The 144179-nt window shown below is 42.4% G+C and overlaps 2 protein-coding genes across 2 annotated transcripts; both read left to right on the forward strand.

Moving 5' to 3' along the window:
- The first annotated feature begins 3099 nt into the window (after positions 1–3099).
- Grxcr2 (glutaredoxin and cysteine rich domain containing 2) lies at positions 3100–15560 on the forward strand. Its single transcript, XM_057788234.1, has 3 exons — positions 3100–3444; positions 9294–9521; positions 15378–15560. Exons 1-3 carry the CDS (start codon positions 3100–3102, stop codon positions 15558–15560), a joined length of 756 nt encoding a protein of 251 aa, XP_057644217.1.
- Positions 15561–39731: 24171 nt separating this feature from the next.
- On the forward strand, positions 39732–111347 carry Prelid2 (PRELI domain containing 2). Its single transcript, XM_057789074.1, has 7 exons — positions 39732–39870; positions 53739–53796; positions 56409–56482; positions 58648–58808; positions 78222–78327; positions 103771–103839; positions 110341–111347. The coding sequence occupies exons 1-6, from the start codon at positions 39796–39798 to the stop codon at positions 103828–103830; spliced, it is 534 nt and encodes a 177-aa protein (XP_057645057.1). The 5' UTR covers positions 39732–39795; the 3' UTR covers positions 103831–103839; positions 110341–111347.
- The last annotated feature ends 32832 nt before the right edge of the window (positions 111348–144179 follow it).

Here is a 144179-nt window from a genome sequence, read left to right on the forward strand (position 1 = left end):
AAAATACATCAGGCTCCATTAAGAAAGTTTTCTTCCTTTGGCTTCTCTTATCAGAAGTCTTTCAACAATTCAACAATTATTAACCACATTCTAGCATGGACCAGGCCCTTTAGTAAACACTGGGATAGAAGGCTGGCGTAGAGAGCTTAGGACTCTCACATGTTCACAGCTGTGTGGAAAAAAACAGAAGAATGGCAAGGGAAGTGGGAAGAACTTCATCAGAGCTGGATGCACATTTCCTGGCCAGCTTCTCCAGGCAGTGGGGAGGCTTCCAAAAGCAGTATGTATCACGAAGGAGAACTAGAATTCATATCCACCAATTGAGAAACAGTACTGGATCTGAGACAAAAACTTTTCAGAAATGGATGAGATTTTGCGTGTGTGTGTGCCTTTAACACAAAGATCAGATAGTACCAGGAAGCACAACAGAGACTGAGGATGTGACGAAAAGAAGCCAAGGCAAGATTTTGAGTCATACACAGGCATTAGAACTTGTTTTGCAATGGATCTCTGGAATGATCTCTAGCCAGCAACTGGCATCTGCAGACCACTGTGGAGTGGGAGGGACACTACTTCCATATCAATGGTAGCAATGTAGGCAATGAGGGGACGCTGGGTGAAAAGTCGCTAGGAGGCAGCTGCAACTTTGAGACACCTGGGAAAGAACGGCAAGATGACCACCTCACAGAAACCCCAACACCAGACATGAGAAACACTCTTCTGAGTTGTTGGCAAGGACTACCCAAGAGACTCCCCAAATATACAACCAATTGCTGCTGTCCTTGGTTATCTACCCATAGAATTGGAAGGAAAATCACTATTGTGAAGACAGCATGCATTTCAGAAACAGGACTCAGGAACCCCTGAGCTGGAACTGACTTGAAAGCCTTTTCCCTGAGGATTAGCTTGCATAGTGCCAGAAGGTTCCATGCAAGCTTTGGAAGGAGGGAAACAACCAACCTATCCAGTCCTACCCAGCTATGGTGCCTATAAACCACATCAACAAACAACATGGCACAATAACTCTAAGGGTGCAGTAGTGGCATGCCTGCCTTGGAGGTAATCAACAGCTCTCTGATTGGACTCAACACCGACTTAACGAGAGGGAAACCATGCTCATACTAAGAACCTAGCTAACTATTTAGCTTGTGAAGTACTGGTTGTTGGAGGAGAATTTAAACCCACTAATTTCCTAACCAACATCATCCCCAACAACGATCTATAAACATTCGTTGTTAGACTCGCAGATAGAACAGTCTTCGACCCTTATCAAGATAACTTCTCTTTGCAGGACACAGAGACCACTACGGAAAGCCACAGCCAATTAGAATGCAGATTTGGAGCCCAATCCTAATGGATACATATACATAACACTCCTGCGCCTAAAGCTCAGAAAACATGGAAGAGGCGGTGAGAAAATTGTCAGAGCCGGAGGATCAGGGAGATTGCTGGGAGACTGTATCCCTTAGTAGCATCAGAAACTACACTTAGAGTCTCATCCCCAAGTGTGACCTGAGTGAGGATGACCCCAATGGACACACCAAACTGAATGAAGAAAAACCCATGAGGTTTTAATGCTACACAGAACTACAGGCAACTGAGAGAAAGCTGGGAACACGAGAGGTGATCTTTCTTCCCCAGGGAGGAGTGTACCAGCTGGTTGTCCAGTGCCAAATGGTCAGCCCTAAGAACATATATATGGGTAGCACATGGACTGAACAGGTTATATTTAGGAACTATATATATATATATATATATATATATATACACACACACACACACACACACACACACACACACATATATATACACACATATAAATAACTAGTAAAAAGAGAGAGATCATGAATTTGAAGGGGAGTGGGGAAGGGTATATAGGAGGGTTTGGAGGGAGGTAAGGGAATGGAGAATGTTGTAACTGAGTTGCATGAAAGGGGTTGTTATTAATGAAAGAATCCCTAGAAATGGCTGAGGAGTATGAGAACTCAGCTCGGGCAAGCAAATGCATCATTGTGTCCCTGGCAAAGACAGAAAGAATTTATCCCATCATTCCAGCTCCTCAGATCCAAACCAACCCCTTAGACTCAGCCCAGAAAGCCTTCTTGTTCAGCCCTTGTAGTCTCTTCTCTTTAAGAGTGACCCCTTTGTAGAATAGTCAATGATTCATTCATCAGGGGACACTTTACTCCCCAAGCACGAGGTTAGCCTTTCACATGGGTTAGGTCTGCTTTCTATGCAGGCCTGTAGGCTTCACAAGACTCACATCTCTGATACTCATCTCACTCACTATCTCAGAGATGGGAATTTGCTGAGTTCAAAAGGCTGTAGGGCTGGTGCAGTAGTTGCAAAGGAAGACTTTTATTTACTTATTTTTTTCTATGTTTGAGTGTTTTGCCTGCACGTATATCTATGTGGTACATGTGCCTGTGAAGCCCCCCATAAGAAAAAGGGTGTCAGAAGCCCTGGAAGAGGAGTTATGGATACGGATGGTTGTCAGTCTGTATGGGCGCTGAGAGGCAAACTCAGGTTTTCTGGAAGAGCTCTTTATTACTGAGTCAGTCACTTGGCTTCTGGACCCTCTGATACTTCCTAGTCTAAGAAGAAATCCCAAGAAATTCCTTTGTATCCCAAGCCTTATAAGACACTGTTTGAAAAACTTGGGGCCAGTAAAAGTGTTAGAATCCCATGGACACGTATGTGAACCTCCTCACTAGGCTATACCTGTTTTTGGTAACAATAACAAGGTACTTGCTAATTGACCAAGTGTTACAGGGTTGGTACTTTATCATGGTAATCAATGTATTCTCCCCCAGAGTAAGAAAAACCAGAGTTTGGGTAAAGTTAGGGGTACACTTGAGACCAGGAAGAGGACTCATTTTGTTCTCTGTTCCTTCTACTCCACGTAGCCATGATCACCTGCCTTTTCAGGAGATCTATCAATATTTAATGTGTGGGTGTCAGTTGCTGTAATTGAGCGTTCTTCAGAACCAACTTGAATTAATCATATGCAGAAGGAGAGAAAATAAAATGCCCTTTTCTCAGAGCCTGGTTCCACTGGCTGCTTGGAAGCCTAGAAACCGCAGTGAGAACTTCCTGCTGATGGAGGACCCGGAAAAGAAACTGAATCAGAAGAGCGACAAGAGCGACGACAAACCCAGAAAAGTACGATTTAAGATCTCCTCTTCCTACAGCGGCCGAGTGTTGAAGCAGGTTTTTGAGGATGGGCAGGAATTAGAGTCACCCAAAGAGGAATACCCTCACAGTTTTCTCCAGGAGGCCCTTGAACCAATGGATGGCGTCTATGGGTCAGGGGAAGCCCCCAAGCCTCAGCTGTATTCCCCTAAGCTGACTGCTCAAAGGATCAGCGTGTTTAGAGACGGCAGTGCCTACTCTCTGGCGGGCAGCCAGCCTCTGTTCAATGACTACAAGGCGAATGACCATAAGGTTGGTATTGTGTGAGGTTATGGGCTTTTAGGGTAGGCTCCTTGAAATATGTCTAGCAAAATACCAAGGTGCTTCAAGATAAGCATCTCTCTCAAGTTCAGCTACCGGCCAGAGCTGTAGGTGCATCAAATGGGGAGCATTATTAGAATAATATTTCTTGGACAAAAATAACATGTGGATTGACTACTCATTGGGAAGTGTGACGAGCATAGGCAGCGTTCAAATTCCACCCAGGGTAATACGCTGTAATTGGGTCTTTGGCTGAATTTCCTTCGTGGGTAAATTAAATAGAGGTGCAGCGGTTTTCGAGTTGCCAGCCTGTCGTTTTGGAGAATTATGCAGCAGTAGGTCATTCCGTTTCCTGAAAGAATTGAATATTTGAAGGTACCCATTTTGCTCCAGCCAATTACTCTGCTGTATTTTATCCATGTCTTGTTTTTTTCCCCCTCCTTATCACCTTCCTACTGCCTGCTTTTTAAAATTGTTGGTCTATTTATTTAGTTTTGCCTTTCCAGTGCTCATTAATACGAACACTAGGTAGCCGGAATCCTGGGAAGAAATGGTGAAAAGCAAATCAAACAGAGGAAATGTTTCTTGGGGAAGAAGTTTGAACTAATAGTTCAATGACGCAAACTCTTCCTGCAGGTTTCCTTAGCCTCTCTGGAACAAGGGATAATCAGAAGCCCCCGAGGGACTCTATTTTAAGCTAAGACAACATGGAAAATACTCAGTAATTTCCAGACTCTTAGGAGATGGGTTTGTGCTCACGGTAATGGAAGTATGAAAGCTGTTTCTCTTAAAGATCACCTATGTGTAATGTATCTAAGTTACTGATGATAACTATAACATGATTTGTCTTCATCTTGGGAGGTTTTTTTTCAGATAATTATTTTTAATCATTTTTATTGTTCATTTCCTAAGAAAATAGGTATTGCAGGCAAATGTTTTGGACTTGTTGATATTGGCAAAAAGATAATTGTAATATCCAGTTATCAAAACCAATAGCAGCTTTCATTTTTGTATGAAGGGATTGAGAATGAAAATCCCTCATGTTAGTAGAATGCTTTATGCATTATAAAGTGCTGTCGTGCATTGTCTTCTTCTATGTCCATCATAGTCTTATCTTATCTTTACCTCATTCTCAAGGAAAAAGGCAAGGTGTGGTCATTTCTATTTTGTGAAGGAGGAAAATTATGTGCCAAGTTGATTAAAGGCCACACATTACTGTAAGGACCTAAGGTGTTGCATCAGAATAGGGATCTTGATCCCCTGATTTTCCATACTTTAATCTCTATATCATGTTCCTTTTCAGCAAACAAGATCATTACATAATAATGATGGTGGTGATGATGTTTTTGATATTGCTATTTATTTGTGTCCTAGGCCCTTAGCTATGTTTTCTGCTTATAATAGTCCTTTGTAACTGTTTCTTATTTGGAAGCTGAGATTTAAAAAAGGCATAGTTCATAAAAGCCATGATAGATAATTTAAGCTACTTCATAACTCAGATGCCGACTTTGGCACATGTAAGAATGATTTGACATAGATTTACAAAACTAGATTAAAACATAAATATTCCAGAGGTCATGTTGAAAGTTGAATTTCTATTGGGGCTTGTTATTTCTTGCTTTCTCTGTGTTTCCACCAATGACCACATCCCCCTGTCATCAAGCTCTAAGTGTGGCAGTGTGGCAGGGACCAAGATGGATCTGCGCAGCCCACCTATTGAAACAGTTCAGGACGGTATTCATGAAAAGCAAGGAAACAAAATCTGGAGCTTCATGACTTCCCAACAGTGGATGGAGCTATAAATTGACCCCGCTTAAATGCTGCCTATGACAGTGTGACGGGTTGCAGTTAAGTGCAACGATTCACTTAAGCATTTGGAACCTAAACAGGTATTTGTACACCACTATTTGTGGAAATTCACCATCAATTAGAGGTGGAAACAACTTAAATATTCATCAGTTGATGGATGGCTACACAAGAAGTGGTATGTACACATAATGGAATATCACAACACCTTAGGAAATTTTGATATGCTTCAACATGGATGAAGCTTGAACACGTTAGGCTAAATGAAATAAGCCATGCACAACCAGGGAGACCTGTAGCATTGCAGCGACATGATGTACTGATGGTATAATCAATGGAGACAGAAAGTGGATGGTTGTTGTCAGGCTGGGGGCAGAGAAGAAGCTGTCACTCTTTATGGATTCAGCAGTTCAGTTTGGGAAGATACAGTTCTCAAGATAAATGTTGTACAACAATGTAAATTTCAGGGAACTCTAAGCCAATAAGAGGTTAGACGAGTAAGCTGTCTGTTATGTGTATCGTAATGATAAAAACAAAACATGGGCTCTGATGTCTGTGTGAATTTGCGCAAACTCACTTTATTGAGCCCCAACGACATCATCTTGGCCTGAGAATAACTAAAGTGCCTTCCTTAGGAGGGTCATTAAGATGATTAAAATAGATAATTCCTGCAAAGTGCCTGGCACCTGATATATGTTTAGCAAATGGTACCTATTATTGTAGTGATGAACAAATTCTTAAGGAAATGTTGAGTCCACCTTTTATTTTATGTCATGGGTAAAAAAATGTGGTGATAGGTAATAAAAACACGTTAAGAAATTAAAACTCACTGAAATGTGTAGGGTTCATGAAATTGTGGACAGGGGAAGGAAGGAGGTGACATTTACTGAACAGATTTATATGTATTAAATGGTCTCATAATATTTCAATGAAAGAAAATTTCAAATTGGGAAAACAGATGGTTACAGGATTTACAGAGTAAAATAACCTGTCCATCTAACATAGTTGTCAAGTAACATTTGAATAAAATTTGAATTGGGTTTCCCTGACTCCTAGGCCCATTAAATTTCTAGTATCTAACAACGCTTCCCTGTATTCATTAGTGTCTGGATAACTGTTTATAGGCATGTGGCTACAGAAACCGGAATGTGTCCAGATACTTTCCTGTGTACACTGCCATTCTAGACTGTGTGCAAAAGGCTAAAAGATTCTTGGCTCCAGCTGGCCCTCTATCCTACAAGAGTGGATCTTCCTCACAGGCAACTAGATGTAACCAGACCTTGTAAAATACACTTACACCCAGAGAGTTTTGCTCTGGCTAGCAAGAGGACTGAAATTAAACACACATTCAAAATGATTGTGGCCCTTCATCTTTGGAGTAAAAGTATTTGCTATCTTAGATGTTGACCGGTTTGGGGACAGGGGTTGAAGCAGATGGTCATCCATTCCTTGAGCACAGTGAGAGTTTAGTCTTCAAGAGAAGAAACTGAAAGAAAAAGAGTCCTGGGTATGAGGAAACTTCCTGGTAACTGAACCTTTTTGGCTATTACAGGAAGTAGAAACAGAACCTTCCAAAAGCACCATCACCCTTATCTCCCGATGTCAGAAACTGATAGTCCAGAGTGTGAAATGGGAATCCAGTGTGCATAAAACAAAAGGAAATGGAATCGGATCCCCTGAAGAAGGAGAAAAGAAGGCCAGACAGGAAGCCTGTGGCTTAAGTAATCATTGAAAAACCCCATGGCTGTTTACTGGAGTCTGAATGTTGACATCTTGTTCATGTTAGATTCCAACAGAATACCTAAATATGAGAGTGTTTAACTCTGGCAGGCTGGGTTTATACAATTCTAGAACCAGGAAAAATATTTCATGCTGGGGTGTTTGGCTGTACAGCGTGAGTGTGCATACACTATTGAAAAATAGTTTTTAATAACAGCAGCAATGATGCCCACACTTGCATATTATCAACAGCTTTTGCAAACCCCACTTTTCTGTATCTTTCCTATCATCTTCCATCCTCAGAAGATGATATCATCCTTAGTTACTAGAGTGAAAATATGTAACCAGTTGAAGAAGGGCCCTGGAGTTTGGCATCAACCCCCGTTTTTGAGGAGGAGTTGAAGACAGGGTCTCTCTGGGGAGCCTTGGCTGTCCTAGAACTTGCTCTGTAGACCGGCTATCTGGAACTCACGGAGATCAGCCTGCCTCTGCCTCCAGAGTGCTGGGATTAGAGGCGTGCACCACCATGCCCAGCTAGCATTAGTCCTTATATTGTTGAACTTGATGATGTTGGAAATTCCTAGCAGGGAGACTTTATAAGAGGTGGCAGAACTCAGGAGTTTCAGCACATGTGTGGAAGTACTCTTGTATTTAAATAACTAGCTACCAGCTGGATGTCAAGGCTCATGCAGATGGCTAAAATGGAGTGTATCAGAGTACACGACTGCACTGTGTCTTGTAACTAGTGGACACCAGAACTGGAATCCAAGGCTGTTTCCCTCCCAGCTATGCAACTGGGCAAAGCTTGTGTATTCCTGGTCAAGTGGTCCCTGAGTGGTTACTCTTCCTTTGTCTTTCCCTCTCTTGGTCCTTCTCCTCCTCCTCTTCCATTTTCTCCTTCTCCTATTCTTCCTCTCCCCTTTCTTCTCCTTCGTCTTCTGAGTCTTGGACATTCTGAGTCCTAGACCTCACATATGCTAGGCAAGCTCTCTGCCTTTGAACTACAGTTTTACAATCCTGTCTTCCATCTAGCTTCTTCAGTGCGCTATAGTAGTGTCTTTTTTTTTTTTAATGAGCAAAACGTTAGGTAACACATGGTAAACCCATAGAAAGAGACATTAACTATTAACAATGAATGTTTAGAAGTATATTCATACAAGTATTTCATATTATTTGAATAACAAAATGGATTATGACAGGCTATATTCACTGATGTATATTTTTGTAATTTGATGTATATATTTTGATATATATGATTATAGAGATATATTGGGGAGAAAAGAATGCTTGTGAATTGTGTATATAGGTATTAAGAATATGGGAGTCTGGAAAACAGGCATGGTGGTACATGCCTTTAATCTCAACATGTGTGATCAGATGCACATGGATCTCGATGAGTTTGAGGTTAGCCTGGTTTACATAGTGAGTTTCAGGCACCAAGGCTACACAGTGAGACCCTGAAAGATGGAAGGAAAGACAGAAAGGAAGAAAGGAAACAAAGAACGTGGGCTTTAGGGACTAGAGAGTTGTCTCAGTGTTTCAAAGCACTTGCTGCTCTTGCAGAGGCACCAAGTTCAGTTCCCAGCACCCACACGGAGCCCACAAGCATCCATAACTCCAGTTCTAGGATATCCAACATCCTCATCTGACCTCTGCATGTACCAAACATCTATGAGGTGCACATATATATGTAAGCAAAACACTCATACAGAGAAAGTAAAAAGAATGAATCTAAAACTTCCAAAAAGGTATTGGGTTTGAATCCCAGCCACAGTTTCCAAGTCACTCACTCTGTCACTTTAGTGAGGTACTTGACCCCATTGAGACTTAGTCTGCACCTGTAGAGAGTGGAAATCATGCCATACCCTCCACAGGATGGTTAGTAGGGAAGTATTGTCAGTAAAATGCTTAGCATGATGCCTGACACACAGTGTTCAGCAAGTGGTATGTGCTAAGATTATTTACACATAGACAAATAGAGAAATATTCGAATGAGACAAAAGAATCCCTTTGCATGTGCCCATCTCTGCACAGGCTCTCCTGGGAGACAGTGGGAACAGATACTCTGGACCCTGATCTCTACAGTCCTGCCCTCCGAGTGGTCCAGCCTTCCTTGGTACCCATCCTCAGCAAGAAGGAACGGGGACTCTTCTTACTTTTAGAAAGAATAAACAAACCTTGGAAAGAAGCCTTGGGGTGGGATGAGTCAGAGTTTGGGTGGGTGCAAAACCCTTCTCTCCTGTTGGGAAGGGCATTGGGCATCTTCTGCCACCCTGAGTTTGGTGACTGCTGACGCCCACTCTGTGTTTCTCTAGCCTCCACCGATTATAGATTTTGGGAAGATAATCATCTACACGAACAACCTGAAAATTATCCGGACCCCGATGGACAAAAGGGACTTCATGAGGAGAATCCTCCGGAAGGAAGCGGCTGCTGAGGAGGAGGCTCTGATGAGCACAGGAGAAAACGATGGCGACAGGGAGCAAAATGACAGTCCCCTGCCGGAGACAGAAGGCACATTTCTCCATAATCAGCACACACAGGTGTGTCAGCGCCACTCTTTCCCCCCAGGCTGGCCCTGCAGCAGTGGCCTGCCCATTGTTCTGCTTCTGCAATACCTCCTGAAACATTTTTGAATCACAACACTTACAATATTTGCTAAAGTGTGAGGGAATTTTAACACCTGTTGGCTTATAATGGCATATTGCTAATATAAAATCACACTTATTTTTTATATATAATATAGTATTTTATTAATGACTAGACATTCACATTTTAAATATTTATAATCTTTAATTTTTTGGATGACTTCTTTTCTCATCTGATTAAGAATCCATTGCTTTTCTTATGAGTTGTGGCTTATGAACCCTGGGTTTTAGAGTTGGGGACAAATCAGCTCTGTTCTATTTTATTTATTGATTTTTTTCTGAGACAGAGTCTATAGCTCAAGCTGTCCTCAAACTCTTAACATAGCTGAGGATGATTTTGAACTTCTGATCCTTCTGCCTCTACCTCTGGAGTGCTGATACCGTAGGTAGATGTGCTGCTACAGTAGACTCACATGGTGCTGGGCATTAAACCCAGGGCTTCCTGCATGTTAGGCAAGCACTCTACCAATCGACCTACATCCCCAGCCCCAGTTCTGCTCCCCCCTTTTTATGGGTTCACTTGTGCCTTTGTTATTGGCCCACAACTCAGTCCGCAATCAGTGAAGATACTGTAAAGTCTTGAGTCAGTTTGAAGGTTTGGGTGACTTGAAACGGATTCCATTTGTAAACCCACAAGTCCAGGCACCTGTGGACTGCAACACACTGAATTTTTGTAGTCCATTGAAAGTGAACAATTGAGCCGTATGTTGCTGACAGCACTGATCCCCACACTCCAGGGTCCCTTGTATGCAAGTTTGTTTCTGTGGAACTCACTCTAATATCCCATGAGGTGGCCTGGAAAATGAAAGAAGGGCTTTGGGAACCTGAATGATGTCTCTGCGCTGAGAGGACTGAGGTGAAGAGAATGAGGAAGTCATAGCCATCTCTTGAGTGATGACTTTAGGCCAAGGTACCAAGTGTTTCTACTCTCATTTCTCTATCTTACATGACGACCTAGTTCTCCACCTTCCGTCTTAAAAATCTCTCTTCTCTCTTTCTCTCCTGGCCCATCCACTCCACCAGAACATAAGCCTCTCTCTTGGACTTACAAAAAAGGCTCCCGAAATTTGGCTCACATCCACCCTTTGAACTGATTTCACACCCAATGTGGCACTTTTGAAATGAGAATCTTTGTTTCTGTTACTCCCTTCCTAGCTCTTCTACCCCTCGGAGCTTTCAATGATGCTCCATTGCTTGGAATAAGACCAAATCTCTTTATGTGTTTTAGAAAGCCCCGGGTTGCCTGGCTAGTGTTAGTGTCTCTGGTTTTATCTGATACACATCCCTTGTGCCCTTGCTCCCTTTCCTCCCTCCACTGCCCGTCTGTCCATCTGTCCATCTCTCATAGGTTCTTTCCACTCTCTTGCCAGAGACAGATCCCTTCCTCAAGCAGTGGTCCCCAGGTCTTCTGTTCTCTTGCCTTTAGCTCCCGATATCTCAGTGGAGGTTTCATCCCTCAGAGGGCTCTCGATGGCTCCTGTGAGGATGACACACCCAGAATCAACCCATCAGGACTTGGCACGCCTCTTCAACTTTACTTTCATGTTTGTGATTCTGTGGTTAAGATTTGCTCATACCTACCAAGATTGGTCTCCACAAAAGCAGAAGCTGTGTTCATGGTGGATGCAATATTGCAGTTCCCTGGTTCAAACAAACAAACAAACAAACAAACAACAAATAAACAAAGCCCGGCACATAACTGATGCTCAGTCAGTATTTTCTGTGATGGGAAAGATAATGGAATTTGGAACCAAGCATCAGCTGGTAAGAAACACGCCACTCTTGCTTCTCTTGTCTTCTACAAGAAGTCTGTAGAGCCCAGCACAGCGGCAGGTGACAGCCTGGACATTGTAAACATCACCTTTCTTCTATATAAATCTCTAGTTCCACTATTTCTCCTATTGGGTTGTAACTTGGGGGAACACTCCCCTCCTCTCCCTCCACACAGTAAGAAATAGGCAGGTGCAGGTCACTCCATAGCCCTGAAAGAAAAGGCAATGGCAGCAGGTTCCAGGTGACAATCACCGTTCAATTCAGTTTCAAGGAATCCCGATCTGTTTTCTTCTGTACTGCTGTAAACAGGGGCAGAGTTGTGTGGCAGAAGGTTGCTGGGAAAGGTTACACTTCCCTTGTCTGTTCTTTAAACTCTGGTTTAAATTACTATTTGTTTGTGCGATCCCTTGTGCAATGAATGCCCAGACAAGTTTTATTCTAAAAGGGTCAAAGAACATCAAGGAAACCCTTCTGGCTAAGGGGCACTTTGCTCTGCTGTTTGTAACTGGGAAGAGAGAGCCCGATGAAACAGTAGGGCAAGGCAGAAAGCCGGGCCACCTTGAACCTCTATCAGCTCTAAAGCAAAGGAGAAGAATAAAGGAATCGAGCACCAGAGACATTTGCAAGGGGAGGATTCTGGCTCCATGCTTGATGAGACTGTCCCTGTAAACCTCTGGGCACTTTAATGCTTCATGAGGCGATCTCATCTTTGAGGTAGAAAGATAAGATAATAACAACAGTAATAGCTACTGATTTCTGTAGGCCCACGAGAGACAGCTCCCATTCTCAGTATTTGTCTGTGCAATAGTTCATTTCCTTCTCGTGAAGACCCCTTGGAGCGTGTGTTACCAACAATCTTCTCTTCCACTAGGGAAGCTGAGACTCAGAGAGGTCAAGTAACTCACTAGAGGTCACTAGAGACAGCAGTCCAATTAGGTCCACACCAACGTTATGATCACAACCACTGCAGACTCTGGCTTTGTGCTGGTAGTTGTCTGCAGAACTGTGCAAGCTGGCATGTCTGAGGGAAGCAACTGAAGCACCCTTTTCCTGGTCAGAGAGTGACAAAGAGTGACCAGAGGAGGAAGTGCATTGAGAGGATCTGTTGGGGTTTTGATCCTCAACTATGCTGTGCAGCTATATTTTATCCCTGGTGCTAAATATTTTGAGAAGAAGTTTAAAGAGAGGGTTCCTCTGATTCTTGCTCTTAGGGCTCTTTCCTTTTTGTTCAGCCTTGTCCAGACTCCACACGATAGTTTTTGCTTTATCTTGTGTTTTATTTTGTCATGTTTGGTTGTGATCACCTAGAAGCCTGTTCTTTTCTAATGAGAGACAGAAAGGGAGTGGATCCAGAAGGGAGGGGGAGGAACTGGGAGGGGTAGAGAGAGAGAAAACTTTATCAGGATATATTGTAAGAGAAAAGAATCTATTTTCAATGAAAGGGGAAAAAAAAAAAAGAAAAAAAGAAGAGAGTTTCCCAGACATGCTTATTGTTGTATAGGGGTAGATCAGCATGTGAACAAATATTGTTCCAGGCACTACTTTAATAATAATAATCATAATAATAATATTATCTAAATGTGACTCTGGATGTCTGGGAAGTGCTGATGAAGCAATTGCAAGGTTCCTGACATTGATTCAGGAAGGGTCAGTGGAATGGGAGACTTCCTGGTTGGGGGTAGCCCTGCGTGGGGCTCCTGAAAAGGAAGAGTGGGTGGGTAAGTTTGTCTGTCTGGAAGGAACTGAGCAGCTGACATCTGGAAACAGGTGGGAGTGGGCAGGGCTGTGTAGACACGTCTTAGGACAAGAACCTGAGGCTCCCAGAAAGAGGAGAGGTGTAGATTAAAAAAAAAAAAAAGTAGATCATCTGAGGTCACTCTTCCTGAATTATGTGGTTTCAGAAGGAGGGCAATTATCTGTTGAAAGGGTTTTCCAAATTGTGTTCCCTGAGATGGCCAGGATGAGAGGTAACTCAACCCGATTGGCTTGAGCGGAGAAAGCTTCTCACGAGAATGGGTGTTGTACCAGAGTTGGTACAATTGGGCTCGGAACCTGGGCGTGGGAGAACCTGAGATGGGTGTGAAAGGCCATTCAGAAGCTGAACTGGACGGGGCTCCTTAGTAAATTCACGTGGCAGTGGTCTGGTATGCAGCCCGCTCCTGGGGAGATTCTGCTTATAAAGAGTGTGAAGTTGCTCATTTCTGTGAGATGTCTCAGATGTCTTGGCTCAAGACACAGCCAAGGGGCGTTTTCTGTTGACAGGAGACTGTGGGCTGAGAAGGAAACTGACTTTTACGGGGAGCTTGGGATATGGAAGAAGAGAGGAGCCTGTGATTGCACGTGCTGTCTCACTTAATATTCCAGGACTGGGGGCGGGGCATTTCCTGCATGTCCTGCCTGTTTTCTCAGTAGCGAGACAGAGTAGGAGAGGCTGAGCGAAGGTCCCGCTGTGCTGCCCTTATCAGACATCAGCTTCCGTTCTAGTCCATTGGCTCCACAGCTCCGAGCTTGTTTTTTATGGAGAATTTCATACACATATAATTTTTTTTCATTTGAGACAGGCTCTCACTATGTATCCAAACATAGTTTTGATCTAATCCACTTCCCATTCCCTTCCCTTCAACACACACCTTCCCTGCAACTTTCCCTCCCGACTTCATAATCTTTTTCTCTTAAAGCAAAAAACCCTGAGTCGACTTAGTGCTACCTATAAGTGCACAGGTGTAGGGCCGTCTACCAGAACACAGGTTGCCACTCCAGGGTCGAACCTCTGAAGAAAACGAAGTCTTCCTTGGCCAGCAGTCATCAGTTGCCAGTAACGTCTCCCATGGGAGTGGAACTTCGTGAGCCTTTGCCCTGTCCGTGAAGACTGGGGCTTTAATCACTAGGCCTTACCCAGTTCTCAAAGAGAATAAAATAGTAGAAGAGCTCAGATCTAATCCATTCACTTACCCAGCCCCCCAGTGAGAAAACATCCCTTCCTGAGCGCCTGGTATTGGAGGGCCACAATGAATGGTTGTATGAGCAATCAGAGGGCCATGGAGTCTGGTGCTCAGTCCCAAGGGGTCAAAATTTGCCTCCTCTTCTTCCAGGCTATGTGACTGACATTTCAGGTCTGCTCAGTATGGCATTTCCCTACCGCCCTGGGTGAAGGTATGCCCTGGGCTGTTGTGGGGGTGCCATGCAGGGGGCACAGGAAACTCTTAGGGAAGGAAGCTCCTGGTTTCTTTGAGCACCCACTAAGGTTTGTCACATGGGCTTGTTCCTCTGTCTGGCAGAGGGAAAAGTCACATCTGGACTTTACTGAGCTTCCATCAGACGGGAACAAGGGTGATCTGATGGAGGTGGGTCATCTTTCTATCTGTTGTTTCATTGGTTAAGTAATAAAGAAACTGCCTTGGCCCCTTTAATAGGACAGAAAATTAGGTAGGCGGAGTAGACAGAACAGAATGCTGGGAGAAAGAAGCTGAGTCAGGAGTCGCCATGATTCTCCCACTCCAGACAGACGCAGGTTAAGATCTTCCCTGGTAAGCCAGCTCGTTGTGCTACACAGAATATTAGAAATGGGTTAGATCAATATGTAAGAGCTAGCCAATAAGAGGCTGGAACTAATGGGCCAGGCAGTGATTAAAAGAATACAGTTTCCGTGTAATTATTTCGGGGCATAAGCTAGCCATGCGGGCGGCTGGGTGCCGGGGACGCAGCCCCGCCGCTCTTATTACAACAGAGATCAAGAGCAGAAAGTTGAAGAATGTCGGATGCGGCGGCAGAAGATATCGCGGTCCTGGTGTTCATCTGAGAAATCCTCTCTGATCCAATTGCTTTTCTGTGTCCTGGCTGTTTCCCCAGGAACGTTTATGAGAAACATTTTCTACAGTTCTGCTCCAGTCTTTGACAAGGCCTAGCACTGTTTTGATTTCTCTGAAAAGGGTGGGCTTGAATTGCTGATCTAACTGAAGCCTGACTTGTCCCTTGCAGGATGGGTTGGTCCCTGAGGACAACTGTCTCCACTGCCGGGGGTCCGGCATCGCCACCTGTTCTCTGTGCCATGGCAGCAAGTTCTCAATGCTGGCTAACAGATTCAAGGAGTCCTATCGAGCCCTCAGGTGCCCTGCCTGCAACGAGAATGGCCTGCAACCTTGCCGAATTTGCAGCCCGTAGTCGGTAGCCCTGGTTCTCATATCCCCTTTTATTACACCGTCACGTGTGCTCTCCTAATAAACCATCCCCCTTTCTCCTGCTTCTCTCAGAAAAGGAGCTACTGCAGCTGCGCTCGCTCCTAACACTAGCAAATCTCAAATTATTTGATGACATTTTATAAAGCGGGTAACATCTCTACATGGGTCTAAGTAACGGGGGCATTTTTGATTTAGAATCGGCTTTGAAACGGGTTCTAAAATTATCCTTTCAGGAACACGTGCACGCATCTCACTTGATTTAGCTCAGTCTTCCCCTCCCTCCCCCTGCATCAGTGAACAAATAAATAATTGTGCACTTCAGGCAGTAGGTTGAAGTCATTTTCCGGGCTGAGGGTTATTTTGCAAAATTATGTGGTGAGAAAGGAATAAAGAAGTGGATTTCCAACGAACCAAATTCCTGTTGCTTGTCATGCATCTGAAATTGTTATTGGTCAAATTGAATTCTAATGAAGCAGAAGGGGGAAGATACAGCCAACACCAGTGGTCCTGGCAGGCCTCTGCAAGCAAAACATTATGCTCATTCCAGAGACAGGTGAGATGAGGAGGCCCTCTTGCAGCTGCTCCTGCGCTAGCCAGGCAGGTAGAGAGCTTACTCCTGTTCAGGTGAGGATGGTCTATGATCTTTCTGTGGCCCTTTAACTGGTGAGGTTATAAAGCTACACCAAACCTATTTATGATAAATTTGGTGCTCAAGCACGTATTTGTGATAAGAATTCTGCCAGCTCCTCACTAAATTACCAAAAACACGGGTCTATTTTAGGACTCTGATCTAGCCAGCTTGTCTTTAGGAAGGACAGCAGGTGTTCTGCTCTGATCTAAGGAAACTCTAAGAGAAAAACTGAGAGGGCTGATAGACACTGTGTTTTACCGCCCACTAACATGCATGTGAAGGGCGACTCTTCCCTCTTAAAGACAGTTATTAAGTTTTAAAACCACGTTTGTTGATGAACTTTTGTAGCTTGAACACCCACTCTCCACACTCAGTGAGGATGCCGCAGAAATCCGTTCTCTAGTGCTGCTTGTCTCCCTTAATAGTTCTGACTTTATAGCTTAGTAATTCTTCAAGGTTTGCTATTCTCTTCAACGCTGTTAAATCGACAGTGGGTTGCGTGTGGGTAATATGGATACTTCTAATAAAAAGATGCAAACACACTCTTTGAAGCCACGGTGCTCTTGTCTGCTTTCTCATTGCTTACGTGACACCTTTGGAACTGTGTGTGACTGCTCCCTGCCTCTGTGTGTGCACCTTTCTCTGTCTTCTCAGCAGAGCAGAGCAGAAGGAGGGGCGATGTCAAGAGACCTTAAGTACTTAACTCTTTTATGGGAGCATTCTGGCACAGGCATGGTTTGAGTACCCTTCCCACCACACACACACACACACACACACACACACACGGGCTTGAGACCTCGTGTAACCCAAAGATGCCAGACCTTTGGTATCTTGTGGGTCTTACAGTTTAAGTGGAATCAGCATGCAACAGGTAGTTGAAGTGTAATGTGGCTTTACTAAGATGGGCTAATATAGGATGGGATTAATATATTTGGAGAAAAAGGATACATTGTTAGCTAGCCTTAGTCGGTTGTTCTTTCTGCTTGTGCTGGGATTGCATCCAATGTCTGATATATGCTAAGCATTTATTTTACCTCTGAATTATCTTCATCTATCCTTGGTAGGTTTAGAGAGGCTACTCAAAGGAGAAGGTGTGATAATGTTGGCTTGTCTTTCACACACACACACACATACACACACACACACATACACACACACACACAGAGTTGTCATTCCATCACCTGTCCTGAATGCTCTTAAGGGTGGCTAGCTTTTTAAATAATCACACAATAAATATGTCTATTAATGACTACACTAATTGTGTTAATTCAGTAGGTAGATATTTATTATTGTGATGGAAATAACATCTGACCTCTTAATAAGGTATTAAATACATAAAACCTTACTGCTGGTGATCACTATATACTTTTGGAACTATGACCCAAGAACAAATTTTCTTCTTTGAGAAGAAACCAAGCCAAACAAAACCAAATACCCACTGAGCAGCAAGGATTTAGAAGTAGGCAAAAGGACAAAATCCTGGTTCCTCTGGAGCTTATATTTTGGTAAAAGAGTATAGATGCCTATATATATATATATATATATATATATATATATATATGTAATACTCATATATGCGATAGCTATATAAAATATGCTACAGAGAAATATGCATTTATACAATACAACTATATGCATGTTAGAAGGGGATAAATTTACACTAAAATAAAGCACCACAAGGGACTGAGAGCTGGATGTGGTGTGGACGAGTGACATGGAAAAGTGGCTTCAGTAAAGGGCTAGTAGAACTGTAACTGTAGTGAGCCCCACAGATGCCTGGGGTAAGAGTAGAACTCACAGAGGAAACAACCACGCTAGACTTACAGGAAGGATAGGGGGCCTAGAAGACAGTGTGGTACAGATGGAGGTGGGCCAGAAGAGAAGGCGCGTGCATGTGTGGTGTGCGAATGTGCACTAGTGTGTGAGGTATGTGTGCTTGTATGTTGGGTGGCGAGAGCGTTTCTCAGAAGCTGTGGTAAGAGCTTGGATTACTGTGACATGCTGCTGAAGCTGGGGCTCTGTTCAGTCAATGTCACTTTCACAAGCTAGCGTCTATTCCGCCCCTTCACCCTCCCAGACGCTGGCGACAGGGGCCTGAAAACTACACTTCCCAGACTCCTTAGCCTGAAAGCAGACAATTTCTGCCAAGTACTGGCAGGAGGCTGCTCGCGGGAGAAAAAAAGACACCCCCCTCCCCCCCTTCTTCAAGCCAGGCTCCTGGCAGTTTTTGCCACACGGCTTTTGTTCTAGCAATCAGGAGTCTTTGTAACCAAATCCCATAATGCTTTCCCTGTTTGAAATGTCTAGAATGGGCATAAATGTTTGAGCCGAGGAGGATCATGACGCCGTGTTTTAGTAGCTTGGCTGCTGTGCTAGGAAGAGACGCAGCAGGGTAGGGGGAGAAGTAAGAGGCTGGCAGGGAATGGTTGCCAGGGTCCTGCTGGTGGCTCATGGTAGCTAGAGCGCGTGTGGTACCAAGTGGTCCCGCTATGGATGCGTCTGAATCATGGGGTATGTTTACTGCCCTTTGTATTTAGAAATCTCATTGTGGACTCTTTGTCTCCTTACACAGGTAAGGGCACCAGGATACCCACTTCCAGCTTTGTGAACAAGATAGACTAGTGCTATCAGGATTTGGAATTCCTGGAGTTGGAAACAAGTGTGAAGATTCCAAAACATCAGCTCGACAATGCTGTGATCAATAATGCCGTGTCCTCTGAAAGTGCAGGACTTTTTAAAAAATGAACAAGTGACTTTAAACATAAAATTTTACAGAGTTTGATGGATGGCCCATGCCTCTAAGTCCAGCGGTGGGGAGGCAGAGGCAAGAGAAGGGTGAGTTTGAGATCAGCCTGGGTTATACAGTGAGACCCTGTTTCAAACAAACAAACAATCAAAACAAAATAAAACAAACAGACAGACAAGTCAACCTAAAACAAACTAAAGTATCCAGAAGTAGCATTGAGCTGATTTTACATCGGGTTTCCATTGTGTTCCAGGCATATGCAATGCCCCTTAGGAAATAAATATGAAAAAAAGAATTAATGTTTATTACTAATAAAATTATAGCATTGGGCTCTCAGTCAAGGTAATATAAGTGGATTTAACCTTACAGTCTGGGGAGGGACAGCACCATTGCTATCTATTGCTATTCTCTCCAGTGCACTCCATCTTCTCTGCCTGGCTGGGTTAGCTGGGCTGTCTTGATGGGTGTTTACAGATGGATGTATTTCATTTAACAAAGGCTTATCAGCCTTAAGGACACAAGACCTTATTCCAAGTTCTTCTCTCTTTGCAGCTCCCTCAACCATCTTCATAACAAAGGGCATTTATTTCCCTCCTCAACCCCCACCCCTGTGGTGGTTGAGTGAAAAGGTTCCCTATAGGCTCTGGCATTTGAGTGCCTGATCCTCAGTTGGTAGCCCTGTGTGAGGAGTCTTAGAAGGTTTAACCTTACTGGAGGACGTAGGTCACTGGGGGTGGACTTTGAGGCTTCTCTGCCTTCCCACCTTAGTTCACCCCTATTCTCACGCTCATCCCTCTGGCCTGTTTATCACGCACATCCAGACTTCACACACAGGATCTTCAGTGTCCAGGGGCCTCCTTTCCCAGTTCTGCCCTGTTGGGAAGACACTGGTGGACTGGAATGGCAGGATATCCCCTCCTTGTCTCTCTAGCAAAGTCAAGGACAGTACCCACAGGTCTGAGTCTTAAACTTTTGTTTCTAGAGAAGCTTTCTTCCTTTCTTTCTTTCTTTCTTTCTTTCTTTCTTTCTTTCTTTCTTTCTTCCTTCCTTCCTTCCTTCCTTCCTCCCCCTCCCCCCTCTCTCTTTTCCCTCCCTCCCTTCCTTCCTTCTTTGTTTTCTTTTTTCAACAAGGCCTCATTACATCAGGTTGTCTTCCACCTCACTATGTAACCAAGGATGACCTTGAACTTTTGATCATCCTGTCTCTACCTGTGGATATAGGTGTGCCACCACATCCAATTTTATGCACTACTGGTACTCTATTTCAGGTCCTTGCACTCTCTGGGCAAGCACTCTATCGGATGAGCTACAAACCCAGACTCTGTACTTTAAGAAAAATATAATTCAATTTTGCTTCCAGAAAAGATCTCCATTGGATTATAAATTTAAAGAACTCTTTTTTGGAAACTCGATTCAGCATTAACTTTGTACACCCAAATTTACCTTCCTGACATAAACTGATTCCAAACATCAATTAAGTTTGAGTCCTACAGAAGATGATGTTTTCTCATCCTAAGTCTCCTGCAAATACGAATCATTTCAGCAATGTGTTTGTTCAGATGGGCACTGGCCACTGTTTTAAAAAAATTACTGTGGTTCACTGGAGCTTACTTGGAGTGAAGTTTATGCAAAAAGTAAATCTGAAAGAAATGTTCACAGTTGTTTGTATCACCTGTCCTCATTAGCTGAGTTTTCTCATGTTCTAATTAAACGTAGTAATTATTGAGAGTTCATAGTCATGCAACTATTTGAGAGAGAAATGGAGCTAAGTCAATGTCAAAATTGTGGTATCCAAGCCCTGCCTGTATCAGAGGACGTGCAAAGCCCTGAAGAAAGGTCTGGGGACAGGGCAGCAGAGGGTCCTCACTGAGCTGGGGAAGGGAAGGACAGAGGAGCAACTGGTCCTGATAACACTAGGTCAAAGTTCACCTGCTTCCCAGGGCTTCCTTTCTGCACAGTTAGCATCACTGTCAGTCAGCTCCCAAGCACTTCTCCCCACCAGTGGCTGTTTCTCAGGAAACTCGGACCATTTAATTTATACGAAAATATAGATGGCTGATAACCAACCACCGCTGTTTTTTATAAATTCAAAATGTGCTTTTTGAGGATGTCTATGTGTCAGGTAATGTGAAAGACGCGAGCATGCACAAGGAAGAAAGGGAAATGTTTTCCTCAAGGGGTAATTTTACTCCCACAGGAAACCAGAGGTTTAAATAGATATTCACAAAACGGAGTGGCAGGTGTCAGAAGAGGAAAAGAAGAAAGTAGTTAAGATGTTCAGCTAGAGTTCCTTTCTGGAAGGCACGGTGCCTCAGCCGCCACCGTCTCCTCTGTATCTCCCCATAGTGCCTCACACAGGCATTCAGTGAAGGGTTGGCCATTTGTTGTTTGGTGAGACACATCTGATTTCAATGCTTGGCATTTAGTGTGTTGTGTGTTATCTTATGTGCCAATACCTTATGAAGGCTTCACAGGGGAATAGCTTTGAAAGGGACTCTGAGACAGTCATGGTGGTACACGCCCTAATGTCTACATTCAAGTGGTTCTTCAGAGTCCAGCCTAGGGTTTGCGTAGCGAAACCACACAAAAACAAAACAAAACAAAAAACCCAATACACACACAGTGAGGCCCATTGCCTAGATTTGTGCCCTTCTCTAATCATCTCCCCTCAAGTGTTGGTGGCCCAGAAACTCTTCTTACAAGAGGAGCAGGGTCAAAATGTGACATCACCTCAGAGATTTGGTTACAGAGGACCGTAACTCTTTCCCTGGCTCACTCAGGCCATATGTGGCATTTTGATAGGTCCATGTAGCAAGGAGTGCTATGTGGCCTTTAGCCACTAAGGCCTCAGCAACCTACCAGTGAAGGCAAGGGGGAGCTTGAGAGGGTGAACTAACATGAGTGCAGCTCTGGAGCCAAGCTCACTCAGCTGATCCAGGTTCTTAGCTCTACCTGAAGGTAATACATGTTTCACGATGGCAGATAAAGGGCTGGGGCTTTATCCCAGTTACTAGAGTGCTTGCCTGGTGTGCATAAAGTCCTCGTGCTATCCTAAGCACTGCACCAGACAAATGGCTGTGACGGTGCACACCTCGAATCCCAGCACTAGTAAGGGCGGTGGAGGCAGGGGGGATCAGAAGTTAAATGCTATCCTTGGCTAGGGAGTAAATTAGAGTCCAGCCTGAGACACAGGAGCCTTATATAAACAAACAAACAAGCCAAAATAAACACACAAGCCTTGGTTGACTCGTTCTTAGGAATAGGTAACTAAGGCAGGATAAGACCACCTTCTATCCAGCTATCCAGCTCCTTGCTGTGGCCTTCTAGGTCCCCAGTTTTTCTTTCTTTCTTTTTTTTTGTTTTTTGTTTTGCAGGCTAAGGGGTACCCATGACCATTTCTGTGATTAATGCTCAATTTATTAAGCTCATGAACCTAAATCCTCATATCAAGTTTTTGTGGAGCATTTAAGAACTGATTAAAATTTTATAAGTAAACTTTAAAATTTTAAAGTAGCCACAATTGTCTATTTAGGATGGCTAATCCCTTTAAACACTCTAATAACCCAGTTCGTGAACACATAAGGATGGCTGGTGCTAAAGCTGGACCCTGCTACTGGGCAGCATCAACACATGGATGAGGTAGCTGTTTTTTTCTTTTTTTAATTTGTGTGCCTGCTTTTCTGTGCTCATTTGGACAATCTCTTGGGACGTCAGTCTAATTATTTCTCTTGCTTTCTGGGGTCACAACATTCTTAGCAGATTCATAGAAAAGATGATCTTATCAGGACCCTGAGACTGTGACGTGGCACATGAACGGATTAATCCTTGCACAGGCTTACTTGTTTCTCCTGAGGTGGTTTTAATCCAAATCACCTTTTCCATCATGGCTTTTCTATAGTTCATTGACATCTGTCGTGTCACGAGGACTGATTTAGCCCATATCTTGTGCCTAGGGCTTAATTTTGCAGCCTACTGTCTACTCTTGAATTTAAAAAATATTATCTCTTGACAGCTGTTATATAACTGATTGTGTTGTCAGAATCAAATATTGATTTGTTCTCTTAGCATTAGAGACTGGCGTATTTCTTATTATCACAGAGACTTAATCTCTTGAGTTGAGGGACCGAGTCTTCGGTTGTGAGCTTTGCAGCTGATAGTTTATTTGAGAAACCAAAATAACCAATCGTAGAGCATTTTCTTCTTTTGTTCATGTAAAGGTTCACTGAGACGGAATAACTCTGCCTGATTTTGGTTTATAGTTTCCGTATTCTTTCTCCTTAAGCAGTGAAACACAGATGACTATGTCTCATATACACAAAATTAGCAGAAGAAACACAAGCACCTTCTTAATATTAAAATTAGCAAGGACTCCATTCACCATTTTCTACTACAGTGACCTTCGGGGAAGACGTCTTTTTATGCTTTTTATGTTGAGATATTTTGAATCCCTATTGTTTTACAAGACTTACTTTGTTCCTGGAAGGTATGATGATGGCAATGATAGGGATTCTGATGCTCAAATTGTAACGTCACATTAAAAGCCTCTTCCTTCTCCTCTTCTCAAAATAAAAAACAAGTAGTAGACAAGTTTAGTAGACAAGACTAAACCGTAACGCCATAGCACAGTTGGGTGACAAAGGTTTACTAAAACAAAAGACTGTGACAGTGTGTCCTGCAGGAATGGAAGAGGTGTGACTGGAATCCAGCAAGGCTCCCAGGAAGGACTTAATAGGTTGGGTAGCACTGTTTGATTTTTGTTGACCTGAAAATAAGTTTAATTTTTATTATCTGTGCCTTATTTCTACAATACATTTTATTTTTTTATTAAACAGAGTTATATAAAGCCATTGCTTTTTTTCTCCACACCCTTCTCATCAGTCCCTTGGTTGCCTAGACAGCCCCCACTTCTACTTCCGTGTCATCAATACATAAGTCTACAATTTTTATTTCAAACAACGGTGCTGTACAGTCAGAGGAGGCCCCTTGCCCTTTACACACCGATGGTGACGTCCTTGGAAAAATTTTTAGCTTTTCATAACAAAACGTTGGTGGAAAGATGTGCTAAATTTTTCCCTCTGGTTCTGGGTCATGGACTTGGGTATCTTCTGAGGGACTGCGCCACTCTTCAGGAGAATACCGCATGAAAGGCCTTGTGCTAGACTCTGGCAATGTACTGCAATGCTGAAGTAGGTGCTATTGTTGCTGCCGCTCTTCTGGGTCATTCAAAGCTGAGAACTTTGAAGGTCTTGATTTCCCACTGATGTTTCCAATTTAATGGACAATGTTGCCATTCTTTACTTTGTGTTATGTAACATTCCATCAACTCCTAAACCTTTCTTCTAAACTGACAATCTTTAGTTTTCTTCTTCTTCTTTTTTTTTTTGTATAATGAAACAGCTCAATGGAGCCAAGGTATTTCTTCTACCACCACACTGTCCTCTTTGGTATAATGATCTTCAAACCTTTGTCACAAATAATTTATATTTTTGCCATTCTTTTTAAACTAAGAATTCTGTAGTACTTCTTTTATTGCTTTACTATTACTGATTTTATTACTATTACTATTTTATTTCATTAATCTTAGGTGTCCCAGGCTAGCTTGGAACTCTTGAGTGCTCTCCCTTAGTGAATGTTAAGAGAATGGGTACTGACTATCATATCTGGCTGAGATTTTATATGTATTAATCGTGAGTTATTTGGCTATTGAGAATTTCATTTTAAGTGGATTTTCTTAAATACATCTCTCTGAATAAGAGAATTTCTCCTTAGCTTTTCAAGTGTAAACGGGGTAACAACAGTGTCAGACTGTGGTGGCTAAAGAACTTAATATACACAAGGTACTCTAAGTAACTATACAAAGAGTGACCGGCACATGTATTCAGTACCTCATACATGTTAGCTATCATCGAGAAACAATTGTAGTATGTTTTGTTGAAGAGCGGCTCCATTGCCAGAGGACTTGTTTATAAGTTGTCTTATCTGCATTGCACGATGATTTAGCATTTGGTGTTCCTTTGATGTTCTCGATACGGCTACTGAAAATAGCTGCATCTTTGAGAAATTCAAAGAGGGTCAGGTGGTGGTGCACACCTTTGATCCCAGCCTTTGGGAGGCATATGCAGGCGAGTTAGAGGCTACAGAGAAACCCTGTCTTGAGAAACCAGAGAGAGCATGGGAGAAGGAGAGAGACAGAGACAGAGAAAGAGAGATCTAACTAGTTTCAATTATTTTATCCATAGTTTGAAGGTAAGAAAAACAATTTCCCCAGGAGAGCTAAGCCTAGACTGTAAGTCTTTTTCTAATTGGGACTAATTTTTAAAAATTTATTTTTGAGTGTACATGTGTGTCCGTGTACATAGGTGCATGTGTGCAGGTGTCGGTGAAGACAGGAAGATAGCATCCGATCACAATCACCTGGAGATGGAATTGCAGGCATATGGACCCTCTGACATGGATGCTGGAAACTGAATTTGGGTCTTCTGCAAGATCAATGCATGCACTCAACCACTGAGCCATCTCTCCAGCTCCAGGATTTATTTATTTTGTTTTAATCTACAGATCACAGTCTAAGGTACATAGTGGTTTAACTAAAAAGTGGCTTGTTAGCACATTGTTATGAAAATTGTTTCATGCTTCAGATAGTTGGTATAGGGTTTACTGAAACCCTAGGTTTCTCCAAATTGTTAACACTTCATCAAAGTGATGGTTTGGATCTTAAAAGTTTCCCAAAAGCCATGTGTTAAGGGCAGGTGTGACTGCCAGCCACAAGCACTACTGACAGACAGTGAGATTTTTAGGAGTTTATTAGAATAAAGTCAGAGCATGTGTGATTAATCTTTAAGGGGACATTAGGGTTCCACTCTTCTCTGTGTCCTGGACACCACGAGGCGGAACATCTTCTTCACCATGATGTACTGACTTGTCGTATGCCCAGAGGCTATGGAGACAATTGTCTGTGCACAGAAACCTCTGAAACTAAAGGCCCAAATAAAATTTCTCTCTTTTTGAGTTGCTGATGGTCTTGACAGTGTATTCAGCCCAGTGGTGTAAAGCAAACTCATAAGGGACCAAACCGAGACTGCCGGTCGGATGTTTGCTAGCCTTGGTTGGGATCACTTCCTTGTTTGTCTCCAGAGCAGGCAGAGCTAATGTCCAGAAGCCCTACAAGCCCTTCTTGATGCCTTACTGATCTGTACTGGGCCCTGTGCCCACTGTCTTTCTCTTCTGGTAGTGGAGGTGATCCTCAGATTCATCAGGACCAGTTCAAAGCTTTCTGTCTCAAAAAATGGTGCTTATTAGGGTTGAGACAAGAGTTTGCAGGAGAGCAGGATTCTATTTGAAGATGGAAAGGCGGAACAAATTCTGATAGACAACAGTTCAATCTACCCACTGAAGGAAAAACTACACTTGCCTTTCATTTACACTGCAATCTATTCTTTGTCTGGTGTGCAAACATTACTTAACAAAGAGGTGGAGAGAGCGTGCTGTCAGGGTGGACCAAGAGATATTCATTTGCTTACACCTGTCTCTGAGTTCAGTCTCTCAATCTCAGAAGCACTTGACCCGGGAACTAGCACCACTGCCTTTTTCTTTGTTTGGTTTCCACCTCTTGACAACTCCACCCACTTCCAGGACTTCTGGATGAGGTATAGACTGACCCTCTCCTCTGGAAACCCCTTGATGAATCGTCAGCCACCACATCTGTTACTCATTTCGAGATCATGGGGTATCTTTGACTGTATGGCATTATCTGTTACCTTAGATGCGCTACTCTTTTGAGATTTATGCCCACAAAAGTTGCCATTTAGTCATGTCCTTTATTATAGCTCTGAGATTAGGGAAGCACCTGCTGATGGGTTGATTGGTACCTTGAGGTGTGGGATGTGCTCCACATCCTATGACAGTTGCTTACTCCGTCTTTTGAAGAGATTCTGACATCATTGTTACTTCTCGTAGAAAATACAGGTTGACTTGACATCCTGGCTTCTGCAGGCAGCTCAGTCATAGCAAAAGACACAGAGAAGTCTATCACCTCTGGGCATATGGAAGAAAAACACTGGGGTGCATGTGACAGACAAGTCTGCTGCACCCCTGGAGCTCACCCTTTAACTCTCACAGTTTGCGTGTTTGGTGTTACCTGTGCCTAGGAAAGGGGTTATGACTTCTGACAGAATTAGGGTACCAAGGAATCATTTTAGTCTGCACGGGAATAACACCAGTCAGAAATGGTCTTTTGAGGACTAGGGATGTAACTCAGTGATAAAGGCCTGTAGGAGGTCCTGGGTTTGGTCCTCATTACATCTCTCCTGTTTCCTACAACAATCCCAAAGGAGAAAAAGTTAAAAAAAAAAGTTTCGTTTTACACATCTGTAATCTCAATATTTGAAAGGCTGAACAGGAAGATCTTGAGTATGCGGCCAGTCTAGGTTAAGACAGTGAGATGCTGCCTCAAAAACAAGCAAACAAGTATGCCCCTTTGATTTAAGTTACCTTGCTCCTTGAACTGACCCAGAAGCAGCATTTCTGTCCACTACCCCTTTTAGAAAGGATCTCTATATAGCCTGGGTTTGCCTAAAACTATGTATCCCATCAACTCAGCCTCCCAAGTGCTGGGCTTACAGGCATGTACCACATGCCCCTCTGGAGTAAGTAATTTTATTATCACCTTTTCTTTGCTTTTATAGTGGCGGGGCTTGGTTTCATAGTTTTAGCTGGCTTGGGATTTGCTATACAGCTGAGGCTGGCCTTGAACTTGAGATCTAGTCTCATCCTTCCAAATGATGGGATTATGGGTGTGTGTCATTACACCTGGTGAGAAGCACTTGCTTGAGATTAATCTTGAAGTGGCCATTTTAGGATAATAATAACAACAACAACAACAACAACAAAAACAATAATAATAACTTGCCAGTGGGAAGGTATATAGTCATGAGAATCTTTTGTTTGAAAGGAATCATATTTACCTCTTGAGTTCTATTTTCCCATGATTCCCTAACTCTTTTTTTTTTTTTTTTTTTTTTTTTTGCACAGCGTGTCCTTTCTTTGGAAACCATCAGTGTCTTTAATCTGGACCTTTGTGGTTTAGCCTTCAAAGCATCTCAGTTTTCTTCTGCCTCCAGTTCTCTGTACATGTAAGATTCCATATTGCCTTTGCAGACCAGAATTTGGGGTAGTTAATTCGATCCTGATTGCTCCGGAAGCGTGACTCTCTTCACACACGTGAGTCTTTTCATCCTAGTCCATGAATGATCACACTAGTGACAAGACGCCGTTCTGCCTTCACCTGCCATGGCCCGCACCTCACCTCCTCAGGGCCTCACTAGACTTGTCTTCTGCTGCAGGAGACTCGTTTATCTAGTTGTCCTGTCAATAGAGCTTCCTGAAGAAACGGCCTCAACTCTGGGACCACACTGACCCTCTGACTCATCCTGTATTCTTTGCTTTCTCAAGGTGTCGCTTCCAAAGCACCTCATCCAGAAATCTGTTGCCAGGGAAACCAATCTAAAGATAAACACATATCTCCTCCTGTGGCAGATGAACTGTACATGTAAAAGCTTTGGGGCAGCACCAGGGCCTGGGAACAGACATCAGTGGCTAGCTGTCGTTATTCCCGGGTGGCAGGTACTTCATCAGCTGATAATGTTATCATTCCAATCAATCTCATCAAGCAGTCCTTTGAGAAAAAAAAAGCGATTAGCTAAAGCTACTGTTTTAAAATCGCTCAATTTACTCTTTCTTTGCGCTGGGGATCCTTGCGGTTGGTCACCGAGTCTCTTCTATCCTCTCCCTTCTTTTACCCATTCCACCCTTTAGGGCCTTTTCTGTGTGACGCATCCCACCTCCCTTAAAAAAATAACTTGGGACCTGGGATTACAGCTCAATGGTAGCATGCATGTTGTCTTAAGTTTTGATATCCAGCACTTTAAAAATATGTATGCACAGGAAGAGAAAGGACTTTTTAAAAAATATTTATTATTATTATTGCTATTATTATTGTGTGTATGCATGGTGTGTGTGTGCATGTCTTGTGTGTAAACATGAGGGTGCCATGTGTATATATGGAGGTCAGAGGACAGCTTTGTAGAGTCACTTGTCTCCTTCCACACTGAGGTGGGTTCTGGGGATGATCCTCATGTCACACGTTTATGAGGGCAAGTGCTTTTAATTGCCGAGTCATTTTGCCAGCCCTCACTCGCATTAAAGGGTTATGCTATGGGGTGACTCATGAGTAAGTCATGGGCTTAGCTCCTAGATCAATCCCCAGCAGAAAGAACAAAAATCATGTGAAACTTAGTATATTGTTTCTATGTCTCACTACATTTAGTTGGCTTTTTTCCCCCTTTTGTTTCTTTTGTTTTAAATTCATGACCCAATCCTGGGCCCCCTATAGGCTGGGCAAGCATCATTTCATTTGAAGTTTTCTCTCTCTCTCTCTCTCTCTCTCTCTCTCTCTCTCTCTCTCTCTCTCCCTCCCTCCCTCCCTCCCTCCCTCCCCCCTCCCTCCCTCCCTCCCTCCCTCCCTCCCTCCCTCCCTCCCTCCCTCTCTCTCTCTCTCTCTCTCTCTCTCTCTCTCTCTCTCTCTCTGTATGTGAGGTGTAAGTTCTCACCTTCCCCTTCCAGGGTCTCTCTGCTGTTTGTCACTGTGTTTTATACACTGGGATAGCTGGCCCTAAGTTTCCAGGGGCTCTCCTGTCTCTGCCTCCCATCTTGTCACAGGAATGCTGGGATTACGGAGGATTGATGCTGCACCTGGCTTTACATGTGTTCTGGGCAATCGAACTGAGGTCCGCAGGTTTGCACAGCTAGGACTTGACCCGCTGATTCATCTCCCTAGCTCCGCCTTTGGATTTTAGTCATTATTATTTTCTGTTGTATGACCACAGAGGTCCTTCAGTAATTTCTGACCTTCAGTCTGGTACGAGACCAGTCTTTTATAACCCATCTTCTCAGACAAGTTTCTTAAATAGAGGCTTTTAAAAATAGCACTCATGGTGTGAGATGGTTGGCCATTTAAGGACGCAATTTTACCAAACAAAATGAATAAATTTTTCAACAATCAAGGTGAAATCAAGGTAAGTATGAATGGCAGCTTGACTTTGCAAGGTCTCAGGAGTTGGGTTGATTTTGGGACAGAAAACAGACTGGACAACAACGTGTCTGTTTTCTTTCTTTTAACACATAAACTCATTAGTCTATCCTCCCACATCCTATTAGGAAGAAGTCTTAGTTCTTCAATTAAATTAAGTACTAAAAGAGAGAGGTTTTTTCGTTTGTTTGTTTTTGTTTTCAGAGACAGGGTTTCTCTGTGTAACAGCCTTAGCTGTCCTGGAACTAGTTCTTGTTCATTCACAGAGACCTGCCTGCCTCTGCTTCCCGAGTGCTGGGATTAAAGGTGTGCACCACCACTGCCTGGTTAAAGGAAAGGTTTAATGGAAGGGTCTTGCTGAAACTCATAGAATATAAGGAGAGACTACACAAAAGGATAAAGGGACCAGAGATGGAGTTCAGTACCACCACGAGCTCTTCTCTCTTCGTCTCTGCTAGTCCACACCTGGCATTATGGGTTAAAGTGTGTTCTCTAAAAAATGGGTTGACATTCCAACTTCAGGACATCTGAATTTGATCTCATCAGGAAGGAAGGTCTCAGCAGATGAGTTAGTCTACCAGAATTCACCACAGTGTATAGCGGGGGAGGATTAAACAACAGAAATGTGTTTCCATTGCTCTGGAGATGTGAGTCAGGAGATGAGTTAGTCTACCAGGATTCACCAGAGTGTATAGCGGGGGAGGATTAAACAACAGAAATGTGTTTCCATTGCTCTGGAGGCTGTGAGTCTGAGATGGAGCTGTCAGCAGATTGGCTTCTCGGTGTCTCGGAGATGACCCTTCTCCCTCTGTTCTCACCCATCTCTTCTTCTTCTAATGTCACAGTCATATTAGATTAGGACTCAATTTGAAAATTTGAAAACATCATTTTAATTTAAACATCTTTCCAAAATCCCTATCTCAAAGTATAGTTAAATCACTAGGATTATAACTCAGTGGTAGAGTACATACATAGTCTATTTGAGATCCTGGATTCCAGCCCTGGTACCCTAAATAAATGAACAGGTAGATAAATGCAGTTATAGGAGGACTTCAGTACAGGCATTTTGTGGCAATACAGTGCAGTCTGTAACAATTCACCAAGTCATTAGGGTAGCTCTCCTCCCCAAGAAGATTTTGTGGTCCTAAGGATTGAACCCAGAGCCTTCTGAATGCTGTATATCAAGACTTGGGTTAGTTTTAATTTAACCTAAGTGGCATCCTTATGAAAATGTAGACACAAAAGTTGGTGCATAGAGGGAAGACATGTGAAGCCATAAGGAGAATGCCATCTATTGGTAATGACTGTGTGACACTTTGGAGAGCTGGGGGAGGCATGAGGCAGTCCATTGTGTTGATGACACTTTTAATTCTAACTCCTGGATGCCTTAGGTACACGATAACACATAACACACTTCTGTTCAAGCCAGTCAGTGTATGGCACTTCCTTTTAGTATCCCCAGAACAGTGATACAGCTATTGGTTTCTACCATACACATGTGATCCTTTCCCAGGTGATGCCAGGATGACCTTGCCCTTCTCTTTCCTCTGACTTCTCACCCCTCATCCATCAGGCTATCTCTGCCTTCACAGTAGACCTAGAATACCAACACCGTGCATCTCTGTACTCTACCAAGTACCATTGTCTCTTTTCTGAGGTACGACAGTTACTCCCCCCCCCGCCCCCCCGCCCAGTGATCTCTCTTAACTCTCTACAATGAAAACAGAGTGTACACAGTTGAGGTTTAAAAACTATATTCCAAAATGAAGTGCTGAGTCATGCTGTGAATTTGTTTATTTATTATTTATTGAGACAAGTCTCATGGTGTAGCTCAAGTTAGCTTTGCCATATTCCCATCCCAACTTTCATAGGTGCTAAGGTTACAGGTGTGCACCACAGCACCCAACTTCTGAGTACTTTTGTATTAAAAGAAACGGGATGGGCAGAAGGTATATCTCAGAAATAGCTTTACACACTTAAGGCCCCGAGTTTCATCCCTAGCACCAGAAAAAAAGAAGTTAAAAGATCTTGGCAACTGTCTAAGACTAGGTACTCTAAACTTTTGAAGAGTCAGGAACTTCATAATTCTCTCCTGTTTTTCTCCCTTACGATAGACCCCCTAAAATGCACTTATATATCTGGGTCAAAACCAAATGTAATTGTTAAACCTTCTCCCTGGATATTTCAATTAAAAATTGAGAAAGATGAGCCATGGAGAAGAGAGAGAAAGTGAGTTTGGTATCTCACAAAAGCTCCTGAGTGAGCCATTTGGTGTCACAAAGACCACATAAGGCTGACCACCTGTGCTGATTTGGGTGAGAGTAGCCCCGTAGGAGAATATGTTTAACTGCTTGGTCCTCAGTTAGTGGAACTAATTAGGAAGGATTGGGAGGTATGACCTCATTGGAGGAGGTATTTCACCGAGGGTGGTCTTTGAAGTTTCAAACATCCATGGCATTCCCAGTTAGTTATCTCTCTGCACATACTTGGTGTTTATAGATCAGATATTAGTTCCATGGCTGCCTGCTACCATGTTCCCCACTGTGATGATCACAGACTCTAACCCTGTGGAACTATGGGTCTTCACATTAGATGTTTTTTTTTTTTTATAAGTTGCTTTGGTTGTAATGTTTTGTCATGGCAATATTAAGTAACTAAGATACCAAAAAGTTTTTAGATAAGAAATAAATCAGTTTTGTAGTCTTTTATTCTTCCTTGGGAGACATGCTCTGCAATGAAGATTTCTATTGTACAGACTGGCAGCAAATCTAAGTCACATGGTCACAGGTCTTATGCTGTTTAGCTTGGCATGCATTTTTACCTTTGGACTGTTTTGATGTCCTTGAAATGGGCAGGTGGCATTTGTTTTTAGACCAGTCATGTGGCCAATTTATCTTACATAGTGCCAACAAGCGCTGGGTCCTCTAACCTTTCAGAACATGATTTTAGGCTTTAGTGGCCACTTAGAGGTTAGTGAGCAGATGCCTAAGGACACATTTGTGGGAGAAAGTGGTGATCAGAAGAGAGTTGAGACCCAGAGCCCCCATTTTGTGGTAACAGAAGCAGGCATGAGTATTGCAGGGCTAAGGGAACTTTCCCTCTCTATCCTTTGAAGGTTTCTCAAAATGCACTCACACCAGAAAGATAAAAAAGAAGAAAAGGCACACAAACATGCTAGCATGAAAAAGGAGAAAAATCACAGGAGTGGAAATAACCCCATCTCAGCATGATCCAGATGCTTACACACTCCTGTTCCATGGGTTGAGGAGGGAAGCAATGGATAAGGCAGATAGGGATTTTAGGTTCAGTAATGGTGGATAAAGAGAACTGAATGAGCCTAGGTCAAAGGCCACTGTGCCTACATTAAAGACAGCACATTAAAAAGGATTCTTTTTAGGATACTGGGTGAGACTGAAATAGAAGATAATGATGTGTGAGAAAAATGTCTGTCTGACTATGTTGCTAGATCAGTATTCTTTACTGCTTTATGAGTCCAGTTAATGCAAGTTCAGGGTAGAGACCAGAGGTAACCATTTCATCTTTTGTGGCTCCAAACTTTTGCTGATAAGGGAACTAACTAGAAAGCCTTTCCCTGTCCAGCTGGGAAGAGGCAAGATGAGGTTCTGAGCCTACTGGTAAGATTTTTTTTTCCTTTCCTTCGGTTAAAGTGCTAATCACGCCCTAACCTATCTTATTCTGGGGATATCATTCTTAACAATACAACAGTACAGCACACTCCTTCAAGCACATTATTTATGCTTTGTGTATCTGTACAGGTTCCCAGGAGACACATTTTATTTGTTTGGGTTTGTGTTTTTCTTTCTTTCTTTCTTTCTTTCTTTCTTTCTTTCTTTCTTTCTTTCTTTCTTTCTTTCTTTCTTTCTTTCTTTCTTTTTTTGACAGAGTAGTCCAGGCTGGTCTTGAACACTTTATCTTCCTGCTTCTCCTTTTCAAGTTCTGGGATTATAGGCCTACCAGGAGATGTTTCTCTGTAAGGAAGGGTTGGTGATATCATGGAAAACTCCCATCATGACATTCATCTCAAGTAGTAGCTATGGCAACAGGCCCACTTATTACTTAGCAGATCAAAGAAATGCTGCTTATAGGTTTAGCAAAGTGAGACTTCTGTAGCTTTTTCCTCTGAAATGAAGCACCCCGCATTAGAGGGAAAGTCCTAAGACTCAGGAAGCAATGAAACTTATAAGAGTCAAGAATCTCAGAAAGCTACAGGACACACAGAATCTGTCTCCAGGTCACATGGCCAGCAAACAATTGTATAGGGGAAGAGGACTCTTAAGTGGAGCTGCCTGTGACCTGTGGAAAGAGGGCCAGGGATGGAGCATCTGCGAGTTGCTGCCAACCATGAGTGGGCTTTTTAGTGATGCTGATACCTTGGAGCCAAAATTCATGCTGCAATAAACCAATTCGCTTGCCAGGCTTGTTTTGGTGGAACTGTTTATTTACTCTGGCATCTGGTCTTTTGTTGGTGCCCCACGTGAAGTGAACAGATGTTTGTTCATGTGTCTCCAGGAAAAATTATGTAACACAGGGATTAAAAATTAACCACTGTTGCTGTGTGTGTGTGCGCGCGCGCGCGTGTGTGTGTAAACTAAAAATAGACTTACTGGGAATCCACCCTAAGACTTCATGTTAAAATACCACAAAGATATTTACACATCAATGTCTATTGAAACAGTTTACACAATAGCCAAGTAATGGAAGTGATTTAGGTGTCCATCAACAGAGGAATGGATAAGGACAATATGGTGTATATAGACGAAGAAAGTTTTTTCAGCCATAATGAAGAATGCAGTTATGTGGTTTGTGGGATAATGGGCGCCCTAGGAGATAACTGTGAGAAGTGAACTGAGCCAGTCTTAGAAAGATACATGTTTTCTCTCATGTGGTTCCTAGACTTCATATAGATATACAAAATAGCATATGTACACACTACATGAAAGCATAACGATTGTAGGATATAGAGAAAACAAGATTGACTTAAGTTGCAAGCCCCTCTGCTGGCTAGCTTTTGTAGTGTGGTAGGATATTCTGGAGCCTGATGGTGGTGAAAAGTCATCAAATGGTTTTACCCAGCTGTGTACTCCATACAGTACAATACACACCTGATATGCCCTCTGGTGCAATAATGGCATGACTATTACAGGAGTAACCAACTGCTTTCCGCTTATAATGGAGGGAATTCATTCCTGGCACTGCAAGCCTGGCCAAAACTTTTGACTGTGGAAGTGAGGATGTTGCTGTTATTGTTTTGCTAAATGAACCTAGTGTTAAACTGTCTCCTAAGTGTTTGTTTATAACCATAGATCAATGCTGCTTTCAGCTTTAGTCAGAAAAGCACTTTTTTTTTTTTTTTTTTTTTTTTTTTGGCAGTGGGAGACAGTTAATGTAGAGATTCATAGCTGGTCAATATATTGAGAATAAGTGAATCTTAAGTGCTCAGACTTAACCTAAACATTTATATATGTATGTCTAGATTATCACCGCTTCCAAAGTTCAGGAAGAGATTGAAAAAGGAATCTAAGAACCAGAGATTAATGAAGAATCAGCTTTTTTTGACACAGCATGGTGATACAGCTTTTTGGACACAGCATGGTGATTGCACTCACAAACTAAAATAAGCTTTAGCTTTGCACAAGATCTAGTCTAGACTGGGCCTGTTGACATTTCATCATGAATAGAGGAAGGATAGAAATGAGACCCTCCTTCTCCATGAGGAAATACTGGCAATTAATGGTTTCTGGGGGTGGGGTAATCATTTTCTTCAATGTTGTGGCTGCTGGTGGTGTCCATGCTCCATTTAATAACTACCTACCCAAGGCCATGCCAGTAACCCTAATTAGATTCAGACACACATACACATAAACACTCACTCATACACACACACACACTCACACACCTACAAAACAGAATCATAGAAAGTGAGAAGAAGGAATTCTGTGGGGATGGGAGGGAGAAGACAGAGAATCAGAGTCATGGGTGGTGAAATGAGTAAAATATAGACATGAAACTGTCAAATAAAGAAAGGTCATCAGCAACAAAGAAGGTAGAAATCGCTGGGCATTGGTGCCATACGCCTTTAATCCTAGCATTCAGGAGGCAGAAGCAGGCAAATCTCTGAGTCTGAGTTTAGCCTGGTCTATAGAGCTAGTTCCAGGACAGTCAAGGTTACAGAGAAACCTTTTGTCTTGAAGACAAGCAAGCAAGCAAGCAAGCAAGCAAGCAAGCAAGCAAGCAAGCAAAGGAGCAAACAAATGAAAAAGAAAGTAGAAATGAAACAGGCTATGAGGATAAACGGGGGAGGGGGGAAGAGGAGAGCAGGTGTCGGAGACCAGCTTTGACAAAAATACCACTTACTAGGGTAGGGGTCATGGAGATTAGAAAAATAGTAAAGAGAATGAAGACACGAGTGAAAATAATAAAACAGAAAACATAGGATAGTACCAGGAGGAAGTTCCAGTGAATACTGAAATCATCTGCGTTTAATTTTCATTTGCTTAAAATATCCCAACCCCAAAAGGTAAGAGTAAGATAAAAACTGGATTAACATGATACAAGGAAATAAATAGACCAGTTGAAGGACTGCAAGTTAAACATTCGGTTGTGATGAATCTAAAATGACTGAAAGACACTGAAGAAAATGCTCAACATTCTTAGTCATAAGAGAAATGCAAATCAAAACAACTCTGAGATTCCATCCTACACCTGTAAGAATGGCTAAGATCAAAGACACTGATGACAACTTATGCTGGAGAGGTTGTGGGGTAAATAGAACAGTCAGTCCCCCATTGCTGGTGGGAGTGCAAGCTGGTACAGACAGCTGCTTTGGATATCAGCATGGTGATTTCTCAGAAAATTGGGAAACAACCTACCTCAAGACCCAGCAATACCAATTTTGGGTATATGCCCAAAGGATGCTCAATCATACCACAAGAACATGTGCTCAACTATGTTCATAGCTGCATTGTTTGTCATAGCCGGAACCTGGGAACAATCTAAATGCTCCTTGACTGAAGAATGCATAAGGAAAATGTGGTTACACAATGGAGTACTACACAGTGAAAAAAAAATAACATTTTGAAATTTGCAGGCAAATGGATGGATCTAGAAAACATCATATTGTGTGAGGTAACCCAGACTCAGAAAGACAAATATAATATTACTCACTTTGTGGCTTTTGGACACAAAGCAAAGAAAAACCAGCCTACAATTCACAATCCCAGAGAACCTAGACAACAAAGAGGACCCTAAGAGAGACATACATGGATCTAATCTATATGGGAAGTAGAAAAAGACAAGATCTCCTGAGAAAATTGGGAGCGTGGGGATCATTAGAGAGAGTAGAAGGGGAGGGGGAAGGAGGGAGCTGAGAGGAGAAATATATATAGCTCAATAAAAACATTTAAAAAAATTCTGTTGCCAGAATGAGACAAGTAATGCTTACATCCTAGACCAAAACATTCTGTAGGCAAACCACTCCCTGAGTGGAATCCATAGTTATCTCCCTAAGGGAGTAGGAACCTAGTTGGATTCTTAGACTTTTGTTTGAGGTAGAAACAGATCTACTTCTTAACACCGGAAACACAAGGTCTGGATATTAGCCACACCTGTTGACAATAACTTCGAGAGAGAAGAACTCTGTGAGCTCAATCTAGGTGGGTCTTTTGTTTGAGGTAGAAACAGACAATAACCTTGAAGGAAAAGAAGTAAGTTCCAATTCTCTGACCTTTGGTCACGGTGGAATGGCAACAACTTTGAGCAAGCTGAAACTCTCTGACCTTCAGATTAAGTGGAAATAGACTCACATTTGGGGCCTCCACAGGCAGGGGATATGGAAGGTCTGCTCAATGTATGAAAATGACCTTCTGCAATACAATACTATGCATAATGAACATATACACCGAAAAACTAAAAGAAGACAAATAATTATCATATTCTTGTTGCACAAGATATTCAACTGGAATACAAAGGAATTGTTTTGAATTAAAACATAGACCACAAGGAATTAACTATGGAACCTAGCAATTTTGTCACTGGGAACTTTACAAGTGTAGTTTGACTGGGATGGTGGAGGACAAAGCTATGAGAATGGCTCAGGACATTGAGGCCTCTCTCTTGAGGAATACAGTTGAAGGGGAGCTGTCTGGAGGGATACAGGGAGTTGGCGGTGCTTTTTTGTTTTGTTTTAGGGTGGAAGACATCACAGTGTTCTTGTGTGCTGCCTGTAATGATCTCGTAGGTGTGATGCTGATGATACAGGAAAGAGGAGGACCATTGCTAGGAGGATGCCCTCAAGTAGGCAAGAAGGTAGGAGCTTTCAGTGATGTGCTGGGGCTGATTGCAAATATAGTTATCATACAGTTATAATTAAAGTATTACGTATATTTATATATGTTTTTTGAGGCAGTAAATATTCAAGATGCATCACTTGTTAATGGTGCTACTTTGCTCATTATCTATATTGAGGTTATCTTTTGCCACCCCGATGTGGATGATGGAGATACTTGCTGGTCCTGTACTCTATTCCCAATTCCATAGTGAGGTTAGCTTAAGCATAGTAGCATCATCATCACAACAACTGGCAACTTAGAGAAGAAAGGGCGCTGTTCAGTTTGCCTTATAAGGGAGGGTGATTTGTTAAGTATTTGTCTGTCCAGCGTGGATTTGTAAGACAGGTAGACAGACTGTCCCTTAACTAAGTGCAGAAAATTCACCCACAAGGAAGAGGTAAAAAGCTTCCTATTACTGAGTGAGGGGGACATCAGGTTATGGCCTGGGAACCAGGCAGGGAAAGGAGGCAGCGGCAGCTTGCCATGAGGGGAGGGTTTGTCTCCCAGCGTGACCCCGAATAGCACCGGCAAATATGGACGTCAAAACCTCAGGGAACGTTCCTGTTCAACCTAGCACCATGTCGTAGGCCCTGTGACTTTACTTACCTACATTATTGAGTGGGTGTCAAATCCCAGGCCGCATTCATTTTACCCAACAGCAGGACAGGTCAGATTCTCTGCTGAGTCTGCAGTGTCTGGCACACAGCACGTGTGCAGAAACAGGTGAATAATTTAGTGAATAAGTGTTAACATTTGCTTCCTCTAGTAACAACTGCTCTATGAAGGAAAGGACACATTTCTTTTGTATCCCTTTTCTTGCTGGCTGGTGCTTAACCTTAGTCAAGGAATTTCCTCGAGTTGCACACAAAGGTGGACTCTCTTTCCTAGATTGTTTTGGGAGAAGAGCAGCTTCCTCCTCGCCAGAGGCCCAGCCCCACTCCTCAGGCAGATTAGTGACGCGTGCAGCCGCTGGCCTTTGTCTGGCCGGATTTAGCTGAGCCAGGTTGTAACACCACACACCCCCACACACCCACAGTTTCAAGGCGGAGACTTAATGTATTTATTACATCTTTTTCCTATTTGGTTCTGTCAACAGAGGATATATTCTGTGACCTCCGGCAGTGACGGCTTAAAAATCTGGCTGCAAAGCGCAGGGTGGCAGGGTGTAACCGGGTGGCTCAGAGGCAGGGCACTATCTGCAGGCGTGGCCAGGGAGGGCACGTGGTTGAGACCGGCTTCCCCGTCGCTGGGGTCTGGGCGTCTCCGGTGCTATCTTTAAAGAACACAAGTGAAAGGGGACGTGGGTGTGACCTATAGCCTTGTCTCCGAGGGGTACAATAAAGTTTAATAAGTTTGAAAAGGGGTGTGGCCGGAGTCCGGCGAGGCGCCTGGAGAAGGGTGCGCGACATGGGGGTCACCGTGGACGTTCACCAGGTGTTCCAGTACCCCTTCGAGCAGGTGGTCGCTTGCTTCCTCCGAAAGGTATCAGTCCTTCCGACCTGGGCGGTGCGTCTGCTGCCGAGAGCCTAACTGTCCCCCCCGCCCCCTCCCCCTGTCGCACAGTGACAGGATCCAAAAAAGCTCAGGGGTCCTAATCCATTCTCCGGGTCCCCCTCCAGCGCGCATGCTGCTTTCGGGATGCACCGGGGAGGGTGGAGGCGGAATTCCTCGAAGGTTGCTCTCAGGGAGGAGCGGAGGCTGCCATGCAGGGCCTCACGTCCGCATCCTGCTTCCTTCAAGCAGAGGGTGTTGGCTCTGGGTGGCTTCCCTGGGTGGTCCAGCCTTCCAGTTCAGCACCCCGTCCTTCAACACTAAAACAGGGCCCTGAAGCTGTGATCTTGGTAGACTCAGCGTTGCTACACTGTTTCAAGACTTTCTCTTTTCCGAAATAGCTGTGGGGCGCCCTGCAGAGCTCACTCTGGACTTTAGTTTGCTAATCTGTGGTGTGAGAATAACAGCGCACACTCCTAGTGCTGTTGCGAGGATTTGAGTGAGATAATTAATTATTAAAGAGTGTTTTATCAGAGGATTGATGGTGATAAGGTCTTTGAAATACTGCTGTTTATAATATTGCAGTTTTGGGTTCAATGGCCCTCCTGAGGGCTCCTCCTCAGATGCTTCTTCAGGCTAACAGTAAAGTGGAAAACATTCTTGAAAACTGGTTGTCACCCAGACCTGTGGGGTGGGATCCTGGACTAATCTGTTCCAGTTCACTTAAGTCTCTGGGTGGCCCTGGTCGGAGGTCTTCTCGCCAAGATTTCGTGTTTGTAAGATGAGGAGTTGTACCTATAAGTCTTCTAAGTCCCTGTAGCTGCCTGTGAATTGTAGCATGGGATCTGGCTAGCCTGGAAGATAGCCACGGGGTGCTGGGAGGGTGGTTAGAACCTCCATTACAGGAGGGGCCTCCATTGCTGAGAGAGACACAGCTCGGGACCCAAGGTAGGGTATTCAGTACAGTGTTGCTGTGGAGACTGTTCTTTCTTTTTCCTTTCATTTTCTTTTTTTCTTTCTTTCTGTTTGGCTGAAGGCTTCACCTCCAGCCCCCTGACTGAGGCAACTCCCAGGGGAGGGAGCTTATATGGGGTGAAGTTCCCAGTCAAATATTTTCCTTTTTTTGGGGGGGGATAGCTCATTGAACTTTGGGAGCTAGAAACATTAGAAAGTGCTTTGCACCTGCCAGGTCCTCAGCAACAGCTGATGAAATGAATGAACGAAGGAAGGAAGGAAGGAAGGAAGGAAGGAAGGAATGAGTGAGTGAATCTGGTGTAGACTTTGTCTTGGGCCAGGCTTCTAGGCACATGTTTTGTTCAGACTGGCAGTTTTTTTTTTTTAATATTTATTTATTTATTATTATACAATATTCTGTCTGTGTGTATGCCTGCAGGCCAGAAGAGGGCACCAGACCCCATTACAGATGGTTGTGAGCCACCATGTGGTTACTGGGAATTGAACACAGGACCTTTGGAAGAACAGGCAATGCTCTTATCCTCTGAACCATCTCTCCAGCCCCCGAGACTGGCAGTTTGGAGTGGGTCCCCAGTGCATTTTGAGTTGGCCCCTTTTCTGCTGTGATGATGTAATGAGCTTGCGAGGAGGAAATGGCTATCTTTGGTTCACAGTTAGGAAGGCTCCGGTCCATAATTACCTGATCTAGCTTGATTTCTGTTGTAATAAAACATTGACTAAAGGCAGCTTGGGGAGGAAAGGGTTTATTTCAACTTACAGGCTGTATTTCATTATTGCATGAAGTTCAGGCAGGAGCATAAGGCAGAAACTGAAGCAGAGACCATGGAGGAATGCTGTTTACTGGCTCACTTTCCCTGGCTCGCGCAGCTAACTTCCTTCCAGTCTCTTGTAACAGCTCATGAAACTCCTTCCACAATTCTTCTCCCCAGAACGCCACGGTCAGGTCCATCACAGCAATATCCCACTCTCTGTACCAATTTCTGTCCTCGTTTGCTCCTCTGATGCACTGAGAAAACACTGGCCAAAAAACAACTTGGGGACACAAGGATTTATTTCATCTCGCAGCTCCCAGGCCACAGTCCATCACTGAGGGAAGACAGCATAATCTCAGGGCAGGGACCCAGAGGCAGTAACTGAAGCATGGGGAATGGAGGGACATCACTGGCTTATTTGCTTTGCCTTGCTCAGCCTGTCCAGTTATGGCACCACTCACAGTGGAATGGACCCTCCCACATCAATCATTCATCAAGAAATTTTCCCTCAGATATGCCCACAGGCCACTCTGAAAGATGAAGTTCCTCAATTGAAGCTCCATCCTTCCAGGTTATGCTACTTGATGATAAGTTGACAAAAAAATAACCAGCCCAGTTGCCCTGCCACTCTGGGCCTGTGGAGGTTCAGATCTCAAGGCAGGGCCTAGGGTGGAGCAAACCTTGTGTCTGAGCCAGGCAGCAAAGTAGAAAAAGGTGGACGGACTGCGGTCCCATAGTTCAACTCAAGGGACCCAATTTCTTTCTGCCATTCTCCACCTCTTCCAGAATCCACACCGGGCTGCCCTGAGACCTAACCATTAACATACACTCTTTGGGGAGCAGTCAAGAAACAAACTGTAACTGTCCTTTGGGGAAGGGTTGTCATCATGAAAGGAGATCCCTGCCTTCTCAAAATGGGAGGGACACTTTGTCTAGGCTTCACCGATGTCTGGAAGGTCAGAGGTTACTTTTGGGTGTGTTCTCCTCCCCTTTCAACTCCTGGAGCAGATCTCCGTCCACCAAACCATGCACACCACACCATGAACACCACACCATACACACCACACCATACACATGCTCCTTTGCAGTGTACTCCCACACAACGGTTTCAGGTACAGGCGATGGGTTTTAAAGCTTGAGCCCAACATTAATAAATGATGGCAGGTCGGCATAATTTCAATGGGTGATGCATACCTCACACAGGGAGCCTGCAGTGTGGTGGGGAGGCCTGCAGCAGTCCTAGGTGGAGGCCTTCAGGTAGGCTTTCTCAGAAAAGTCACATTTATAAAAGGTTTGCTGAAACATGGATAGGTGTTTTCTAGGCAACCCATCCCTCCCTCCCTCCCTCCCTCCCTCCCTCCCTCCCTCCCTCCCTCCCGCTTTTTCTCCATCCCTCTGTCTCTTCCTCTATCTCTCTTGCTCTGTGTGTATGTGTGTGTGCACACGTATGTGTATGTATGTATGTATTATGTGTGTATGTATGTATGTGTGCATACATGTGGACATTTGCTCTGAATAATACAATATCGTCTCTACTTCTCCAAGCAGCCCAAGAAGTCATCATGACTGACTTATTCACATCATGGGGGAAACTGAGGCTCAGAGAAGTCTCAGTAACTCTTTAAACACCCCCACCTAGCAGGAAGGAGAGCTGGGATCTCAGCCCATCTAATCCGAAGCCTGTGTCTTACCAGCAGTCTGTGTTTCCAGCCCTGATACAGTGGCCACCCAGGAGATGAAGCGGGAAGGACAGTGGCTCAAGGTTCTGTATTGCTGGGTCCAGTGTTCCTTGATTCATTTGCTTCTTGGGGTCTCCTCTTCTGGGTGGACCACTGTACCTAATATGAAGCTTAGCTTAGCTGTGCAATGGTGGGACACAGCAGTTGTTGATCGTTTTTGTGCAACAAATCACTCCAGAACTTAGAGACCTTGCCTAGTGACAGGCTTTTAAGGCTGGCGATTCTGTGGGTTGACTGAGCTCAGGTGGTTGGATTTAGTGTGTCATGTGGTATAGCTGAGGTCACATATGTAAGTACATTCAGTCAACATGTGATGTAATCCTTATAAGATAGTTTGCTGAGGGTTTGGCACATTTAATAACTATGGAGGGACCCAAGTGTGGTGACACATGCCTGTAATCCAAGCAATGGTGAGTCTGAGACAGGATGCTCATCACATGTTTGTGTTCACTGGGCTAACTAGCTGGATCCTGTCCTAGAAAACCCCAAACCAAACAAATGAAACCAACATATCAACAAAAAGGAATTCCTGTAGGCAGCCATTGCTGCTGTGGCTTATGAGAATAACTTCCTGTCATGTCCAGAAGGCATTGTTTTCTTCTGGTCCTCCTGATCTCTTACAGACTTTTCATCTCCTCTTTGAATGGTCTGTCTGAGCTTTGGTGTATGTGCATGTGTGTGTTGGTATGTATGTGTGTGTGTTGGTGTGCACTCCATGGTCCTTTATGCTCTACCATTTGACTAGTTGTGAGTTTCTGTGTTAGCCACCATCTACTTCAGAAAAACACTTCCTTGATGAGGTCGAGAGCTGTTAGACACTGAGTATTCTAGCATAGAGTGGAAAGGGGTTCCTGACCCTCCCTATGGGCAGTTCATGGCTTCTTAGGGAGGGAGAGTTATTTTCCTCAAGGATGTAGCTCCTGGAAGTCTACAATACTCCAGTAGATGGCCCCACACCTAGAACTATATGGACAGCATAACTTAGAGTTGATGGGATATAATAATAATAATAATAATAATAATAATAATAATAATAATATAATGAGAGGATATGAAGTTGGGGTGGGTAGAAGATGTGAGTAGGTCTGGGAGGAGTTAAGGGAAGGAGCTGGGGATGAATATGATCAAAGTGCATTGTGTGAAGATCTCAAAGAATTATAAAAATATTGATTTTCTAAAAAAGGAGTTGCTTCCTCAGGGTGGAGATGGTCCACTGACTCCCTGATTAGGAGTCCCCGTGCAATGAGTGGCTTAGCTGTACACATGGCCTCCTTTTCTCACCCTCTTGGCTGGTTCTGAGGATCAAAAGTGTAACAGTTTGGCAGGCATGTGCTTTTTTTTTATAAAGCTTTGGATAGAAAGAGTTATATTTCGGGCAAAATATGCTTTTATTTTTCTTTTGATCTTTATGATGATGATTTTTTAAAAAAAATAATAATGGAATTTTTAAAAACAAAGTAGTACACAGGAGGGACAGCCATGTGAGAAGCTCTGGGACATTTAATCTGATTTTGTACAATGTTGGGCAAAGCTGCTTTAGAACTGAGGACATCGTGTCTTAAATAGAATCCACTGATCTGTGGCTTTCGGTATGTTCAGACTCGCTTTCCAAGTTCTAATTCACGACTATTTTTAAAACCTGAAGATTATTTGATCTCCTTCCACCTGTCTGTTGGCGGCTGTGGGCAAAACATTAGCCGCATGCTTTCAAAGATGAGTGGTACCTAGAAAACAAAGGATCCAATGTTCTGTTTGTAGAGTACAGTGTTCTCCAGCCTCCTCATGGGGGAGGGCTATGCCACCCAGCACAGAAACTGTGGTTTCTGAGTACTGCAGCATCTGTGGCTTCACTATGCCATTGGATTCCTTGGTCCCCTCCTCCTTCTGCTCCTCCGCCTTCCTCTTTTCTTCTTCCTCCTCCTCCCCCTCCTCCTCCTCCTTCTTCTCCTCCTCCTTCCTTTCTTTTTCCTTCTCCTTCTTTTCCTTTTTCTTCTTCTTCTCCTCTTTCTCCTCCTCCTCCTCTTTTTCCTTCTTCTTTTTCTGAGACAGGGTTTCTCTGTGTAGCCTGGCTGTCCTGGAATTTGCTCTGTAGACCAGGTTGGCCTTGAACTCAGAGATTTGCCTTAAAGGTGTGCACCGCCAACTGCCCAGCTGTACAATTCTTACCTTCGCAGTACTCATCTCCAGAGTGTTTTCCTTCTGTTTGACTAGGAAGTTGTGTAAACAGGTGTGGTGGTATAGCAGTTCTTTGTGGAGGCTTCTGGAGTCCTTTTGGTGTGTGTGTGTGTGTCTCATGTGCTGGGTGCTTAAAAGAATTCCTTACATGTCATCTGCCTGGAACGTAAAGCCATTACTAAAGATGCAAATGAGCTATGGTGATGAGTGGATTTTCAGGTCTGTCCAAACCAGTCCAGAGAGCTTGTGGTTTTTCACTGTAGACTTGTTCAAGTTGGACTTTGCTCCTTGCAAATGTGGGTGAACTCCATGGAGATTTGTGTCAACTGTTTCCGTTGTATTCCAAGCACCCAGAGAAGCCCTAGAACACAGGAAACATTCAACAAACTCTGTTCTATGAAGAAAGCTCACCCTCTTGTGGTTCACAGTATACAATTTTACACAAAAGTCAGTAACTGGGAAGCTGAGGCAGGAGGATTGTTTGAGCTCATTAGGTTGAGGTCAACCTGGGCAACACAGTGAAACACCTTCTGTCCATTTCACAAAATGAAACAAACCAAAGCCCCAACAGATGAAAGTCAACACAGGGTCCAGAAACATTCCTAGAATACTATAAGAAAATGTTAAAATGAATTTTTACTTCCATCCGTGACCTGAGGTTTTGTTTATTTCAGTGGCATGCTACATGGAATGGATCAGTGTTTACCCATAAGCTCATAAAGGCGATTTAAGAAGGGCTGTTTCCATTTAGAGTGGGAAGCAGATTGGGTAATTAATAATGTTTCCTTCTGATCCTGTCTTCAGCCCCTTGCAGATCTGACACTTACATGTATGGAACATCTTTCCCCATGGAGTGCCAGAAGTATTTGAGAGGATCTACATGCCCCAAATCAGTGGTTTGGTTAGATGTTAAGTCTCAGAGTCAAGCAGTGTCTCTAGATGATCTTTATACCCTGTGCTGGGTGACACTTTTCGTCTTCCATTCTTAGGCTCTCCTGTAAACTGAGGTGCGACATGAAGGAGAAATTGGGGTGAGGAGCATGGCTCTCATGTCAGGCTGTAGTGCCGACAGTTGAAGGGGTGTGACCAGCTCAATTTATGTTTTTGTGCCCCAGTTTCCTCGTCTATAGAATGAGGATAATGCCATCTTCTAAGGTTGCTGGGGGATATTAGCTAATGTGTGCACTTCCATGTAAGCGCCTAGCTTAAGGCTGGGGCTTGGCAAGTGCTTTCAAAGCCCTTGCTAACTTCCGCTAACTTCCGCGTATCTTTACGTTTGCTAGGGAGTGTGAAACAGAAAAGCTGGGGGGGGGGGGTAAGCAGCCTGCAGAAATCTTTACCAACTTAGAACAATAAGGGAGAAGGTGAGCATGAATAATGGTGCACATCTGCATGATAAATTATTTTTTAAGTGCAATTTAAATTTTAAAGTGTGCTTAGTAACTCATCTAGTGGAGGCTGTGGCTTAGTACGGGAAAGAAGATTTTTTATCTATCCAAATGTTAATAGTTACATATTCATTATATGCCTATTAATTGTTATTCATGGTAAACCTGTGCACCCTTTGACAATAAATAAAACATGACCTTGTCCTGAAGGTGCTTCCTGTCAGGGAGAGCAGAGAGGAACATATTGATTATTGTGCCAAGCTGTCTCAGGGGCATAGACAGACATATAACATGGGGCAAAGTGCATTTGTTAAAATTGCATTTTCCTCTGTAGCTCAGGCTGGCCTTGGGCACTTGGTACTCCTCCCCAGCCTCCCCAGCCTCCCCAGTGCTACAATTCACAGGCATGAGTTACCACACCAGGCAGATCAATGAAGTCTTGATTAACTGGTGACTCATTTGATCTTGCAATAAGTCAACTTTGCCTTTCTTCTGGAGTGAGCTACTTTATGGAGACCATGAAAAGGATGGGCAGTATACGGTGATGTCTCTGTGTAGCTGAACACGCAGCAAGGCCCTTTGTACATGTTTGGAAGCAGCTGGGTAGCAGATCCCCTTATAGTGGATGGAGCAGATACATGTTTGCTAATGGTCTGGCCAGGCTTACTGCAGGTCCTCATTCTTTGTGCTTTCTCAGATAACCTTATTCAAAAGCAGATTCCTATGAAGACATTGACTATGAGGCGGAGGACCCTGTTTCAAAAGGCAGGTATTGACTTCTGGAACTTTTCAGATAGCTGCTATTTTAATAACTTCCTGCTCTTAAGAGACTACTTCCTGAATGATGATCTTTCCCTTAGCAAACAAAAGTAGAGGCTATACCTTCATAAGGCTCCACCCATAAGCGCACTAAATATCCTATAATAGATGGACTCAATTTCTTGGTCTCTTACTTTAATAATTATGTATTTGCTTTAATGTACGATCTTCAAACTTGGCATCACGTGACTTTTGGGCCTCTCTTTTAAACAACTTTTTATTAATGTATATGAGTTATAGGTAATGGGTTGCATTATGATGTTTTGTATATATATAAAATGTATTTTTATCATATTTAAACTCATTACCCTCTATTGTTTCCCACACCAGCTGATACCCTTCCTCTTCCCAACTGCTTCCCCCACTTCATGGCGTGTGTGTGTGTGTGTGTGTGTGTGTGTGTATTTGAGAGAAACACAGAGAGACAGAGAGACGGGGGCAAATGAATTTCATTTGGGTGCTTACAGGAGAATGGATAGGGCCTATCTACAGGAGTGTGGATACCTCACCAGTAACTACACCACTGAAGAAAATGTCTCCCCCTGACTCCCCAACCATTAACTGTCTATAGATCTTCAGAGAGGAAAGGGTGAGCTTTACCCCACCAGCAGCAGTTAACTGCCTAGAAATCCCCAGGGAAGGGTGAGCCATGATAAGTGCCCCCCCCATCATGGAATAATGTTGATAAAGCCCAATCTTGTCAGCTCTGTGAGTTTACGAATGCAACAGCACAATCCCAGAGAAACTAGACAACAAAGAGGACCCTAAGGGAGACATACATGGGTCTACATAGGAATGAAAAAAAGACAGGCTCTCCTGAGTAAATTGGGAGTGTGAGGGTCATGGGAGAAGGTAGAAGGGGAGAGGGGAGGAAGGGAGGGGAGAGGAGAAAAATGCATAACACAACAAAACAATAAAAAATACAATAAATAAAAAAAGTACAAAAGCTGTGCTATGCTTTGGAGACTTTGTTCTACAACACTCTATCCCTTTCTCCTGCTCCTACTTTTTAAAAATCTCTCCTCTTTCACCATGTTCTTTGAGCCTTGAAGGAGGTGATATAGATGTTCTATTCAGGGCTGAATGTTCAATAGTCACTTACTCTCAGAATTTTGACCAGCAGTTCTGTCTTCTTAGAAACCACCACTTACTGCAGAAAGAAGGGTCTCTGCCCAGAGGTGGCAGCAGCATTCATCTATGGGAATAAACATAATTACTTAGAAGCCAGTTTGATGGACAGAGCAAATCCATTTAGCAGAACAACAGCAGCAGCCTTCCCAGTAGACCCATGACCTCTCCAGCCACACGGCTTTGACCAGGCTTCCTGTACTGAGCACTGGTTCTGCCCTGTGACGCATGGTTGGTTACCCCACAATGGACTCGCTGCTGTGGCACTAGTGGGCACATCTTGCCTGGAGATTCAACAAAATCATTTGCAGGGTCCAATGCAGAGCAAGACAGCTGAGGACAGTTTCCCTATAGCTGTCTGCATAGCACTGCTGACCCAGTAAGGGTCAGCTGTCATGGAGAGAGCATCCAGCTCACTTCTAGCTGAATTTCTCCATATCCTTAGACCAGAGCATGTGCTGTCTTCATCAAGAGGGTCTTACCATCTAGTTCCAGTGGGCAGCCAACAGCGGTGTCAATCACCTGTATTATTTTGGAGGCTGTAGAGGGATTTGTAGGGAGGTAGCCCATCCCTGGAAAAGGGATTTTCATTTAATAACCTATGGATTCTAGGAGTAGCTTTATTTCCCCATTCAAGATGCCTCTATTCAGATGGTTTCTGGCCTCTTTTAATATGTGAAAAGGAAAATGAAAAGGGGTGGGTGATAAGTATGCATTTTACCTTTTTTAGCGCTGCAGTAGACTTACATCATGGGAAAGGAAGGGGGTGAGCCTGCTTATTCTATGAAGAAAGTAAAATCATAAATTAGATAAAAAATGAAGCCAAATGCACCTTGGAAACTCTCCAGACTCACTGATAAAATACAGCACACCTGGTGTGTGTACCCAGCTGCTGAACCAGGCTTGAGAAAGACAAGGGTATTTTGGCAGGAACTGGGTCAACAGACCACATTGCTTTCAGGAGTATCTGGAATATGGAGTGGGGTTGGGCAGGCCAATCTCTGTTAACGCGCAGGATTTACACAGGAGACTTTTAGCAAGCAGGGTTCATATCATACTTACTAGTGTGTTTCCTTGTTTGAAAGGGAACTAAATGAGATCGTGAGAGCAGCCACTGTGTTGCCCACACAGGGTGGGCACAGTACAGCCATGCAGGGTGGGCACAGTACAGCCATGCAGGGTGGGCACAGTACAGCCATGCAGGGTGGGCACAGTACAGCCATGCAGGGTGAGTACAGTACAGCCATGCAGGGTGAGTACAGTACAGCCATGCAGGGTGGGCACAGTACAGCCATGCAGGGTGGGTATAGTACAGCCATGCAGGGTGGGCACAGTACAGCCATGAAGGGTGAGTACAGTACAGCCATGCAGGGTGAGTACAGTACAGCCATGCAGGGTGAGTACAGTACAGCCATGCAGGGTGGGCACAGTACAGCCATGCAGGGTGGGTATAGTACAGCCATGCAGGGTGGGCACAGTACAGCCATGAAGGGTGGGTACAGTACAGCCATGCAGGGTGAGTACAGTACAGTCATGCAGGGTGTACACAGTACATCCATGCAGGGTGGGCACAGTACAGTCATGCAGGGTGGGTACAGTACAGCCATGCAGGGTGAGTACAGTACAGCCATGCAGGGTGGGTACAGTACAGCCATGCAGGGTGTACACAGTACATCTATGCAGGGTGGGTACAGTACAGCCATGCAGGGTGGGTACAGTACAGCCATGCAGGGTGGGCACGGTACAGCTATGCAGGGTGGGTACAGTACAGCCATGCAGGGTGGGTACAGTACAGCCATCCAGGATGGGCACAATACGGATCTGGATCTGATTGCATCAAGTTCTATAGTCATATGGTGTTCGAATAGATGTCCAGAAATCATGAGTAGCACTTGAGGTCATCCCAGGCTGGTGGGAAGGGCTCCTAGTATGAGCTCGGAGCAACCTCTCCTCCCTTACTCCCTGAGTATCAGGCTTTCCATGTGTTTTGTGTGTTAAGAATTAAAACAGGACTATGTAGGTTACCACAAGATGGCATTCTATTATTTCAAGTAATGCCAGGTAGAGAGAGTCTTGGTTCAATACATTTTTAATTTCTGAAATGCATTAAAATATGTGCCATCCGTGTCACAGTATTTAGCAGTTTCACACAAACCTCTAATTTCCTTCCCCATTCTTTATGGAAACTTGAGGTCTATGTCTGTTAACTCATGGAGGAAAACAACTTAGATTTTGCAAATGATTTTTACTACAGTGAATAGTTCATGGTCTTATGTTTAGCTATTAAAAGTTCCATTTTCTTATAGCTGTTTGCAAAGACTGTAAAATGAGTGACCTTTAAGTGTTTTCTACTGTATTTTCCACGCTTTTCCATCTATGACCATGTCTTATTTTCTCTTAAGCAGATCTGACATATTTATTTACTGCTTTTGTTTGTTTCTTCAAGTAATGTATGAATTTTTTAAGAGGCTATGTGGTGTTCATTTCCTGACCACATCCTCAGTGTCTGGAACAGTATTTTCTCTCTCTCTCTCTCTCTCTCTCTCTCTCTCTCTCTCTCTCTCTCTCTCTCGTAGTTTGAAAGAAAATGGCCCCCTTAGGCTCACAGGGAGTAGTGCTATTAGGAGGTGTGGCTTTGTTGGAGTAGGTGTGGCTTTGTTGGAGGAAGTGTGTTACTGGTGGACAGGCTTTGAGGTCTCAGAAGCTCAAGCCAGGCACTGTCTTTCCCTGCTGCCTGTGGATCAAGTTGTAGATCTCTCAGCACAGTTTCTGTCTGAATGCCATCATGCTTCCTACCATAAGGATAATGGACTAACCCTCTGAACTGTAAGCCAGCTACAATTAAATGAATTCCTTTATAAGAGTTGCCATGATTATGGTGTCTCTTCATGGCAATAAAACCCAAACTAAGACACTGTCTATCTGTCTGTCTATCTATCCATTCATTTTTATCTTCCTGCCTGTTTAATCTTAAAATGATGAAAAGGATCCTTATTGAAATGAATATCTTTTTTCTTAGTAAGTAAATATTAAAATGAAATGGAAGTGTGAAATTGCACGGTTTAACCTGTAAGAATTTCACTGACAGTTTAGTGATGTAATCTGTGCCTTCCTGGCGAGGCATTGTGTTTTCCTTCATAATTTAGTTTAGTTATCTTTCTACAACTTACAGCGTGACTGTAACATTTACTAGGAATGCATTTATGGGTATGTAATGGACAAGCTGGAATGCAGTAAAGGAAACAATTTCATTTCATGTGTAACAGGACTAATTCACTCCCTGTCTTCATGGTTTAGGGAGTTGCGTGCATCTTGGATGTCTCTGTGCAGGAAGTCTCCTTTGTAGAGGGACAGACTCCGAGATCCACCCTTCTCTTACCAGTGTGGATCTCTGGAGGGCTAAGCTTCATGGAGGTAGTCATTGTAATTTTGAGTCTTTCCATTTAGGGCTGAACTGAGTGAATCCATGCACAAATGCATCTTTATTCTTATTCTTGGTTCTTTGGAACCCATACTGATAGAGTTTTATATTTCATTTCTAAGGATTCAGGAGTCCTGAAGCTCAAGTTCTCCAGGCAAAGGACCCCTTCCCCCACCTCAGCCTGGGCAGTGCACTTGGCTTCTGCTCAGTGTGTTAAGATGCCATGAAGCTGGGGTCCTTGGGAGGGGGCAGGGGTAGCCCAAGAGCATCCGTCTCCAGTTAAAAGCCATTTATCATGTGGCTTTGAGAGATTCTCTCTCTCTCTCTCTCTCTCTCTCTTTATATCTGAGTAATGGTAATGGAAAGATTGAGTTAGAGTAACTCAGAGGTGACTTCACAATGGATGTGGAGGCAGTCGGACAGTATCTGGAGTAAGTTACATTATCCCAGGTGCAGTAATTTTTAACTATTTTAGTAGGGTATTTAGTTTTTCCAAGACTGACCTCCCAGATAGGAAATAGAAAAAAAAAACCCCATATAACCTCATGGTATGCTTTAGAGATTTAACAGACCATGTATGTAAATCGAGTAGGTTAAAAATGGTAGTTATTATAAACGTCGATGCATCTAAACTGTGTTCTAGGACAATTTAATAAAAGAAATTAATTATTTATCAAATAGCTCCTGTGTGCCCAACACCCTATCCTTTTATGGTTATTTGCCTGAGGTGCTAACACACTCACCAGGCCATGGTCCAGGGCAGTAGTTAAAGGAATTCTTTCTGTTTTGGACTGGCTTGTTTAATTCCTGAAACAACCCGATCTTCATCCAGTTTCTGCTTTTAAAAATTAGGGATAATAATATTATGTAACTCCTTCACAATGGAATAGTTGTTAGATAGGGTGGTATAATGAAGGCATTTAGCACAGGTCGGGCACTGAGAATACTCTTAGTTTATGTTAGTCTGGTTCATTATTATTATTATTGTTATTATTCTTTTATTTATTCTCACCTCATTCTCTTCTCTCCTCAGGGCTTAGATAGGATCTAAAGGTTTTCCTGGAGACAGAGGGATGACTCATTGGCTAAGAGCCTTTTTTGGACATGGGCTCAGTTCTCAGTACAGATGTGGTGGCTCACAGTCATTTGTAACTCCAGTTCTGGGGGACCTGTCATCCTCTGATCTTCTCTTTGGCACCAAGCACTCACCTGGCGCATATACATATGCAGGCAAGACCACAACCCCCCTCAGTTAAATAAATTGCCTCTGGATTTTATGAAAGCCCTCCTCACTTGTTTGAACAAGTGGTAAAACCAAGATTCTTGATTTAAAACTGGGTTTTACTTAGAGGTTTCTTGGAAGATACTTTCTAGTCCTGCAGGTACCTGTCATTTCTACTAGCTAATTCATCTTTAAAGAGAACTTTAAAAGACTAACTTTTCATTATGTGTTTTCATTTAGTACCCCAACCCCATGGATAATAATGTCATCGCTGTAAAAACTGTGGAAGAAAAGAAAGGTAAGTTCTTTGAATATGGCCTACTTTAGTTATACTCACTAAGGATTTTCACTTTGTAAGGGATGCATGTGTGTGTGTGTGTGCATGTGTGTACGTGTGTGCATGTGTGAACATGTGTGCATGTGTGTGTGCATGCATGTGTGAGTATGTGCACGTGCGTGTGCATGCCTTGTATGTGTGTGTCTATTGCATCTCAGGCAGGACCCCCGTTACTTTTTGAATTATATGTGATGGTAGGACTGAGGCCAGGCATAATCGTGCAGGTAGCATGTTGAAGTACTTAATGTGTGCCAACATTTTTCATTAGCTTATTCAACATTTAGAATAATGTTTCAGGTAGGATTATGGTTTTTCCTATTTAATGCCGGAAGAAACTAAAGCACAGAGAGGCTAACCTACCTAAGCTCATTTGGCTGTATCTCTATCACATGTCAGTTTGTAGATGGCAAAACAATCGTAGATAGCACGGATGAACCAGGCATGGTGTGGCTCATGTCTGCAACCCCAGCCATTGAATGGTGGATGTGGGAGAACTAGGAATTCAAGGTTAGCCTGGGCTATTAAAAAATAGCAGACAGAGCCGGGCGGTGGTGACGCACGCCTTTAATCCCAGCACTCGGGAGGCAGAGGCAGGCGGATCTCTGGGAATTCGAGGCCAGCCTGGTCTACAAGAGCTAGTTCCAGGACAGGCACCAAAGCTACAGAGAAACCCTGTCTCGAAAAACCAAAAAAAAAAAAAAAAAAAAAAAAAATAGCAGACAGATGTGATGTTGCCATAAATTGCTTAGATTATGGAACCATAACTGTAGTTTGACAAATTATGGCTCACGCTGTGTTGTTTTGGTAAGCAAGGATTTGCTGCACATTAGACACTCCCTCTGTATGCTATCAATGTAACTTCATCTGAGTTACAGTAAGAACTGAGTATTTGCGAAAGAGACCATGTGGCCCACAAATCTAAATTATATACCTCATGACCCCTTCAGAAAATGTCGACTGTGTTCCACCTAGGGGGTTGGGGTGGGGTGCGGGGGTCTCTGGTGCTCTTTGCTTCCCTCCTTCTGGGGAAACATTGTGACTGCTAGTGTTGGGACTTGAGGAGTGGGCAGTGCCAGGAGCTCTGAGGATGGGCACGCTTGATGCCCAAGCCTGTGGAGACAGCCAGAGCCTGGCCCAGCATGCTCAGAATTCAGCTTTCGAAACCACGGGTGCTGCTGCTGGGTGACGTGGCTGCAGCTTCCTCTGCTGCGTAAACATGAAACTGTCTTATGGGGCTGCTTTCTGCATATCTGTAGCTATAGAAATAGATTGCAAAAAGCATTTTCTCATGCACCTATGTGTGATGTGGGACAAACTTGCTTTCTGGTCTGAGACAAACCTGATTTCGAATCTTGATTCTGTTACTTCCCTCACGACCGAACTTTTCAAAGACTTAAGCTCTTTATCTGTCAAATGGTAAAATGATCTTGTTAATTTCAGGATGTCATCTCTGTCTCCATTTTATTTTTTACTATTTATTTAACCCTGGTTGACCTGAAACATCCTGCGCTCACCAGGCTGGCCTAGAACTCACAGAGCGCCACCTACCTCTGCCTTCCGGGGCCTGGCGTTAAAGGCCTGTGCCTCCATGCCCAGAAGCAACTCCATTTTTAATATATGTGCTATTCACATTGTCTGAGGTTGCCAAAGGACTGCTAGGGGTGGAGCATTTGTTTCCTGACTGCAGCTTCCTGGTGGTCATGGTGTTCGCAGCAGGGTTAGGGCACCTGTAGTTTGAACGCCGAGAAACCTCGCCTCGTGTCTGAGTCTCAGCAATTCACAGAGAAATGACAGCACTTCACAGTTTGCCCCCCCCCCACCCCCCGTTTCCTCTCATCTTAACTTGCACTTACTTTTATTCTCACTGGTTTTAACTTTCCCTCCAGGAATGCTCTAGTCTCAAGGGTTTCATTCCTCAATGAGTGTGACTCGTGTAGTTAATTAGTTACTGGTTTAAGTGAAGCAGTCAGAAATCTGGGCGTGACAGTGTGGTCCAGGAGCTGGCAGAGTCTGTTACTGACCTCCTTGTTGTTGAGCTGGTGGCCATTGGCCACTGCCACTGGATGCTCGGCACCGATGGCCGCGGGTGGTAGTCCGTTTGTGGTTCGCTGTCTCGACTTTAGTCCGTGTGTTCGGACTTGTTGTTTTACATATATCCCTCGAGCATTTGTGATCTGACTTAGAAAACTGGTCTGAAAAACAGAATGTTTAAAAAAAAAAGATTTATTTTATTTTTACGTGGTGTTTATGTGTATGCCTGTGGCCTGTGTGTGCCCGGGTGTAGGTGTCTCAGGAACCCAGCTGGATCCCTTGGAAGTGGAGTTAGAGGCAGTTGTGAGCTGCTTGAGGTCGGTGCTGGGAACCAAGCTTGTTTACTCTTTACAAGATCAGTGAGTACTCTCAGCCACCGAGTCATCTCTCCAGGCCCTGGAAAACTTCATTTCATGTCAAGCCTTATCTATGAGAATTCTATATGTTGAAAATTGAAGTTGAGCTAAAAAACTCTATGGACTCTTAGATAAGAATGCGTCTCTCCCTAATTATGTTTTGGCTATGAAATTTTCTTCTTCCAGATGAATCAACAGGACTCATCTATAGAAAGAGGATTGCTATCTGCCAGAATGTGGTGCCAGAAATTTTAAGAAAGGTAAATTCATTTCCGAGTTTAATCACCGTGGGTATAAAAACTGAGGAATTTTCATAGTCATAGAAAAAGACAGCATTTTCTGATCGAAGGGAGTGTCAGAATGTCCAGCCTCATAGTTTCGTAGGGGAAATATTTCTTTCATCTATCCCAGTTCTGGCAGATGCCTCTCGAGTGCCTCATCTCTCTCCATTCTGTGAAAGGCCCTTTGTGGATATGGGGTGATTTGATGATTACTTTGTGGGTACTTTTGGCATTTTGAATGAAGCATTGTCTTTTCTAGTCTGTCCACAAATAGCAACAGGTAAGAACAATCAAAAGTGAGAAGATTGTAAGTATTAGTCCCAAGTTCAGTGAGGGAGTCCGCACTTCTGCTTGTAATGCACTGAAAGCATCATATTCTTAGTGCCCCATGCAAGCCTTTCCATGTGCAGTTCTGTAAACTAACGGCACTGATGCCGGAATGTTCATGACGGAAAATTGTTCTCTCTCTTTGAAACCCTTAAGCTCTCTGATGATTCTGTGTTGGACGGAGGTGAGTTGAAAACGTCATTTGCATGGCTTGAACCATACATGGATTTTTCTTCTTGAGAGAGGGCCTTACTCCATAGCCTAGGAGGGCCTGGAACTTAGACTGTAGCCCAGGATGGTGTCAATCTGAAGATAATCCTCCTGCCTCAACCATCTAAGTACTGAGGTAACAGGTGTGTACCACCATGCCTAGCTGTAGAAGTATAAAAAAAAGTTTTTATTTATTCTGAAAATTTTGCATGTAGATGAGTGAGTATATGTGTGTTTATATATGTACATATATATGTATATATGTCTTGATCTTATCTACTCTCTTCCCCCTCCAATTTCCTTCAGAATTTCCCTCCCAGCTTCATGTTCCCCTATTTTTATTCTAATATTACTATTTTTTAAATCGTTGAGTCCAGTTAGTGTTGCCCATATCTGCTTGGGTTTGTAGTTATCTACTGGGCATGGGTACCCCGCCAAAGAAAGTGGCTCTCCCTCCTTTAGCAACCATCAACTGCAGTACTCCACAGCTAAGTCCTCCCCTGTCCGTGCTATCTATGCTGGAATTTTTAACTTGCTTGATCCCATGCAGGTCTTATGTAGGTAAGCAGAGCTGGTGCGAGTTCATATGCACAATGGCCATGGTGTGTCCATCAGATGCCTTTCTACAGCGCTTCTCCCCTATGTTCTTTCTCTCCTCTCTTCCACCGTGTTCCCTGAATCGTGAGGTGTTTGGTATAGATGGCCCATCTGTGGCTGAGCGCCCACTCTCTTTTATTCTCAGTACTTTAAACAGCTAGGAAGCTCTTCGTTCACAATGTAGGATTTTTGATGGTGGTCTTTTAGTACATAAAATGAGAGCATCTTGACAGGCACTTAAAAAATGCCTCAGAAGAGGTTCCCTGTGTGATCCAGAATGAATCTGGGCACCCGTGGATGAGCGTGCAAATTAAATTGCTGTGCTTATCCTAGGAAAAATGGCAGCTTCCATTCATTCCTCATGTGGGTTAAATCACTGTTATTTTCTTAGTGGAAAGAGGCTAGAACCACAAAGAAAATGAACTCCTTTTGACTTGCAGATGGGAAGCTGTGTTACACTTCAGCAGCAAATTATCACTGGCTTTTCCAGAGTTCAGAGCTGCCTTTGCCCTATATACGCACTTTGAATCTATTATTTAAAAAGGCATTCAAGTTCGTCTTGTATCTCAATTCTTAAATAATTTAAGGCTCTAAGTTGTACAGTTCTGCCTTTGTAGCTTTCGTTGTCTTCTCCACCTGGGAAAGCATCCATTTCTAGGGACTGATCAGAGTACAATGAGGAAAACATTTCTCTTGAGATGGCCCTACATGGGCGCATGTAGGTGGGGCCTGATGAGAACCCATCACCGCAAGAAGGCCTGCCCCAAAGAAGACAAGAAGCAGCTGATAATTTGTTTGGGGCCTACATCAGTCCTGGGCCATTTGCAAGTCCTGGGAAACACGTAGTGAGGCCACAGTGTGCTTGATTATCAGAGACTGAGGGGTGTGGATGAATCGCCACCCAACTGCTTGTTCTGTTTGTTAGCCATGGCAGAGATCAGCTCCAGGCTGAGTCTTCATGTAGCTTGCTCTTCCAAAACTGAGAATGCTGTCCTCTCTCTGTTGGGCAGGTGAGTATTTTAAAGGTACCTGATATCCGACTAGAAGAGGAATCGTGGCTCAGTCTTCAGAAGAGGAACATGGCTATCAAGAGTCACTGCCTCACGTGGACACAGTATGCATCCATGAGGGAAGAGTCTGTCTTCCGGGAAAGTGTAGAAAACCCAAATTGGTAAGATTACCTGTGATCAGTTGTGTGTGTGTTTGTGTGTGTATGTATGTGTGTGTGCTGAGTATGGAGATCCATACACAGCACATGATTTCGTACTTACAGTTTCTGTCTGTTACACATGTATTTCATTTTATTTTTAGTCATGTCAGTAATAGATGAATCTATTTTCTTTTGGGGGCAATATGACAGAACTCAACTCTTGTCCAAGTACCCCTCCAAATTCTGGTATTTTCTTACTCTCTCCAAAAGCAATGACTGTCACCCATTTGTTGAATGTTCCTTTGGACCTTTAAAGGCAATCTAGGTATTCAACAGTGTTTCAATAAAGAAAATACTTTGCTTGAAGTTATCATGCACTTGACCCGTCAGTGGGCCTGCCTACCACTGGTCAGCTCAAGCAGACATAAGGAGGCGTTTTGGCATAGACTTACCTAGCCTGCTTAGTTTGTATATCTTTTTTAACACACATGATTTTTATGTCATGTACGTTTTTGTACACTTATCTTTTATGTTTACTAGACTGCTTCTGAGCTTTACCTATCTGATACACGTACAGCTAGATTATCCCTCTGCAAGCCATTCAACTGTATTTTGTCGCTGCCACTATGGTAGACACTCTGATGGTATCGAGTTTCCCTTTGTCATAAAAGAGGATATCAAATTCAGGAGTTGTATGTCTTCTGAATATGACTCCTACAGGATATGTGAGTGTTTCTCTTAGTGAGAGTTTAAGTGTTGTATTTGTTGCAAGGTTATCTATAAACCATCAAATTTGCCTTCCCTAGCATCCAGTTCTCTGAGTAGTGACAGAACTGTACATAGCATAAATATGACAAATTATGACAAATATGCACAGTTAACCCTGCAGGTAGACTAAATCCGCCTGAAATAGTAGGTGAATTCTATGGTGTGTAGAGGGTCACAGATAAGCACTGGAGAAACCAGGAGCGTTAATCAGGCAGGGTTGTCTCCTCAACGAAGTAAATGAATATCTGTTGCCCATCTAGACTGGGAGTGGATCTTGTTAATAACCTGCTGACTTTTGGTAGCCTACCTGTAAGGTTAGACCTCACCCAAATCCCCCAGAATGTTTATCCCAGACTCTCCCTCCCTAGACCTTTATCTTTAGCTTTGCCTCTCAGTCAATAGAACTCATCCTTGGAGGAGCTGTCACATGTAGGGGAGCTGCTAACTCCCACGCTATCTTGATCAGAGACCATACCAGATCCTAGGCCCTTAGGCAATAGAATCCATCTTCATGATAGAGGTCACGCATATTTTACAGAAAAGTTTTTATGCTGTCACATCTTAAGATTTATTGTCCATGTGGAATTGGGATGATAGTTACCAGGAAACTTTTTGCCAAAACTGTACTAGACTTAAATTTGTCTAAAATAACCTGGCCTCGTGTCAGACTCCAGAAGTCTGAAACAGTGCTGGCTAACAAAGTTGAGCTGAACCAAGTTTCCTTCTTTACCTCACCCTGGTGGTTCCCTGTGTCCATGAGGTTTACAGGGATCCCCACAGGGTGCATGCCTTCTTGGCTGGTTTTAAGGCACTGTGGGTGGATTTTCAGGACATGTATATGGTGTAGGAGATTCTTCTGTCTATGTGTTGCTTTCATTGGATAAATAAAAAAAACTGCCTTGGACTTTTGTGAGGGCAGACTTAGGTAGGTGAGGTAGACAGAATGGAATGCTGGGAAGAAGGGCAAACAGAGAGCTACTGTGGAGAGGCCAGGTCAGACATGCTAAATATTTCCCTGTAAGCCACGACCTCGTGGTGACATACAGATTATTAGAAATGGGTTAAATCAAGATGTGAGAGTTAGCCAATAAGAGGCTAAAATTAATGGACCAGGCAGTGTTTAAATGAATACAGTTTCTGTGTGATTATTTCAGGTGTAAGCTAGTGGGGCAGCTGGGACCAAAAGCAGGCCCTCACTCATTACAACAGATTGGCACCCAACGTGGTCCACTAACTCCACATTCAAGCTGGAGGCATCTGGGTGTTACACAGCTTGTATCCCATACATGAGGCCTTCTATTCCTAGCACCAAAAATACAATGCAGTGCAATTCAGTAAAATAAAAATGTCAACATATAAATTCTGGGGTACATAGACCCATGGTCTATAACACAGATTCTGGCACCTTGTCTTCCAGCATGTCAACACACAAGTTTGTACTCCATAACAGCACTCAACAGAATTCATTTTCCTGTAACATGTAGTTAATTAACATACATTTTAATTTTTATAAGTATAATGGGAAGAGAAACAATCATTTCTTGAAGACAGATTTAAAAAATTCATATATCTTTATGCATATGGCATTTTTCCTACATGTATTAATATGTACCACATGTGGGTCTTGTGCCTGCAGAGGCCAGAAGAAGGTTATTGGATCCCCTGCAAGTGGAGATATAGATGTGTGTGAGCTGCTATGTAAGTGTTGGGAACCAAACCCAGTCCTCTGCAAGAGTGGCCAGTGCTTCTTAACTGCTGAACCCTCTTTCCAGTCTCCTTGTTTTGTTTTTGAGACAAGCGTCTCACTATACTCCTGCCCTCCAGCCATCCTCCTGCCTCAGCTTCTTTGGTGTCTGTCATCTTTTTTTTTGGCACCCAAAGATAGACTTTGGAACAAAAGGAAAACATCATAAGCACTAAATATTAATGCTAACCATTATGGTGAAAAATTTGATTTCAGAAGATAATTTACTGTGTTTTATTATTACTATTCTTAGTGGCTTGAAATTATTATTATTGTTATTGTTATTATTATTATTTTTGATTTTTTTGAGACAGGGTTTCTCTGTAGCTTTGGAGCCTGTCCTGGAACTAGCTCTGTAGACCAGGCTGGCCTCCAACTCATAGAGATCCACCTGCCTCTGCCTCCTGAATGCTGGGATTAAAGGTGTGTGCCACCACTGTCCTGCGGCTTGAAAATTTTTATTATATAGTTACAGTTTTAAAATGAAAGTAATAAAACCTTCAAATAACTAATTGTCCCAGTGTAAAAGCCATTCTTAGGGCCCAGGCTTTCTCCAGCTCATTCTTTCTCGCACAGCTCTGGTCACACATCAACGGCTTCCTGGATGAGTAAGGACGCGTGTCTCAGTGACATCAGAGAGAGATTGGTGGATCCATAGTTTTTTATTATGCTGATGCCCAGAGCTGACATAGGGTGTGGATGACTGGAATTAAAGCTGAGACCAGGGAACAGAGTTCTGTTGTTGGTATGTAGACATAGTAAAAGAATGGCATTGTCTGATTGCATGCAAAGTAAGTCTTTCATTCCATCCTCTATTTTAGCACTGTGTTTTGTTAATTTAGTATTATGTTTGGGCTATTGGATAGTCTTAGAAGCTGTCTCTATCAGTTAAATTATGATTTGCCAAGATAATCCACAACCCTTTTCACTTTGTGTTTTTTTTTAATTTATGTGAAAATAATAATTCTGATTATGAGGAAAAGGTACATCACTATCACTCTGGTAACTAACAATCAATTTATGCTTATTTATATACTTTTTACATATTATTTGCTTGCTACTATTCTTGGCCCATTCTTACTTGACTCTTAGGTTTCTGAACTTTTAGTTATTATGGTGCTGTGATGAAAATCCCTACGATTGCATATTTTATCACGTATTTAATTATTTTTTGAAGACAGGGTCTCATGTTACCAAGGCTGGTCTTGAGTTCATAATGTAGCGAAAGATGACCTTGAACTTCTATTCTGCCTCTAACTTCCAAGTACTGGGATTACAGGCCTATGCTACTACGCCTGGTGTATAGGGGGCTGGGGATGGAACCCAGGACTTGGTGTGTGTTAGGTCAATGCTCTACCAACTGAGTTAAGCCCCAACCTGTTATCTATGATGTAAGACATTTTTTATGACTCAATTCTAATTTATAGTATGGATATTTGTATATGTGGAAGGAGAGAAAATGAATAAGTATGAATGTGTCATTGAGGAGTTGTGTAAGCCAGGCAGATGCTCTACCACTGAGCTGTGGCCTCATTTTGCATAGTTCAAAATATAGAAACAGAAATTATGTTTAGAACTATTTACCATTATCCTGTAAGACTCTGCACCATGTTTATATTTTGTGTTATTTTTGTACACCTTCTGCAGAGGTACTTGCTTCCCCTTTAAGAGTGATGGGACTAGGAACTTGCTATTTTACTTCCAAAGCCAGATTTAAGTCCAGGAAAGCAGAGTATTCAGGGCTTTCTAGATTTGGCATGGACAATCCCCATATTGTCGTCTTCTTTGTTGTAGATATACTGGTGTTTGGAGGTCCGGGATGCCATGAGGAGTGTTTGGGTGAATGTCAGAGTCTCTGGGCTTGGACTCCAGGCTGATGTTCCTCTTGCCCTTAGGACCCCTCACAACAAGCCAGAAAAAAGGGAGGTGAATGAAATAACAGCAGGACAAAATTCAAGTCATCTCTCGTGGGAATGAGCATTGACCTGGAAAATGGACAGTGGTGGTGCCCTGTTTAAAATTTGTTAGAAGAAGAAAAAAATTGATGATTTCTGCCTTCTGAAAACCTCCATTCTGAGATAGGCTTATCAATTTCTTAGTATTTGTGTTTGAACTGATTCTTCTTTAAATTTGATTTGATTGGATATGTCCAAAATATTATATTTACATATAATTAGTATGAATAATTGTTAAGGAATATTTTGCAGAAATTTCTAATGAACCTCTAACATCTTTTATTCAAGTCTGCCATGACTGTTCTGAGGGGCCAGCCCCCATGTGTGGCTGGTGGCTGCCATTCGGACATTACAGTTTTGATGAAGAAGGTAGAGTAAACTTGCCATCTTTTGCCCTTCCCTTTGCGGCCTCAGAACTAGAGCAGCTTGACTGTGATGCTGAGGCGTTCTAACCATAAAAGCACCTGTCCTTTAAATATGTTTATTAGTTCTAGGCTCTTATTTGGTAATGAAAAATTTTTGATGTCTCTAATCTGTAGGCATATGTGCCTGAGCCACGGCGTGTACCTGGAGGTTAGAGGACAGCTGATAGGAACTGGCTCTCGCCTTCCACTATGTGGGTCTTGGGCATTGAACTTGGGCTGTCAGGCCTAGTGTAGTAATTTGACCTGCTGAGACATCTCTCTGGCCCTTTTAAAAATTCAATTTATTGACAATTTCATGCATGTATAATAACGAATTTTGGTCATGTTCATCCACTGTTGCCATCTCTCATTCTGCTTTCTTTCCTCCTGAAACCATTCGTCCCGATGAGTCCCCTTACACTTTCGTAGTGTGTATGTGTGCGTGCGTGTGCACGCCACCAAATTAAATTAGGATTGTTTGCATAGCATATGATGGGCAATCAGTGAGCGCACCGCTGAGGAATGTAGCCGCCTTGTCTGGTACCCATTTCCTGTCAGTGGATCCTCTGGGAGGAGTGGGTCCTCACGGGCCCCTCCCCTACCCGTGGTGGAATGTTCAGACCCACAGCTACTATGGGTCCTTGAGTGCACCCACTGATTTTTGAGTACTCTCATTTGTTCTTTTTTCTTTTATGAAGGGCTTTCATTATACTGTGTAGACCATGGTAGGTATAGAATAGCTTTGGTTTTGGTGATTGACACGTTCCTAAGTAATGCAGTTCTAGATGGAAACTGTCTTCCTGAGGAGTTTTGCCGTCTGCCGCTCTTCCCCACCACTGTGTGTATTTTGGTGGCAAGTTAAACTGCATCCTTAGGTTCTCCTTCGTGGAGTGATTGCTTCTGAGGGAGGCAATGATTCCTTTACCCTCAGTGTGGCACCTCAGGGGCTTATATGTGAACTTTTCTGTGTCTAACATGCCATCTTTGTGCTCTGATGGGATAAGACCTCACATTTGACTTTAAAATGCTCAGTTGAGTATATGCCAAGAACGTTGAAGGTTCATTTTTATAAGAATTTCAGCAAAACCGCTCCTAGAACAGAGTACAAAAGGTGTTGGACGTACAAATGAAATTTTACCAACAGACTAAATTAGTGGGGTGAGCAGCCTAGTTCCACAGTTTTATAGAGGCCCCCCAGGTGTCTATTACTCATTCTAGTAAATAGGTCTGTAACCTTTGAAGGTTTCAACTTTATATTTCTTGGCTAAAAGTGCCAAGTTTCAAGTAATTATCCAACAAATCACAAAGAGAGAGTATGATTAACATCTTTCGAGAGATGCTTGCTGGGCAGTTTGCGTATCTATCTCTTTCCTCCTCTGGAGTTTTTATGTTTGTTTCAGCAACAGATGTGGCAATTGTGTGACTTCCGTGAGATTTTTAAGGCCAGCACTGCCCTTTTTAATTGGTTTCCAGAGCCAAGGTTACCCACGAATTAACACCCTCAGGCTCTACTCGCTTACTTGGCAATTATTTCTAAGATTCGGTCCTAGTGCCGCAGGACTTGAGGGTGCTGTTACCTAGTAGCGTGAATGAGTACCCCTGTATGCAGCTTCAGACACAGCTCCCTCTACTCACATTGACCTTGATTTCTAAGACACTAGAGGGTCATCTAATGATTAGCAGGGTTGACCACCACTAACAGCAAGCTGAGCCACAAGGTCCCTTCTGCTCAAACTCAATTCTGGTTAGAGCCTCATTTGGGTTCATAATGACTGCCCTCGTAAAGGACCCCATTTGCCTTCTGATGCTTGTGTTCACGTTGTCGGGGTCTGTTCTAGTTTTCCTACCTGTACGGGTTTTGCACTGACGTCATGGTTTTCTGTGCCCTAGAGTCAAGCATAGAGTATGACAGACAGAAACAGGGCCCTTTGACAATGGCTGATTAATGTTCATGGAATTCAGGTGAAAACTAGGAGTGGCAGGAGGGAGGGAAAGAGATGAACTGGGCAGAGGGCAAGTAGAATTTGGGAAGCTCTGATGGGGTTGGTAGAAGGAGTCTTGTGCACTGATATGGGGAGCTCTCTTTGGTGCTCTTGGTCACCTGTGTGCTCTTTGCCCTGGGAAAAGTTGTCTTGAGCTCTCCCCTCCCACCCCGGCCAGTGATACCAAGATGTAGTAAGCTCCTGAGTGGGACTGCTCTGCACTTGCAGGGTATAAACATGGAGCAAGTATGAGTGATTGTCACTAATGGTGAGGAAAGGCTTCTGATGCTGGGTGACTCTTAAAAGGCGCTGGGTTTGAAAAGGGGAGTAAGCTGTTTTATTGAGAAAAGAGGGGATAACTGAGAGGAAAACAATGAGCTTTAGCCAAGAGAGCATTCTGTGGCACTCACAAGTGAAAGCTTTTGAAATATCTCAGTGGACATCATTGATTTTTCTTTAAAATCTTCCATTGGTTTGGAGTTGTGTCTTCCTCCAAGGTTCAGAGGGGAATTAAGAAGTACAGATGCGTTGCAGCGAGTTCTGTAGAGGCCCCAGGTGAGTCTGCACAGTAGCTTTAGGAACTTTGATAACCAGCCGGTGTTCTGTGGCACTACCGATAAGCAGATATAGAGCCGGCACCCCTTTGGAACTTCATCCCCACTTTGTAAAGTTCTCGTTAATCTTGTACAGCGTGACAAGTTGATAATCTTCTTCCCCAGCAAACAGCAAACATTTCCCAGTGGAAAAAAATCTCATGAAGGAGCACAGGAAACTCTCAGCAGCCCCTTGAACATATGGGAGAGGAATGATTGATGAAGGGCAGGGGTGAAGACGTGAGTGTCAGTGAGTCTGATGCATGAGAAAATGTACAGTCTTGTCTGCTCCTAGGGAGCACACCATGGGGACACTTCTTTTTTGTGTGGTAGTTATGTACCTACAATACATTAAACACTTATCGTATTGAAACGATAGTGTTTTGTCAGTTCGGCAGTGATGTAGTGCAGAACCCATAGGTCCCAAGACAATCAAGAGGAACGTGGTGACTCAGCTATGCCTCGGCTCTCAGGAGGCTCATCAACCTGGAAGCTTGATTATCATCAGAGCTGGGCTGTGTTTTGTCACTGTGACAACGTATCAGAGAAAACACCCAACTTCACGGAGGCCCCATTTCTTTTGTCTCACCATTTCAGAGATTCTGGGACATGCCTGTCTGGTTCTGTTACTTTCAGTCAGACTTGTGATAGGGTGTGGGCATCATGGAGGAAGGGCATGGCAGAGAAAAGCCTCTTGCTTCACATCAACCAGAAAGGAAAGAGAAAAGATAGGAGAGGGAAGGAGGAAGCAGAAAGGGAGAGAGAATGAACCTTAGCTATACTCTTCAGGGGCCCTGGATTTTTATTTCCCCAAATTTAGAAGAAAAAAGCTTAGTCAGAATAGGAGTCTTGGTTGTTTAAACTGCTGTTAATTTTTAGAGTGTCTAGATTTGGACTGTGTGTTCTTTTTTTGTGATTCTGGTATGCATTATGTTGAATGATGTCTGTATGAACAAAAACTAACGCAGATCCTGGGAACTGGCTAAGTGAGTCAGTCTCGATCACACATGTTGTGATGGTTTGTGCCTCAGCTGGTGAAGTCTGCCCTCTGCTGACTTTAGCAGACGGACAGTCTCCTCGACAAAATAGTCTACAAATACGTCTCCTTCCCCACCCTTCTTCCTCCCCTCTTCCCTTCCTAATGCATTTTAGTGATTTCTTCCTACATACTAGTTACTACAAATGAAATTGAGAATTGGAGAAAAAAAGAGATACTCCTACTTAGAAAATGTTTGGTGTTCTCAAGTCAGATGTGTGACTGCTAATGACATATAAGTCAGTATATGAACATCCTGACTTAATCTGCCCCACCTCAGTAGGTGGGCAGGGAAGTGAGCACTGATTTAGGGTAGGGTGGAGTACAGGATTTCCATTCTAGAGACAAGGACCTGAGGATTTCCATTCTAGAGACAAAGATCTAAGGATTTCCATACTAGAGACAAGGACCCGAGGATTTCCATTCTAGAGACAAGGACCCTTGGGGGCAGCGGTTGCCTTGGATGTAAGAGTAGAAAGGGATGTGAGAAAATCAGGCAGCAGTAATACAGGAGAGAAAGGCACGGCTGCCTGAGAGTCTGCTGACATAAACTGAGCATCAGCAGAGAATGACAAGCTAGCCGGAACTGTATCACTGGTTGATGGTCTCCTGGACGCATATCAGTAAGTGGGGGCAGAGAATGGGGAAGCTGGTGAGGTTGTGGGGGACAGGTCTGTGTGGGATCAGCCCTTCTGCCCTTTTGTAAGTCATTCAACATCTCTTCACTACAGCTTCTTCATATTTATGTAAAGAAACAAAATTTCAAAGTATACCAGCCTCCAAAGATGCTTTGTCTAGTGTGTGATGTCACCATATAGAGTTTTGAGTGTGACAGAGAGTGTGAAAATGTGTGTAAGATAAGTGTGATACAGTCATCTGTAGGTTTAACAGAGAGGAAGCAGGAGGAAGACCTGAATCTCCCTGCATGCTCACACTTCATCACCCTTTTACAGTGTAGAGCAAGGAGAGCCATGCATGAGGTGACTAAGCGAAGGGCTAGCCCATGCTAGCTGCACCTTTGCTGAAAATGGTTCTTGGTTGCACAGAACCTATTCAGAATGTCTTATTTCTATAGAAATGATAATCATGGCTTTACTGTTAATTTTATGTGATTGTCAAAGTAACACATCTAAGATTTGCTAAGCACAGGAAAGTATAACAAATGAGTAGCATCTCTAATTGAATGCTCCTAGATTCTGTTGGTTAGTGTTACAGCTCAGCCAATCTGCCCATCTTTTTATTTTTATTTCTTCTTTTACAATTTATTTATTGTGTATGGGCATTTTGCATGCATATATGTCTGTGCACCACATCCATGCAATGCTGGTAGAGGCCAGGAGAGAGCATTGCAACCTCTGGGACTGGAGTTACAGATGACTGTGTGCTGCCATGTAAGTGCTGGGAATTGAACCCAGGTTCTCTGGAAGACCAGACAGTGTTCTTAAGCACTGAGCCATCTCTCCATCACCCTTTTTTGTTTTCTTTAAAAGCTTGTGTGCTTGAGTGTGTTTGTGCATGTGTGCATTATGTGTGTGTGCATTCCTTTGTGTGTGTGTGTGTGTGTATGTGTACATGTGTATTTTGGGGGCTGACTCACCAATGTTAGAGGATGTCCTTGGTTGCTGGGCCTCCTCACTTTACATCTTGTTTGAGAAAGGATCTCTCATTTGCCACTTAATACACTGGGGTCGCTAGCTCATGTCCTGGATTCTCCTGTTTCCTCATCCCGTCTCACCATAGATGCATTGGGTTACAGATATGATCTAACACATCTGGTTTTACATTGGGGCTTGGGATCTGAACTCAGGACCTCACACTGGTCAGCAAGCAGTTTGTGTGTTGAACTCTCTGCTCAGGCCTGATTCTTTCCTTTTTTTAATTAATGCAAAACAGAAGAAAACAGCTGTTGTTAAACCATGCTGCATAACCAGCTATGCTTCTCAGAGGTGTTTAAACCGAAGCTTATCCTGACAAGAGACGTTTGGGGTGGTCTTGGGTCACAAGGAGAAAGTGCCGTGGTGCCCCGAGTTACCAAGTGGGTGCAGTGTTTTCTTCTCTGATGGTCTTAAAATATAGTAGGATGAACTCCCGTCTTGTGCTGGTGAGGATGTGACCCTCTTCACTGCACTGCTGGTCTCCAACATATGGACAGTCCATGAGCATGCTTTTCTGAGGCCTCACTGCTCAGATTGGCAGAAAGAGCTATTGCTTAGACTATGATATGAGACAGACTGGTTAATCCCTCACCTATCCTTGCTGGAGAACTGAAGCACTAATCCCTCCCAAAGAGTGGGAGACTCTTCAACTTCTCATCTTTAAATATTAAAGTCATTGTAAAAGTCAGCTCCGACTAATCCCGAATAAAGACAGGAGAGATTAGTGTCACTAGAACGTAGTTTTACACAAAGAAAGCATTTTAAATGAGCTTAAATCTAAGAAGCAGAGGTGTATGTGTCAGGTTGGTGGGGTGACTGTGTGTGTGTGTGTGTGTGCGTGTGCGTGCAGTGTGTAGGATCAGGATCAGGAAGAGGAAGGTGGGAGGTGGGAGGGAGGGAGAGAGGAGGCCTGAAGGTTTGGATTTTGCTGTGACTTGATCCAAATGTAGGTACTGCTGTTAGATCCAAGGGAGAGTGTGTGTACTTGAGATGATTCTAAGTGATGGAGAGTTTGCCTGCCTTGCATTAATATGCAGCACTGGGGGGGAAATACCAGAAAAGACAAAGCCATACTAGCTAGATTGACTAAAATCACATCTTGTTGACTTCAGCGTTTTTCTCAGAATATTGTGTGTGTGTGTGTGTGTGTGTGAGTGAGTGCATATATACATGCATCCGCATAGGTACACATATATATGTATATGTACGTGTGTGTGTGTGTATACACACGGGAACATATGCATAGTAGATTTGGGTGTTTCTCCTCTCCATAAGATGTAAGAAGGCAGGGAGAATGGAGAAAATATTTTCTGTGCTGAGTAGTGGGATGGCAAAGATAAGTAGTTCACCTAACAAGTGGGGTCGTGCTCATAAAGCGTAAGAACTGTGCTGCAAACGTAGTATAAGGGGTCGTTTGCAGGCGTCAGTGGTGGCAGCAAGGCTAGCAGTGGTGCACAAGCGGCTGTTAGTCTGTGTCAGTTACTCAGTGCTGGCCGAAGTCTCTCTCCTTCAGGATAAAATCTGACTTTAACACCCAAGACCCCTTTCAATCCGGGGTCCACATCCCTTGCCATTTCTATCTCTCACATCATGCCATTCCTGAGACTATTGTGAGATTGATGAATCTTGTGCCATGTCTGGGGATTTTAAGATAATGTGCCTATGTGTGCTGGTTACTTTTTTTCTCACCTCGATATAAGATAGAGTCACCTGAGAGGAAGGGACCACAATTGAGAAGATGCCTCCATCAGACTGGGATGTAAGCAAGTGTGTGAGACATCTACTTGATTAGGGATTGATCTAGAGGGCCCAGCCTACGGCAAGTGAGAGCATCCTTGGGCTGGCGGTCCTGGTTAGTATAGGAAAGGAAGGTGAAGAAGCCAGGGAGCAGCATTCCTTGGTGGTCTCTGCTTCAGTTGCTGACTCCAGATTCCTGCATTGAGTTCCTGCCCCGACTTTCCTCAGTGATGGACTGTGATGTGGAAGAATAAACCGAATAACCCTTTCCTTCACAATCTGCCTATGGTCATGGTGTTAGTCACAACAATAGAAAGCCAACTAGGACAGTGTGATTTCTCGAATATCATGGGTCACTTTGTGCCTGGGCCCCTGTGGGTTTTCTCTGTTAGAATCCTCCGTCGGCGGATGCTACCACTCACCTCCTTCCTTTGCTTTTCCTGTCAAACAGAGGTCCTGGAAGAGCTTCTCATTCTCAGTATGGTGTGGGGAAAGGAAAATTAAGTGTTGATTTAAGAGATTTGAAGCGAAGGCCGAGTCCAAAGTTAGCAAGGGCCTTAATTGGAAATGTTTCTTAGCACCGCTGACATTTTTCAAAGGAATGTTTTATTTTATAAAACCGAAATTCAAGGCTTCCATTTTTTTGTGTGTGTGTGTAGTATGCACATGTATGGTATATGTGTGTGATGTGTATGTATATCTCTGTGTGTAAGGATATGGGCATCTGTGTGTCTGCTCAATCTCTCTTTGCTCCATTTCCTTCAGACAGGACCTCTTACTGACCCAGGAGCTAGGCTAGCCACCATCAAGTCTTGATGATTTTCCTGTTTCCACCATAGCCTTGGTCACACCTAGGTTTTTTTTTTTTTTTCCAGGGATTTGAACTCTGGTCCTCATGCTTGCCAGGAAACACTCTTATCCACTGGGTCATTTTACTAGCTCTGCAATAGGTATATATCTATATATCTATGTATGAATATCTCATATGCTATATATTACATAGCATATACAATAACAAATGTATATAAGTATACTCATATATGTCATATATATTGTAATTATATAGGATATGTAATGTAGATATGTAATTATATATGATACATAATCTATAACATATATTACAAATATACATAAATATGTTGTATATATTCATGATTATATAGGATATCTAATACATAATATGTACTAACCATGCAGTCGGTGGTTTCAACAAATAAATTAGGCCAGGTTAACTGTAGCCCAAGTCTCTATTAGGGGTGCATGCATTCAGCTTCTGAAGAGCTAGACGTCTTAATTTCCTTTTTGTTTCTGAAATGTATTTTACTGAGTTCTTGTTTTAAATTTCTTCTTTTGGCATACTGAAAATGTTAACCCAATTCCCCTGGGCCTGCAAAGTTTCTGATTAAGAAAGAGAAAACCCACTGCAGACCTCCCAGAAGCTCTGTGTGTGTGACAGGCTACTTTTCTCTTGGTGCTTCAGCATTCTTGGGGTAATTTTTGATACTGTGTGATGTGTCTGGTGTAGATCTCTCTAGATGTCTCCTAGCTGGAGTTTGTTGAGATTTTGAATTTGTAGGCATATTTCCTTTCCTTTTAAATTTGAGAGGTTTGGCCCATTATTGCTTTATATACTCTCTCTTCTCTGTTCTTGTTGATTTCTTCTTTAAGACTCTATAGTATGTGAGTGGGTCCACCTGACAACATTCACAGGTCTCAAAAGTTCTCATCGTGTTTCCTCATTCATTTTCCTTTTTTGAACAGCCTGTCTCCAAGTTCCTTGCTACTGTTGCTTTATGCTTTTAAGTAGTTTGTCTTTGTTGATATTTTTATCTTGTTCACGCTCTAATTTCCTGAATTCATTTAGTTGTCTGATTTTTTTTGGTTAATTGAGCATTTTAAAAATAATTACTTCAAATTCATTTGTTAGATAACTCATAGGGTGAGTTTCTAGAAATTTGTTTAGGTCTATGACTAGAATATTTTCCTGTGTGTGTATGTGTGTGCACGCGTGCATGCGCGCACATGAGCACATGTTTATAGAGGTTTCTGTCCTACCCAGTCCTGCAAACCATTCAGTCTCAAGAAACACACAGAGGCCTACATTCATTATAAATTGGTTGGCCTATTAGCTCAGGCTTCTTATTGACTCTTACATCCTTCATTAACCCATAATTCTTGTCTGTATCAGCCACATGGCTTGGTACCTTTTATCAGTGGGGCATTCTCATCTTGCTTCCTCTCTGCATCTGGGTGATGACTGCAGACTCAGCCTTTCCTCTTCCCAGAAATCTCCTGTTCTGGTCTCCCTGCCTATACTTCCTGCCTGGCTACTGGCCAATCAGCATTTTATTAAACCAGTACAACTGATAAACCTTTACAGGATATAAGACCATTGCCCCACAGTAAGCACAAATGTGTCCTGTGATCTTTCAGATATTTGACTCTATGAAACAATTACCACATCTTCCGTTTGTCATGGGCTGGCTTTGCACAGAAGCACCTCCCCAACTGTCCCAGCCTGAGAGTGTGCAGATATTCAGACTTTTTCTAAGTCTCTCTGGGATTGTGTAGGGGATATTCTAGATGCAGAAGTCTGTCCTGTCATCAAGCCAAGCCTGTAATCTCTCATTTCTGCTGGTGATCTGTTGGTGGTACCGCAGACCCTTAAGGGCCATATAGCAGCCTTCTGTGTCTGCTATAGTTCCCAGTGACCAGCAAGCATCCAAATACAAAGTTAACCTTCCCTGGAGCCATGTCTTTAGGCAAGACCTGCTAAAGTCACAGTATGGATGCACATTTATCTCCTTTCTGGGAGAAACATGCCTTTGTAGTTTTTTCCCCATTCTGCCCCACTGTGCCAGGTGGGAGGGAACTATCTGGAGTTTGATGGCTGATTTAGATGAACTAAGAACACTGGGGTAATAGTGAGGTCCAGGTTTGAGCATGTCTGTAAGAGCTTTTCTAGACTGGATTGAGCTTATCTGGGGAAAATCTGTACCGAACGTGGATGGCTGTATCCCCTGTGCTGAGGTTCTGGACTGGAGAAAAAGGGGTAAAAGAAGAAAACCAGCTGAGTGCTTGGAATTTTCTTTCTTTTTTGTAAATCCACTGAGATATGAGCAAGTAGTCTCCCAATGGCATGGATGTGAGCTGGCCAGGCAGCATTACACTATATATGTTAATCCCAGCATTACAGATTAGAGCTCATGAACTGGGATTTCTCTTCCAGCGAGGCATAGTGTGTGTGTGTGTGTGTGCCTATACCTCAGCACTTGGGAGCTGAAGACAGGAGATTGGAACTTCAAGGTCAGTCAGTCCCTACCACACAGACTTTGAGGCCAGCCTGGGTTCCATGACACCCAATTTCACAAACAAACACCAACACTCATACACAGTAGGAGCCTCTCCTTCCTGCAACTGCTATGTTAGGAATTCTGCTGTAGCAACAGAAATGTTTCACTCCTGCAGTGAGTGAAAACAGCACACTTGACTTGCTTTGATGTGACTATTCTTGGCTCTGCCCTCACTTGGGTGTATGCCACCTCTTAATTGGTTTCAGGATGTCTCATAAAGGTAATTTTGTTTGTACATTTGTGTTAAATCACTTTCTTGGGGGGAGGTTTGAGTTAGAGTCTTCTTGTTTAGCCATCTTATATCATTCTCAAGTGTAACCCAAATCTCTGTTTTACGAGATGGAGATAATTAATACTGGAAAAACTTTGCTCATTAAAATGGTAGAAATGGTAACACACCAAAAAAAAAAAAGTTTGACTCTGTCAAACCAGGGACCTCTATGGGAACAGGCCTGAGCCAGTGACTTCAGCTGGAGCAGGCTCAAGGCAGTGACCTCAGTAGGAGCAACTCCAAGCAAGCAACCCCCATGGGAACAGGCCTGAACAACCCCTGGGATTGCAGAGCAACCCCCAGGAATTCTGAACCACATCCGGGAATACTGAGTGACCTCCAGGGTGACTGGAACTGTGGCCCTGATTGCACTACAAGGAGCAACCATCTGAACCTTGGATCCACTGGCACCTGGAAGACTAATCACCAGAGACACAACCCCAACTACACCAATCAGAGAAAAAGATGGGTAGACAAGGTAAGAGCACACTCAATACCACAAAGAGCAACATGATACCAATAAAAATTAGTGTCCCTATCCCAGCAAAACTTAACAACCAAATATAGATGAAGTAGAAGAAAATGACCTAAAAAATAACTTTAGGAGAACATTTGAGGCCCGTAAAGAGGAAATGAAAAATTCCCTCGAAGAAATGGAGGAAAAGAAAACAAAAAAATTGGAGAAAATCAATAAATCTCTTAAAAAAAAAACCCAAGAAAGAGCAATGAAACAGATGAAAGAAACATTCAAGACTTGAAAACTGAAATAAAGACCATAAAGAAAATACAAAGCAAGGGAATTATAGAAATGGAAATTATGAGAAAATGATCAGGAACCACAAATGCAAGCATAAACAGCAGAATACGAGAAATAGAGAAGAATCTCAAGTGCTGAAGATACAATAGAGGAAATAGACTTATCTGTCAAAGGAAACATTAAATCTAACAAACGCTTAACACAAAATATCCAGGAAATATGGAACACCATGATAAGTCCAAACCTAAGAATGATAGCGATAGAAGAAGTCCAACTCAAACGCATAGAAAATATATTCAACAAAATCATAGAAGAAAACTTTTCTAACCTAAAGAAATATATGCACATGAAGGTACAAGAAGCTTACAGAATACCAAATAGACTGGATCAAAAAAAACAATCCCCTGACTACATAATAGTCAAAACACTAAACATGCAAAATAAAGGAAGAATATTAAGAGCTGCAAAGGAAAAAGGCCAAGTAACATATAAGGCAGACCTATCAGAATTACACCTGACTTCTCAATGGAAACAATGAAAGTCAGAAGATCCTGGTCAAGCATTATGCAAACATTAAGAGACCACGAATGCCTATCCAGACTACTATACCCATCAATCACCATAGATGGACAAGAAAGATATTCCATGACAAAACCATTTAATCAATACCTAGCCACAAACACAGCCCTACATAAAGTACTAGAAGGAAAACTCCAACCCAAGGAAGTTGGCTACATCCACAAAAATACGGACAATAGATGATCTCACACCAGCAAATCCCAAAAAAGGAAAAACCACACACAATGTCATTACCAACAACAAAAACAAAAATAACAGGAACTAGCAATCACTGGCCATTAATTTCACTTAATATAAATGGACTCAACTCACCTATAAAAAGATATAGGCTAAACAGATTGGATATGAAAACAAAATTCATTCTTCTGCTGCATACAAGAAACACAATTCAACCTTGGGCAGTAGAGGAGAGGGCGCCTGAACTGGCCTTGCCCAATAGTCAGACTGAGAGAAACAGTTAATAAATGGGACCTCCTGAAATTGAGAAGCTTCTGTAAAACTAAGGACACAGTCAACAAGACAAAACAGCAACTTACAGAATGGGAAAAGATCTTCACTAACCCCACATCAGACAGAGGTCTGATCTCCAAAATATACAAAGAACTCAAGAAATTGGTCATCAAAAGAATAATCCAATAAAAAATGTGGTACAGATCTAAACAGAAAACTCTCAACAGAGGAATCTAAAATGACTGTAAGACACTTAAGAAAATGCTCAACATCCTTAGCCATCAGAGAAATTCAAATCAAAACAACTCCGAGATTCCATCTTACACCTGTCAGAATGGCCAATATCAAAAACACTGATGAAAACTTATGCTTGAGAGGATGTGGGGTAAATGGAACAGTCCTCCATTACTGGTGGGAGTGCAAACTGGTGCAGCTGCTTTGGATATCAATATGGTGATTTCTTACAAAATTAGGAAACACTTTCCTCAAGACCCATCAATACCACTTTTTTGGGTATATACCCAAAGGATGCTCAATCATACCACAAGGACATATGCTCAATTATGTTCATAGCAGCATTGTTTGTCATAGCCAGAACCTGAAAACAACCTAAATGCTCCTTGATCAAGGAATGGACAAGAAAAATGTGGTATATTTACATAATGGAATACTATACAGCAGAAAAAAATGACATCTTGAAATTTGTTGGGAAATGGATGAATCTAGAAAACATCTAATTGAGTGAGGTAACCCAGACCCAGAAAGACAAATATCACTCATAACTGGCTTTTAGACATAAAGCAAACAAATCACAATCCCAGAGAACCTAGACAACAATGAGGACCCTAAGAGAGACATGTGTGAATCTAATCTACATGGGAAGTAGAAAAAGACAAGATGTCCTAAGTAAATTAGGATTATGGGAGTAAATAGAAGCGGAGGGGAGATGAAGGGAGGGGCGCAGATATATATATATATATATATATGAACAATAAAAATAGCACCCCTCCCACAAAGAGTGATCATTTCTTTCTTAATTCTTTTAATTTTTAAATTTTATATACAAATACAATGCATTTTAATTTTGATAGAATTCACTAACAACTCTTCTCACTTCTCTCTTTCCCGTTCAACTTCATATTCTCATCGTAATTGTTTGTGTATACACACATACACACCCTACTGTGTCCAATTAGTGTTGCCCATATGCACTTGGGTGTGTGACTGGCCACTTAGGCATGGACAACCTGTCACGGGGCTTGTCCATGAAGAAAACTGACTTCTCTCTCAGAAGCTGTGCATTGCCACTAGCTTGTCAACTAGTGCTGGTAGGGGTGGGGCCTGGCCCGTGCTGGAATGCCAACTGGTGTGGGCTGCTGCAGGTTTTGTGTAGGCAGCCCTTACTGTTGAGGGTTCATGGGTGCAAATCTTCACTATGTCCAGAGGACAACAGTCCTGCCTGTCCTCTGCTCTGACAATCTTTCTGCCCATCTTCTTGGGAATTTCCCGGGCCTTGGGACAGGGCTTGTATTATAGATGTTCCATGTACGATGGAAACTCCACACTTTGGGTTCTCTACACCTCGCCAGTTGTTCTTTGTGGTAGCCTCCTTCTCCTGCAGACGTTTCTTTGGTAGGGGATGAGAGCTGCACTAATCTATGGCTGTAAGAAGTAAGTGTTTGGAAGGCAATTGGAAACTATCAGTTTAGCTTGGTGTCAGTAGCTTCATGCATCATAAAGTGAATATTCTTTCATTGAAATGATTAGTGTTTATTCTGTATAAACTGTACCATAGAGAGGTCAACCTTAAATAGAATCTTTTGTTTTAACAGGTAATTACTCAATTTTTATGGATATTATTTTGTGTTAATTATAAATGGTAATTATGCTGCTGAAAGTGTCTATAAAAATCCAAATGCAAAGTGATATGAAAGATGAGTGTTTTTGACAATTTAGAGTAAAAGATGTATTGTGATCATATTGATGCCCCACTACCCTTCCTTTTTCCTCTCCTATTGCAGCAGCATCTTCTTCCCAATGAGTGTCCCTCTTACCCTCAAGGCTTGCTTTATTTTATTTTATGCAGATAACCATAGAGATGAATTGTGTGTGTGTTTTATAACTTTTTTCTTTTCTTTTTTTCCCCCCAGGACAGAGTTTATTCAAAGAGGCAGAATTTCAATCACGGGGGCTGGATTTTTCAACTGCATTTTGGAAACTTTTGCTAGTGCATTCTTAAGACAGGGAGCCCAGAAGGTAAGCTTGGTTCAACTTTGAACTCATATTAATTTTAAGAAAACATGGAGAAATCAGTTGGGTATTAAATAGGACATAATAGAAGAATGTCATGAACAGATATGATAAAAAGGGGGAGTTAATGAATAAATGTATCCACAAAATTTCTCTTAATAATTGCTATTTAAGTCCAAAGTTTAACCAGGCTAAGTCAGTCTGAATACGTTCTAAGGAGTGCTGACCTAGACTGTTGAGATTAAGGATGTGTTATTGGCCTGGCTGGGGGGCGATGTTCTGTCATGGATCCAGACTGGTTTAGCTTAGGCTGGAAGGAAGTTGTTGAACTCCTAGAAGGTCTAATGTCACTTTTCCTCACTGAGGAATTATTGTGCTTGTTTTCTGCTAGAGCACAATGTGTGCATTTGTTAAAAAAGAAAATAAAGTAAAAGAAAAATAACACCACCACCCTCCTATCTACAAAATTGCAATCTCAAAGTAATGCCCCTGGTGAGAAAATTAATTTTATCACTGTGTCTCTGACTGAGTTGACTCCTTGTTCATCTATTAAATCCTCTATTAGAAAAGCCGTAATAATAATAATTAAATATAATTGTTTAGCACACAAGTCTATTCATCAAAAGGATGGAACCCCTTTTGGGAGAGATAATATTTAAATGTTGAGTTGAGGTTTCTTATTATTAGACTGACTACACAGAGTCATTTGTAAAATAAAATAAAATTCTATCCAATGGTCCCTGTGAAAACACACATCAGGCTGTATTCATCCTGGATGTTGTGGCTTGCCTCACTTTACACAAATACATGTTGTCCGTTCACCTGAGTGACTTTGTGTTTTATCTGTCATCAATCTGAACCTGTTAATAGTTGTTAATCATATATGGATCCTGATATATGGATCCTGATATGGTCCACATTCCTATTTTACTGGTGAAAGATAATTAAATAAGTATACCCAGTATATATCTATTGTCTTGTCTATTTTCTTCTTTTATTTTTTAATAGGAGAGTACCTGCCTTATGCTAGGCACTATGTGAAATGTGGGTATGGTGGTTTGAATAGGTATGGCCCCCTAGACTCACCATAGGTGTGTTTGAATTCTTAGTCTATAGGAAGTGGCATTATTAGGAGTGTGGCCTTGTTGGAGTAGGTGTGCCTTGTTGGAGGAAGTGTGTCACTGTGAGGGCAGGCTTTGAGGTCTCATATGCTCAAGCTGTGCCCAGTGTGGGACTCAATTCATTTCCTTATGCCTATGGATATAGAACTCTCAGCTCCTTCTCATGTACCATGCCTACTACCTGAATGCTGCCTTGCTTTCTGCCATGATGATAATGGACTAAATCTCTGAAACTTTAAGCCAGCTCCAATTAAATGTTTTTCTTTTTAAGAGTTGCCACAGTCATGGTGTTTTTCATAGCAGTAGAAACTTTAAGTATGACATGGGGCTAAATGTATTTATTTGGTCATAGAAATAGTGAAATGTGGGCTCTACACTCCATCCCATCTTTCATTGAGGGCCCAGCTAGATGCAGTAAAGTCTTTACCTTCTCAGCACAGTGCCCTTCACACAAATGGCTGTGCTGCCACAGACTTGTGTGTGTCCTACACTCTTAGTAGAATTTGGTTGCAAGTGACAAAACACACTTTGGGTTGGTCGCTGGAATGGTGTAAGAGTGCTGAGGCTGGCTGCTGGCTTCAGGAAGAGCTGCCTTGAGGTGGGAGCTTCTGGGACACCTTTGTAGGATTCCATCTCCTCCAACCCAGTTCATCTGGTCTGTAGGGATGTGCAAGCTTCCTGGTTCTCTTTTCTCCAGTCTGGCTCTCTCTGTTTAGTGGGCTGTGGGTCTCCATTGTCAAGGTGTCTATGTTGAATACAGTTCTAGCCAATGGAAAGACTGGCTGCATCTCTCTCTCTGCCAGCAAAATGACTGTCTATTTCTTCCTCTTCTAATGTCTCTGGAAGGAGAGGCCCTTGTTTGCAAACAGGTCAAACAGCACTTGTACAGTTGAATGTCGGCTGTACAAACAGGATTCTTTTCTCTGCCATGGGCATGGGGACCAGGGATGAGGTCACTTCTCAGATAAAGGGCTTGTGGGAAAATATTTCCTACCATGTTCTCACAGTAGACTCTGTACTCTGTACCCTACTGGGAGAGAGAGAGAAAGACAGAGAGAGGGAGAGAGAGAGAGAGAGAGAGAGAGAGAGAGAGAGAGCTTTGTCCTCATCTTCCTTTATCTCTCCCTTCTTCACCTTCCATGCCCCTCAAAAGAGGATGTTAGGTGTCTTACTCTTTCTCTCACTGAACCTGAGGCTAGAGTGCTGGTCAGCAAGACCCAGCCATCCTCCTGTCTTCCACCCCCCAAAAAAGTTAGGTCATAGGTGTGTGAGTGTGTATGCGTGGCACCTATGTGCATGTATGTATTTGTGTGTGTGTGTGTGGCCAGCTTTTTATGTGGATGCTGGTATCTGAACTCAGGTTCTCATGCTTGCAGAGCAAATACTCACCGAGCCTTCTCTTCAGACCTAGCTTTCTTAGTCTTGGTCCTGATTCCTCCCTAGCCTGTGATGCTCTGGACAGAGCCTCATATGTGTATGCGGAAGTGAATGGGCACAATGTAAAACACAGAGGGGGCATGGTTGACTTCTTCTGAGTATTCACAGGGGCAAAACCAACTAAACCAGGTGACGAATGTTTCAAACCGATGAATCCTTTATTCTTCTTGATTATGTTCAGAAATAAGAGAATGCATTTTACCTGCTAGCTTTTCCAACTTTGCTTTCTGAAGAAGCTAAGTTTAATTAGCTTTTTGGTTTTAAAAGGCTTCCATGCTTAAGTGTCTTTCACCTCTTACCCATGTGATGCTGTTTTGTAGGACTAGCCTGCCTTCCTGGTAAGCCTCCCCACTGAGTTGGTATAACTGGTTTCTGCTCAAGTGTGGTTTTTAGGTGGCTGCATTTTCAGTTTTGGGCTTTATCCTTGAGACTGTTCAGTGGTGTCAAAAGTGGGACCTGACAGCTATTTTTTCCCCCTCATAAAAGCAAAATTAGACACTCAAACTTTCTATCTATGTTTGTAAATTAAACTCAGTCTGTTGATATGAAGCTGTAGGTGAGGTTACTTGTTTTTCTGGGCCTCCAGGGGCTTGTTCAATTGCATTTTTTCCCTTTTTCTTTTCTAATCTAGTGCAGGCTACAATTGGGGCCCTTATGGACACACACGCTGGCTTTCACATACCAGTTGGAAGCTGCTTTCCTCTTGGATTAGATGGAATGGTTATAAGTGTTATTGATTTCCCTTGGGTGCCAAGCCCCAGGCATGCCCCTGCAGTGGGACAGGTTGTACATAGGCAGGCTGCTGTGCACAACCCATCACTTTTGTGACCTGGCAGCAGTCCCTCTGCCCAAGTTTGTTCATCCGCCAAAGAGGGATTTTTATGTATTCCTAGAAATATGAGTGAAAACTATGAGGGTTTTAACATTGAAATTCTCAGGTCACATATAAACACATGTTCACAAGTGTTAGAAACATCACAACCACATGCTTCTCTGTCCTGCTTTCTTGTTATCATTACACATCTCCCAAGCCATGTGAGCATATATAGTGCACATCACTACATTTGAAGCTTTATTCAACTCTACAAGCATCTTTTGATGAGCTGTGTGCTGGACGCCAGGTAGAGTGCTGGAGACACACAGAAATGAGGCATAACTCACAGGATGGAGGCTGCCTTGTGTGGCTTTAGTTTGGGGGCCTGTTGCTGAGGGTGGATAGCATGGCAGACAATGGTTAAACCTCTGCTGATGCTGGGGATGGATGAAGCCTGACTTCAGGCTCAGGCTCAACACTCTGAGTCTAAGGAGGGGATTAGTGAGAAGCTTGTGAGCGTGAGAATTGTAGATGATAAGCCCTGGGCCTCACATGCGTGTCCTTGTCTGCTTCCCTGAGCAGCTCAGTGAGATGGGAGCTACTGTTCTCCATTCATTTGTACAGGGAAACCGAGGTCCCAAGAGACAGAACAGTTTTCTCAAGGTTACTAAATTAGAAAGTGGGACAACTGGGATGTGATCCAAACCTTGTCTAACCCCAGAGTGGACTCTTGATCTCTGACTCTTATGGGTCCACCTATAATCTCTGCACCTAAGCCGTGTGCATGTTGGGGGGAAGGTGTATGTGCTTAGAATTGTTCTCAGCCAGTGAGCACTAGAGACGTGGCATGTTCCTCAACTTGAGAGGCATCACACAGATGTGTAGTTGAATCTGAGCACAGCTCATTGGCACACAGAATCAGAGGTTCATGTTGTTTTCATCTGCCAAGTTGGGGTAATTTGTTACACAGCAATAAATAACCAATAGAGTGAGTTTGAAAAAAAAAGTCATGCAGCCAGATATAGCCAGATCTTTTCTTTTTTTCCTACATAGCCCTGGCTATCTTGGAACTCACTATGCAGACCAGGTTGACCTTGAATTTACAGAGTTCCACCTGTAGTGCTGGGATTAAAAAAAAGTGTGCAGCACCAAACCCACCCTAACCTGGGTTTCTCAAATGTCCTTTTGGATCACATGTATTAGACTAAATCTTTTTTGACAGTAGGGAGTTATTATCCATTTTAAAACAGGACTTTTTTAAAAAAAATTCAAACTAACAACCCCACGTCCTAACGTGACATGTTCAGATTTTTAGATATAGCATGCCCAAGCCAGACTTTTAAAAACTTGTTCAAATAGTTTGACTTGCTCACAGTTGTCTCTGTAGCAAATATTTCACACGCTGTTGAATTCCACTTCTGCTTCAGCCTTCTGATCAGCGTGATGAGAATAGCGACGGCACTAATAACGGCGCCTTCCACGAGAGTGGTTGAGATAACAAATTATTTTATCACACATCGAAAATGTATTTCACAAACTTAAAGAAGGAGCACGTCTGTGTGACTGTATAATGAGAACTCTGCATTCCTCGGCATTTGTAGTCGTCCCTAACCGCAGAGACAAACTGGCTAAAAAACAGAACACTGCATGGCAAGATTGTTGTCTCCCATATTATCGTCCAAGCCTATGCGGAGAAGCGAAAAGTGAATTCTGGCCTCTAAAGAAACCAAGTGGGAGCAGCTCACCCTACAGTTGTGATTTAGGTTTCCCTTTCTGCTCTGTGCTGCTTTGGAAGTGGACATGGGGTGGAGGAGCTGGTGAGAACTTTGCAGAGATGGAAAGATCATGTTCATTGTGGTATAAGGTGCCCTTTCTCAATGGAGTGGTGCCAGCAAGAGGAAGAAATGGGGTTTGGAAGCTAAACATATTCTCCGTATGTAAATTAAAGTCATAATCGATCCTCGGTTTGTTTATGGCATCACAGTTTCATAATAAGGAGAGCAGTTAGAAAGAGGTGGGGTGAAGCAGCCAGTGTCTTCTGGACCAGTGGTCTAGTCCTGAATGATTGTAGTTGAGATGTATAACTTCCATGGTCAGGCAAGGACCGGAAAATTTCTAGAATTTTGAGCTGTGTCTTAGGTCCCATTCATTGCATCAATGAGAGTCTGTTTCTAATGTGCATTATGGTAGTTAATAAACCAACAATTTCACCAGTGAAAATTCAGTTTGAACATTCCTTATGCTAATTTCCTTTTAAGGATGAAGGTAATTGAAATTTCTAGAGTGAGATTGCTGATTAGAATACTTGCAACAACCGCTGGAGTGTGAAGCCCACATGAGGGCACTGGCTGTCCTTAGCATATGATAGAATGCGACACATACATGCCATAGTGCTTACTACCTTGTGCACACTGAAGTGCTTTGAAGCAAATCGGAGACACTCGTCACCATACACAAGTATCAATTCCTGAACTCAAGGAGTGGGCTGAGCTTTTCAAAGACTTTTTAGTATGACATGGGATTCTGGCCACATGCTCAACATAGCGAGTGAAGCCTTACAGAGAGGCTCATTGACCACTGGTCTGATAACCCAGACCCCAAGTTTCCATCTATTAAATGTGGGGATCATAGTTTTATTCTACGGGGATTTGAAAGAATTTAGGAAGTTTGTGAGCATGCTTGACGTCTGTTGACTTCAATAGTTGCTAGTATTAAAAGATGTTTTCTGACAAGTATAGTTATAGGTAAATAACTAGCACACATGCATATGTAGTGACTCTTTTTCTGTCCTGCCAGCCAAATAATGACACAGAGACTTATTAATTATGAAAGCTCAGCCTTAGCTTAGGCTTGACCCATTAGCTCTTATCCTTAATTTGACCTATATTTTTATTAATCTTTGTTTTACCAAGTGGCGTTACCTCTCTTTCATCTTGCTCTTCTGTTCCCACTCTTCTGGCATCTCCCTCATACACCTAGACTCCTCCTCCTACTTCCTCTCTCTTCCCAGGAATCCCACCTGCCTAGCTATTGGCCATTTGGCTTTTTATTATATCAGTCGCAGCAATACACCTTCACACGGTGTACACATATCTCACAACATATACATGCATGAGTGTGGAGGACAGAGGAAAACCTTTGATGTTACACCTCAGACATTATTCACCTTGTTTGTTGACACAGCATCTGAATCCTGAGGCTCGCTGGGCAGGCTAGGTTGTCAAACCAGTGAATGGCAGGAATTTCCACCTGTCTGTACCTCCCCATCACAGGGATTACCAGTGTACACCACAATGCCTGGTTTTGTACTTCTATTCTGAGATTGGATTCTGGTCCTCATGCTAGCAAGACAAGTACTTTAGCTGAGTTAACTCTAGCCCTGCAAATACCCTTTGAAGTACATACTGGAGTAAGATTTTGGTTGTTTTGGTTATTTTTGTTTTGCTTTGTTGTGACAAGAATCTCTCTATTGTTATCCTTGATTGGTCCGTGATTAGATCAATGAGTAAAGGAGGAAATGACTTACAAATGGGTATGGGAAAGCTGGGATCAGATGGTCTGGGCTCTGATGAAGAAGCACAGCACCCTGGGAACGCAGTCTATCACATCCAGTTAAACAGGAAGGCAGGGCTATTACAAACAGATACACAAGGAGGTAGGTTTATTATATACAGTTGAATGAGGAGGTGGATGTAGTTCATCTCTGTAAGGGAGAAGTCTCCAGGTCATACACATTCAGGAGGAGAATGCTATGATGGGCATATTTTCCACTCAGACCTAAAGAAGGCTTTGCCATTTCTCTGAGCCTCACGCCATGGAAAGCTTTGTCATTCGCTTGGGTCTGAAGCATTGGAGTCTTTGTTATGACTGTGCCCCTACCCATATCAAACACTGCCTGCTCACTCAGAATCTCTACATCCTTTCTTTTGTGTGTGTGTGTGCGTGTGCTATTTCAGATCAAACTTAAGGTTGTTGATGCTCAGTAAACACTCTTCCAGTTGAGCTATGTTCCCAGTCTCAAATTAGATTTTAGCTATACAATGGTAAATGAAAAATTCGTGCTGTTTCTTTCAAAACATTTTCATCATCTTCTTAAATTATAAATATATTGTTAAAGCACAGTGAAATAGAGCTATAATTCTAATAAGGTATTCCCCTTTAACATGTTGTTGTAGCTCTTTCTGTGTGTCTCTGTGTGTTTGTGTATGTATAGACAAGTCGTTTTCATATTTAAAAAAGTTGAAATCTTTCAGCCCAATGTTTTCATTTATGGACATATTGTCAACAGTTTTTTGTCATTACATATTTCTATATTTTTTGTTCTTTGATTTTTAAGATACATTTTTACAAATAGCCCATGCTGCCTCAAACTCTACATAGCTCATGCTGGAGTTGAGCTTTAGGTCCCTGCTATTGCCTCCCAAGCATTGGATTACAGGTGTGTAGTAAACAGTACATATTCCTTGAAAGCTTGACAGTTTGCATAATATCCTTTTTATATAATAGCTTTTATTATTAGTTTCTGTTTTTTTTCACTATTGGAAATAGTGTTGCGTCAAATCCCAGAGTATAAAAACTTCTGTACATTTCTGATTGCTTCTTGGGTTAAGACCTTCTGTGTGTATTATCAAGTTCCTTTCCAAAATAATTCTGTCAGCTTATAGCTTTTCCTACCAGTTCAGTATTGTGCTTGTCTAAATTGAATGACTTGGTGTCTTAGAACTGTCGGCCTGATTATTTTTAGCTCATAGAATTGTGAAGCAGAAGCAAAACCAGCTCCAACCCTCTGATTATCTACTCTGGAAATGAAAACAGTTACTGATTCTGCCATTTTCACATTGTTTGGCCTCAGTTCCCCCCTGGGGAACATGTTGTGTGATGTTGATGTGGGTGTTGTGTGAATGCTGAGTTCCTTAACTGAGAACGGTGTGTCCCATGAATACACTTGCATAGGTCGTCACAACTCTAAAAAAGTGGGTATTTTAAAGTCAGTAATCCCAAGAGAGAAGAACAGAGCAAGAATTAGTGTTGTTCAGCAGGACGTCTGTGTGTAGCATGCAGACTGAGGACTGTGGGCTTCCATTTCCTGCTTTCTCGTGTGCATTCTTTTAAGATTCTTTATGTGACTTGAACCACTTGAAAGGCCAGATGAAATATGCTGTTATATGCTTCAGTTCTGGAAGCCTCTTCCCAGCTCTTATTTATGTCTGGTGATAATGCTTTTGAATCCCACTTGAGTGCTCAACTAGACCTATTCAGGTCATAGTTAGGTCACTTGATGCCATGAGAATACCAAGGATGCTACTTCTTAACTACTTACTTCTCGATAGGTCTGTCTTCTTGAACGCTTCCCTCTTCGCTCTCTGTTCATTCGGTTTTCTCTAGAATCTTATTCTCCTGAAACACAGTCTTCCTGCGGAAGACATCTCAGACTTAGAGATCTATGAGTCACACTGGTTTTATTTGTTTGTTTGTGTGTTTTGCCTTGACTGTGAGGCCTAGGAATCCCAGATCCCAGGGTGGCTCATTTGAATTCATCTGTTTGTAGTAGGCTTTGCTCAGTGCTGTAGCTTTTGAGAATCTCTTAGGTTAGCCAGCTGAAATTCTGGAAGTATTTTCTCCAAACAAGATGAAATCTGGGAACTCAAGACCTGTCTGAAAGGGTAGGAGTGATTTCCTGAGGTTCAGATGTGTGTAGGGTCATTGTTTGTGTGGTGGTAGGAGAGACCGTGTCTACATGGTGTGGCAATGGGTTTCTGATCTGGCCATGAGGTAGGAAACCCAGAACCTATTTTGACCAAACTCTGATAACCATGTTGTTCATTCTGGTTGCTCTGATCTAAACTAACATTTTTTTTTTTTGTAAAATCAGATTGAATTAAGTCATTTTGAATTCTAAAATTATATGTATTTTTCATTCTCTCCTAGTTCCCCTTATTTCCAAATAACATTTTTCTATTAGTCTTTACCAATGCATAATATTTAAATATTTTTAGTTAAAGAGTATCCAAGGTAATTCATTTAAAATGTAGATAGGTGTAGCGGAGACAACAGAATATTAAAAATATGATACATACTAATAAAACACTGGTTAATGGGAGAGGCCATGAGCATGCAGTAGGGTTTTTATAATTTTGTATCACAGTCCTGTTCATATGAGGCAAACCGCATATTATAAAACTCGTAACTCTTTGAAATCTTGGTCCCAGTAATAGAGCAGGATGACTTATTTTTGATCTATACCTCCCATAAATACAATATAGAAGCTCTAAGGGAGACCAGATAGAATAAAGATAGCAGCTGTAATCAGCGATTGCACACTGGTCCAAACACTTCATAATTTCCCAAACATTTATCCTCCCAGTAGCCTGGAAAAGAGGCCTCAGTTGTTCTCTTCCCCTCTTACAGCTGCGGACATGGCGGCATACAATGCTGGAACTTGAATCAAGGCTGTGTGATTTTGGAGCCCATTCTCTTTGCTGCCCAGTGTGAAGACAAAAGTCTAGGTGAGGAGATAAGGCAAGAGAATGGCCCGACTCCAGCAGCACCTGGTGTAACTATGACCCTGAAGCAGACATTTGTAGACAGTAGAGCAAGTGTCCTTGCCTTTTTAGCTCGTACTGTGATAACTCTTTTTTTCTAGTGTTCATTTGTTCCACTCACCCAGGCACTAGGACGTTCGGGAGCTGAATTCTTGTCATTGTCCTGGATCGAATCTCCCACCAAAGTGTTAGTTTTCCCAGCTCGTTTTCTCTGTTTGTTGCACAAGACTCAAATATAGAAAGGCAGAGGAAACAGGAGTTTGTGGCCACCATAAATCTTTACCTACTCCATATAAACCTGAGGCAGGCATAGAACTTAAAGCTGAAACGGGCTGTACCAGGAGGCAACAACAACAAAAAGAAATAAAAAAAGAAATAAAAAAGGGAAAAAAGAGGAAAGAAAGACAGAGAACAGGGACGGTGCATGCACACTGTGCAGACTGAATGCTTTTGCGGTCAGATTTACTGTGGATCAAAAAGACCACTTTTAAATTCCAGCTTTTCCTCAGCTAGACTCTTTGCACTAAATTAAGGCTCCCCAGTTTGACCCAAAAGACCAGAAAATCCCATCAGTCATCTCAGCTTGGGAGTTAAATTCAGAAGTGTAGGAAGGACTCCTTGGATTGGAAAGGTGACTTCATTTCTTACCGGTAGTCCTGATAGTCCACCTGCAATGCTGTGCTTGCACCCCGGGCCATGCTAATTCAAAGTCCCTTGGGTTCCCTGATGTGGGAACTTGTTCCTTTGGGTCCTCTGCCTCTTTGAGGAGGGCAGTGATTTCTTATCTCTGCTCTGTGGTGGAAGTTAATCTTCTGCTGCTGGACCCCTTTTGTTGGTCCCTTTGGGAGACCTCGGCAGTGGTGACGTGAAAGAGGATTCGGTGTCTGCCTGTTTCAGGGAAAAGGAGTATATGTTTAGGGACCCTGAACTTTTTGGAGTGATGTCTTTTTTGCCACCTTCAAATACATTTTCTCCACTTTCTTCTTCCCCTCTCCATTTTCAATTCTTTTTGCTGTCTGGGATCTGTCATTTTACACATTAGTCCTCAGCTATCTTTCTTCCTGGGAGCTATCATACACTGCTTTTATGTCCTCCCCCCCTTCCGCCTTGAATCCCTTCTCCCTTCCGCTTACTCTTCATTTTCTCCCCTGTTCTTCCTGGATTTTGTTGTCGTCATTGCTTTGTTTTGAGACAGTGTCCACGCATCCTAGGGGCCTGGAATTTAGGATGCCCTTTAACTCCTGTTGGTCCTCCTGCCTCAGTCTTCCCAGTGCTAGGATTACAAGCATGAACCATCACACCTGGTTCTCAACTGTTTTTTTTTTTTCCTATTTTTCTCCAAATTTCCAGAGCAAAAGAAAATGGTGTCTTTTGCAGTTAATTAACTTTTTTCACATTTATTCCCAGGTTAAATAGAGTTTAAGGGCTCTAATAAATTTTTCTTGATCAGTGAGCTTTAGTGGGGTATAGCTTTTGTTTTTGTTTTTAGATATATTTACATTTGATTAAAACTTGATGGTTTTCAGATAGTGGTGGTGCACAACTTTAAAGCCAGTACTTGGGGGGCAGACACAGGTGGGTCTCTGAGTTCGAGGTCAGCCTGGTCTATGGAGTAAGTGCCAGGACAGCTAGGACTACACAGAGAAACCCTGTCACAAAAAACAAAAACAACAACAAAACAACAGAAACACTTGACTGTTTTTCTTTATTAATCTCTAATCTTCTCTACATATCTGAAATGTTTAAAATTTAAAATTATGATTGTTCCCTTCAAAAGACTTTTAAAATCTTTTACATAATTTTTATGAGGCTTGTTTCAAAATGTTTCTGAATAACTGGTCTAGGAGTTGAATAACTAGTACATGTTTTAAATTGGGTGGTAGGGTTGTTTGTGACAACTCCCTGTCCAGGAGAGCTGAGTGACCTTGGACAAGCCATTAAAATCCGTGTCTCATTTTCCTCATCTGTAGAGTGAAGACAGCATTGGTTCCCACTTCACAGAGTCCTTGGAAGGAGTAAATGAGTTATATAAAACAACACAGGTCAGGACTTGGCACAAAGCAAATGATCGGTTGTTGTGTTGTCATTATTTAAAAAGCAAAGTGCAAGGAAGTTAAAAGCAAAAACTTACTTTCTCCATTATAGTGTTGCAGACAGTGTTTAGTGGTTATAATGAGCCTGCCTTTGGAGTCAGCCTGACCTGGGTTTTAATCTGAGCCCTTCCTCATCTTGTAGCCAAACCTTTTCTCTGCGTGGCATTTGAATAATGCTGTCTGCCTCGTGAGCATGAGAATCACAGGCAAGTGTAATGAAGCATGTAAGATACTTTGGCATGCAGGTAACACACCATAAGTGATCTTTGTTATCTTTGCATTAAAGTATAGTTTGGAATTAGGCTTGGTGGTGTATGCTTGTAATTCTAGTACTCAGGGTGCTGAAGCAGGAGAACCATGCCTGCACTGTATAGCAAGACTTTGGTTTAAGAAAAAATAACAAAAACCCTAAACAAATTAAACAAGCCAACAAGCCTAATTGGTACATTTTTATTTAGTCTTTATTTGCATATTTCAAACACTGATGTCCACATTATTAGTGCAATTATACATCTTTTTTCAAATAACATTTCATCACAAATGCCTTTATACTAATTACATGAACTTCAAAACCATCATTTTGAAGTTTCATTAAGTAGTTATAGCTTACTTTGCTATTTAGTACTGAACATTGAGGTTATTTCTAACTCACAATGCTTTTCAATGTTATAATGTCACAAAGGGACACAGTGGAACATCTGGAGGCTAGACCCTTTTATGTTTGTAATGCTGTCTTAGAAAAGATTAACTGAAGAACTCCTACAAATGTAACTGTTTCCCTAGTATTTGTAAAGTTTCCTGTTTCTTACTAAGTGATTTCCAGATGGAATGTACTACTCTGTCCTCAGGACCCAGAAATTCCTCAGGATTCAGTGGATATTTATTAACTTAAAGAACACATTATTATATTATTTTCCAGAAATGGTAATAATTTTATGATTCTATTCTCTTTTGATTTCCTTGCTTCCATTTCAGTTTTCAGTTCTTGAACTGTTTCCATTACCTGTTTGATTGTTTTTTCTTGGTTTCCCAGGGTATCATTTACGTATTTATTCATTTCTTCAAACTTTTTGTTATACTTCTCATCCATTTCTATAAGGGCGTTTTTTACATGTTATTTAAGGGACTCTATTGCTTTCATAAAGTCAATTTTTTCCACTTCTTCTGTGTTAGGGTGTTCAAGTTCTTCTGTTGTAAGATCATTGGGTTCTGGTGTTTTCATGTTGTTTTTCAGATTGTTGGGTGAATTCTTGCCTTGGCGCCTGCCCATCTCCTCCTATCGTTGCTATCTAATGGGTCTTTTAAAGCAGGATCAGGTTTTCCCGCTGGCCAGGGGCCCCACTTACAAGATGCCCTGGCTCCATTTCCTGGCTCCCCCCGTGGGCCGAGATCCCTCTCATCACTCAGAAGGGTCTTCAGGAACAGGACCAGGTTCCCCTTTCGCTGGGGACCTCGCCAACAAAAGGTCTACCACTCTGCAGGCCAGCCACCAAAACAGAGAAACTCCCGCTGCCCTCTGTCCTGAGCTCCTGACCCAGAGCCCAAACAGGCTAAACTAGGTGATCCCTCGGCCCCATGGAAGGGAGGGAGAGTGAAGGAGGCCCCTGGGCGCAAGCTGGGGTGGGCCAGGGAGAGAGAGGTCGCAGCAGAGGAGGAGCAGCCCCAGCAGAGGGGACCAGCCCTCGCAAACTAACCGGGCCGTCAAGGGGGTTGGGGAATGCCCCTGCTCCGTTTCCTGTGTCCTGCCGCGGGCCAAGAACACTCTCCCCACCCAGGAAGGTCTTCAGGGACAGGACCAGTCTCCCCGTTCGCCAGAGGACCTCGCCAATAAAAGGCCTCCCACTCTGCAGGTTAGGCCCCAAGAAACCTACTTGATTTAATTGTAGTGGGGCGATCTGTTCTCAGTGTGGGCTTCACTGTTTCATGCTTGGACTATCCCAGATCCGCCGCATCTGCCCGCCGGTCTCCGCGCGGCGTGCGTCTCTCTCTTTTGATTTAATATTAAAGCAGAGTAATTTCTTTCCAAATACAGAAACAATGGGATGGGAATAAGAACACTAGGCACGGGTAATATATTTTATATATGACCATTATTATTATCTATTGAATTTTAGTGAGTGTAGAAAGGAGTGGTTTCCAATGTGGCATCTTCATACCTGTATATGTATGTATTTTGTTACTATTTGGACAACCACAATTTTCTCTCCTCATCTACGCTTCTATCCTCTTACTAGGTTCCTTTCAATCTGTAAATAATTCCTCCTGTCTTTACGTCATACATATCTCATGAACCTCTGTTGATTCCCCATTCAGACTTTTCCTTCCCTTCTGATAGTCTTCCTTTTACTTTATGGTCAGTATAACATATACCTATATAAATACATATAATTTAAATCTACATTCTGTATATGAGATAAAGCCTACAATATTTGTTTTTCTGAGCCTGGTTTTTGCTTACCAAATGATCTCCACTTTCATCCATTTTCCTGAACCATTTTCCTGAAAATGCTTAATTTTGTTCTTTTATGACTGAGTTATGTTATATACACACAACGAACCCCTGTTGTGTGCATACCACATTTCCTTTTTCCGGTTGTCTGTGGGATGGGCCTTTAGACTGAATAGTAAACAGTAGACATGGATGTGCAAACATCTCTAGTGTGATGACGTGGGAGCCAGAGTGCTTTGCATGCTTTGTCTTATTCAGATGTCTCAACCCTTGTCTGTGGTGAGTACCCTAAAATCAGTCTGTAATAAATGAGAAGGCATAGACAGGTGAGTTTCCTTGCCTAAGACCACACAGGGGGCAAGACTTCGTGCTATATTCAAATCAGGTGGTTAGATCTCTGTCTTAACTAAGGAGCAGGCTGCATACATGCTTGATTTCAAGTGGGAAAAATTATTATTACTGTGTCTCTGCTATGAAAATGTACGGTCTTGGTCTTAACAGTGCTGGAGATTAATCCCAGGGCTTCCTGCCAGGCAAGTGCTCTGACGCCGAGCTACAGCCCCTAGGCTAAGTGGCTTTAAGATAGAGAACCATCCTGTTTCTCTAGCTCACTCTCCTAGCAGCCCACGTCTTTATGTCTGCCATGTAACAGGCATTTCCAAGAGAACCCGAATTGGCCAGTTAAATTCCAAATAAAGTAAATAAATTGAAGAGTTGTCCTCCACCTTGAGGATTTCACATGAATTTCTCCACAAGAGCTGGAATTGCTTTCAATGCTTGGTTTTAAAGGAAATTCCTTTAAATACCTTTGTGCCAAAGGAAAGAATTTTAAATACTTCTTTATCAAAGGAAAGACGTTCATAATATTTTCTACATCGAAGACAGGTTTAGAGCTTCATCCACGTGGGAGTTATTAATCCGTGGAGATTTATCCGAGACTAAGCAGAGGATGTGACCCTAGGGGTCGACCAGTCAGAACACTGCCTGCGTAATTGGTTGACTTGGTAAAGTGACTTTTGAAAACTGCTACGATTCTTCAGCTTTTCTTTACCACTTACTAGTTTCTAACAGGAACCGGGGATTTTAAAATACCAGCTTGCCTAAGCACTGCCAGACCTCATCTTCAGAAAGCTTGAGGTGTGGTGACATACAGTTAGTTCCAACTCTCAGGAGGCTGAGGCAGGAGGATTTCAAGTTTAAAGACAGACTGGGCTGCATAGCAATACCCTGTATGAAAACCAAAGCAGAAGAAAACAGAATAAAACAAGACAAAAACAAGTAACAAATAAAACAAACAACTAGTCAAATGAATGAAGTCAGTACTCCTTCACCTTTAAATCTGTACAGATTTTGTTTTTATCCTTTAGTGACTTTCTTAAATGTTGCCGTTATTCAAAGATTGCTTCTGGAACTCTTCACGGCTTCCTTGTGTGCCCCTCCACAGAGTGTACATATGATGAAGGCCACCATCATATGTTGGCCTTTCATTATATTGCCATTAATTATGGCACTGTAGCTCCCCAAAGGGACTTAGTACTTTGCTCATCTGTATTTTTTTGTCACCAAGAAACAAACAATGGGCATGGTTAGCACCAAAAGACCTCTAGTGATGTGGCGAATGAGAAATGTGCCTGATAGCCAATAGCCTCAGGTATTTGAGCCTTGGGTGGCACTGCTTGGGGATCTTATGGAACCTTTAGGAGGTGGAACTTTGAGGGAGGAAGTATGTCTGAGGCTGGGCTTTGTGACTTGAAAACCCCGCTTCCAGTTCTCTTTGCTCTTTGCATGGAGTTGAAGCTGTGATCCCCACCATCAGAGATTCTCCCTCTGGGTCTGTAAGCAAGAACAAGTATGCTCTTCCTTCAGTTGCTTTTGGTCATGGTGTTTTGTTAGAGCAACACAAAGTCACCAAGCAAGCGGGAGGCAAATGCTGGTGGGGCAGCCGGCCAAGATGTTCTATACATAGACAGACTACTGGGGCAGAGATGCTTCCTGTGGGCATGCTTGGCTTCTACCGGGCCCAGCAGTGAGACTCCTCTGCTAGAAAAGCAGTTGGAGGTGTGGTGAGATGCTTTGATCTGAGGATATTGCAAACACTGCTGGTGCTTTGTTCTCATTCTGTTTCTCCTAAAGCTAGAAAATTAAGACTGCATGGCAATAGTGTGAAAGCTGCAAACACATCTTTCCTCCCCCTTCCATTCCGTTTTCCCTTCCATACGATGCAGGCTGGTCTTGAACTTGCTGTGAAATGGAGCCTGGCTTCCCAAGTGCTGGGATTGTAGCAGTGTGCCACCACACTAGGCGGCGAACACACCCTTTAAAGGCCTTAGGACACTAAGAGAGTCACTCTAGATTCTGCTTCTTTCTAGTCAGGCATATTACTGACAAAATTCCGAGTTTCACTTCTTCTGTGTTACTAGCTCAGACGGGGCATGAGGATTGATGAATCCAGGAGTATTGTGTGCTCAGCATGGCACAGCAGAGGGCTTTGCCTGCCTGCTGAGGACCAGTTCTTCCCTGGACCCAGATTCTATTTGTGTTTGTTCTTGGTGTTGACCAGTGCTGTGACCAGATGTTGTTCACCATCTGGTATGTCAGGAGTCATGAAAGCACCAGTAGCATCTCTGAGGTGATGTAATGAGCAAGGGAAAGACACTGTGAATGTACAGATGATGGAGGTGGGACTCTGGTGGCATTTCTTGTGGGCCACTGGACACTGACTGAAGAGAGCCTTGTGGTGAAAGACACCCTCATCCCATATCCCTATCCTACACCCCTCATCCTCCATCTCCCCACACCATCTTGGGTCACAGGGAGACTAGAAGGTTCAACACTGTTAATGCAAGCGTGTTGTATGCAAGTGGCTTTAGATGTCCCATTTAATTCTTTTTCTTAATAATTTAATTAAATTTGTTTTATGTGCATTGTGTGTGAAGGTGTCATATCCCCTGGAACTAGAGTTACAGACAGTTGTGAGCTGCTGTGTGGGTGCTGGGAATTGAACCCATGTCCTCTGGAAGAGCAGCCAGTGCTCTTAAACACTGAACTATCTCTCCAGCCTTGTCTCATTTCATTCTTCAAGGTAGCATTGCAAAGCAAAATGCTTCTTGTGTTCCATCCACCCAGGCAAGCAAGGACATTCATTGAGGTGAGTGCTCATTGTAAAAACAGCTGGAGAAATTCAGGTTGAAGTTCTCGGCCGGCCACTTGACAACCGTGTGGCCCTAAGTTCTCACTATTCTAGGTCTGTCACTCAGTAACCATGTGGCCTTAAGTTCTCACTCTTCTGGGTTTAGGAACTGATACTTAGTTCAAAGGAAACACCTGAAGATGTGTAAATATTACCGACTTACACAGAAGCATTACTGTGGGCTAGGGTGGAAATAAAACACAAGGAGAATTATCTATGAATCTCTTGGCAACAGTTAGATTTTGTACATTCTGTTACTGACAATTCATTGATAAAGTGGGCATACAATTTGACTTGCTATTTTGTTTCAGAGCAAGGAAGGAAAAGGAGAAGCTATGCTTTGGCTTAAGTTTGATGGGTGGGGGCAAAAAAAGTCTGTTAGAAGGAAATTGATAGAATCCTTGTTATTTTTTAGTGTGTTGCAACAAGAGTAGGTAATGGGGCCCCCTGGTACGAGGCACCTCCAGTAGCTCTGCTGGAGGAGAAGAGAGAACACCATGTCATTAGGACCAACGCAGGTGGGGTGAGGAGTAGTGAACGTGTCCATGGATGGAGACTTCTAAGTGAATATGGGTGTTCAGTTGCAGGATGGTCTCAGATGGGGTGTGGCTCTGTGTGAGAGGCTGGCCTTGATTAATGGCAAGAGAAAGCTGTGTTTCACATGAAGTTCAAGCCAGGAGAAATAAAACAATGTACAAGTCACATATCTAGACAGCCAAAATTGAGACAGGTTGAGCCATGTTGGACAGTGGAGGAAGAACTTAATAACAGAAGCATACCAGGGACTTAAAGCTTGTCAGGTTGGGTTTTATGGGGGAAGGGGAGCCATGAAAATAACAGTGCCATGTTTCCTCCTGTAGATTTGGCTGTAGATTTCTTTAAATCAAATGAGTCGCTTTCAACCCTTTGTTGAAGGTTTTTTTTTTTTTTTTTCTAGTTTAGAAAATATAAGATCTTTCCTAAGTTTTAGATTTTCTTATTTGGGGACATAGTATTTCCTGTTGCAAATTGTGAGACATACTCTCCTTCAGGAGAGAGAAAGATTCATAATTGAAGCAGCGGTATCCGAATCATTGTAGCAGTTAGTGTTATGCAGTTCCATCTAAAGATTTGGGGATGATTAATGAAAATAAAAATGAATCTTACTGTATCAGCTACTATTGGGAAAAGTATATCAAAGCTGTATATTGTATCTGATTATTCCTACTTGAAAAGTATTGTATTTGAGATAATTCATAGATGTGATTAGATATTGACTCATATTAAAATTCATGACATTTTGTTTGGGAACAGGACTAAAATATCTGATTTGTTTATCAAAAATTTTGAGCCAAAGTCAACAGGGAAGAGAGAAAGTCTCTTGGTCCAGATCCAGCATTGTAATAGGAGTTTCTCACTCTCCTTAGAACTTCCAGCCTAGCTAAATTCCAGACTCTTCTGCTTGATTGCCTTGAGTCAAATGGAGGCTCTATTTCTCTATTTCTTAGTTACTGTGTGGTTTTTGGATGAGATGCTTAATGTCTCTGAGCTTTGGTATCATCCCCGGGCACAGATAACAATCCTTTAGTGCAATTGGAAGCTAGAGGAGCTTTTCTCTGGGAAGGTTCTCTCAGTGTTTGGCACACTGCATGGGCTAATAAATTTTTATTATTGTTATTTGGTGTTATTCCAGTTTTGTAGATGAAGGTAGCTCTAAATTGAAAAAATTGGCCATCAAATTAAAAGATGCTTTACTGTGATAAAATATCTCTTTCTGCAGAGCTATGCTCAGTGTTTCTTTCATCGTTGGGTGAGAACGCTGGATGCAGATAGCTTTCTCCGTTCCTTTCTCCCTTCCTCCATTTCTCTTTCTCCCCCTCTTTTCCCTCACGAATGATGCCTACACTTTTGGGTTCTAGTGTGGGTGGGATTCACCAGTGGCTACTCATGGAAGTTTTCTTTGATCTCATGGAATATACCTTTTCATGGGGGTGACAGATAAGACTGGGAATTTTAGGAGCTTGAGAATTGCTATAAAGACAGTGGGGTATAGAGACTTGATCTAGACTGGCTGGTCTGTATGAGCAGTAGTGGCCACAGTAATAGGCCTTCTCGGAGGAGGGGCTAACTCATTTGAGCTGTGGAGGCTGCAGAGAGTGAGGAGCGCTGCCACTTGAAGACCAGGGGCCTTGCCTCAGCGAGAACCGTGGGTGAGGAAGAAGGCACAGGTTTGTTTCTGAGTGGGAAGTAGGCATGTGAGCCAAGTACATGATCAGAGGGCAATGCAGAGGGAGGGTTGTGTCTGGAGGACTGGAAGGACACTGGCCAGACAGGGCCTGATGAGTATAGTTAGGGCCACAGATCACGTTGGGAGTTGAGGCAGCCAAGTGGTGTTACTTTATCTTATTCATGTCTTCAGAATTCTGCGTTGTTAACAAGTCGGTTCTGAACAAGTTCTATAGAAGCCATCTTAATGGAAAATAGGAGTTGAAGGGTAACGAAGTTTTTGAACTAAATTTGATGCAAATCTTTTTGTTAAGTGGCCAGTTATTTCATCTATCTATCTATCTATCTATCTATCTATCTATCTATCTATCTATCTATCTATCTATCACCTATTTTTAAGATTTATTTATTTATTATGCATACAGTGTTTGACCTGAATGTACACCTGCATGCCAGAAGAGACCCCAGATGGCTGTGAGTCACCATATGGTTGCTGGGAATTGAACTCAGGACCTCTGGAAGAACAGCCACTGCTCTTAACTGTTGAGCCATCCCTCCAGCCATGGCCAATGATTCTATAACGCAAACTTCCACATCGAAAAGTATCTCTTTTTGACCTGGTTGTGCTCCTGGCTCTTTCCCTCTCATTCCTTCTTCTTTCTTCCTGTCATGCCTTTATCCTTTCCTTGTTTTGTTCCTTCATCTCTGTGGCAGCTCTTGTGATGCTGAACCTCCCACTAGCACTTCACAGATGCTGAACACGAGGCAGATTCATTCAGATCAGTTTTTCCTAAACTCATTATTTTTAGCATTCAGAAGTCATATGTTGATAAGTTTTATAACTCATCATCATTGAGCACCTACTGTGTGTTGAATTCTGCCCAAGGTACCGGGATTCAAACATAAGCACCACCCTAACTGAGCACCTTGCTATCTCTTCTAAAGTGGTAGGAATACAAATTGATTATTGACTGGTTAGATAGTGGATTCATTCATCCATTCATTCATTCACTCAGTGCACAGTTATTGTGCATCTTCTGAGAACCAAGGCTGTACTCTCGCACAGGATGCATCCTTTTTGGTTTGCCTGTTTCTAATTATTCTTTGTGTGTTGCAGTGAAAGTTGGGGGGTGTGGGGTTTTCACATGCCATGCTGTGTATGTGGAGGTCAGGACAACTTTGTGAAGTAGTCTCTTCACCTTTTTACCTTTGTTCTAGGGGATCAAACTCAGGTTGTAAGACTTCTGTTAATCCACTTCATCATCCCATCCCCTCTCAACAGGATCTCACTTATCTCAGGCTGATCTTAAACTTGCTGTGTTGCCAAAGATAACCTTGAGTTTGTGATCCTGCTTCCACTGCCCCCTGAATGCTGGGATTGCATGCATATGGCACCACACTTGGTTTAAGCTGTGCTGAGGGTGGAGCTTTGTTTGTGCTGGGAACCGGGGAAGCTGTATCTCCAGCCTCACAGGATTGCAGGCGGATTTAGGGCAAGCACGGCTCGTTAATTGCAGGGTGTTTACCATAAACTAGCATTTTGACGTCGGGAATTATGGTAATCAGATTAAACAGGGTTTTACCCAAATTTTAGAACAAGCCCGCGTCACTATCTCTATTCCAAAAGGAGGCAGTTGCGGTATAAAGAATTTTAAATTTTGCCCAAAGTTTCATAGCAAGCTTGGATGTGACCCAGATGTCTGCAATAGAGCCATTAGCCAATTACAGTGTCATTTGTGGCTACACAGGAGATTTTATGTGCTAGCGTCTCTTCCAGGAAGATGTGGCGTTAAGGAGGAAAAAGTGTGTGGATGTGAGTGGGGAACCAGGGGCTTGAAAGACGGGGTGTATAATCGTCCTGCTTCCTTCTCTGTTCTGTCCAGTTTCTCATGGTGATTGCTGAACAGTGAGAGTGCTGTGTGCAGCCCCCACCCCAGCACCTTTTCCAAACCTTCTCCGGCTTCCTCTTCACCTTCTCTGGTGTCTGTGGCTCATAAGCAACCTTGTAGTTACTCAGTCTCTCCTCCTCCGGTTGTTCTTCCTACTTGTCTCTTCTTTTGTACCTGACCTCTCTTTCCCTTTGTCTTTCTTCATGTGTTTTTTTTTTTTTTAAGTTACAACACTTTTCAGAGATTTGCTTGCCTTTTAGTTGTTTTTTATTTTTTCATGAGACTATGACCTCTGAGTAGGGACATCTTGTCCTTTTGGATCTCTCTGTTGACCAAAAGCAACTTGGGAAGGAAAGGGTTTATTTTGCTTTCACTTCAGCATCACAGTCCATCATGGAAGGAACTCAAGGCAGGAAGCCAGAGGCAGGAGCTGAAACAGTCCTTGGAGGAATGCTGCTTATTGGCTTGTTCCTCACTACTCATTCGGTTTTATTTTGTTTTTGTTCTTTTTAAAATGTATATCTCAATAATAGTACCACTTGCAATGGGCTGGACCCTTCTTTATTAATCAATCACCAGTCAAGAAAATGTCCCACTGGCTTGCCCACAGGCAATCTTATGGAAGCGTTTTCTCAAGTGAGGTTCCCTCCTCTCAGATGACTCTGGCTTGTGTCAGGCTGATAAAAATTTAGCTAGCACAGGCAGTATTTGCTCTGAAGCCATGAACCACAAGAAGGGAGTTCTTTCCAGTGGGGTCTTTGACATCATTTTTTCTTATTACTGTGATAATTAAGTGAGCAGCTCTCTTATTAAGAGCTCAGCATGGGTATGCCTCTGGGGAACTGTTCTGATGCCTGTAATTTTTGTAAGGTCTCATATGACTCCCTTTGGAGCCTCCCAGGTAAATCAGACGTTTCTTAAGGGAGCGTCAACTTGATTGTAACATAAACACACTGTCTAGATTTAATCATCTTTGATGCTACCTCTCCTGAAGACACACTTTGGTCTTGCAGTGATCAGTGATTTCTCAGAAACAGAGAAGGGTGTGTGTGAAGGATTTCAAACCTGAAAGCTTCCGAGACTAAAGAATGGGAGTACCTTTAGGCCTTGCTATCCTGGCATTAGCGACGTGAGGCCCTGAGGTGACTTACTTGCTTGTGTATTGACAAATGGGGAAAGATGGCCTAGTAATAAAGGAAAAAACCTTCCGAGGGCAGAGAGATAATAAAATCAAGCTGGTTTATAGTTTGTCAGTCCAGAAAAGCTTTGAAAGCATGTCTGAAAGGTGGGTGCACTTAATGTTGACTCTGCATGCAGGCCTCATTGTGTGGTAAGGGGTATAAATTTAGCCTTTTTAAATCTCATTGGGGAGGGGTAAGATTGGAGTGTTAGAATGAACTTTATTTGAAAGCACTATCGAGTGGGCTTTGACTTGACCCCTCCTTCCCAAGAAAGGTGCCTAATAATACCTGGTCTACTGTTCAGATTTTTCATTTCCTTAATTTACTTTATAAGCCCTTTCCCCTGCCCTCACTCTCCCCTTTCTATGTCTTAACCATTCTTCTTCAGAGTAAAGTGTATGAGAGGGGGAGCGAGGGAAAGAGAAATCAGCTGTCACGTTGTGAACGTAATTGATTCAATAAATAACGTCTTGGAATTCCCAGGGCAAAGCTTGGAATCTTTATTTCCGTCAATTAGTGGCCTGGTAAGTGGTGGAGGTCTTAATTTAGATGGATGAGACAGCTTATAGATTAGTTCTCTCTTCCCAAGGAAGAATGTACCTTCCGTGTTTTAAAGACACACCGTGTGGATGTGCGCAGCTGCTTCGAAAAAAGGACTTCTGTCACGGTGGTTCTCGTTCCTCCTGGAAACAGGACATTTCATTATTGGGGAGGGGGTGTTGGAACGTGAAAGGATTGAAACAAGAAAGGAAATTCCTTGTAAATTCTATTAGGGCAGGGACTTTTTCTTAGCTGTTTACCATTTAACATACAGTGCACGTAGTGGGCACACAGTAAATATTACTCAGACATATTGTTGGATAAATGACCGTGGAAGTGAACCTGGTCTGGGTCTTAGAATTGGGTTAGATTTTATTGCACTACTTGTTGCAGATTTGGTCCCCACTTCTTCCCCAGTGACGTAGGAGGCTAGGTCTTTTTAAGATTTATTTTTCATTATATGCTTTTGTGAGTGTGTATGCATGCGAGCTGGAAATATAGATGTGTTATTAACTTTTTTTTTTTAAGTCTTTAAAAAGAAATGTGTTGGGTGTTTGAACTTAGGTCCCCATCATCACATGTCAAGCACTTTAACCACTTCCCCAGCTCCTATTTTATTATGTTCTCAAGTGATGCCTTTGATTCCTTCCAATCCCTGTCTCCTAGCTCACACAAGCACCCATGGTGGGTCCCAGCCCTTCTTTCGTGGGCCCACTCAATATTACCCAGCCCTCCTTGATCTTAAGAATCACATGAAACGTCAAAGATAAAGAGCTCTGGGGCCTCCCCAGAGTCCCATTGAACCAGCCTTTCTGGGAGAGGCTTGGGGAACTGTTTTCAAGTTCTTTTCATTGCTATTATTCTCAAGATTTCTAGTCCGTGTGTACAGCAGGCCCTTTCCTCCTGGATCCAGCTTTGCCGTCTTTAAAACCTTACCTCATAGTTATGCCTCAGTCCCATCTTTTTGTCTACAGGCTATTCTCTGGCCTGCAGAACTGGTCTCCAAAGTAGGAGAGGAGTATATACCATCTTCTTTCCTCCAAGAACAGGTGGTAGGTAAGGCGGTGTGGGAAGTCATGGATTGAGCAGTGCAGAAGACTGGTGTGTGAGGCTGAAACTAGGGTGGAGTGCCTGTGTGCTTTCCCTGGCATCAGGACATTAGAGCTTTGGGCACATAGCTAAACCTCTTTGAACATCTGTGTTCTGACTAGGAAAGCAGTTTTGTGTGTATTAAACAAGGTTTCCAAGGTGGAGATTTGCGCGTGGAGTGTATTAGAGAGACAGGGCTCTTGGGAGCATCTCTGTAGGAGGAGGGAAGCCTGGGAGGCTGGCTGAGATACAGCTATGCCATGGAAAGCCATGAGGGTGCATTGCCTCTTAAATTTGTTGGCAGTTGAGGGAAAAAGAGAGTCATTCTGTCTTCATATCCACCAGTCATAGGCTATGGGCTGGCACTGGAGAAAGGGCATGACCTCAGGTGATGATCCGCCTTGGCTGAGATGTCTATGTGCCTGCAGCAGTCCATAATAGGTGCTTGCGGATGGGGAAAGAGTGCCTTCCTCTTGGAGAGCATCTCGGTGGGATATGGCAGCACCTGCTGTCCGCACCAGCGCGCATGAACCTTGGCAGTGAAACCAGCACAATTGTCAGCGTTCGGCAAACATTTACGGTTGCCATTATCCCAACTCTGGCAAGCTGTACCACTTGTGAGACATTGCTTACCTTGGCTTGGGCTGCTTTCTGATGTTGTAAGCAAATTCCAAACTCTGCTCTGCCCACCTCCTAAACAGCTTCGAGAACACATGGAGAAAGCAGAAGGGAAATTGCTGAGTGAAATATTACGAAAATGTCAGGGATGACTGAGCCCACTTTTCTTCAATGAATATATGGCTGGGACCCGGATTCTCTGAAGGGAAAAGGTTGTGATAAATGTAATGGTGCTTGTCTATGAGAGATGGCGTTTTGATTTTTCTTTCTTCTTTCCACAGGGAATTAGAATAATGGAGATGCTGCTAAAGGAACAGTGTGGTGCTCCCTTAGTGGAATAAAAATCATCAGTGAGTATCAAAAGCAAAATCAGAATTATTTACTCAAGCCATGTTTTCATGCTTATAAAACTGGCATTATGAATCAGCCTCCCTGGGCTATCCGTGTTGTACGTTTCCCAGTGATAGCCATAGAATACTATATCAGAGGCATTTTGTTATCTGCTCAGCAGCTTTATTTGCTTGGCTTTCTGATTTTCAAAGCAGTTTTGTACTGTGTGCTGAGTTACAACTGCTTTCAAATCGCTAAAACTGTTCGGTATAATCGACCATGATTGAGGCCCTTGAGGTGGAAGAGATTTGTAAAGGCCGATCTCAGGATTAGTTGAAGCTTGCTTATTGTTCTCAGAACAATAAGAAGGGAGGCTTAAAGCCGTAATTGGGGCAGGAAGGATCACAAGAACAGACTGTGTTGATTGGCCACTAAAACAAATCCATTTTACTAGTCTAGAAACTAATCCCCAAGACCAGAATGCGAAATTCTCCCAAATATGCAGCTTCCTGAATGCTACCTAAAGTGTGGTGTGACTACGTTTATGCCTGACCATATGTGGTGGGTGGCAGTCCAAACAAGGTAAACTGAAAGTATTGTACGTAAATTATCTTTCGAGTATACAGTCTATATGAAAAGGAAATGAAATTAGTGTTTACACTTGGGTTCTAATCCCAGGGAATCTTATTATGTATGTGCAAATATTGCAAAAATACAAAAAAATTTTAATCCAAAATACTTCTGGTTCCAGGCAGTTTGGATAAGGGATACGTAATAAGCATATACTACCCACCACATGAAATACTGTTTTGGAGGAATCCGAATCTAAGGAATAGTATTTGGGTTCTGGCTTGAATGTCTTGAATGATTAGGAGTATTTGTCCTGGGCACAGACTAGCAATTCAGAATTATCTTAGGCCAACTTAAAGGGACACTACAAACAGTTTTCTATAAATAACCTGGTGTTTCAATTGTGGTATACAATGAACGTGAGAGCAATTAACCAAAGAAGAATTGATAGGTCCCTTCACACGCTAGTACCTGGAATTTGAACCCTGCAGCCATGCCTCTGAACAGACACTTGGTTGTAGAGCTGAGTTTCTGTTTATTTGCAAGTTGAACGCCCGCCATTCTGATGAATGCTTAGCTGTATACACTTGATATAGCATAGATCTCAATGTTACTGTAGGGCTAAAACAGATAATTTTAGTTAATACAAGCATGGTACATAGTAGGTGCTCAAAGAGTGTTAGAATTGAATCTAAATATGGTTTGCTTGTATAGCCACCCTGTTCCTTAAACAAATTGTAAAGAACTTGGCTACATTCCCGTTTTTCTAGGCTGGTATATTTGTGAGGCTCACTATGTTAGTTACTCTGCCCACTATGGTGATAAAGTACCTTACAGAAACAACTTTAAGAAAGGAAGACACATCTGGGATTATGTTTAAGAAGGGATGGAGCACATTTTGGTGGCAGGATTGTTAGGTGACTGGTCACATTGCCTTCACAGTAGGAAACAGACAGATATAAATGTTGGTGCTCATTCTGTCTTCTCCTTTTTCCATTTATGTTAAATTCAGAAACCTAATCCATGACATGGTGCCACCAGCACTCTTGGCATATATTCCCTTCTTGGATAAATTTTTCTGGAAATATCTTCACAGACTCACCTAGAATTGTTTCACCCCTGAATCCAGTTGAAAATGAAGACAAGTCTATCCTTTCTCAACCAGACACCTTAAACTGTAACATCTACCCTTTGTCATCAAGGGTTCATGGCCATCTCATAATGTATCATGAGACATACTAAATACATCTCATCATGTAATAAAAGATGCCAACTGAAAAAAAAGTAGCTTCTGATGGGTCTTATGGACAGACACAAAGAAAAACAGCCACATATTAGTAAAAAATGTATTAATCTATTCAAGCAAGGCAACTATAGCTTATATAACATGTATAATTAGAGTCCCCAGTTGATGATAATAATTAACTGTTATTGACCAATATCCGCCTATTTTCTGCACAGACCAAATAGACTTAAATGGACATATGGTTGGAGCCACCACTCCTGTGGCCTTGATGGTGGCTCTCATCTTCATGATCTCTCCGGGGATTCAATAATGGCTCTGCTTCACTGTAGTCCTAGGTAGAGGCATCTCTAATGGCTTCCATTTGGCTGCTTCAATCTTACTAGACCGCACTCTCACTAAGTACTAATATGCTTGTACACTTGGGCACTGATCCCGACTCACCCAGGAAGTGAGATCTGAAGGCAGCTAAGTTACGTGAGGGATTTTGGGAAGGCATGCGCCTGCTGGTTTCTAAACTTTGAACTAGTGGCCTTGAAATTTTAGTGAACATCAGAAACATCTGGAGGATTTTAAGGCATAGACTAGTGAGTTCACTTCTGGAGTTCTGGTTGACAAGTCTTGTCGGGGAGGAGGTCTCCTGAGCTCATCTTTGGGTAGAGATGATGGAGGCAGTCAGTGCAAGGACACCAAGAAGACGGAGAGCTTGGCTTTCTGCATTTTTTGTGTGTATGTCTAGCTTTGTATCATTTGTCAGAATGGCTTTTCATATGTTGACAGAGGTTTCTGTTCTGCTCAGTCCTGTAGTCATTCAGTCCCAAAGAAACACACAGAGGTCTACATTAATCATAAACTGGTTGTCTTATTAGCTCAGGCTTCTTATTAACTCTTACATCCTATATCAGCCCATAATTCTTGTCTGTGTTAGCCATGTAGCTTGGTACCTTTTATCAGTGAGGTGTTCTCATCTACTACTGTGGACTCAGCCTTTCCTCTTCCCAGAATTCTCCTGTTCCTGTTGCCCTGCCTATACTTCCTGCCTGGCTACTGGACAGTCAGCATTTTAATAAACATGTACAAGAAACAAATCTTTACAGGCTACAAGACCATATATTTTTCTCTGATTTTTTTTAAAATCAAAGCCTCTTCTTGTCTATCTATCTATCGATCTGTCTATCTATCGATCTATCTATCTATCTATCTATCGATCTATCTATCTATCTGTCTATCTGTCTATCTGTCGATCTGTCGATCGGTCGATCGGTCGGTCTATCTATCTATCTATCTATCTATCTATCTATCTATCTATCATCTATCTTCTGAATGTAGACTAACTCCAGGTTAGGGCAAACTCACCTGAAAAGAGGAGTCAAGGCTCATGCTAGCTTGTGGTTCTAAGTCAATCTGGGTTTAAAGTGTTGTTAGTAAAGATGAATACATTTAAAAAGGTTACAGTGTGGCCTCTTATTTTTCAGCTATGTCCAGCCTGTGGCCCATGTGGCCCAGGACAGCTATGAGTGCAGCACAGCAAAAGATAATAAACTCATTAAAAAGTACTTTGGAGATTATTATTATTGTTATTGTTATTATTGCTATTATTTTGGCCTGTGTGTGACTTGATCACACAGTTCTCCAGTATAAACTCTGTAAATAATAATATTTTTGCAGTATCAAGAGGTGGGACACTTGGATTTTTTTTCTTTTTATCACATGAGACTAACCTATGACTTGGGCTTTCCCTGGTGTATTAAAAAAAAAAAAAGCTTACCCCATAAAAAAAACCCAAAAAACCAGCTTGCTCCATCTCAAATAGCTAAGTGGTTGAGGTCAACTTAATGCCAGAACTTCAGAGTGCGGCAGTAGCACAAAATTCCTGTGTTCTATGCATAGAGTAGGCTGTCATAATTCATTACCCATTTCCTCAAAGTAGTAAAGGTAAAGGAAAGGATATATATTTTTCACATCTGCATCTACAATTACCATAAATTAAGGACTACTGTTTGAGCTTTAAGCTGTTCCCCAGATCAGCTTCATTGACTTATTATTTATTTGTAACTAAATTGATGATTTAGTTGTTGATTTTGTAGTGTACCGTCTTGTGAAGTATAAATAAGTAGTTCTGCAATCATCACTACAACTTAGATTCAGAAAAGTTTGAGGCTTTGACGTTGTAGCCCAGCTACAGCTTCATTCTCTTCCCCGTTCATTTTCTTGACAATTTTTACAAAGATTCTGTAGTTTGAAATGCTTCTGTCTTGATGGAACCTTTTTCCTTTCTCAAAAATAGCTTTATGAAAAATAAGTTGTAGGTGGGGAGTGTACTGTTCTTGAGATGGAAAGTGATAAAATTAAATAGAAAGGGGCCAGCAATGGGAAGATGGGACAGGATGGCTGAGAGCTTAGGAGTAGTCTGGGCTATGGAGTGAGACCTGTTTCAAAACTAAAAATAACATCTTAGAAGATGGCTTACTGGGAGAAGGTGCTTGCCCCCAAGCCTGGTAGTCTGAGTTCAGTCTTGTGAACTCAGGTAGTAGAAGGAGGGTACTGACTTCCACAAGTTATTTTATGACCTCCACATATGTGCTATGTGTGCACACACATAAACACACACACACACACACACACACACGTAACTAAAATGTTGTAGCAGCAGGCCGCTTGTTGGTTCCTGGCTGCTTAGCCCCAAAATAATCACACAGAAACTGTATTAATTAAATCAATGCTTGACCCATTAGCTCTAAGCTTTTTATTGGCTAACTCTTACATCTTAATTTACCCATTTTTATTAATCTGTGTATTGTCATGTAACTGTGGCTTACCGGGTAAAGTTCCATCCAGTGTCTGTCTCTGATGGGGGCTACATGGCTTCTCTCTGACTCTGCCCTTTTTTCTACCTTGATATAGGACAAGTCAGTTTCTTTACTAACCAATGGTATTTACAGCATACAGAGGGGACTCCCACATCAAAAGTAAATAAAATAATAATAATATAATAATGGGTAGAGAAGAGTTCAGAAAACTATTGCCATATACTGTATGCAGGCTGCTGCTTTTATAAATAAAGATTTATTGGAACACAACTGTGCTCTTGGCTACATTTAAAGTTGCAACAGCAGACTTGAATAGTTTTGATAGAGAACTTGCATTCCTTAGATTCGAAATTATTTACTTTATTCTTCTTTTGTTGTTTGTTGGGAACAAGAAAGGCAAAGTTTGTTGTCTCCAGAGTTAGTTTCATAAATTAGCATCAAGGGTGTGGTTGTGATTGTGTAGCCTTTTAAAACAGTGAAATGGATCACATCCTACCTCTGCTCTGTAGTTTGACAGTTTATCTTGTCTGCATTCATGCTAACACCTCACTTAGTGAAGACTGGCATTATGCTATCTATCTTAAGGCATGAAGAAATATTTAAATGCTAGCAACAATAAAATTAAAAGTTCCATCAACAGTGGTCACTGGTGTCACTCAGAGAGTTTCAGTGCACATGCAATAGAAATACAGACATTCTGTTAGCGTAGACAATGTCACTGTAGCATGGTAATAATATGAGCGCTGTTTTTAATTTAATTGATATACCAATTTTTAAATTTTGCAGCTCTCCATTTTTTGTCTTTTGCACATGTGCATATGTATATGTATGCATTTATATGCACAAATCCAGGTGTATGTGTGTGTGTTTGTGTGTGTGTGTATTGGAGGGAAGAAGGAAGGAAGAGGTGATAATCTGAAGTATTAATTCTTACCTTGTACATTATTCGAGACAGAGTCTCTTGCTTTTTCTGCCATGCCTGGGAGTGTTTGGGGGAGTTTCTTGTTTCCATTTCCAATCTTGTTTGAGTGCTGGGATGATGAACACATGCACTATTATGTCTGTCTTCACAGGGTCTCTGAACTTTTGGACTCAGGACCTCATGATTGTGTTTTGATCACTTTACCCCCTTAACCACCTCCCGAGCCCAGTTCTCTGTCTGTAAAAGACAATTTGCAGAGTTATGCAAATGTGCAAGACGAGAGATTATTTCATATTTTTACATTACTTACCTTTAATCCCAGCACTTAAGATGCTGAATTCCAGGCCAGTCAGGGCTAAGCCTACTACCCTCCCACACAACAAATGCAGGATTTAAATTCGTGTAACATATGCCTACATTTTCATTGGTACCTAGCATCAAAATAACATCCATGAACTCTCTGACCTGTATGTCCAAGTGGGCATTTGAAAATGGAGAAAGCTTAGAAGGTAATTTTCTCATGGACCAAAGTGGAGGCTTATAAATCTCACTAACCAGTATGCTTGTGGCATTGCTGCTGACATGTCTGTTTGATGGATTTTTGATTTCCTGTCACTTTTGAGCAAAACAAATAGCCCTGACATCTGCTTGTTCTTGCCGCTGGCATGCCGGAGATCGGCGTGGTGAGGTTTGATAACACAGTAGAGTTCTATCTCGTCGGAATGATTAAGACCTCACTTTTAGCTGTATCTTCAGCTCCACTCTGAACCATCTCCTCTAGTAGCTGGACTTAATAAAATGAGGTGCTTGCCTTGTTCGGAGATCATTAGGAGGTAGGAATGCAATTTCTTCAAGAATTATCCATAGTGAGAGAATTCGAGTGACTCTTGGGAGTTGCTTCAGAAAAGAGGGCAAATAAGTATTGATTGGTGAGACGTGTTTATTAGGTGATAAAACCTATTTCTTTCTCTTGCAGGGAAGCTGCCTCTGTGTTTACTCTTTTTTTTTTTTTTTCCAATCACTTCTTGGCCGTGGCTTCATAGGCAAAATTACTGGATGCAGTTTCAGGACACAGACTCAGTGGCTTAGAGAAGAAGAGACCTTCCTGCCGGAGCATGGACTGACATTCCACTTTGGAACCTGCTTCAAATCAGGGAACTCATGGAGATGAGACCTTTTCAGTTGGAATTTTATGGCATGGTCTCTTTATGATCTTATGAATAAAGGGAAGGAACATTTCAGATAACATCTGTGCTTCCTCAAGATGTTTTGCTGATTTCCTGTGATGGTGTCAGGGCAGCTGAGGGCAGGTGAAGGCCCAAGTGAGGCACCTTGTACTCACCAGCTGATGCCATCAGTGTTCATAGGATCCAGGAGAGGATTCTGAAACACATAAAGGGGTTCAACCTGGTACCTCTTTCCTGAGAGATGGATTAGAAAGACAATGTGCCAGAACTGTGGTGAAGCTAAGCCACATGTACACCATGGTCAGCTAACCACATGGGTACCATGGTTAGCTAACCACGTGGGTACCATGGTCAGATAGCCACACGTATGCCATGGCCAGATAGCTACATGGATACTATGATCAGCTAACCACATGTACACCTTGGTCAATTAAGCCACATGTATGTTATGGTCAGCTAACCATATGTATACTATGGTCAGCTAACCACATGGATGCCGTGGTTAACTAAGCTACGAGTATACCATGGTCAGCTAGCCACATGTATACCTTGGTTGGTTAAGACACATGTGCATGAATGTTTGACATTCTCGGAAGTCAGTACAGCTTTTAGGAGGTAGCATGTAAACTCTGACTTGTTCTTCTGCAGGAACCTGGAGCATGGAGTGAGGAGCATAAGGTGGGGGCTGGCTGTGGCTCCCACTAACTTGTTTGTGATGTGGCAGACTCTACAGTTCTGCTTTTGACTAGTAAAGTGGGAGTAACCAGGCATGCTTCTTTCTGCATGGGTTTAGCATGAAGAACACAGTTTGGGGCTGGTCAGATAGGTATGGATTAAACCCAGGTTCTGCCACAGTGTGTTTACATCATTTTTAAACCTTTCCCAAGTTAATTTAATAAAAATTGTGCAATGAGGTGATGACCTTAAATGAGGCTACTGGACTGACCTAAGATGGTTTATAGAATTGTTAAATAGGATCCATTATTATTGAAATGATTTCTGAGCATTTGCTTTTCTGTATTTTTTTTTTTTAAAGACAGGGTCTGAGGTCTCTATGCATCCAAAAATGATCTTGAACTCCTGATCCTTCTGCCTCTGCTTCCAGAGTGCTGGGATGACGGGTGGGTGCTGAGGACTGAACTCAGGACTCAGGGCTCTGTGGACGCTGGCAAACACTGTCCCAGTGATGCTCCGTCCCCAGCCTGGGCATCAGCTTCTCAGCGGCGATGTAGATGGTCTTAGTGTTTGCAATTCAGATGACATTAGTTTGCATTTTCCATGATGAGAAGCCAAAATATATATGCACACCATCTAAGAGAAAGCTTGAAAGGAAGTAATAATTTGAAATTCATCTTAAGATAAAAATTAGACCATTATTGAAAAGACTTAGGAAAATCGTTCCCTTTTTTTCTCTTTTACTATTTGAAATGTTTTTTTTTCTTCTGCTTAGTGCATTGATGAATTTCAAAGCAGTTGTACTTTTTCATGCCAGCCTGCCACCGTGAGCCTCCTCTCATTGTGTGTGAGCTATTTGTGCTGCTGGAGTTTTGTCTCCTGGGATAATTTCCCTTCGCTTCCTCAGCATTTTCCTCTGCCGTTGCGTTGGAAGGAAAGCGAGTGGTAGAAGTCAGAGCATATTATGACCTTGTTTTCCAGTTAGCAAATGGCATTGGAATAATTTTCCTCTTCCGAAAGTAAGTGAATTATTATGGATGAGAGTGGCAAGTATTTTTTACTTGGGGGTTGATGTTGGAGTAAATATAGCTCTCTGCACTAAAAAGCTCACAAGGCCAGAGTTTTCTTCCTTAACCACCTGTTAGGGTCACTTGGGAGACTTCATTCCATCTCACAGTGCAAGGTGCACCCTGACCAACAAATCAGAGTCTCTGAATGTGGAGTTCTGGGATCACTCACTACCTTTAAAGTTTCTCAGGCATGCCCACTGTCTGGGTCATTTGCATACATTTTCTGATTTCTTCTTATTTTATTTCTTATCTATTCATTTATTTTAGATAGGATCTCACTATTGCAGCTCAGGCTGGTCCAATGCTTGTTGTGACCTCCAAGCTTGTGGCAGCCGAACTGCTTTACCCAGTTCTTGATTTCTTCCTTAACATGTGCGAGGCAGGATAGAGTCTTTGCCGCGGGAATTTTCACTGAGAGAATGAGGCAGAGAGACCGAATTTGTGCTGGATTCCTTGAAGCTGGGGTGGCTGGTGCAAAAGTGCACGGGTCCTGATGACTGCTCTGGTAAGTAAGGCCACCTCAGACACCCTACAGGATGTGCCTGGTTAAAGGTGGGGGGCTGCTGCTAAGCCCCAGCCACTGCAGCTGACCATATGGCTGCTTTCTGTGGTGCTTGCAATGTTCACCTTCCCAGGAACTGACAGAGGAGGAGGAAAAGGAGGAGAAGCCTTTTAACTTTTATGTGTCAACAACAAATTTAAAACTGTTCCCACTGGCCGGGCGATGGTGGCGCACGCCTTTAATCCCAGCACTCGGGAGGCAGAGGCAGGCGGATCTCTGTGAGTTCGAGACCAGCCTGGTCTATAAGAGCTAGTTCCAGGACAGGCTCCAAAATCACAGAGAAACCCTGTCTCGAAAAACCAAAAAAAAAAAACAAAAAAACAAAAAACTGTTCCCACTCTTCTGTTTTCCACGCGTGTTTGCCAGCCAGTACTTTGGAGCCCATGTGTTTACAGCACGGGTTCTCAACCTTCCTAGTGCTGCGACCCTTCAGTGCAGTTCCTCATGCTGTGGTGACCCCAATCATAAAATTATTTTCCTTATTACTTCATAACTGTAGTTTTGCTGTTGTTATGAACTGTAATTTAAATATCTGTGTTTTCTGATGATCTTGTGTAGGCAGAGACTGCTCATTCATTTTCTGGCCGCCCAGACCTAAATAATCACACAGAAACTTGGCCAATGACTTAGGCATATTCTTAGCTAACTCTTACATCTTAAATTAATCCATTTCTATTAATCTATATATTGTCACGAGGCTGTTGCTTACTGGTAAAGGTTCCAGCAGTGTCTCTCTCCTTCGGTAGCTACATGGCATCTCCCTAACTCTGCCCTCTCTCTATATATCTCTGTTCGAATTTTCCACCTGGCTTTATTCTGCCCTGACATAGTCCCAAAGTAGCTTCTTTATTTACCAATGGAAATAAAAAAAATATTCAAAGCATACGGAGGGGAGTCCCACGTCAGTGCTGGAGGTCACAACTCACAGGTTGATACTTGGGGTGGCTCACAACCATGTGTTACTCCAATTCTAGGTGTTCTAATGCCCCCTCCTGCCCTTTGAGGGAACTGCACCCATGTGCATGCCCCCCCTCCCCATAGTTAAAAAGAAAAATAAAATATTTATAAAAAATATTCCAGAGCTGGTGCTGGAGAGATGGCTTAGTGGTTAAGAACACTTTCTGCCCTTTTAGAGGACTCAAGTTTAGTTCCCAGAACCTACATCAGGAGGCTCCCAACCTCCTGTAATTCTAGCTGCAAGGGATCTAAAACCCTTTTCTGGCCTCTGGGACTTATCCACATACATATGATGTCCACTCACACAAACATACATAGACACATACATAAAAATAATAAAAACAAATCCTTAGAATTTTTCATCTTTTTGGAATTAATTAGGCTTTTTTAGTTTTTAAAAATTGCTTATATACTGTCAAAGTGTGTACTTGGTCATCTACCGAGGAGGATGAGAAATGTCAAAGTCAGTAGTACGTCCTCATTGGACACACTGGACACAGGCAGGGGGAAGGTTCAGTCACAGACCTGGCTTCAAGGTGCGGTTATACAGCGATGGGAGACTGTCCAGACACCCACAGAACTGCTAGAGTGCCATGCAGGCTCAACCCTTCTCCCTCATAGACTCTGATTCTTGCAACATTCAGCTGGGACTCTGCATTTGCATTTTGAAGCAAGTTCTCTAGGACATTTGTTGTTCTTAACACAGACCACATTTTGAGAAAAACAGATGGGGCAGGGAGAGTTTTGGTCTCTGCGCCTCCTGCCATTTCAGAAGGTTTCGCATCGGTTGAGTCCTCTGATCAGTGCATGTGACCACTCAGATGGCAGTGCTCTCAGAAGGAAGGAAGCTAGTTTGAGTGGTTTTCACCAGGAGGATTCTTATGTCTTCAATACTGGTGGATGGAAAAGACACCATGCTCTTTTCATATGAATTACTTTGTGCATTTTGTAGGCAGTGCCCGTGTATGAATTAATATCACATCTCTCAGACGTTGTGGGGCACGTAGTATAAACAACTGATACCATTCTTTTAAATTCTACATCTTTATAAAAATCATTTACGTCATTCGCCACCTTAATTGTGTATATAGTTCTTGTTTTTGTAAATGGAATTTATCAAGGAAGACTCTTCAATGCCATTGTTTTATTTTTAACTCTTTTGGGTCCCACTCAGGTTTGTGAAAGGTCCTGTCTAATGGGTGTTTGTTCTTTGGATTCTAGGTGCCTTGTGACTTTTCTTTTTCCTCACCATTTTCTGCCACCATTGCTGCGTCGCCCTCATTTGCCGGGGGTTTAGGAAGTCACGTGACTACACAGTTTGTGTCCAGTAGCAGCGAACAGCATCTGGCCAGGCTGCGAAAGCTGCCTTGCTCACATTAAAATGAATAAACATGGCTGTCACGATTTGCGACATTACTTCAGTGGCTTAACGACCGTCAGATTTCCTGCCTTCAACCACAGTTGTGAGACTGCTGCGTCAAGATAGGCGAGATGTGACTCGAACTCATTTTTCTTGCTGAGCAAACTCTTGTCTCCCCAGCTGTGTTTGTATTTTCATATGTATTCTGCTCTACAATGTGAAACAACATGGATTAAAGTCCAAATGGAAATGCCTCTGACTGCGACTTTTTTTTTTTAGCAGGAAAAAGTATTTTAAATTCAGTGTTACTGTGAGTTAGGGCTATGAAACACTATCCTGTAGAAATAAAGGCATTTTTTTCCCAATGGCTATTTATGAGTAAACACTACTGTAGTTTTTCTGTTGACTTAGTAGCTGGAAATAAATCTACTGATATTTTAATTATCGTCTGAGGCCCCACAGCCACCTAGTCAGCACCCCACAGGCTACTTAGACCGCTGCCTGGAAGGCCTTCCTAGCCGGCGGCCCCCACTCTGTCTCACCATAATAAGTAGGCTCAAACTAAATCTCTATTGTTCTATTTACCAACAAAGACTCGGAAGTCAGATGTGAGGGTGAAAACTTGCTAGATCAGAGAAGCCAAGAAGCATCCAGCTGACCTTGCTTTTTCGAGACGCGAGTCCATCTCTTCCTTGCCCTGGAAAACCATTAAAACTGCCAATCTGTAACCCCACCCTTTCCTCATTTTCATCTCTTCTATCCAAATTCCTTGCTTGTCTATGGCTAATTACGGTCAGCAAGTCTCTAGTTCTGCCCCCGGTTCAAGCTTTAACTTAATTGGCAGCCTCAAGAGTGTCAGGGTACAATCAAAATATCCCACAGCACACAGCTTTCTTGGGGACGTCACCTCTCCCAGCATAATCTGTGTTTAGTGGTTGTAGTAGCAATCCTGGTTTCGCCATCTGCTTCAGAGGAGAAAGTGGTAGTAACAGGGTGGCCACACCTTCCTCCCTCAAGGTAAGCAAATAAAATTTCTCTGATATATAAAGAGAGGCAACCATTATTGGTTGACCCAATGGGCCAAGGGAAAAGGACTAGAGGCTTTAGGGGAAGAAATGAGGCGCACTGTCCATAGTGGAGCCGGATGGCTCAAAAAAGGAAGTGGGGGTGGGGCAGAGCTGCTTCTGGTTGTCCTGAACCTCTGGTCTGCCTCCTGTACATTGTTTCTGAGAGGGTCTTCTCTCTCTCCCTCTCCCTGTCTCTCTCTCTCCTCTGTCTGTTTTAACTTGTATGTTATAGTGGCTCTCTGTGCCTTGTTACTAATGTACCTGTCTAGACGCTATTGATGTTTTCCTTTGCTAGAGTCAGGACTGGGTGACAACCTTGCTTTTAGGAGTAAACTCTGGTTTATCCAGCATTTACGGAACTCTTGTGTGCAAGGTAAGTACTGGGTTTATCATCTCTTTTGACTGACTTGATCTAACAGGTCATTAGAAGACTTGATTGTTGTTATACCGACGAGACAGTGATTGTCATCAACTGGCCATAAGACCCTATGTCGCTGCTTCTTAGGTAGAGCAAATTGTGATTATTAATTTAAGGGACACAGGAAAGAAAGGTCAGCATAAGATGTACTGTGTGGAGATCATCACAAAAACATACAGGTTGCTAGTCCCAAAACTCACTGTCAGATGCACAGCTGTGGATAGGGCCTAGATTAGGGAGGGTCACGTGGCATCTTAGAAGAAAATATCTTCTTATAGGTCTAGCCCCATAGACAGAAGAGTGGAGTAGCCCCCCCCACGACCATCTTTCCATAGCCAGGAGCTTTGCAGTGCACAGCCGTTAAAGGGGTTAGAGCACTCAGGCATGCGCCTCATTTACCTTCAGGCTCTAACAGTCTGGTCTCATGGCTTATAGGCCAGAGCTACAGTGGCAGAACAGTGTCTCTCTGAAGCTTTTGGGGTGAGGGGACAAGGTGACATATTAACTATTGTTGGCTGACCTCCAAACTAAATAACTTTAACAAAACCTTAGAGAGACTGAGGCTGGTGGAGTAAGAGTGGGGAAGGGACATCCCGAGAATGACAAACCCAATGCCAGGACAGCCTAGCGTAGAAATTAAGTAACAGAAGTTGGCTTTCTATAAATCAGTTCGCAAAAATGTGTAGACGTTTCAAATGTATTATTTCTTACATACCTTAGCCATCCTTGGACAGACCACCCGGGGAACTTGAAACACGATTGCTGTCTGGACTCACCCATGAAGACTCTGCTTTATTGGCTTCCCTGGCAGCCCTTGTGTTAGGTAGGGGGAGTCTCTACCCATGGTCATAAGCCTGGGCAGTGATTCTCATTGACTTTAGAGGAATGGTCTAAATGGGTGGGCCCTGTACGAAGCTAGCTGGGGAGGAAGTCTCACGAAGACCTTTCCCTTTGGTGGTTGCCTGTAGTCCCTTATTAAGAGATCGATTTATTATCTAATGAAAAAGACGCTCCAATGTCTCCTAATCACTAGTAGAAGAAAAGTGATGTAAAAAATATCCCACCACAGGCAGCCCATCTTCTTATGACCAGACATTCGACTTGCTTTTTCTGAAAGCAGGATCCTAGGTAAAGAAAGAAAATCAAATCCTCCTGACTCTTCTCGCATATCTCATGGTGTTGACCTCCGTCCCTGCATAACCAGACCCGTGAACTATAGACCGACACGCTGTGCACAAAGTGCTAGAGAGAAAATGGCAGTCAACCCTAAAATAAACTCCACGGAGCCATTCTCTGAGAAGGTTACAGCCATTTCATGCCTACCATCTGGTAGCTGCTGATGGAATCATTACTTCTCTGTGTTGGTGCCAAGATGAACTTTTAGACCAACGACAGAGGAGAAAATGCTATTTGCTTGCATGTTTTTGCTTTCCTGTTTGGAGTTTAGGTGTCTCCTTGAATTCAGAAGAACGTCAATTGTTCAGACATTGAAATTGACACATTGTTGTTTTTTTTCCCCCAGAGGACTGGGGAGATTACTTGCTGGATGGAAGCCCCCATGGTCATTTGTGTCTCTTTAAGGATGTGTTCCGTAGTCTGATCATTTGAAACTAAACTTGTTAGTCAGTAAAAGGAAAAAAAAAATCTTTCTGTTCTTTAGGGTAGGAGCTTCTTTTTTCGGGGAGGGGATTGCTAGAAATTCAAGATATGCAAACACACTCAGGTGTGGGTCATATATGAGCTATAAGAGAAACTGACTTTGTTTTCAATGCATGGTTGTAAATGTGTCTTTTTTAGCTTAAAAGCCCCTGTGATGCTAGAAAGAAAAGAATGTGACAAGTGGATGGCCCTAGAGTACAGTTTATTCTAATGGAAATGGGATGGTGGAGATTGTAAGGGATGTCCCACAGAGGCCATACCTGTGGCTGATTAGATTTGGCTGTCTATGAGGAACCCTATTGTCTGCTGTTTTCCTTTGCAGATAGCATTTCAGACACTCAGGCTCTGGCAGTAAGGTTTAGAATGTTCGATCACACCTTCTCTTTTGGCTCCCCCCACCCCCACCCCTGGCAACACATCCTTAGGTAGAGCAAGAAGAATTCAATGCCGTTTCCTCCCAGGCTTCTTGCAGACTGGCTATCTGCCTTTGGAAAGCTTGCAGTCACGTGACAGGTGCCAGCTTATTGCAAATTTTAATTACAGCTTTAAATTAGATTAAACATTATGGGTACGGTTACAACTGGAGCCAGTGTAACAGAAAATAACCCTTATGTGTGAAGCCAGAAACTAGCTCTGTAACCTGTTCTCTTCGGTGTTAATTGTTCTGCCATGCAGTGTAAGAATGACTTCCTGGGAGAAATGAATGTTAAGAATGTTTTTAGGCCTTAGTGAAGTGACAGGATTTGTGGAGACAAACTGGGGGAGGGCAGAAGCAGGCAGACTGTTACTTTTTTTTTTTTTGATCTGATTTACCTCTGATACTGTTATGCCCACATTGTGGCATCCCCCCAAAACCACTATGGAGTGCACACTCTTATTCAAAAACAAAGAGCCTTTATTCAAGCTTGAGCTTGGAGCCTCCATCCATCTGACATAGTGATGAGATTGGAGGGATATGAGCCCAGTTGGGGTGGGTTTATTTATTTTTTTAACCATAGCAGAGGTTGGGGTGAGGGGTCTCTAAGGTTCAGGATCCCTGGTTAACTGACATTTGTCTAGGGGTGTCTTGGTGAAAGGGGCTCAGGGACATCTGTTGATCTTATCTATAATGACTGGAAAGTGAGGTATTTCCTTTGGAACATTAGGTATTTCCCCTTGGATGGTCTGTTCCTGGGTGGTACCTGGGTGGTCTTAGTTTGTGGTTTTCTCTGGAACCAGGTATTGCCTTAAGGAAATCTGAAACTCAGGCCTGTATTGAACTTATCATGTCTGGGCCCTACAGTACCTCTACCTGTGGCCCATGGCCTGTGATTCTCAGAATAGGGCACCTGTTCCCTTGGAGACCCAGGGCCATATCTGAGATGTGTATAAAGAAACCCCTTGAGGCAACTGCTTTTCTCAAAATTTTAATATTAAAGCAAACTTGTAACCTTGTAGAACATAAAGCTGCAATGAATTACAGATTTTAAAAGAAAGGCAACAGACACAAGAGCCCTCGGAATTTGAAGAAAGTTTTGTTTGGCATTTGATATGTGTGTGGTGCTTCCTACCTTGCAGCAAGGGCCAGGGAGGTTGGCTATAACAGGCAAGCCAAAGCCTGGCAATTGACTGTGGTTCAGAGGAATAGAGGTACTGGAGTCGGTCACTTCCCAGAATACACCAGGGCCCTGCTCTGTTGGTGGGATCTGGTTTCTTTCTCTGAATACACTGGAGAATTACTAATTAAAGCCATTGTCAATTGTGGAAATTCCCAGAAATCCCCTGTCTTTCAGTGTGAGCCTTACATACCAGAAGCCCAAACCCTTCTTCTACAAGAAATGGAGGCAAATACGACTGGGCAGTGGTGGCGCACGCCTTTAATCCCAGCACTTGGGAGGCAGAAGCAGACAGATCTTAGTGAGTTCGAGGACAGCCTGGTCTACAAAGCAAGTCCCAGGACATCCGGGACTTTTACACAGAGAAACCTTTATCAAAAAAACAAAAAACAAAACAAAACAAAAAGAAAGAAATTGAGGTAAATAAACTCAGCCAGACCTTGCCATCAGTCACAGCATAGATTATCTTGAACACTTTGCCAAAGCTCTTCGTTGAGAAGAACGTACGCAAACATTGTACATTATATAGTATATTTGTTTTCTTTGTAGTGTGTACATGTGAAAAGTTTCTGTGCCCCAATAAGTCTCTCTACCAACGAAGCAATTCAAATCAGACCAAATCAAACCGAATTAGAAAACAGCAACAACAACCCAGATTTAATGGCTAAAACACTCCCGGATGATTTTCCAGCTCCTGAGAGAGGAGATGAGAAAGGAAGACCAGAAAATGAGGGGTCTGTTTTCTGGGGAGCAGTTTAAGTATTCTGTGGGAGTGGTCTTGAGCATCTCAGGGAGGGGGTTCATCGTTTGGTGGGCTTTCTGAGATGCAGCAGGGTTTGAAGAGAGATGGGGGAGAGGCTTGGGGTGGAGCTTCCTCTGGAACACCCTGCTTCCCCGCGTGCTGGTGTTTCTAAATGGAGGCAGTCAGCTACATCCGTGTCCCACAACAGTCTCTAACAGTTGATCTGCATTGCAGTGTTCAGTCTGGCGTGCTGTTGGAGCAGTTGCTGAGATCTTACATCTGATCCCCAATCCCAAGGCAGAGAGAGAGTTAACTGGGAATGCTTAACTCCACTCCCACTGACATCCTCAGACAAGGCTACACCTTCTGCTCCCTTCCCAACCAGTTCCCCCAACTGAGGACCTGGTATTAAAACATGTCAGCCTATGGGGAGCATTTTCCTACAAACCACCATAGGGTATAATTAGTCTCAAAGGTGTAAAATACCAAAGAGAAGGGAAAAGGAATGAAACAGTCTTTTGATTCCTGGCTCTTGTAATTACAGTGGTGGGGCTGGCACTGCCTCCATAAAGCCAGGTAGCAGAGCTCCCTTCTGGTGTGTTCTCCTAAGTGCATTCTACCTGTCTTCTGAGAGAACTGCGTGGAAGCTGCTAGCAGGAGAGCCCAACCTCCCTGTTGATTTGAAGAGTACATACATTTCTGAGAAGGAAGAAAAGTCAAGCGATGCCCGAGCTTCTCTGTTGAAGCAGTGTCTCCTGTTGAGGGTTGAATTTTCATTTTTAAAACTCAAATTTGCAAGTAAATTCTGTAATAGATTAGGAATCTTTGCATCTGGTTGGATTCAAATATCACTTGAGAAGGGCTATGGACCAATTCTGTATGTAGTTAGCTCTGCGTGTCATGGTAGATGAGACTGAAGAGCCAGGACGGGAAGCTGAACTAGAATCCTGGAAGTGCCATGTGCCGGCTGTGTTGTCGAAGTTCTTGGGGGTTCATTTCCTTGTAGGACAAGGCAAGGGGGTAGGGCTTTCTTTTTTGGGTTGTTGAGAGGATAAAGTGAGTTAAGACATAGCTGCAGTGAGAGCAATGCCTCTGGGTCACAGTCAACATTCAGCCATCTCCAGAAGCTGTTGTGGGCGGTTGATGCACATGATTGAAACACAAGGTAGATTGGGCCATAGAAGTCATGCAGTCTCGGGTATTTCTACTTGAGAAGATTTTAAGTTATCAATTTCATTTCCTTCATGGTTGGAGGGCAATTCCAGGGTTTTATTGCACATTGAGGGAGTTGTGGCCATTTTCAAGATGGATGGAACCACGTCATCTGCATTTTTCTGGCGTTTCCTGAGATGCTCATCTAAAGCTTTGCTGGTCATTAGCCATAGTCCCCTTTATTCCTGATGTGTGTCTTGGTAGATACTGGTCAATTTCATATTTCATTGATCCTTCAAAACCCCAATACTGCCTCATTTTTTCAATTCCTTTTTTTTAAGACTTTATATATTTGTTTTATAAATACTGTTCATGGGCTGCAGTTGTTAAATTATTTCTCTCTCTCTCTCTCTCTCTCTCTCTCTCTCTCTCTCTCTCTCTGTGTGTGTGTGTGTGTGTGTGACTGTGTTCACTCATGGCCATGTAGAGTTCAGAGGTCAATGCCTAATATTTTCCTCTGTCATTCTTCACTCTATTTTTTGAAACAGTTTCTCACTGAACCCAGACTTCTCCATTTCAATTCGACTGGCTAGCTAGTCGAATTGTGCTCCAGAGAGTGTTTTACTCCTGCCTTACTCCAGTCCCTCTCCCTGGTGTACCGTGTTTACAGACACATGCTACCATGCCTGACTTGTGTGGGGGTGCTAGGGATGTAAACTCAGGTTCTCAGTCATGAGCAGCAAGCACTTTCCCCGTGTAGCCATTTCACCAGCTCTGTCAGTGACTTCTAATTTGACATCGTCTTCCAGCTTCTTCCTCTGTGCAAGTTCCACCTTTCCAGTTCTCAGTATGGAGCTGCTTTTTCTGGAACACCCTCTGAACCTGTGTCAGGGACAGGGTTCATGTTGCACCTTTATCAGTCTCTGATGGCAAATTTCTTGACCGTGAAACTAACCCCATCTTGAGCCAATGGAAATCCAAATCTGTAAACAAAAGAGCCAGAGTTGGGGAATTTCGTCTCTCCTTCCATGCTCTCTTTTGTTTCTCCTTCCCTTTTCTTTGCTTCTCTTTTCACTTTTTCCATTTTCTTTTCTTTTTCTCTACCCACCCAAGTTATTTCTAAGACTGATCACATTTTTCTTCACTTTGCCAATGTTTTAGCATAAAAAACAAACTTGAAACTGTTACTATCCTTTAAATGGGTAATATTACATACTTAGGGTTTTATTTTGCATTTGAATTCAAGTTTGTCCGTCACATCTACAACTATTGATCCTCTTATTTTGTGCCTAGCTCCACTGGATGCTTGAGAGATGGAAACAGATTATGGAACTTAGGAAGTTTTTCCATAAACTTTTATGATCATTTGTGTATCATTTATGAATTCCCTTTGCACATAGTTGTGTAGCTGCCTGCTACCGTCCCCTAATTTCCTTATATTGTTTGTGGATAAATGCTTTACCTAAGTCCATAAAAAATATAAAATTAAAAGAATTCTTTCCACAATCCACTTAGTATATATTTTGCTTTATTACCTCATCTATTCAAATGGAAATATCTTCCTAAAAAGATGGGTCTAGATTACCTTCATTCATTTTATAAATCTTAATATATATAATACACACACACACACACACACACATATATATATAATATGTGAGGCCAATGGTCACTGCATTCAATTGAGCTGTGTATTCTTGGATAAGTCACTTATCTTCTATGAGTACTGATGGAGGAAGGTCATTTGTCAATAAACAAACTGCCTTGGCCCATTTGATAGGCTATCCCTTAGGTGGGTGGAGTAGACAGAATAGAATGCTGGGAGGAAGAGGAAGTGAGCTCAGATGCAGGGCAGCTCCTCTGAGAAACAGATGCCATGCTCTCCTCTCCAGAGCAGATGCGATGAAGCTCTGACCCAGGATGGACGTAGGCTAGAATCTTTCTGGTAAGTGAACCTTGGGGTGCTACACATATGAACAGAAATGGGTCAAGCAGTGTTTAAAAGAATACAGTTTGTGTCGTTATTTTGGGGCATAAGCTAGCTAGGCAGCCATGAGCCGGGCTGTGGGAAGAGGCCCACAGCCCCTACTACAGAGTACTGGATTTATTTATCTTGAAATAAAGTAAGTAGACAACTGTAATGAGTCTTTCTCTGTCCCAACAACCAGCTCCCAAATAATGACACAGAGGGACTTATTAATTATGAAAGCTTGGCCTTAGCTTTGGCTTGTTACTAACTAGCTCTTATAACTTAAATTAGCCCATTTCTATTAATCTGTGTGTTGTCACATGGCTCGTGGCTTTTACCTCTCCTCCTGCATGTCCTGCTTCCTTTGTGTCTGGCTTGTGACTCTGCTTTCTTTATTATTTCCAGAGTCCTCTTTCTCTGCCCCGAAGTCCCTCCTGTCTCTCCTGCCTAACTATTGACTTTTCAGATTTTTATTACACAATCACAGCAATGCATTTTCACACTGTGTACAAATATCCCACAAGAGACAATTTTAAAGAGCAAAGGCACAATTTTTTTTAAGCAAAAGTATAAGTACAATCTTCACTCCTCATCACAGAAACCTTTTTGTGCAACAGACAGAGACCATTACAGAAAACCACAACCAATGAATCTACATGTTTGTGGAGAGCAGTGCCAAGGGATATATCTACAAAACACTCCCCCAGTTGAGTCCCAGGGAACATTGTGGAAGATGGAGCACAAAGATTGAGAAAGTGGAAGGATTAGAAACTTTGCTGTGAGATTGCGTCTCCTGGTATCATTATATGGACTCGACAGGTTATATTTGGGAACATATATGTATATACTGTATATACATATTTGTATATGATAATAATTGATGAAAAAAGAGGCCATGAAATCTGAAGGAGTGTGGGGAGGCTAACTGAGTGAGTTTGGAGGGAGGAAAGAAAAGGGAATTAAAATACAATTTCAAAAATAAATGAACAAACAACAGAAAAACAAAAGTATTTTTTCCAATATTTTATCCCTGATAATACATGTATAGTGTCACTGTACAGTGGAAGTCAGACACTGTCCCCTGTAAGAGCACCTTTGTGGTTGAACGAAACCATTTCAGTGGGAGCTGGTTGCAGTGGCAGGGTGCAATTGCAAAGGAATCTGGCTGGACTTCAATTTGTCATTTTGTTTTCTTTTAAAATGATGCTGGGTTTGTATTTCCCAGACATCAGAGGCAGTAATGAGAGGTCCTGGGTGACAATCTCCTGAGGCCAGCAAGGCTTCCAACAAAGCCTAGCACTCTCTGATGAGCTCAGACTTCACTTTGGAGGGGGCCAAGAGCTGGGTTCTTCTCCCAGTGCCACTGGGCATACTAATCACCATTCTGCTTGCTTCACCCCTGATGGTCATTTTTCTTATCTGAGAAGGACCTTTGAATTTATTAAGTATTTTATATACATATCATTTTCTTTAGTCCCTGGAAGGAGCTTTGTGAAGCAAAGGGGTTTTGAAGACGAGGAGCCCAAGACTCAGTGGAGATGTGTCTTACCCAAGAATGAAGTTATTAAGTGGGTGCATGGCCGTCTTCTATCAAACAGCAAAAGTAAGTGTATAGTAAGTTCCTGTGGGAGAAAAGATGAACGTCTATACAGCCTTTGACTTATGTCTCCCACCACAAACTTATCCTTTTCTTAATATTACAACTGCCTTTGCTTTATTAATTTTAAAATAAAATATAATTACATCATTTCTTCCTTCCTTTTCTGCCCTCCAAACCCTTCTATGTACCCCAACACCCTTGATTCCTCTCAAAATCACGGACTCTTTTTCTCTAGTTGTTACACACACACACACACTCACACGTGTGTGTATAAATATAGAAATACATCCTATCCAGCATGTATAATGTTGCTCTCTGTATACAATTCCATAGTGGACAACTTGGTATTAGGTAACAAATTAGGGGACTCGTCCCTGGAGAAGACTTTTTCCATCATTCCTTAGTCATCTGTAGTTCTTGTTCTGCATGTGGGGTCTCACGAGATTTCCCTTCCCATGTTAGCATTGAACTTTTCAGATCCTGACAAAATGTGTTCTTTACCAATGTCATGTCATTATAGTGCAGTCCTATTTTTTTTTGCTTTCCCAGAGGTGAAAAATATTTCGTCTGGACTTCCGTGATGTATAATTGAGTAAGTGTAGAAATATAGCTATGAGGAAAAGATACTTTCATTGAATCCCCATTAACTACCCATTGTGGCTGCTCTATTTCTCGCTGTGATTTTTGACTATACAGTAATAAAGCTATGGCAGGTGAGATTAAGTAAGATTTTATTGAAAAAATGAAATAGGATTAAAGCTCCAAATTAAAGGGATGGCAGTTCACGTGCTGGCTGGCGCCTGCCATGGACTAACGACATGACAGGACAGCTTCATTAACTGCTCTGAATTCGAGTTTGCTTATTCACAAAATAAAGTTGATAATGACTTCGTCAAGAGTACTCTCCAGTTTCCTACAAAACATGACAGTTAATACAGCTTTCTTAACAATCCACTCCTTCAGCTTGGGCTCTAAAATCCGGGGTTTTGTGTTTCCCAAGAGTTATTTCTCAGAAGGCTTATGCCTGTTGTGCCTGGGTTCATTTAGTATAATGTCTGTGATGTGAACTAGTGTGTTGCTTTACTGTCCCTACCCTAACAGCCCATCAAAACCTCTGTGCCCTAAAAATTCCTTCCTGGAGAACTCAAGTCAGAATTGGGCTTTACTGGACGAAAATGTGTTCTTTTGCCGAAGCTGGAAGAGAGAGCCTGTTCCTTGCCTCCCTCCACCCCCACCCAAAGGTGCTAGTGGCTCAGCTCTTCCTCCATCTTCAGACACCAACACAGCACTTGCAAATTGTCCTCTGACTTTTCATTTGTCCTTTCAGTTAGGGCCCTGTGACTAAGTTTGGGTCCACTCGATAATCCAAGATAATCTCCTTAAGTCAAAATCCTTTATCATATCTAGTAATGCGTTGAAGACCCAAGGACATTATTTGGCTTACCACAACCCTTCCAAGGGGGAGGAGGGACAGGGAGGTAGGAAGGAAAGAAATGGGAGAGAAAGACATACCACAGAGAATGAGTGATAATTTTTATGTATTCTAAGTTTTTTTTTCTTTAAAAAGACCTGTTATATTAAGTTAAGAAAAATTGTGTTTGAATTAAATGTGGACTAGGTAACAGAAACCAGCTGGGGCAGCTGTGAAACTCCCTGGTCTATCTGTACTCTGATTACTTCAGAAGTATCTTTATGCTCTTGATTCATTTAGAAAAACAACCTGTAATTACTAAGGTGCAATATGCTTTTGGTTTGTGGAAGAACGATGATGTAGAGGAAAATAAACACTGTTTATTACAACAATGTTTCCCAGTTGAAGATAAAGATAACATTTTGACAGGCCACTGTTGTACCCATGAGCCCTTTGGCCACACTAGTCATTACTACAGTCTATGGGGTTCTTAGCGGGGAAGACCATGGACGATCCCCCCTCCCCTATCAGCAGCTAGCACCACTCCTTCTGCCACTGTGAAAGCTGGCCACCAGGAAGGACGCTCCTCATCAGTGCCAACTTGATGCCTCCATATCCTGTGACCAAAGTGTGTGGTGTCTTCAGTAATTGGTCCTTACGACGGCGTTCTGGTGGGCAGTCCAGAGCAGGTACAGTCAAATGGATTGCTTTGAGGAGGTCCCTGGGACATCCTAACAGCTGGTGACGTGTTTTCCTAAACACCTGGCCCTGAATTTTTCATTTACAGCCTATGGCTTTTTGGAGTATCATTATTCCTTACATTCTTTTTTGTTGTTGTTGTTGTTGTTGTTGTTTTTTCGAGACAGGGTTTCTCTGTGGCTTTGGAGCCTGTCCTGGAACTAGCTCTGTAGACCAGGCTGGTCTTGAACTCACAGAGATCCGCCTGCCTCTGCCTCCCGAGTGCTGGGATTAAAGGCGTGCGCCACCATCGCCCGGCCCTTACATTCTTTTATATGAAAAAATATGTGTATTTGGCAAATTTCCAGGACAGTAGGTTTCCATGTGGCTGTCTCAAGCATCCTTAGTGCTTGTTCTTTCTCCGCTCAAGCGCTTCCCTCCCTACCCACCTCTCACATGAGCATATAGGTAGCACAAGTTAGATGTGATAAATTATTTTAAAGAAGACAAGGACGTGACATGAAGATGGAGAGGTAGAGGGTGGTTCTCAGAGAAGTATGGAGAATATGATCAAGATGTATGAAATTTTCAAGAATTAATAGATATTATGCAAAAATACTATCAGTAGATATCATGGTACTCCCATACAGCCTCAGCACTTGGGAGACTGAGGCAGGAGGATTATGAGTTTGAAACTAGCCCTATGTCATGTATTAAGACCTAAGACCTTAACACACACATACACACACACACATTCATATACATACATACATGTATGCATATAAAACTTTTGCTTTTTGTGTAAATCAGTCAACTGTCAATTCTAATTATGTCAGGTCTCTTAGTATTAATCCAATTTTCACTCCTCTCTGGACCTATCTGTTCTGAGATGAGAGAATAGATTTTGGTCAGTGATTCTTCCAATTTTGGTGGGAGTCTTAGACTCCTTTGAAAGCTAAGAGCAAACTTGAAAATTAATGAAATTTTTGTTTCTTTTTAATACCTTGGGTACAAATAATCAAGTTATTTCCTTCAATCCTTGGCTTGCATTTTTAGTTTGAACGAAGCTTTCATTTTTCCTTTTCTTTTCATCTTCACCCTGTACCCTATTCCCATAGACAACCGCCCTAATTTATCAAATACCGGGTTCTGAGTAGCTGTTTATTATTAAAGACAATTAACTATTGCTGCATACTCAACATATCATCTATAATACAAGATGATTTTACGCGTCTTCTGAAGATGACCCGAGACACTGGAAGCCCAGAAACTTCATCCTAAATCTGTACTGTTCAACTCAGTGAACATTAACTTCACGGTACTACTTAAATTCAAATTAAATTACTTAAGATTATATTAAATTGAAATATTCTCAGCAACATTAGCTTCATTTCAAGTGCTTAATGGCCGTACATATATATTTAGTGGCTGCTGCTGAATTAGACAATGAAGAGAGAGACAATGTGCCTATCCATTTAGAAAGAATTTTTGGATAAAACTGCCCCAAACTACCACAAGAACTCCTAGGTCTCAACATATGTTATGGCCGACAGCAGCGAAGTTGCGATCTTTGCTCCTTCACAGCTAAGGAACTTGCTTTTCTGCTCCTTACAAGAGCTTTATTTTCACTAGTATTGTCAGAGACAGCGAGGGTCAGAGACTGTGTCCCAGCATCCTTAAAAAGCCCAGCTTGGGTACCCATCATCAATCAGTCAATTTAAAGAACCAAATTAACAGCAGAAAGCAGAAAAAGGAAGTCTATTCAATGTGGCCACATTGGGATGAGGGACAAAAGTTCTGGTGACACCCTCACCCCCACCTCCTCTACAAAGTCCATCTTTAAGGCTCTAACATGAAACCTGCTTGTGAACAGAAGGCAAGAGCTTTTCATGGTTAGGTAGTTCTGGCTAAGCTGTGCTTCAACACATCATTGGCCCATCATCTTCTTGGATTTACTCCTCTGTATGATGGTCTGAGAAGTTGCAAACCTTTTTCCCAGAGAAAAGGTTTCCTCTCACAGACCCAGGTTTTTGAATCTTTTCCCAGTATGAGAATCCTGGAGACATTCTAACTTCTTGGGGTAATTTGTTTCAGTAGTCTGACAGTCAAAGAGAGGCACACATGTATCTCTTTAGGATAGCCCCATTCCTGCCAGGCCGGCTGCTTACAGTATGGTTGATTCAAATCCATTCTCAACCAAATTAGAAATACCTTTGTGTCATGGATCTTCATGAAAACACAGTAGCCAATATCACTTGAGATTTTCACTTGTCATGAGCACTGATTATTAAAATTTACCTGCCCTCTCCTTTTTGGGTACATGGTAGAATTACACTTCTCTTCCATTCTTTGAAATTGAATACAACTATGAGAATTATTTTGGCTAATAAAATGTTATTACAAGATAAATGACTCTCTTCTAGAGAGAAGTCTTTTGAGCCAGCATACAATGTATCCAGACAGATCAGTCTTCTAAGCTTAGGGAAAAACCCTGAACCTTCTTTAGGTGCATGCTAGGGGCTTGAAGTGGACAGCTGTTTCTGTGGGAAAATTATGGCTGTTCTCAAACCTGGACTAAGTTCTTAAGACTAGTCAGGGCAATTGATACTTAATCTATACAGTGGTTATCAGCCATAATTCCATGCATTCTTCTACATACAGTCTCCTTTCTGGACCCAATCCCAGATTCTAGTCTAAAGTGGTGTACTAGGCACTGTACAAGACATCTATCTATCTATCTATCTATCTATCTATCTATCTATCTATCTATCTATCTATCTATCTATCTATCTATCATCTATGTCTCTTTTGTTTCTTTTTCTTTCTTTGTGTTCCAAGGAGTTATCATTTGTATTATTAACCTTTTATTTATCAGATCATTGGTAAGCTTTGGTGTATCTGATATTTTTTAATAATTTCAACATATATACATATGTATGTATCAATGGGTTATGTATATATGTATGTATATATCAATGGGCTAGTGATCTGAGGGAAATATATATATATATATATATATATATATATATATATATATATACTATCACAAAGGACATGTATTCCTAGACATCAAATCAGGGCCACAAGCTTATCAAATCACTTTGTACCATCGCTGTTTCAGGTGCTGTTTTATTGCTGTGAAGAGATACCATGACAAGATAACTTACAATGAAAATATTTGATTTAATGTGATTCTGTACAGTTTCAGAGGGTTAGTCCATGATTATCATGGAAAGGAGCATGGTGACAGGCAGGCATGGCACTGGAGCGGTAGCAGAGATCTCACGACTGATCCACAAGTTACAGGCAGAGAGGGAGCCTGGACCTGGCATGGGCTTTTGAAGCCTTAAATTGCACCTGAAATGACACACCTGCTTTTCATGCATACAAATAAATGATGAGTGTATGGGGGCCATTCTCATTTTTTAAATTTTTTTTAAAAAAGAAAACAAATTATCTTTTTTCATTATACATACCAATCTAAGTCCCCACTCCCTCCCCTCCTCCCATTCCCTTTACATACCCACCCCACCCCCATCTACTCCTCAGAGAGGGTAAAGCACATTGCTTTGGGGGAAGGTCCAAGACCCTCCCTACTATATCTAGGCTGAGCAAGGTATCTATCCAAAGAGAATAGGATCCCAAAAAGCCAGTATAAGCCATAGGGATAAATCCTGATGCCACTGCCAGTGGCCCCGCAGTCTGCAACAGCCATGCAACTGTCAACCACATTCAGAGTTTGGTCCTATGCTTGCTTCTTCCCAGTCCAGCTGGTGTTGGTGAGCTCCCATATGCTTGGGTAGACTGTTTCAGTGGGTGTACCCATCATGGTCTTGACCTTTTTGTTCATATTCTCACTCCTCCCACCCTTCAACTAGACTTTGGGAGCTCAGTCCAATGCTCCAATGCGGGTCTCTGCCTCTGTTTCCATCAGTTGCTGGATGAAGGTTCTATGGTGATATTTAAGATATTCATCAGTCTGACCACAGGGCGAGGCTAGTCTGGGCCCCCTCTCCTCTATTGCTTAGGGTCTTAACTGGGGTCATGCTTCTGGATTTCTGGGAACCCACAATTCTTTAGAGCCAGGATTCTTGCTAACCACATTCTCATTTAAACCACCACAATTGCTGATGGTGTTCGCTACAACCTCATGACTAAGGTGAGCCCACCACGAACCAATTTTTCTTTTGTAATTAACTACATTTGCATATTTTGGAAATATAAATATATTTATATGCTATAACTTCATCTCCTATCAATATTGGCTGCACACATAGAAATCTTTCTTTTTTTCTTTATTCCAAATGCCCAATTCTCATTTTTACATATATCACAATTTATTCTACCAATCTCCTGAGTATAGACATTTAGGTCATTTTCAGTAAATAATCAAACACAAATGTATTTCCTTATTGTTGGAGATGTGCCTTCAGGGTATATTTCTAGAATGGACATTTCTGAGTTAAAAGGAAAATCCATATGTAATTTTGTTAGAGATTGCCAATTCCCTCAACATAAGGGTCGTGATGTTTATAGTGCCACCTGCAACATGTAAGGCTGCCTCCCAGCCTTGCCAACAGAATATGTTGCCAACTTTTAAATTTTTTTTGCAGTTTGATGAAAAAGAAATGGTATGTCTGGTTAATTTTACCTGGATTCCTTGTATTACAGGTAAAAGTAAAGTGGTTTATGATTTCCGCCTTTCCTTTTAGACATCATATGTGTCTTTAGCTCATTGTTCTATTAAGAATTTGCCTACTTTCGTTATTTTATTTTATTTATTTACTTTTTGAGACAAGGTTCTTTTTTTATAGGCCAAGCTAGCTAGCCTCAAACTAACCATCCTCCTGCATCAGTCACCTGTGTGTTGGGACGTCAGGTGTGTGCCACAATACCCAGGCTTCCCTTTATTGAAAGTCTTCAGATACATCAAGGACAATAGACTTGGATTTAGATATATATCATGCCATTATCTACTTGTCACCTGACTTCATTTGCAGGGTTTTTATGAGCTGTATGCATTTTCATGTGGTTAAATTTATCTTTTACTTTTCCTTTGCAACCAGATTTTCACTCTTAGTTAGAAAGTTGTTTTCAGTACCAAGTAACAGATAAATTCTGTATTTCACAGTTTTAGCTTTTACATGTAGATTGAGCTTATTTCTGTGTAGAATGAAAATGCAGACTTAGTTGTGTCTTTTACCACACTATGAAGAAGACATGGAAGTGAAAGGGGACTTGTTAAGAGTATCTCAGGGGAGGGAAAAAAAATGAAAGGGGATCAAGAGTCATTTCAGGAATGCTTGCTCAGTGACAGCCCCCTTCAGCCTTCCAGCTGAAGCCCTCCAAGTTTCTATTAAAGATTTGTTTATTTTATTCATAAAATGTGGTTTGGTCTCATTTTACTATATCTGTGTCACAAGATTCCGTTGTCTGGTGTCATAGCACAGATCTTAACAAATTATGCCTGAACTCAGAGGCTTAAAACAACAATCACTCATCCTCTCTTTTTTTTCTGTGCCATGGGGATGGAACCCAGAGCCCTACCTGTACCAGGCAAGCACTCCACACTCTCCTACTGAGTGATACCTCCAGGCAATGCATTTTTATCATTTCCCAAAGTTTCTGCAAGAAAATTGTTCAGGAGAGGCTGACCTAGGCAGCACAGGTTTCAGAAGTGGGAGCAGCCAGGATGGTGACTGGGGCTTCAAACACCTGAGGCCAGATTGATGCTTCCAAGATGGGTTGGTAACATAGCTGGTAGGTGGAAGCTGGGCTGTGTGCAGAGGCCACAGTGTCCCACCACGTGTCCTCTCCAGGACTGCTTCAGTGTCTCTGCAGCCTGGTAGCTGAACTCCCTTGGACAAAGAGAGCCAAGAAAAGCAGAATGAGAGTGATACCTGGCATAGAATGTCTCATGACAGCATTTCACAGTATGTGCTGGCTGTCCGGGTCAAGACTGCTCAAAGGTTACACAATGTGGAGGGATCAGCAAACAGTGGGCATGTGAAAATGGGAGTGTCTGGGGCATCTTGGAGGTATTCATCTAGCACATATCCATTGCATTTTTACGTTACGTATGATCATGGCTTCAGAATCACTGCTATGCATGTGTGTGCATATGCTTGTATATGTTTTTTATATGTACATATTAATTTTTCTTCTTATTTTCTTTATCTTATTTTTTTCAAGACAGGTTTCTCTGTGTAGTTTTGGAGCTTGTCCTGGAATTCTCTCTGTAATCAAGCTGGCCTCGAACTCACAGAGATCTGCCTGCCTCTGCCTTCTGAGTGCTGGGATTAAAGGCATACACTATCACCAACCGACTCTTTTTTATGCAATTATTTTTAATTATAAATATGTGAGTAGGCCTGTGAGTGGGTGTGTGCACATGTGTGCAGGTGTCCACAAAGGCCAGAGGCATTGACTCTCCTGGAGTTGGAGTTATAACTGGTTGTGAAATACCCACTATGGGTGCTGGGAACAGAATGGCAAACAAGGTCCCTTAACCACTGAGGCCATTTTATATAGACTTGTTCATAGATTTTTCTTCCTACTTTTCCTTCCTTCCTCCCTCCCTCCTTCTCTATTCATCTTTTCCTTCCTTCCTTCCTTCCTTCCTTCCTTCCTTCCTTCCTTCCTTCCTTCCTTCCTTCCTTCCTTCCTTCCTTCCTTCCTTCCTTCCTTTTGGTGTGGGAGGTCCTTCTATCTATGTGTTGCTTTTATTGGTTAATGAATAAAGAACGACTTTGAGCCTATGGCAGGAAAGAACAGAACTAGGCGGGGAAAGGTAGTCTGTATGCTGGGAGAAAGAAGGGTAGAGTCAGAGAGAGCCATGGAGCCACCTGAGACAGACACTGGGAACTTTACCCAGTAAGCCATAGCCACATGGTGATATACAGATTAATAGGAATGGGTTAAATTAATATGTAAGAGTTAGCCAATAAGAAACTAGAGCTAATGGTCCAAGCAGTGATTTAATTAATACAATTTCTGTGTGATTATTTTGGGTCTACGCTAGCCGGGCAGCTGGGAACCAACAAGCGGCCCTTCTTCAATATTTATTCCTTTTTCCTTCTTCCTTTTTTCTGAGCCTTGGTTTTTCTATGTAGCACTGACTGATCTTGAACTCGCAGAGACCCAGAGCCTTTGTTTCTTGAGTGCTGGGATTAAAGATGTGTCCCACCAGGCCTTGCTTCATAGATTTTTCTAAACCAAGTACAGATTTATGTCTCTGCTTAGTCATTATATATTATTTTCAAAGTGTGACAATGAATTATGTTTTTCATAGTAAATATTTAATAGTTTTGCATTAATATTTAAAGCTGCATTACTCTACAATTTTATTAAATTTGTTTGGATTTAGGCATTTATCTAAAATCAAGATAATCAGATTTTTAAACTAATATTTGCTTCATAAAATGATTTTGAAAGTTTTTCTTATTTTCTCTGCTTTGGGACATTTTTTGTGCACTGAAACTACCTTGTTTGGTTTGGCAAATTTTTTTTTGAGAAATCTTGTGTGTGTGTGTGTGTGTGTTTGTTGTGTGCTTGTGAGAAGGATAACTAACATTTTTATAATTTCTAAGAATCAGGTCATTTTAGCTTTCTAGGTTGAATAAGTCTGATAATGTGTACTGGCTGGTTTCGTGTTAACCTGACACAAGCTAGAGTCATCAGAGAGGGAAGGAGCCTCAGTTGAGGAAAGGTCTCTATGAGATGCGGCTGTAAGGCATTCTCTCAATTAGGGATCAATCGGGGAGGACCCAGCCCATGATGGGTGGTGCTGGTTCTATAAGAAAACAGGCTGATATTTCTCATCCCATTTCCCCTTTGCCCCATGCCACCTCACCCGCAAGTTCCCAGTTTTTGCCCTGCAATCTTGTCTACTTCCCCCTCTCCATGCGGATGACTATATGATTTTCTTTGGGTTCACTTTCTTATTTAACTTCTATAGGATCACACATTATATGCTTAATGTCTTTTATTTATGGCTAGAAACCGATTATGAGTGAGTACATCCCATGTTCCTCTTTTTGGGTCTGGGATACCTCACTCAGGATAGTGTTTTCTATTTCCATCCATTTGCACGCAAAATTCGAGAAGTCATTGTTTTTTACTGCTGAGTAGTACTCTAATATGTATATATTCCACACTTTCTTCATCCATTCCTCCATTGAAGGGCATCTAGGTTGTTTCCAGGTTTTGGCTATTACAAACAATGCTGCTATGAACATAGTTGAACAGATACTTTTGTCATTTGATGTGGCATCTCTTGGGTATATTCCCAATAGTGGTATTACTGGATCTTGGGGTAGGTTGATCCCAAATTTCCTGAGAAATCGCCACACTGATTTCCAAAGTGGTTGCACAAGTTTGCATTCCCACCAGCAATGAATGAGTGTGCCTCTTTCTCCACAACCTCTCCAGCAAAGGCTATCATTGGTGTTTTTGATTTTAGCCATTCTGACAGGTGTAAGATGGTATCTCAAAGTTGTTTTAATTTGCATTTCCCTTATCGCTAAGGAGGTTGAGCATGACCTTAGGTGTCTTTTGGCCATTTGAATTTCTTCTGTTGAGAATTCTCTGTTCAGATCAGTGCCCCATTTTTTTATTGGGTTCATTAGCATTTTAAAGTTTAGTTTCTTGAGTTCTTTATATATTTTGGTGATCAGACCTTTGTCTGTTGCAGGGTTGGTGAAGATCTTCTCCTAGTCAGTGGGTTGCCTTTTTGTCTTAGTGACAGTGTCCTTTGCTTTACAGAAGCTACTCAGTTTCAGGAGGTCCCATTTATTCAATGTTGCCCTTAATGTCTGTGCTGCTGGGGATAAACGTAGGAAGTGATCTCCTGTACTCATATGTTGTAGAGTACTTCCAACTTTTTCTTCTATCAGGTTCAGTGTGTTCAGACTAATATTGAGGTCTTTAATCCATTTGGACTTGAGTTTTGTGCATGGTGATAGATATGGATCTATTTTCATTCTTCTACACGTTGACAACCAGTTCTGCCAGCACTATTTGTTGAAGATGCTCTCTTTTTTCCATTGAATACTTTTAGCTCCTTTATCAAAAATTAGGTGTTCATAAGTTTGTGGGTTAAAATCAGGGTCTTCTACTCGGTTCCATTGATCGACTTCTCTGTTTTTATGCCAATACCAAGCTGTTTTCAATACTGAGGCTCTGTAATAGAGTTTGAGGTCGGGGATGGTAATGCCTCCAGACGATCCTTTATTATATAAGATTGTTTTGGCTATCCTGGGTTTTTTGTTTCTCCATATAAAGTTGATTATTGTCCTCTCAAGATATGAGAAGGGGAGGATGGGAGGAGCTCGGGGGATTGGGATGGTTGGGATATAGGAAGGATGGATACGGGAGCAGCGAAGTATATATCCTATCTAAGGGAGCCATCTTAGGGTCGGCAAGAGACTTGACTCTTGAGGGGTTCGCAGGTGTCCAGGAATATGTCCCCAGCTGGTACCTTGGGCAACTAAGGAGAGGGAACCTGAAATGACCCTATCCTATACTGATGAATATCTTGCATATCACCTTAGAACCTTCATCTGGCGATGGATCGAGGTAGAGACAGAGTCTCAATTTGGAGCAACGGTCTGAGCTCTTAAGGTCCAAATGAGGAGTAGAAGGAGGGAGAACATGAGCAAAAAATCAGGACCACGAGGGATGCACCCACCCACTGTGACAGTGGAACTGATTTATTGGGAGCCCACCAAGGCCAGCTGGTCTGGGACTGAATAAGCATGGGTTGATTCCGGACTCTCTGAGCATGGCGGTCAATGAAGACTGATGAGAAGCCAAGGACAATGGCACTAGGTTTCAATCCTAATACATGAACTGGCTTTGTGGGAGCTTAGCCGGTTTGGACGCTCACCTTTCTGGACGTAGATAGAAGGACCTTGGTCTTCCCGCAGGGCAGGGAATTTGTACTGCTCTTCAGTATCGAGAGGGAGGGGGAATGGAGTGGGGGGAGGAGAAGAGGAGTGGGGATAGGGGGAGGGAAGTGGGGGGAGGGGGCAATATTTGGGAGGAGGGGAGGGAAATGGGAAACGGGGAGCAGGTGGAAATTTTAATTAAAAAAGAATAAAAAAAAAAAAAAAAAAAAAAAAAGAAAACAGGCTGAGCAATCCAGGGAAGAAAGCCAGTAGGCAGCACCCCTCCACGGCCTTTGCATCAGCTCCTGCTTCCAGGTTTCTGCCCTGCTTGAGTTCCTGTTCTGACTCTGTGGAAGTGAGAGCCAAATAAACCCTTTCCTCCCCAGATTGTTTTTGGTCATGGTGTTTTGTCATAGCAATAGAAACCCTAACTAAGACAACCTGTATTTCTTCAAAAATTATTCCCTTGATACTGATTTTCACATTTATTTTCACAGTATTGCAAAGCTTTCTTTTGTTTTAGTGGTTTTCCCTTCATCATTTTTTTTTAATTTTATACAGTTTATGCCTAGCTACTCTTTTCTCTTGAATAAGTGAACTAGTAATTTGCCTAACCTACTAGGAAACAGGCTTCTTAATTTATTAACCAGATTTTCTATAATTTCTGGTCTACTATGACTTTTACTTTTGTCTGTTGTTTTCTGTTTGTGCTGACTTTTGATTTACGTTGTTGTTTGAAAAAACATTTTAAGTTGGTAACAGTTATTTTTTCTTCATAAATTTTTATTGATTTAGATATGTGTCAATTACTTTTTTTCTGACTAGTTTAAATGTTTCCCATAGATTCTTTTTTGTTTTGTTTTGCTTTTGGAGACAGAATTTCTCCAACAGCTCTGGTTGTCCTGGAACTCGCTCTGTAGACCAGGCTGGACTTAAATTCACAAAGATCCCTCTGCCTCTGCCTCCCAAGTGCTGGTATTAAAGGCCTGCGCCACCGCTACCTGGCTCCCACAAATTCTTACATCTATAGTTTTCATTATTACATTATCAAAATTATAAAACCGTGGGTGGAATTTTCCCCTATCAGTTAAGATATAAGAGACAAACTTAGTTTCCAGGTTTTTTGATATTTTAAAATGTTGCTATTAACCTTTTGTTGCTATGATCAGAGATTGTTATTTATTGCATACAGTATATGGCATACTAATGCTTTCTTTGTTTCCCAGTCTTTGACCAGTTTTGCAAATGTTCTTCATTCTTGGCACGGTAACACATCCTCTGATCAAAGTTTACTGTCTGAAGTGTCTCTCCATGAGACATGGATTAGGTCTAGGGTGGCGCCTCCTGTGTTGCTTTGTCCTGTGGAAGATGGAAAGTGTCCTCGAAGTTTGACTAGTGTGCTTCTTCTGTAGTTTCTGTTTTATTCAGGTGGCTGCTGTGTCACTTGATGCATGAATGCTACTAACACTTTGAGTTGCAGCATGTGGCATTTAAAGCATCATTCATTTTGCCATACTCTCTTTTTGGCTACTCTTCTCCTCTCCTGACAGGAGCACCACAAACCTGGCTTCATAATCAATTTGTCTTTTGTAGTCAGTGTTTTTCAAGTTGCCAATTTTTTTTTGTTTGTTGGTTTTTGTTTAAAGTTTTTAACTGACAAGTGGCAGTTTTACACCTTCCTGGGAACATGATGGCAATCAGATAATATATAAAATGGACTGATGTGGGATTTCCCTCTGTATGCTGTGAATAAGTTTTATTAACATTGGTTAATAAAGAAGCTGTTTCAGTAGATGGCTTAGCAGAGTAAAGCCAGGCAGGAAATCAGAACAGAGATAGAGAAAGAGAGTAGGCAGAACCAAGGAGATGCCATGTAGCTGCTGAAGGAGAAAGGAGCCCACAACCTTTACTGGTAGGCCACAGCCTCATGGCGAAACACAGATGAATAGAAATGGGTTAATTTAAGATATAAGAGTTATACAGAAATATGCCTAAGCTATTAGCCAAGCAGTGTTGTAATTAATACAGTTTCTGTGTGATTATTTGGGTCAGGGTAGTCGAGAAACAAATGAACAGTCTCCTTCTAGAATGGGTGGTCAGCTACATGCTATGAAAACACTGAAGTTACCCTCCAGAGGCTCACATGATGGGGACTGTGACCTTCCACAGGCCAGCAACAACCTTGCCGGTTATGTGAGTTAACCAGAGCTTTGCATATGCGATTTACTACTGAGCATGTTGCAATCCAACACACACATCTCAGAACCTTGGGGGACACCTGGCTAGGTAGTGCTGGCGTGGGACAATGGTCTGTCATCATGAAAGTTAAGATGGTGTCCAGGGTTTCAAACATCTGTGGCTAGACTGTTGACCCCAAGATGAGTCACTTAAGGTCTCTCTATGTATTTCAGGCTGTCCTCAAACTGTGGTCTTTCTGCTCCAGCTCTTGAGTGTTGAAATTACAGAAATGTACCACTAGGATCTAGTTTTAATTCCCTATGTACAGTAAACACAGCTTCCTAATAACATGTTATTGAACACTCTATTTTCTTCAGTATTTATGTTTTATAATAGATGAAGTACTCAAAAACATAGCTGTATTTCTAAACTGCTTATTATACACCATTGATCCATCCGACTATGACTGATTAGTAAGAATATGCCATAATATTTGAAAGCCCAGTTTTAGTTCAATGTTTTAAAGTTGACTTGGGTATGTATGGGCCTTTATTTTCTCTTAGTAGTCTTAGAATATATTTAAGTTTCTCAAAGACATTCAGATTGAAGCTTCAGAATTTATAGATCAGTAATAGGAAGATTCAAAACCCTAAAATAACTAATTTTACATAAATCATGAATGATCTTTCCCTTGTTGTTATCACTCTTGCTATCATTTTGATTTTAATTAAAATTTTGCGGCAATTGAGGTAGAACTAAGGGCTTTGTTCATGCTCGGAAAAATGTTCTTCCTTCAAACTACATCTCTCATCCCCTTGCTGGTCTTTGCTAGATTTTAAAACCATTTTGTAGAGAAGTATTGTTCTTTATTGCTTAGGTTAATTTCTAGGTATATATTATAGAAGGAGTCACTTGAATTTGAGAACAAGTGGAAGAGGGAGACAGGAAGAGAAAGAGGAAGGGGTAGAAATTATATAAATACAATACTCATGTATAAAATTCTAAAAAGAAACAACTAAAAAACTAAGGAAGTACTAATTCCTAGATAGACTGTGAGAAACTTGTCCATCCTTTCAAAATAAGGCAAAAGGAAACTGTAACACTGAGTTTCCTCTAGGAGAAGAAATTCCCTGGGGCAGATAGTTTCTTTACCCAAAGGACTCTGGAGTTGACACAATAGAGCCTCATGGTGTGATCAAACAGTGCTCAGCGGCACACACAGCCAAGGGATTTCAGCACCTGGAACAGGGCTACACACATGGTGTGTGCTCTGCACCTCCCTTCTGAACACTGCAAGGGACAGGGGACAAGGAGTATGAAATTCTTTGACTAATTTTTAAAATGATTTTATTATTTATGATCCTTGTATAAAATTGCTAGCTACAAGAAGTTTTAAATTTGTTTTGAGCAATAATTATTGACATTCTTCATTTATTGTCTTCAAAAATCCAGACCTAGGACTAGATGGGGTCTTGCTCTGTTACACAGGCGGGGCTTACCCACAATCCTCCTGCTCCCTGAGCACTTGGAAGACAGGTGTGCATCTTTTGCATCTGATTATCTGGCTTTTCTTCTTCTTTTTCTTTTCTTTTTTCTTCTCCTTTCCTTTCTCTCTGTTGTAGAATATTATTTTAAGGTGTGTTACATTTTTTGTTTGTGCTCTGGACCCTTTGTTGAGCGATGAAGAGATGTGTTGCTTTTGTTTACACTGCATTTGTTTAACCCAGTGAAGTTGTGTTACTTTGCCTGCCTAAAACACCCAAAGTTAATAGATGTAAATCATTCAGAAAATAATGCCTCACATGGGACACACTGTATTCATTTTAGATATTTCCATTCTGTAATTTTTTTTCTGCTGCTGACATCATTCATTCACATGAAATCTCCTGTGGGAATTTTCCTTGGGACTCCAGATCATATTATAACCCCCTTTGTGTCTCCTACAGTACCATAACATGAATTTTCATTCCTTGGTTCATTCAGCTACAATCACCGTGTATTTTCATGCAAATTATATTATAAGTAATTAATTTTATGTTAATTAAAAATTCAGTTTCAACCAGAGTGTTGTCTTCATATCTCTGCAATGTTGTTTGCTTACAGGACTTTATCTCAGGCTCTAGTCAAACTGTCCAGGAATAAATAAATTGAAACAAATCTGCCAGCAGAAAAAAAAAAAACACCTAATGGTCTAATAAAGAGCAGTACAGCCAATAGCTAGGCAGGAGAAAGGGTAGGCGGGGCTGGCAGGCAGAGAATATACAGAAGAAGAGGAGGCACAAGAGAACAGGAGAGGAAGACACTAGGGGCCAGCCACCCAGCCAGCCATGGAGTAAAAGTAAAATTAAGATACACAGAAGTAAGAAAAGGAAAAAGTCCAGAGGCAAAAGGTAGATGGGATAATTTAAATTAAGAAAAGCTGGCAAGAAACAAGCCAAGCTAAGGTCGGTCATTTGTAAGCAAGAATTAAGCCTCTGTATGTGATTTGTTTGGGAGTTGGGTGGTGGGCCCTCCCAAAAGCCCAAAGAGTAAAGAGTAAAAGAAAATTCAACAACCTCCCCCCGCTCAACTCTCCCCTCACTCTGTTCATCTCTATCTCTCTGTCTCTCTCTGTTTCTGTCTCTCTCTTTGAGACACGGTCTTACATTATAGCTCAGGCTGCTCTAGAACTCACTATGTAGTCCAGACTGATTTAGAACTCTCAATCATGCTCCTCTCTTACTCTCCTAAGTACTGGGATTAAAAGCACGAGTCAAACCACACATTGTCCCTGCACCTGTCTTTAGAACCATTTTCTGATGCTCCTTAACGTTTCTTTCATTTTACTGACTCGAGCCCTGTAACTGGCAAGGAGCAGTTTTGCTCTCATGAGGTAAGGCAGCTCTGGTGTGTTGTTTCAGATGGCCCTGCAAGCTTTTTTCTACCCATAACCTCACTAGCTAGAAATACCACAAGTGGAAATCCAGCCCTCAGTTTCCGCTGAAGCCGAAGGCTTGTAAGACATACCTTCAGAAGCCACATGAGTATCCATGCTTTAAAATGAGAGCCATAGATAAGAAAGAAGGGAGGGCCAATGGATCACAGTTCTATGGAATAAAGGACCTTTCTGCATGCCATGTTAAGACTCAGAGTGGGATACGTACAGTGATGCAGGCCTGCAATCCAACACTTGGGAGGTGGAGGCAGGAGGATTAGGAGTTCAAGGACGGATTCTGCTATATAGCAAGTTCAAGGCCAACCCTGGTTAAAAGAGGCCACATTTAAAAACAACAGTGACAAGCACGACAACACACAGTGAATGTCACTGGAGTGGGTTAGATAGGTGGTTCAGGAAAAGACAGATGAACAGAGATCACAGGTATACCCCCAGACCTCATCTCTTGCTTTGCTTGAGGTCGTGGTGGGTGGGGCTCTTACATTCAGCTCTATAGCAAGCACACAACCTGCCGGGGACTTAGCAGGGCAGCTTTGTCACTTGGGCCCTCCTTCTCCCAGCCCAAGCCATCTTTCCACCTTTTCTGGTTTCCTGGCTGCACACAGAGACAGCTGTAGACAGTGTCCTTGATGCCAGCTCACCAGGGGAATTTTCCACAAAGCACGGGGATTTGTCTCACCCAACTGAAAATGCTGTTTTTCTGGATGGATCTCTGTTTATGCATGAGGAGACTTGGCACTGGCGAAGTGGTAGCTTATTTTCCCTTTTTTTGTTTAGTTTTATTTTGTGCTTCAGAAATAGAACAGCTTAAGTCTCGCTTGCTTTTGAAAGCTTCAGCTCTCCCTATAGCATGACTGTAAGTTCTTTTCCCCCTAGGTGAGATTGTGAAAAACATCTCATCCAGCTTTTGTTAAAAGCGGTGCAGATGCAGGGCAGGCACACTTGGGAGGGACTTGTTGTCCTTGTTTAATTTAATTTGTAAGTCTCTGGAAAAAAATCTTTTCTTCTTATATACAAAGTATATACTCACTGCAAAGAAATTAAAACAAATCAGAAAACACATAAAAAAGAAATAAATAAAATCGACTGCTAATTAAAATAAAATCACTTTGAATCTGGGAAGGACCTTGTAATTAATCCAACTAATCAAATTATTTTATCAGTCATATAAGTGGGCTCTAGAGAAGGAAAGCAACTCATTCAAGGCCACACAGCTGAAAAATAAGTGTTAGAACTTCTTATCTGTCTCTTTTTTTTCTCGTCCTTCCTCCCTCCCATTCATTCATTCATTCATTCATTCATTCATTCATTCTATTTATATAAGACCATAGTCCAAAATTACCTCCAACTCTCTATCCTCCTGTCTCAGCCTTCTGAGTGTTGGACTTACTGCTTACATCATTGCATCCAGCTTATTTCCCATCCATCTGTATGTGCATGTGGTGTGCACACTCTGTATGTGTCCTATTTGGGATTAGCGGTCAACTTGACACAGCCTAGAATCATTTGGGGTAATAAAAGAGTCTCATCTGAGAAATCACCTTTATTAGGTTGGTCTATAGGCATGACTGTGAAGAATTGTCTTGCTTATTAGTCGATGTGGGGGACCCAGCTCACTGTGGGCAGTACTATTCCCTTGGTAAGTGGTCCTGGGTACAGAAGAGAGCTAGCTGGGCATGAGCCTGAGAACAAGTCACCAAGAAGTGTTCCTCC

This window comes from Chionomys nivalis, chromosome 14, assembly GCF_950005125.1.
Source record: "Chionomys nivalis chromosome 14, mChiNiv1.1, whole genome shotgun sequence".
In the NCBI taxonomy this organism is placed as follows: Eukaryota; Metazoa; Chordata; class Mammalia; order Rodentia; family Cricetidae; genus Chionomys; species Chionomys nivalis.

What these genes read in the sequence shown, in the direction of transcription:
- Grxcr2 (XM_057788234.1), top strand. Translation starts at nt 3,100, where the DNA reads ATGGAGGACCCGGAAAAGAAACTGAATCAGAAGAGCGACAAGAGCGAC. An exon ending in ACAAGGCGAATGACCATAAG is followed by an intron (nt 3,445 to 9,293) that starts GTTGGTATTGTG and finishes GTGTTTCTCTAG; the next exon opens with CCTCCACCGATTATAGATTT. An exon ending in TCCATAATCAGCACACACAG is followed by an intron (nt 9,522 to 15,377) that starts GTGTGTCAGCGC and finishes TGTCCCTTGCAG; the next exon opens with GATGGGTTGGTCCCTGAGGA.
- Prelid2 (XM_057789074.1), top strand. Translation starts at nt 39,796, where the DNA reads ATGGGGGTCACCGTGGACGTTCACCAGGTGTTCCAGTACCCCTTCGAG. An exon ending in AGTGTAGAAAACCCAAATTG is followed by an intron (nt 58,809 to 78,221) that starts GTAAGATTACCT and finishes TTTTCCCCCCAG; the next exon opens with GACAGAGTTTATTCAAAGAG. An exon ending in TAAGACAGGGAGCCCAGAAG is followed by an intron (nt 78,328 to 103,770) that starts GTAAGCTTGGTT and finishes TTCTTTCCACAG; the next exon opens with GGAATTAGAATAATGGAGAT.